Below are 144179 nucleotides of genomic sequence, written 5' to 3'. Positions count from 1 at the left end.
TTAACACCCCTTTCATAAACCCATCCTCCAATTATCCGCCTAGGAGTAATGCGGATAATTCAATAAAAATTGCACTCACAAACTTTGAAATTAATCCACACTAGTTTTTTTTACAAGCACCCAACCTGAAAAAGGCGGATAATTGTCATGGCAACTGCACACGCCCCCTCCGATGGGGTTGCGTTGCAAAAGGGTGACCTTGTGACCGCACCATGGCCATTATCCGCATCACTTTGGAAATGCGTTCATAAAGTCAAAATCTGGTCCCGATGCTGCTATTATGCGGATAATTACAGCATCGAAATAATGCGGATAACTCTGGTCCTCCTCCAATTTTACGACCATATTATGCTGCTATTATCCACATAATTGGGTTTATGAAAGGGGTATCAGACCAAGATTAAAGTCCAGAGCCCCCCCTCCCGACTCCCAACTTTGGCGTTTGGCGTGGCAAATGCCAAAGTATCATGTTATAATTTGAGTACCCCCCCCCCTTGGGCAATGTACCTGTGAGTAAGGCATTCAATTGACAGTGCTCTTTTATCCTACATTCAAGTAAATGGAAATGCTATATTCTTGTAAACTTGGTGTGCACTTCTTGTTTTAAAACGACAATAACAAAAAAATAATGTTAAGATGAAAAAAGTCAAAACTTAAGACACAATTGTTCCTAATATTCTGTCATTTCTAGGTTTGTTGTTTACCGGTTTAATAACAGTTATGGAGCCTATAAATGTATGTGTACAACAAGCATGTGAATAATTGAATGACCTTCCATAATTAGTCTGAATACACAGACTACCACCACTTTATTTACTTTCTTTCCCTCCATAAAAGGAATGGAATGTTATTACGAAGACAAGAAGGTCTCTTTCATTCCACAGACAAAAAATTGATGAAACGAATGACCTTATGAGCTTGTATGATTTCAGGCCAATTGTCATATGAGAATTGTAACATAGAGAGTAGGCCTACAGTGAGTATGTAAGTATCATACACTGTATGCCTAATTGAAATCTGTGAATGGGAAGAGAATACCCTAAAAGATTTTTAATTGGAATGATATCACAAAACAAATTTACAATGATTCAGACATTATCATAATAGAGCATAACATACATGTACATAACCAAGTGACAATCGCTTTAAACTTTGGAAATATAATGGTGCTACAGTGTAGGGTAGGAAACAATTTTTTTTTTGGGGGGGGGGCTATCTATTTTTCCGCATTGGGGCAAGTGCCAAATTTTGGAGGCTATTTATTTCATGTAAAGGGCTACATTTGAGGAGGAACAATCAATTATGCAGCAGAAGCAAATATCATCTTTATTCTGCCATAGTCAAATAGAATTCTGATTTTCTAAAATAATATTGAACATTATTTGTGACAGATCCTGGGGTGATTCTAGAAGGAATGGTCGCCCAAAAGCATGCATGGGGGGGGGATTTTAGGGGCGTTTTGGGCTGTCATTAGGGAGAAATCGCCCATTGACTTCAAGTATTTCCAAAACTGAATGGTGAAACTTGTGGCATGCCTCCATTCCACACCACATAATACAAGTGATGACCTTTTTTTTTACACCTTGTCATAATTTTCAGACTAACTTCGCAGACGAAATCTCACCCACTAATAGTCAGACTCTGGGTCTGCTCTTGCATGTGTGCAAGTAATCAATCAAATAATAGTTCTGATCAGAGCTACCAGTCTCTTTAAATCTAAAATACTGAGGGTATTAACAGTATTATTGGTTGTAAAAATGTAAATTTGAAATTCACCTGGTACTTGGCCTAATAGTAACTTTTATGCGAAGACCGGCAAGTACAGTCAACCCTGTTTTAGATACAGTGTACAACTACCAGTGGGGAATGTACCTACAGTATATTAGGGCCTACATGTATATACATAATAATAATAATTATACTTGCTTATATAGCGCTTAATACTAACTTTGTCAGAAGTCTCTATAAAGCGCTCTACGGTATATGCAGCATAATTACCATGGCTTTTGCAGTGCAGCTGTTACACGCGCTGCGTTTCAAGGAATAGATTCCTGCCAGGTACATGTACATGAATAGTTTGCTATGCGAACCCTTAATAAGGGTCTGAATGTGCAGTCTACTCATGCCCTGTGTACTGAAAGCCCTCTTGAAACGGCAAGTTTTGTATGTGCTACATGTAGTCTTTGCATGGAGACGCACCTGTTGATCAAGTTTCAATCAGGGTCTGTGCCTGCAGACTAGCCTACATAAATGTAGAAGGTCCACCTTTCTATGGAAACTAAAAATCTTTTTTCCCCATGAATAGATATTTTTTCCCATTAAAACATGTATTTAAGCAAACCTGGCCATATAGACCACCTTCCCACTTCGAACAATATTCTTGTCTCCCTTCGATGTTTATTCAACTTATACCTCGGTGTAATGTGAAGATAATTTTCTTCACTTGATAAAGAGTTGCAGTGGCACTCGAAAGCTCGTGAACTTGTAAGCTAGTGAACACTTTTTGCGAGAGTGATCATGAATTTCCTTGTTGACCATAGTAGACCGTGAGACTAATGAATACCCTCTGGCAATTACATAAATGTTGTTCAAAGAATGTAGGCCCTACATGAAAATTTGAGACTTTTATCAAAAGCTTTTCTTTATCTGTTTTCAACACTTCCCAACATCCTACTAGCGGTAAGCCTAAAGCCAACTTCACATGATTCTAACTTATTACAGTCATGATGCAGAGAGAAAAAAATGTCTGATGTGACTCGGCTCTTTCGAAGGATATTCTGAAATTTTCACGTGCAGAGCAATAGGCATCAAGACAAAATTTACATGTACAATAGCTCTCATTTGGGGAATACAACTTCAAATGGGTCTGCACGTCGAGACTAGACTATACCATGTGCTACATCACAGCAGGTGTGCAGAACATTGATTTTTGCCAGTCACTTGCCCTAACAAGCAGCCTGTCACTGAACATCCTCTCAAGCCCAATCATTGCACACTAATTGGCCATGCGCACACCACATACTCACATTCGTGTAGTGTTACTCATCGCTGATTGCCAATTGCCCCTGCACATTCTGCACCACAGACTCACATTCACGCGGGATTACTCATATCAGATTGTGATTTCATAACAAAGAGTAGGAGGCTGCGGTGAGACGGGCTGCGTGGCGCGTCAGGTTCACTCAATTAAAGGGCTGAATAATAACAGACTAGACTACCCTGTCATATTATCATCATTGGTATGACCATGGAGATACAAGGTTGAACATAGTCTGCTGGGCAAACCCTTCACTCGAGTAAAGGGTCTGAATTGCAGCCTACTCATGCCTTGTGTACTGAAGGCCCCAAACAGCAAGTTTTGTATGTGCTAGTCTTTGCGTGGAGACCAGAGATGCCAAGTTCAAAGACCAGCTACGCGTGAGATTTTCTGTGAATCTGAGTGAGATCACAGACATTGTGTACAATATATATGGGGATAGGCACACTTGTTGATCAAAGTTTCAATCAGGGTCTGTGCCTGTAGACTAGGTAGGACATGACACCAAATCTCATCGATGACACAGACACAGTCAGTTTACATCATGTACATGAACATGAACTTGAAAATGTTGACAATAACATACACAGTTAACTGACAGCATGGTACCACCTACACATGTAGCTACAGGTGGCACACACACACTTCATATGTACAGTGTATGTTAAAGGTAAAGGCTAGTTTTGGTAACGATATCAAAATGAGTTCGTACAGAATCCAATGAAATGACCACCAAAGTGTCTGTTTGTATAAATAAAACGCATGTGCCAAATGATTCTGGAAGAAATTGTGTAATTGCTGAGAAATCAGCAAATAAGCACAGGATTCGGGTAGAGCGTCGGGCCCGACGCTCTAAGCAATAATTATACATTAACCCACGTGCGCTTATCTGTGTTGGGGATCTTCGGTGTGAACATTTTTCAGCGTAGATTTCAAGATTTCACAAAGTTCAGTTAATGAATCTGTACCAGATCTAGATCCTCCATGATATACTGACAATTAAGCCTTGTTTTACAGACTTTCTCATGAAATCAGTGTTTACTGCAACTACTGGAATTTCTCTTTAACTGCACACACTGATACATGTAGGCCCGAATTCCCAAAGGTGGTTTTGAAAACCCATGGTCGAGTCCATGGTTAATGCAGATTTTCTGGATAAATTACACTTACATGTATTTTACCGTGTATATTAAATAGTGTCAAATGCTGATGCACGCTATTGTCGCAGTGCGCCAAATTGACGCCTGTTGCCACGGTTATCCATGCTATTTTATTCATGAGTCCACTGTTTTGAATAATGAGTCCACTCTTCAAACAGTGGACTCGTGAATAAAATAGCTTATTTAAACATGGTAACAGGCATCAATTTGGCGCACTGTGACAAAAGCGCGCATGAGCATTGGACATGTTTTATACACGCGCCCGATACACGGTAAAATAAGCGTAATTTTTACAGGAAATCTGCATAAACCATGGACTCATCCATGGGATTTCAAAACCATCTTTGTGAATTCGGGCCAGAGTGATTCTTCCACCTCTGAGACATGTTTTATCAAGGAGCTTCCAACAAGCTCCTTGGTTTTATAAAGATTAAACAACTACATGTATAACTTCACCTTCAAGGCAAACACCCTGGGAAGCTTGCTTTTGATTTATAGCTGTTGATCCCTGTTACCATGGTAGTTGCCATAATGGCAAAGTTATCATAGTTGTTACTCTTCTTCTTAAGACTTAAACAGGCCTGATTCCTGCTGTTGTCTGATCAAACAGTAAAATCTGATAAATGACAAATTCTCAGCAGAATGGGCTGCCCATGCTTCCTCTGCTAGAACCCTTTCAATAAATCAACTGAAATTGCTAAATTGTCACTGGTAACAACATCAGACTGACAAGCAATTGCAGGCATTAAACAAGTGACCTTCGACCATGTGAGAAAGTTCAACAAAGATACAGCAATGCTCACATTTTCTGGTCCATGCCGAGAGATTCTTGGGAGCTCTTGGAAGTTCAACTGGGAGTTCCTGAGTGGTCATGTGAGACCTCCAAGTAGGAAGATCATACTGGTTCACCAAAAAAACCTGACAGTTTCTCCAGACAGTTCTCCTGAGAGATCACATGGGTGTTCACTTAGAGATCCTAATTGTTCACCAGGAAACACCTGCATGTAAGAGTTTCTCCAGAGAGTTTCTCATAGCAGTTCACCTATCAGTTCATTTTTAAACCACGAAACTACTGACAGTTTCTCAAGACAGTTTCTCTGGCAGTTCAAGGCAGTCACATGAGAGCTCACCTGATGTCCCTACTGGTTCACCAGGAAACACCGGTTTCTCAAGAGACTGTTTCTTGTGGCAGTTCACCTGGAGGTCCTACTGGTTCACCAGAAGGTACCTGACAGTTCATCATGACTGTTCTATCGGGTAGTTCACCTGAGATCTCCACTGGGGCTGAGAGTTCACCTGAAAGTACTGCTGGTTCACCAGGAAGCACCTGACAGTTCCTTCAGGCAGTTCTCCTTACAGCTCACCTGGGTTTTCACTCATAGATCATAATGGCTCAACAGGAAGCACCTGACATTTCCTCCTTGCAGATCACCTGAGTGCTAAACTGAGAGCTCACCTGAAGATCTTACAAGGTGACACCAGGGAATGATAGTTTCACAAAACAGTTTCTCATGGCAGTTCACCCATGAGCTCACCTGAATGTCCTGGTCCACCCTGAAGGGATACTGGACAGTTACTTGGGACAATTTTCCCAGGCAGTTTACCAGAGAGCACACCTGGAAGTTCACCTGGAGGTCCTACTGGTTTCCCATGAAACACCTTACAGTTTTTCCTGGCAGTTCAGCTGAGAATTCACCAGAGTTTACCTCAAGTCCCTACTGGTTTAACAGAAAACAATGGACAATTCTCCCTGGTAGAACACCTGACAGTTCCTCTAGGAAGTTCATCTGAAAACTCACAAAGAGGTTCAACTGGGGTCCAACTGGTTCATCAAGAAACACCTGATAGCTTCTCCTGGCAGTTCAAGTGGGAGATCCTGTGAGTTCACCTGGGAGCTCATTTTAGGAAGATTTCTTCTGAAATCATCAGGCAGTCCTCCTGTAATTTCAAGTTGGAGTTCATGGGAGATGACATGTTCATGGAAGCTCCTTGCTTTTCAATATTGATGACATTGTGGGAGTTTTCCTGGGTGTTCTCCTATGAGGCCCTAGCAGTACCTCCCGTCATTTCACGCAGGATTTCCTGCGAGTCTACCTAAGACCTCCTTTCAGTTCAAACTGGAGTTCCACTGAGTTCACCTGGAAGGTTCCGTCCCAGCAGTTAACCCAAGAGTCACCTAGAATCACCTAGATGATGATTGGATAATTTCCAAAGTGTACCCCTCGTTTCAAAGGTTTCATCCATAAGACTTTTAAGTTCTGCAAGATTTTCGAGTAGGACCCTATTTTTAATAAATATAATGATACAAATTCAAGTTCTTCCATGTTTAATCCCTTTAAGACAGTCTCAAAGAATGTTTGATGTCAAAGGGGGAATGGACCAATGTGGCGATGTCTACGTTATATCCTGCTTTTTTTTACAGTGAATAAAAGGATGAGGTCATTAGACAACTTTGGTCTTCGCAAAACATTTTTTGTTACAACTTCGGTCTTTGCAAAACATTTTTGTTTTTAAGTTTACATGGTTTTGTGCATCATTACAGAATCAGCTACATGTACATGTACCAATCAGATAATTAGGCCTATTTTTTCAACATAAGATAATTCTTATATTACTGAAATCATGCAAATTTACTATCTTTAATAACAGTGGGTGATTTCAAGTCCAGTGTTGACCTTGGTGTTGAAATTTGGATTGCTTCCCCTAGCCCCAAAACTTATTCAGAGTTTGTATTAATCCAGATCACATTATTGACATCTCGACAACTAGTGACTTTCCAAGACAATAGATCTTCATTTTATGTTTGGTGCTATAATCGTGTAAAAAAATGACCTAACAACAATACCAAAAGGTCAACACTGAACTTGAAATCTCCCACTGCCTTTGATTAATATTGGGCAAAATATCAATGAAAAATTTCAGTTCCCTTTTGTTTGATTTTTTTCAGCTATCAACCCAGCCGCAATTTGCTCCATTGTATTGGACCCTCAGGGAATTTTAGGTGCTCTTATTTCCTTTTCTGGGGCTCTTTGGGCACTTTATAGGGGAGAATTACCCCGAGCCTCCATGTAAATTTTCCCCAGTACACGTTTCACATATGGATACCATAATCCTGTCAGATACCACCCGAAACATACACCATCATGACTAAGGCTGCGTTTAGGCGACCAATAAAGCTAAAATCACAAACGTGAACCATGATTCAAATTCAATTTCAAAACACAAACATTATCACCAGTAACTACAGAACCAGGTTTCAATCGACCCCTTTTCCGAAATCTGGCAGCGCGCAGTTTGGCTTGAAGACTGACACAGTGATGTGTCGCCCTTTATTCGCCCTTTTTCAAACAGGATTCTGCAGAAACCTCTTTCGGAACAACCCTTTTTCTGATTTCATGCTTTTGCTTTGAAACACGTTTACCTTTACAATGCAAACATACATGTAGTTAAATGCAAAAATGTGTTTCAAAACGTGTTTCAAATTATGATTCTATGGAGCATGTACATGTACCAAAAGAACACAACCTTTTTTCCGTATTTCATGTTCATGCTCTGAAACATGTTAGAGATAACTGAAATTATGCAGAAAAAAACGTTCCAAAACAGGTTTCAATCGTGATTCTAGGGTACAAAAACTGGCAACTGAACATTCTCTCAGGGACTTCCTTGGTTCTTTTCTCTCATAGTTAGATTTTGTTTCGGATGCTGAAAACAAAATATCAAGTTCCACTCGTTATCAGCTGAGTTTAGATTAAAGATGAAGATTAGTTCTGGCTGTGAATTTGAATAATGGGGAAAACTGTCCCAAAGTGATTGTGAATGGTTGTTTTATAATGCAGGTCTACAGTTAACTGGTGTTTGTGTATTCAAAGGCAAATTAATTGCCAGATTATGCACACAGATAAGCACATATGGGACTACATTTAATAACTCTCTAAATTTGTTAGATTGGAATAGATTGAAATAGATTAGGATCAGATACCAATCCAAAGTTGGATTGAATATTAAGTTTTCAATCTAATATCTGATAGACAGATTTGATTGAAACTTTTAATCCAATTTTGGATTGGTCCCTGACCACAATCTTTAAGATTGACTTTCATTCTTTATAGAGTGAATTAAGAGTGAACTACACCCAATATCTTGGTCCAGACATGTCATTTGTGTAATACTCATTTTGAATGATAGCAGAAGGTAACGTTTCTTTCATTTAGTTCTGAAATCTCCTCAAATGAAATTGAAAGCTCACAAAATTTGGGGCGATTTTATAAAATATGTATGTCCAACCCCCTATATGATGGACCTTCATGAAAATGTCTGCGTCTGATTTCTTGTTCTTTTGACAGTCTGTAATGCTCTCAAATGAACATGAATTGGTCCGTTTATGAAGCGTAGTAAAACTTGAGAAAAATGGGGGTTGGAAGTACATGTACAAAAAGGTTGATCATTTCATTTTTAATATGGAATTGCCCTTTGGTGCATGTACATGTAGATCTACATGTGTACAATACTCACTTCTATTATAAAAGCCCTACATATACATGAATTGAACATGTACTTCTAACAAAGCCAAATATATCATAAAGGCATTCAATCTGCAATGCTGGGGTGATTAAAAATATACATGTAGTACATATACAGGTACACATGTGTTCAATGTTTCACTGAGGGTGGAGGGGATAATAATAGCTGGATGCTGGATTTACATGTACATGTATAAAGGGCTTTTTGCCAGAGGATAAGCGCTGCTATTATTGCCCCGGCTTTAGCTTGAGCTACCATCCCCTGTGCTCAGTGCATGCAAGGAATCAATCCTGCTGGGTACCCATTCACCTCACCTGGGTCGAGTGCAGCACAGTGTGGATAAATATCTTGCTGAAGGAAAACACGCCATGGCTAGGATTCGAACCTACGACCCTCTGTTTGAAAGGCGAGAGTCAGAACCACTAGAACCAACCACCAGAACCGACAATACCAAGTGTCCAAAAAGTTGTGTGTTCCAACTTTCATTCAGATCTCTGGAGAACAGCAACTGATTTGAGAGTGAATTCAGGTTAAGATTGAAAAAAAATTATTGGTCAATATAAGAAACTTAGTTCTAAACATATGAATTGAGCAATTGTCAAAATTCAATAGCTCCAAGATCAATCGCTGAGCTCTACAGTACATGAAAGTAATGCTGCCCGTCACAGATGGAGTCTTTCTCTTCACGAGACAATGAAATGCCTAAATAGGTCTGAAATGTAGACTAGTTAGATGAAAGGGATGTATGAGATTCTTTGCATACCACAGGGTGTTCTTTATCACAACCCCAAGATGAGAGACAGGCAGAGATAATTGGCTAAATGATTTGCAGATTTCATATCACCATCTCGTCAATTACTACACACTGTGATTTTTCCGCGGTAAACTGCAATGAGGGCCTGACGAAGCTTGCAGCCTAGCAAGCGAAAGCTTACCAAAAAACAGGTAAATTTTCGTGATTTTGGAATAAAAGAACGTTTTTTCTCATGTTTACATGTACACACCAATCAGATGAACCTTTTGGATGATTTTGGCCCGTTTTTTTACAAGCATGGGTGGTGTATTGCCCCTTTAGTTTTGGTTTTTGGAGACACTGGAGGATCCAGGGGGGGCATAGCCGGCCCATGCCCCCCCCCCCTTTGAGAGGCACAACTAAAATTTGTAATGTAAAAATACTGTTTAAACAGAAGTATGCCCCCCCCCCCTTTGAAAGTGAAGACCTTTTTTTCCTGGTCAACTTTTTCTTCGGGAAAATGTGCCCCCCCCCCCCCCTTTCCAAAAGTTCTGGATCCATCCCTGATAGCAGGGATGTGGTTTTGATAAGACAGGATGAAAAAGATATCAATATGAAAACAAAGATTTTAGAATCCATCTACATGTAGGTTACATGAAAATAAACCAGGGAACATTCTCAAAGTGTTGGTTGTTCGGGAAATGCACGTACACCAGTCCTACATGTATTTAATTTTTATTTAAAAGTATAAAAAAACCTACACTCTGCAAGGAATGGTTCTTGAGACACGAAAGACTTTAAGGACAAGTCCATCTCGAGAAAAACTTGATTTGAATAAAAAGAGAAAAATCCAACAAGCACAGAACTGAAAATTTCATCAAAATCTGGTGTAAAATATTATGACATTTTAGAAAGTTTTGTTTAATTTCACAAAATATGCACATCCTGGTCCACCAATTGCTACATGTAACACACAAATCATATATACATGTGAGATTGGATTCCTAAGTTAAAAGTGAAAGAAGAGATTGGGCGTTGGTACAGCTGGCCTACAACGATTGAAAACAGTTCTTTCAAAGCTCCGGGAAGCATTACAAGAGATCAAGAATCATTGTGTTCTGGGGGACAGTGACGTCAACGTGATGATTAGAGTTGAATCCCAAAAATGTACATGTACATGTATCATAAACCAAGGGAATTCCCCCAATGACATGTACACACAATTCCTCTTAATAGAGAAAATTCAGTTAATACCGTACTTCATTTTTCAACTCTTTAATAGTATATTTATAACCAAGTAGTTTGTGTACTTGTTTAATAATAATTTATGATCATTACACAACTGTATACACTCAGTCATGTAGAATGAACAAAAAAATATTAGAGATATGACACAGTATGATACCTGCCTAAAGATTGCATTAAAAATTGTTCAGGGTACCAGCAATAATCTAGCAAATTGTACATTGGTGGACAAGCCCCTTTGAACTATATTAAGGTCTTGGTACATGTAGTTCAAACCCCATCACAGCACTTTTGATATTTGAAAGGGCCTTTGTAAATTAAACTTATACCGTGTTTACACATTGACTCGGCTCGGGGGTTGAACACGAGAGCCGTGCTCAACACGGCAATTTTATGCTGTGTAAACGCGATCAGAGTGATCCGCGAGCCGTGTCGAACACGGCTTTATCGATCCTACAAAATCGAAGGTTTCAACCCGCGACCCGAGTCAGACTCGGCAATTTTTTCGTGTGTAAACAGAAAGCCATGTCGAACTCTCTTGACCTAGGTCACTGCGCGCGCTTTCACTTTTGGCATTGTTGTTCGCACGGACAAGATTCGATTCCGGCGGTGAATTTCCCGCCTTTAATTTGTGACGTCATAATTCTTCTTCCGTTCGAGATCCGCGAGCCGTGTTGAACTCGCCTTTTCATATGTACGTATGAACGCGATCTCTGATCCCTTCTTCGCAGTCTTCAACCCGGCTCGCGGATTCAACACGCGAGCCGAGTCAATGTGTAAACACGGTGCTAGTCTGTAGACATTTTCCAATCTGGTCAATGGAACAGATTATGACCAGAAGACAGTGCATGTAGTTCAAATTGCATCAATTGCAGAAGGATGAGCTGTCAATGGCAAAAGCCTTTGATCATCTCTTAAAACGTCCCAATTGGGCAATGGCTGCCAGACAATGAATGATACAACGCTTTCTACATTCAAAGTATCTACAGGGGTTGACTATACTGACAACATAGGTGGTTTCAGACCGCCTCGAAGTTCACCAGTTCCAGGTATTCTCTGATCGGGAAATTTACCCCGATCAGAAAATACCAGGTATTTTGGTAATGTGAAAGCAAACTACGCGTAATTTCCCCGAAAGAAAATACCCGCTAAATAGTAGGTACTTGGCGAAATTACGACAACTTTCGTGGGGATTTTTCCAAGGTCGCAGGTATTTTGGCGATGTGAAAGCAAATTACGGGAACTTTTAGCCCAGCGTGTTGTTGGGCGCGGCGGCGTGGGTGGCTGCTGGGCTAGTGATTTTGAATTTCGCGCCTTGCCTGCTTATCAGACCATAATGCGCATGCTCGTAACTTCGGGAACTTATCCCGAAGGATGTGTTTCGGGGCGGTGTGAATGCAGGAATAATTAACGGGTATTTTTAGCAGAAGACAGTTCCCGTAATTTAACGGGGATTCTTGTGATTGAGGCGGTTTGAAACCGCCTACTGTAAAACAGTTTCAAAATCCTTTTGTACTTTATCTCTGGGCACATTTTTCCAAGTTTCAATTTTATCCCCTTCCATAATAAAAACTTTAAGTTTAAACCAGGTACAAAATGAGATGAAAAAAGTGATTTCAAGGGAGGAAAACTTTATCAAAATATGCACTTATCGCGATTCATGAAATGGAGACTACATTACGAATGTGTCCTCTGACCCCGAATGATGCTATTTAAGACACCCAGGAATGCTGAAAGATGTGACATTACTTCCTTCAAAGTTCACTCAAATTCAACAGACCAGATCAAATCCTCTTCTGTAAGCCTATATTTTTAGTTAAATGACATTGTACAATATATTATTAATTCCTTGTCTGGTAGTATGCTTGTATCAAGGTAGAAAATAATTTTTATTTTTTAGGGACATGTATCTTTCTTTTCCGCAGTGGAGCGATTGCAGAAATTTAGGGGCTATTTCTTTCATTTGAAGGGCCAATTTTAGGGGTAAAAAGTAATTGTGCAGCAAAAGGCGACCCTAGAATGAATGGTCGCCCCAAAGCATGCATTTTGGGGTAATGTTAGGGGCAACTTGGGCTGTTATGAGTGCGAAATCGCCCGTCATCCTCGTGTATTTCTTAGGCTGGCCACACCTTGAGGTGTTAAAATTACATCCTACATGTCGTGATTGAAGTTTGAACACATCTAAGAGTAGTGTATAGGCCTAACCAATAGCTCTATGGTATACAACCATGGCAAATATCCAAACGTTCAATATGGTGACATTGAAATCTTTTAGAGTAATTCTGGGCCCCATCTCACTATTAAACTTATAGAGAAATTGATCATAAACTCCTATCGTCTAGACTACTCTAGTCTATTAACTACTCAAACAATTTGAGATTGAATTGAATCCACAGTAGAAACTCTTTGCAGAACAGGGTCTGACAGACAGACTAACCCAATGTCTCGTAGTACCTCAGCCCATTGTAGCATTTTCATGGCATGAGTCAGTGAGGAATGAATGGGGGATTTCTAAGAAACAAAGTTCAAAGTTGCTTGAATTCTTTCAAGTTTCTCTCAAATTTTCTTTCGATTTCTATCTGTATTGTAAAACTACAAGTACAAGTTGATACTGTGCATTTATCTGAATCTTATTCGCATTATCTGATGTAATTTTATCTTCATCCCTCTCTTGATCATTAAGTTATGATGGCAAAAATGTTGGTTTTCAACTTTTCATCTCTTTTTACATTTTTAGGAATTTCTACAAACTTGCCTGCCCCTCCCTCTGAACATTTTTTTTTAAGTTTTCCTGAAGATTTTATATTGAAGTCTGTTTTATTGGATAGCAACCATAGTGCTTCTCAGCCAATGAAAATCAAGGAAAGTTGACTCTCAAATCATTCATAATTGTCTAGGAAGTATAGATAAATGATTGTCTTCACCATCGATGAATCAGGAAAGAGCAGAGTAAACATAAGAAACATACAACTTAATAAAAAATTTGATACTTTTGGCTTCCCATACTTTAAACCTGAGTTTACCACAACTTTACACCTGAGTTTAATACCCTTTTCATTAACCTATCCTCCAATTAGCCGCCTAAGAGTAATGCGGATAATTCAATAAAAATTGCGTTCATAAACTCCGAAAATAAGCCGCATTATTTTTACGAGCGCCCGTCCTGAAAAAGGCGGATAATCGCCATGACAACTGGACACGCCCCCTCCGATGCAGTTGTGTTGGAAAAGGGTGACCTTGTGACCGCACCATGGCAATTATTCGCATTATTTGGAAATGCGTTCATAAACTCAAAATCTTATCCCGATGCTGCTATTATGCGGATAATAGCAGCATCAGAGTAATGCGGATAACTCTTGTCCTCCTCCAATTTTACGACCAAATTATGCTGCTATTAGCCGCCTAATTCATAGTAATTGGGTTTATGAAAGGGGTAGCTAAACCTGCTATCAGAATACAGACCATTGTCTTTTTTTGTATTACCCTCTCAGTCAATCTTTCTCCCTTTCTCTTTAAAGGTCAAGTCCACCTAAGAAAATGTTGATTTGAATCAATAGAGAAAAATCAGACAAGCACAATGCTGAAAATTTCACCAAAATCGGATGTAAAATAAGAAAGTTATGAAATTTTAAAGTTTCGCTTATTTTAACAAAATATTTATATGAACGAGCCAGTAACATCCATATGAGAGAGTCGATGATGTCACTCACTCACAATTTCTTTTGTCTTTTATTGTTTGAATTATACAATATTTCACTTTTTACGAATTTGACAATTAGGACCTCCTTGCCTGAAGCACAAAATGTTAAAATAATGGAATTCCATGTGTTCATGGAGGAATGAAACTTCATTTCACATGACAATGACAAGAAATTAGAAATATTTCAAATTCTATATAAAAAATTAAAAAGAAATAGTGAGTGATGTCATCAGTTCCTCATTTGCATACCGACCGAGATGTGCATATAACTGTTTTGTGAAATGAAGCGAAACTTTAAAATGCCATAACTTTCTTATTTTACATCCGATTTTGATGAAGTTTTCAGTGTTATGCTTGTTGAATTTTTCGCTTTTTATTCAAATCCAAGTTTTTTGGGGGGTGGACTTGTCCTTTAATAGCTACAGTACATGTAAATGTAGATTTTCTAAATTACATGTAATTCAAGTCAACCCAAAAAATGCATTAAAACCACACTTGCATCAGTCCCATATGTTTGTAAACAATACATCCCACTGTATGAATCATGATATTTGAAATCACAATCTTAAAAGACCTAAATTTAATATTAACCAACAGTTTTGAATTTGAAGAAAATAATATGAATTTGTATTCATTTTGATATCTTCTTTAAATGATTATTTTCCTAGTTCTCTTGATAACTTGACTGACAAATTATTTCCTATTTTTCAGCAAAATCATCCCTTTTTCCAGTTTAGAGTTGGAAAGTCTCGGATGATGCAGCACAACTTCAGAACAGAGCACCTGTGCACCAATACCAGTGCAGATGCTAATGAACAATGTTTGTAAAACAGTTGCTCATTTTTTCTGCCAAAATTTGTCTTTCTTTCAGCCAAAATTTGCCTTTCTTTCAGCCCGAGTTTGGAGCTACATGTAGGCCTACATGTACCTACATACATGTACATGTATGTATACACATCTATATACAATAGTCTCGGGAGGTGCGATAGCTCAGTCGGTAGAGCGGGGGTTTCGCATTCTGGTGACCCCGGTTCGATTCCCAATTGGTATGCTAGTGCCCTTTGGTACAAAGTCCTTCGGAGAGGACCTTTAGCAAGACATCGGTCCTCTGGTGCTTGCTCACAAGCATTCATGCTTTTAGCAATCAGGTTAAAAAAATCATTTACCTTACACTACCACATTCTGCAAGCGCAGACTAATATTTGGCACTTCAACCAATAACGGGTCTAGAGTGAAGAGAAGACTAGATGCATAAGGCTCTGTCTTTGCCAAATACACGTAAAAGCCAACAAGTACATCTACATGTAGTCTCATTACTTCAGACTCTAATCATGCACTATGCGAAAAACAGGGGTTTGTGCTTGCAGACTACAGCTTGATAATTTGCCTCATGAGACAATGAAAAAAATACTGCTAAGTATGTAAATTGATTGCTTTTGAAACATTTAGGGCCTATATTTCAGAAACTGGGGGTTACATGACTGCCATTCCAATACATGTAGCATGATCATGTATTGAAGAGCATAGTGCATACCAAAAAGATCCCAAATCAAGAAAAATCTACAATGCACTTTTCAAAAAAGAAATAAGGGTTGAATACTTTTGTCTTGGGATGGTATACATGTAATTCATCACCTGATTTGCTTTTAATGAACTAACTTTTTCTGAGTGTGGAATATGATCGGTGCATGTTCATTTCTTATTTGTCTATTAAATGCCCCTTTCTCCAATTGAAAACTTGTCTATACTATCATTTGGTCTACCATCAGTTCGTCCACTATCCACATGGTCTAATTGCCAATTCATCCAGAACAACTGGTTATGAGACAAAATGGTCATAGACGAATTGATGACTGGACCAAATGGTTATTCGACGAAATGGCATGAGACTAAGGCCGTGTTTATGCTTCCACTTTTCAGGCCAGAATCAGCGTTTCCAAACGTGATTAGTCCAAAACACGGTTGCGTCCATGCTTACTTTCATTTAAACGCTGTTTCAAAACGCCGATCGTAAACTCACAAAAAGGTGCGTTTGTAAACGTCGTTTGACCAGAATCAGGCTTTCTGGGGAAGCATAAACAGAACCACGATCGTAAACGTGTTTAAATGACGTCATTTGGTACATGCTTCCAGTGAGATGAAAATCCGCGGGCAAATACAGTCGTATTGCTCCATGTTACATGTATCTCCACGTAATAACAACAATCAGAAAAAAAACTTTCAAAAAAGGCGCGCCTAATTTGACCTCGCTTTACGATGCGAAGCCAGCTGGAGATCATGATTTGCTCTGAAAAGTGAAGCATAAACAGCACTCCCAGAACCACGTTTACGATCGGCGTTTTGAATCGACGTTTGAAATCGCTGATTCTGTCCTCGCAATGGAAGCATAAACACACCCTAAATTATGAAAGCAGACCATGTGGTGAGTGGATGAGTTGGCAGTAGACGAATTGGAAATTTAATCTTCATAGTAAATCACAAGTTTCCAGTCTTTGTAGAATCATGGGCTGGGAGAATTAAAGATAAATTCCAGTTTTGGTAACGATCTCAAAATGACTTTTTACAGAATCTAATATAATGACCACCCAAGTGTCTGTTTGTATGAATAAAAAATATGTGCCAAAGGATTCTGGGAGAAATTGTGTAACTGTTGAGAAATAAACAAAATAAGCGCGGCTTCGGTCACTTCCGTCGGGTTTTTATTCCAGCAATAATAATACACTGTCCCATGCGTGCCTATCTGTGTTGGTGATCTTCAGTGTGAAAATTTTTCAGCGTAGATTTCAAGATTTCACAAAGTTCAGTTTATGTAACTGTACCAGATCTAGATCCTCGATGATATTCTGACAATTAAGCCTGGTTTTACAGACTTTCGCATGAATGCAGTGTTTACTGCAACTACTGGCATTTCTCTTTAAATTATTACAGAGATATGAGTAACGTTTTATCAGCCATTATCTGGCAAGATAAATAAATTAACACACTTTTATTACCAGTAAGCCTGGTTGTATTTATACTGGTTATCAGAGGATCTCCCTCCAGTTGACATAGCTTTGTAAACAAAACAATTGATACTGAGTGCCCTCGAATGTGCGAGTAACTGCATATGTTTAGGCCGACAAATTATAGGCTTTAGTCCTTTACACACAAAAAACAAATATGTAATTTATATATGATGGATGTCATTTACATACTTGTACATACTATTCTTTGAGCTCCTGCTGTTCAAACAATGTGCTCTTTAAATGTAAATTGTATTTTACATGTTTGAATAATAATATGCCACATTAATAAAGTGCTAAGTGCTGCATTTATATAAGTGCATACTATTACCCCGTGGCTTAATAGCACAGCGAACCTGATCGGCCACTCGAGCATTAAAGGAATTTATGCCTACCGCCAGGCGACAGTACCGGGTACACATTTTACATTGTTGCCTGGGTGGAGAGTGGCAAATGCAGATAAAAAGTGCCTTGGCAAAGGAGGCAAGTTCTGCAGCGAGATTTGAGCCCCGAGGCTTCTGGTTCGAAGACCGGCGACTTATCCACTAAGCCACAACACCTGTACATGTACCTCTAGTAGGCCTACATGTACTTGTAAATGGTATTAAATGGGGGTGGAGTGTCCGGACATTTAAACATTTTTGAAATGGGAATTTCAAGAGCATTTTTATTTTGACATGAATCTTGTGGGCATTTCAGGGGCGAGCTACAATGTACATGTACAGCCCCATGCCCCTGAGTATTTTTTTTTTGGCATTCTTGAAAAAAACACAAGTTTTTTAACCTTGGTACTTGGTATGATGTTCCTCCGAACTACTCCAAGAGTTTTAACCCTCTATATTAATAGGCCTGCATGGAGTAGCAGTATGTAAAATCTTACTGACTAGGGATGTCGTCCTGTATGGATACTGACCCTGCCCCGATTTCTTTTCACAAGTGAAAAAATCAAACAGTATTTTACTGTTTTTTAATCATTGCATTGCATTCTTCAGAATCAAAGTCATTGAATTTAATTGTTTAATATATCTGGCCAGTAAGACTATACAAGCCAAACTCATAACAAAATTTATCCATTAATTAATTCAACAATATTCAATTTTCCAACTCTAGCTCTTAAAGGGGAAGTTCACCCAGAAAAAAACTTTGTTGTAAAAATAGCAGAAAAAATATTGGTGAAGGTTTGAGGAAAATCCGTTAAAGAGTAAGAGAGCTATTAGAGTTCAAAGTTTTGGATTTGTGACGTCATAAACGAGCAGCTGCCCCATGTGTTATGTAATGAATTCAAAATTTTGTATGGTTCCTGATGACTTAATTTTGTTTTCTATTCATGATCAGGTGTGAAATGATTGATCTATTGATATACAAAAGGTACAGTGAAAACCATTTTCAATTTTCTGAGAAAATGACATTTCATTGATTTTTTACCATTCGCTATGTAGGAATGCTGCTCGCATATGACGTCACAAATCAAATAATTGAAATTCTAATAACTTTTTAATTAGTTGATGAATTTTTCTCAAACCTTCGGCAATATTTTTTGTTATTTTTTCTGCTATTTTTACAATAAACTTTTTGTCAGGGTGAACTTCCCCTTTAACTTCACCCGCTCACAATTTTCTCCACCATATCCCAAACTTAACTCCTGAAAAATGTTACCTCCATAATTTAAAGTGATTATGGGGTTCGGCAATAATCAAGTTAAAATCGATTAGTTGGTTGATAATGACCGATTTTGGCAAATCTGTCAACTTTTGAGTCTTGACTTTGACTTTTCCATATTTATTCAATTATTGTTGCTTTTTTTCTCCAAATCAGAAATTACATAGTAGTTTTTGTTGTTGGTCTATTTTATGGTAATCAGCTTATCTCTCAGTCTCACTTATTCAACAAACTTCCTTCATAATACTCAGACTCCGACTCGGTGAATCCATTTTAAGTCAACGACAAGACCGTATGGCTTCCATGCCAATATACCCCCAGTTTCTCGGAGACCAGTCGGCGGACTTTCACCAGACACGCCGCACCCACCGAACAAACACTGACCCAGAAAGCAATTACAGCCACCCTGCCATACACTCCAGCCGACAACGATCTCACACCACTCAACACGCCGAGACGACCCCATCCGCTCCACGGGCGTGCCGGGGTATCCCCCTGAACTTCCACTGGCACTCTCCATCCATCAACAGCTTGTTAAAGTCATTAAAACTCACCTGTTAATTATCAAAGAAGTGATAATCCCAGCGTTAATCCGACGGAGCTAACGGGTCGTGTCACAGTCCAACTTGATGCGAAAGTCCAAGAGAGGTAATGTCATTCAGTAATTAATCCGTTATTTGGTAGCAATCCTCGCAAGGTTTGGCGTAGTTTCTTCCAAAATTCCTCGTTCTTGTGTCCACTGTTCCCAACCGCTTTAATACCGGAAATACCGTACACAGCAAACCATCGCATCTCGTCGACGTCTAGTCTGTACGTTGAAAACATCGCATCGCATCGGGATGAGTTCACAACTTTTTTTATCTAACAGCTGACCACGAATAGTCTGAAGAAAAAGACCCTTTATACATAATAGGATTAAGTTTCTTGTCGAAGATGGAGGGAGGGGGGGGGGCACCTGGGGCTAGGCCTAGAACTCTGGATGATTTGCTAAAATAATATTGAAAAGAAAGAACTTTGCCCCCGCGCCTTGAAATATGCTTACCCCCCTTCGCCCTTGCCATGGGCGGAAATCCCAGGGGGACAGGGGGACGTGTCCCCCCTACCAAAAATAGTAGGGGGGACACAATATCAAATGTCCCCCCTACTGTTTTGGGTCTTTTATGATGGAAAAAATGCATCACTCACATTCGAAATAATACATGTATTTTGGACTAAATGACCTTTTATTTTGGGTGAAACCTTTTTTTGCTTGCCAAATTTTCCAGAGTGAATAAAATAAGATGAGGGAAGTCCGTAAAAATAAAAAGAATCTTTCATGTCACTATATAAAATTTTCGGTCGCGCTTCGCGCTCGCATTGCCTGTTAGATGATTGTTCAATATGAATTTTATAGATATCAAATTTGGAAGTCAATATACATTACATATTTCACCTTGGAAATCGAACTTTCATTATTTTGTGTGATTTATAAACCGATTTTTAAAAAGTGCTCTGTTAAAATGACAGCTTTATATGGTCTGAATATTGACATTTTCTACTCGCGCTGAGCGCTCGCAAATTTCGTTTTATTAAGTACCTATTATTTTCGTGTATTCCATTTAGTTTGAAAAATATCCCTTTTCAAGTCTGATTGTCAAAACGCATCATATAGCGCTACTCGCTCGGATTTTGATTGGCGAGTTATGTATGTCTCAATATTGATTTTTAATACAGTTTACCAAAGATTTGGGCTCTCCATTTGCGCTTGCATTAATGGTTAAAAATAATTTAACTGATGCATTCTATTAATAATTACAAAAGTGCTTGAAATGTCCAGTTTTCAGGCCATAGTATCATCAGATTTCTCGCCCTCATTAGGCATTAATAAATAAGATATCAATTTAATGATTAAATTGTCCTTTTGTTTCATCTCGCGCGTAGCAAGAGGAATAGGAAGATACACAGTAAAAAAATTATACAACGCTGTTTACTATATGAACCTTACAGCAATTATTTAAACAGTTTAAACAACTGTTTAAATCTTAAGCAACAAAGTTTAATTTTCAGTATCTAATTTTCAATAAATTAGACATGGTTGTTTAAACGGTTAAACAAATACTGTAAGGTTCATATAGTAAACAGCGTTGTATAAAATCTTAAACAGCGTTTTATAGTCATCATTTTCAAATGACATGTCCTACAAGGATGTCCCGGTCCTATGTCAAAACTCAAATAATGATGAAAAATATCAGCTCTTTATTAAGTGCGATCCATATCCACCTCACATTTTTTTTTTCAGATTGGAATATCATTTAGTTTAAGCTCGCGCTTCGCGCTCGCTCTGATTTTTCATGATAAAAGATGTGTAGAATGCCTAGATTCTAGGTCTAAATCTGATTCACACGCATGTTTATTCAGATATTCAACTTGTTCTCTATTTAAATCATTATCCAGTTTCAGATCACAATATCATAAATTTTCTGCTCGCGCTTTGTGCTCGCATTATTTATTTAGGAAGATCCCGGATTACTCATTCTTTTCATGATTTACAAAACATGAATTATATAGTGTCCCGTTTTTTAGGTCTACTTCTCGATTTTTTTCTGCTCGTGCTTCGCGCTCGCACCAACTGCTTAGTTATATATACCTATCTGTTCAAATTACAAAAAGTGCTTAGAATTTTCATTCCTTAGGTAAACATGTAAAAAAAATTCAGCTCGCGCTTCGCGCTCGCATTATTTGATTTTTAAAATGTGTAACGTCTTCATGGCTAACTGGAAGCAGTCTTTAACAGGTACCTTTTCCATCAGTTTATTTCTGCTCGCGCTTCACGTTCGTCAGTTCGTAGTAATTATTCATTTACATACACATCTTTTTCAGGATAGCAAACATTGCCCAGAATGTTCAAAATTTTAGAAAAAAATACATAATATTTCTTTTAAAAATTAGCTCGCGCTTCTCGCTTGCATTATATAAATAAGGATTATAATATTATATATTCATGTTTATCCATAAGAATAAAGCTAAGAAGTGACTATTAGGACTACCCCTTCAAAGAAATAAAATATCATCTTCGAGCGGCCGATCGGGGAAAATATGGCTGAAAAAAAATCATGTTTACTATTACAAAAAAATGATTAAAATTTTCCATTCTTTACGGAGAAATGTCAAAAATTTTCAGCTTGTGCTTCGCGCACGCATTATTGGATTGTTGAAAATGTAACGTCTTCATGGCTAACTGCAAGCAGTCTTTTTCCATCACTTCGTGTTCGTAGTAATTATTTAATTGCATACACATCTTTTCAGGATAACAAACATTGCCCAGAATGTTCAAATTTTAGGACAAAAATACATGAAATTCCCCCCCCAAAAAAAAGAAAATGTTGCTCGCGCTTCGCGCTCGCATTATATAAATAAGGATTATGATATTATATATTTATGTTGATTTATAAGAATAAAGCTAAGAAATGACCATGAGGAGTATCCCTTCAATGAAACAAACAAAAATCGTCTTCGAGCGGCCGATCGGGATTATGGCTGAAAAAAAATCACCCCCCTCTATTGGCGAAGGATGGATCCGCTCCTGTGGTCCCCCCTACCTTGAGTCGGGACAGATTTCCGCCCATGGCCCTTGCCTAAGTTTGGCGGATACTATTAAGAGGATTTTTTTTTTTTGGGGGGGGGGACTTCTCACTTTTTCTTGTTAATTTGTTTTGGACACTTTCTCAATTTTCTTGCCAATTGTGAAACTTTTTCCTCCATTTAAGAAACCCTGGATTATACCAGGGGATTATATCCTTGGTTTGCAGAAGAACATTATTTACAAAAAGGGTGTGCTTTTTGGCACATATATATATCAAAAGAATGAAATGATCTAGACATGATAAATGTTTATTTCTACCAGATACTCTTGAAATTAGATAATTGTAGTGTTCAAATCAATGAATGATTAAGGAAATCCTGTTTCATGTAATAGAGACGAAAGCCCAAGAAAACAGGATTTCCTGCGTCATTCGTGGATTTGAGTGCCTCCCATACGATCCAACCCAGGGTAGCCGCAAAGCTTCCAAGGTAAGTTTAAAGGGGAATGAAACATTTGGAACAAGATAGCTTGTGTGAAAACAGAAAAATCAAGGAACAAGAACAAACAAAGTTTTAGAAAAATTGGACAAATAATGAGAAAGTTATGAGCATTTTAATATTGCAACCACTAATGCCATGGAGATCCTCCTATTGGCAATGCGACATGATGTCACATGTGAACAACTTTCCCTTTGGTGGACTATAAAATACCCCTAAAATTTATCTTTTTGCTTTTTTCTCATTGGGATACAAACTCTTTATCTATGATGTATTGTCTAAAAATCTGTATTACATGCCCTCATATAGAAAGAACACATGATCTACTGATAGATGTTATAAAAGAGGCAGTTTAAGTGAACTTAATGGGAGAGTTGATCGCACATCTTTGCTGCATTGCCAATTTGAGGATCTCCATAGCATTAGTGATCGCAATATTCATATGCTCATAACTTTCTCATTATTTGTCCGATTTTTCTCAAACTTTCGTTGATCTGTTTCTTTGATTTTTCTGTTTTCACACAAGTTATCTTGTCCCAAAGGATTCATTCTACTTGCTCTGCTTCATGTGGTTTAGTTCCTATTCGTCTAATGCCAATTCGTCCAATTGCCAATTTGTCTACTACCATTTGGTGTATCATCAGTTCATCCACTCACCACATGGTCTACTTTCATTTAGTCTAATGCCATTCTGTCCAATAACCAGTTGGTCCAATAGCCATGAAGTCCATATAATGTTTGGTCTAATTAAACTAAAGTGTTAATTGTGCAGAATGAATGAAAATAAAATGGGTATTAGACCAACTGATTAATAGATGAAATGGTAAGAGATGAAATGGTGATTAGACAAAGTGATGATTGGACCAAGTTCAACCTTCAAAAAGTTGATTTGAATCATAAGAGAAAAATCCAACAAGCTTAATGCTGACAATTTCATTCCAATCATATGTAAAATATGAAACTTATTACACTTAGAAAATTTCAAACATTTCTCACAAAATATGCACCACTCAGTGACATGCAAATGAGATAATAATAATAATTGGATTAATATAGCACTTTTTCCAGAAGATACCAAGCAAAAATACAAAGATAGTTGATGATGTCCCTCACTATATCTTTTTTTATTGATTGAATTATACAATATTTCAATTTTTTTTACAAATTTCACTATAAGGACCAATTTGACAGAACCACAAAAATGTCAAAATAACGGTAATTCCACATATTCAGGGAGGAATAAAACTCCTTTCACATGAGAATGAGGAGAAAATTAGTATATTTCATATTTCATTTGACAAAATACAGAAGAAATATCCTGAGTGGATGACGTCATCAGTCAACTCATATGCATGCTGACAAGGATGTGCATATAATTTTTTTGAGAAAAATTAAGGAAAATTTTTAAATGTCATAACCGTCTTTATCTTTATGTCCGATTTGGATGAAATTTTCAGTGTTATGCTTGTTTTTTTTCAAATCAACTTATTGTTGAGGTGGACTTGCCATCCTTCAAGCTATTACTTTATCATTTATTATCAGTCACTCTCACTCGGTGTGACTATAGCTGGGACTGTTGCATATTTAAAAGTATTTAAAATCATTTGTTTTATTCTTACTTTTGTTACAGGACAAGTCCACCCCAACAAAAAGTTGATTTTAATAAATAGTGAAAAATCCAACAAGCATAACACTAAAAATTTCAACAAAATCGCATGTAAAATAGGAAAATTGACATTTTGAAATTTTGCTTAATTTCACAAAACAGTTATATGCACATCCTGGTGGGTATGCAAATGAGGAGACAGATGATGTCATCCACTCACTATTTCTTTTGTATTTTATTATATGAAATAGGGAATATTCTATTTTTTCCTCATTGTCAAGTGAAACAACGATTAATTCCTCCCAGAACATATGGAATGAGCATTGTTTCATACGATATGATTCAGTCAAGTTAGTCCTTATTTTCAAATCTATAAAAAATGAAATATTGTACAATTCAAACAATAAAAAAATAGTGAGTGAGGGACATCATCGACTTTCTCATTTGAGTTGTGCATATGACTGTTTTGTGAAAAATAGGCAAAACCTTAAGGTGTCATAAATTTCTTATTTTACATCCGATTTTGATGCAATTTTCAGCGGTTTGCTAGTTTGATTTTTCTCTATTTATTCAAATTATCATTTTGCTGGGGTGGACTTGTCCTTTAAATAATTCAAAAAATATTCCAACCCTTATACAGTACATCACAAACATGCATCATGAGTGTTAACATTGACAATGTTCAGATTTATTTACAAACCATGCAACTTTTGAATTTACAAATTTGGACAATCTCTTTTAAAAAGACATTCTAAATAATTTACAATTATGACAAGCCTACACAGAAATGTACATGGGATTACTCGAGCAGTAAACTGAGGATTTCATATTGGACATGTATGCACATTATTTGACCCCTTTCAGCACCTAATTTGTCTTTTCTGAATTATATTTGGCATTTGTTTACATTATCCTTGGCTTTAATAATACATGATGATAAATTGGCTACAAACATTATTGACATTAAACATTCTAACATTGCAGAGCTGCCAACCCGAACAAGAACATTTCAGTATTTTTAAAGCTGAAAATTAGTATTTTGGCGAGGAAATCAGTATTGTCAAAGAAATACCATAGGACAACACATAAAACTGAAATTTAAGAAATCAGTATTTTACATGAAACTATCAGTATTCTTCTCATTTTTCAGTACTAAATACTGAAAATCCGTACTACTTGGCAGCTCTGAATTGTAATTGTGGTGTCAACATGTTCTATTATGATAAAGACACAAATTTCCAAGATGATATTTGATGGGCTACAAACATAAGTGACACTGAAAATTTTAAATAACTTGACACTGAAAATTGTAACGTAGTATCCTCAATATGTTCTATTACGATACAGAAAAAAAAATCCAATTTACTGTTGTTCAGGGGAACTCCTGTTTCTCTGCATGTACAATTAAAATATTAATATGGTTGCCAATTTGAAGAATGTAGATCCTTAATCATTTCTGGTATGTTCCTGCAAATGCATGAGAACTACCACAAGTATGAAAAATTGATGCAAAGGTTGTAAATTGATATAACGTTTTGATTATTTGGAAAGTCATGTAGTAGCCAAGTACGTACAATCAAAAGATTAAACCATTTGCCAATTTGAAGAATGTAGAGCCTTGTTATATCTGTTTTTTTCTTCTTAGTCACACCAGGGCATTATGATGAGTAGAAAGAAACATTGATGCAAGAAGGTTATCAATTAAATTAAAAATTCCTTTACTTTGAAATTCATGATTTAAAAAAACATCAAATTGGTACCTTTTCATTACAATTTTTGTGCTAAGAACTATCATTCATTATGACCCAAGTGATATCAAAATCCATATTTTAATTTTGTCAAAGTATGAAAATAAGTAGAAAATCAACAAAAGTTGCCAATTTGAGGAGTTATGGCAGATTTAAGTGGGCTTCATGAAAAGTGTGTACCTCTACAATTAAACGGAACAGACACAATTATTAAACATTGCACTCATAGATTGATATATAACACTAAACAACACTTTTGGAAGTACACATTAAAATAATGATACGAAAAAAATAAGAAAAATAGTCACTACTTTCGATGGGTACCAAACAATAATGATTATCCGATTGTTGCCATGGTTAAGTATGCTCTTTTATTAACGAGTCCACTGTTTGTAGAGTCGACTCATTAGTTCAAAATAGTGGACTTGTGGATAGCCATGGCAACAGGCATCAATTTGGCGCACTGTGACAAAAGCGTGCATCAGCATTGGACATTTTTTTTTAATATACGCCGTAAATAAGCATAATTTATACAGGAAATCTGTATAAACATGGGGGATCAACCGATTGTTTTAAAGCCACTTTTGTGAATTTTGTGAAAGGCAGTTTAGCCCCCAAACAAGTCCAACATAGGTAATTTATACAGAAAATCTGTATAAACCGTGGATTCACTTAGTGAATTTGGGCCAAAGGGTGCGAAGAGCAGTTCAGCCCCAAAACAAGTCCAACATACTCCCTCCCAGGCCGCATAATTGTCATCATGGCCAAAGTCGACCCTTTGGAGCACAACATTAGTGGCCAATGGACAAATTTCCCACTTGGTCTAAGTCCACATATTCTAATGCCCATTTGGTCTTATCGAGTAATTAGGAAAAATGAATCGCATGAAAACGGCCTGCAACATTGGTGGTTCAATTTGGCAATAACATACAATATATACAATACAATTATTTGGTAACAAAACAAACATGATAATAAATAAAAGGTATCAAATCACTTATACTAGTAAAAATATGTACATGAATGATGCATGCTATGTCAATTATGATAAACCATCATTATCTGCATGCTCCATGGTATTAGATTACAAATATTTCATCATCATCATAATCACAGTAGTGTTATTATCTGAATGTCTGCATTTATGATAACATTTTTAATACACTGAGAGGATGCTATTCGCCTCGAAGATAATCCGCATATGTTCGTAATTCCGAAGCTTCGTTATTCTGAAGGTTCGCATTTCTGAAGGTTCGTAATTCCGAAGGTTTGTTAGTCCGAAAACAAAATGAGGTTCATAATTCCGAAGGTTCGTTAATCCGAAAACGAAATGAGGTTCGTAATTCCGAATGTTCGTTAGTCCGAAAACTAAATGATTAACGAACCTTATTTCGTTTTCGAACTTACGAACCTTCGGAACAAGGAACCTTATTTCATTTTCGGATTATCTACCTTCAGAATAACGGCACAAATCTTTGACTTAACGAACCCTCTTACGTTTTTCGGATTAACGAACATCGAGGTATAGGCAATTTACGTGTTTCGGAATTACGAAGTATAACCATATAATCAATGGCTGAACATTTCAGGCTTTAAAAAGATCTAGATCTGTGTCAAAACCGAAGAAGAAATTTCTGATACACCTTCCTAATTGACAAGCAACATGGTATATTAAGATTTCAAATTATTTTATCATCATCATTAGAGGATTTGCAACATCCAAATGTCTGCATTTATGATAACATTTTGAATATAATCACCTCTAGAAATTAATGGCTATATATTTCAGCCTTTAACAAAAGTGATGATATAAGTATTAACACCCAAGGAGAATGTATTAAAATTCTGACCTAAAGGAGGTAATGCTTGACGGCTTGACCCTCTATTGAAAGAATCCCGCAGGGAATCTATGGAGTGCTAGATAATAATTATAATAGACTTAGCAGCTTAATATATTATAGTTTAGAATCCAATAAAAAGTGACTTTGTCTTCAAAATCAATGGCCCGTATTCTGAAGTCGGGTTGAACTTAAACTCAGGTTTAAAGTTTTAGTTTAAGACTTATGGGAAGCCAAAAGTATCAAAAATTTTATTAAGTTGTATGTTTCTTATGTTTACTGTGCTCTTTCCTGATTCATCAATGGTGAAGACAATCATCTATTTATACTTCCTAGACAATTATGAATGATTTGAGAGGCAAATGAGCTGAAGTATGATATTTCTACTGTTAGTGATTTATGTAACAATTGGCTTTCCATACTTAAACCACAACTTTTAAACCTGAGTTTAAGTTAAACCTGCCATCAGATTATGGGCCACTGACAAGTTAAAATTGGCAAATCTCAACTGGGAATTCATGATTTCAAATGAACCAATTTCATGCATATTCAATGATTTCAATACTTACATGTATACTACTAATTAGAACTTGTGACATCAAACATACATTATTCAGAAATAAATACCGGTAGTTAATGAGGAAATGCTTGTCCTACATTGGGTACATCTTAAAGGTTCTGAATAAACTGAGTGAAGTAAACACTCACTGAAATATGGAATAATCATTATGAAAACAGTAGGGCATGTTCAGACATTGCATAATAAATCCCTGTAACTTTTTCTGTTTTCATACCAAAGATATGAACGCAGCAAGATCAATTTTATTACCGTTCTTTTAACGGCTTGACAAAAGTTGTTTTGAACTGCTCATGACGGGCTAGCAAATTTAGCCATGAACAGTCCTGACAGAGATTTTACTGGCCTCAAACTTTGGACCAGTGTTAGTGTCGATCTTGCCATCGCCCTATTCAGGAGGTTAATTGCGCAATATCTGAACAACCCTATACACAAGGAATATACAAATCCATGTAGCAAGGTAGAGGCCACGTATAATACTTCTCTTGGTCAGTAAGCTTTTAAAGTTGTCGGTTCAATTCAGTCGCGTTCATGGTGACTCTTTTCTATCTATTGGGTAATTTCTGGGGCAATTCCATATAAAATGATCAACCTTTTTACATGCCTGACCCCTCATTTTTCTCACTCTTTACTTCCTTTTTTGAGAGCATTATAACTGTTCATATGAAGTACAGTGTAGTAATATAGGCAAATCATTTGAGGAAGGTCCAGCTTATAGGGAGACAGACATACATGTTTTATGGAATTGCCCTTTTTTAACATTCAAGTTCTTTATCTGTACCTTATATACAAACATTCTGAACTCTATTAATTTTCACATCTCTGGCTCTCTCTCTCTCTCTGCTTCTCTTTCTCTGTATTTAAAGTCCTAAGGTTACAGGCCTAATATGATCACTCACTCTCTCTCTCTCTCTCTCACAGACTCTTTATCTGTTCCTTTGTCAGTCTGTATGTCCATCAATTAGTCTGTCAGTCTGTCTGTCTAGCCTACACGGACCTTGCCTAACCCTATAGCCTTGTGTTAACATAGGCCATGGTAGAAAGGCCATCGCACACCTTACAACCCGACTGGGGCCAGTTGCAGAAAGAGAAGCAAGCAATTGCATCTCTAAAAATCATGTGCAACTTGCTTTTCAACCAATAAAATGTGTGTATTTGGGACTTGCGATTGATTATTTGGCTTGCGTTTACACGCAACTCTTTCTGCAACGGGCCCCTGGTCTACGACTGGTCCGCGACTGAGGGGACACCAATCGCAAGGTAGTCCTAAGCCTCGACCCCGCACACCTTGCGATCCGATTACAGTACCCTTCTGTCTGCGACTCACCATGCATTTTGCTCTTTGCAATAGCAGCTGATAGCTTAATACTGCGTATCAAGTTGTAAGGATTCAACATGTCAAACCCTTAGGATTTTTTGCAATTTGTCTCTGAACGGTCTGCGACTCTCAAGCTGACAAGAGCTGTGACGTCACATTTCCCTTCACTCAGTCGCAAGCCAGTCGTAGACCAGTGGGGTCATAAGGTGTGCGATGACCTTAAGTCTGCTAAGCTTATGTGAAGGCAAGATGTCAAAAACGTGCTTTCAAGGCATGTTTTGTATATAGTATGCTCTTCCCTATTAAATTCTTTAATGGTGGAGACAATAACCATATTAATCTTCCCCAGTTAAGAATGATTTCAGAGTCAAATAAGCTGATAGAAATTCATGTCACAAATTGCTTTCCATACTTAAACCACAACTTTAAACCAGAGTTTGAATTATACTTGACTTCAGAATACAGGCCTAGGAATCTCCAGACAGTTACAGCAGATAGCAATGCAGACTGGGTGTGTAGAAGCCAGGGGAGCATTTCATGAAAGGACTTGTCTGACGTTTTATCCGACAAGTACTGTTCGATCCGACAGTTACCACGGTAACAATGTTTCTCCGCTAATCAAATTCAAGGAAAGCTGTCATATCTGACAACTTGTCGGAGGAAAATGTTAATGAAACACTCTCCTGGACTCTCTTGAGCATTATCCAGGGCGAAATCGCCCTGGGCCCCGTGATTTTTTCCCCTGGTATCTGGGGGGCATTTCATGAAAGGACTTGTCGGACGTTTTATCCGACAGTTACCATAGGAACAGTGCCTCTCAGCCAATCAAAATCATGTAAAGATGTCAGATCTGACAAGTTGTCGGATGAAAATATTGATGAAATGCTCCCCAGGTTGAAAGCTAGGACAGGATCCAGCCTGTCCGTCCGTCAGTCAGTCCATCTGTCAGCTCTACCCCTACCTTGCCTCAACCTATACCCTAAGAATCTCCAGACAGTTATTATAGCAGATGGCGATCCAGTCTGGCTGCGTCGAAGCCCATTGTATCTGGTTGATCTCTCCCTCTGCAGTGTAAGCTAGGATAGGGTCTTCAATGGCCCGGGGCATCTGTTGTATGTCCCAAATCAACGCTTGATGGTCATCAGCTGAGGGCAAAAACAAAATTTCAACAGAATAATATTAGATACAGTATACAATAGACAAGGATTCTATTCATATTTGCTTCGATTGTGCAATATCTGTGTTTTACTCTGCCAATCATCTCACCTGGAAATAAATAAATAATTCAATACATACATAAGTACACGAATAAATGAATGAATGAACGAATGAATGAATTTAAATGATTGAATGAATAGTTGAATGAATGATTGAATAAATGATTTCATGATTATATAAATGAATAAATAAACAAATTAATTAATTATCAATGAACAAATAAATAAATAAACAGATAAATATATAAATCTAATAACACACAAATAACTTAACCCTAAAAAGACTAGGGGGGGGGGGCTGATTCAGCCCCCCCTCGACATTTTTCGCGATAAATCCACTGCGCAAAATCTTTTGACCGCGTCGCTCGCTGACTTTTTACTTTCAACTTTTTGCGCAAATTTTGAGACCAAAATTGTGACCACCGGGTACGCGGTTCCAAAATTACGCAACATTTCGTAAGTGCATGCAGACCCAAAATTACTCAAAAACGTGAATTTGTGTACAAATCCAATGCAAATAGTGTTCTTAGCCAAAATTCGTAAATGTATCATTAATTTTCCTTTTACTGCTTAAAATCAATTAATTTTATCTTGTTTATGGTCAAAATAAAGTCCCCGACAATTTCCATTGAAAAAACAATAAAAAAAAGTCGAAAAACAAAGAAATACATAAGAAATTTAGAAAACAATAGAATACATAAGAAAATAAATTTGATTTTGAAATTTTTTTAAAATCAATTTGATCAGATCCCTTTCTAGAGTATGTGAAAAAAAATTAGCATTTCAGAGGCATTATTTTATTAATAAGAGCAAACATGATTTTACGCATAAATTAGCATAATTAATGAGACATGAGATTTTTTGCCGAATTTGATGTTATAGTTTTGTAGATAATGCCATGGGTAACGCGTGTGCCAATTTTCGTCGCGATCGCGCGATCAACGGCCGAGATCATAAGGGGGGGCTGAATCAGCCCCCCCAGTCTTTTTAGGCGTCGAAATAGCCCAGTCTATTTAGGGTTAATATTAAAACCCACCATCAAAGTTGCAAGCAGGTTTTTCATCCGCCCCAGACAAACATTTCTTCAAATGTGACCTACCAGCATGTTTAAAACGGGTCTGAATACCTTTCAACTTTGGAAAGAAATCAAATCAAATGAAACAAAGACAATATTTCTTCTAATTGCGACTCACCAGCTGTACATATGTGGCAAGAGGAGTGTGGAGCCCAGGCGATGCCGTTCACACATGCTCGATGGTTGTTGAGTCTGGCGACTGGTGTGCACGGAACCCTGACATCCAAAATAATAACCTAGAAATGAATAGAATTAACTATTTCATAAATATTCCAGTCAAAACTCTTTTATCAAAATGGATACCTCTCTTTTATTTTCTCAATCTAATGATAGTCCAAACTCTCTGACCATGATAGATATTGTGAAACCTCAAATACATTTCCTAAAATGAAAAGAACAGTGACGCAGCATTTGCTCCTGGGACATTTGCTCCGGTCTTAAAGGGGAAGTTCACCCTGAAGAAAACTTTCTTATTAGAGTTCAAAGTTTTGGATTTGTGACGTCATAAACGAGCAGCTGTCCCATGTGTTATGTAATATAAAATGCATAAATTTCAAATTTTGTATGGTTCCTGATGACTTAATTTTGTTTTCTTTTCATGATCGGGTGTGAAACGATTTGTCTATTGATATACAAAAGTTACAGTGAAAACCATTTTCAATTTTCTGAGAAAATGACATTTCATTGATTTTTTACCATTCGCTATGTAGGAATGCTGCTCGCATATGACGTCACAAATCAAATAATTGAAATTCTAATAACTTTTTAATTATTTGATGAATTTTTCTCAATTTTTCGGCAATATTTTTCATTAATTTTTCTGCTATTTTTACAATAAACTTTTTGTCAGGGTGAACTTCCCCTTTAATATCTTAGAGGGCATGGGGTTAGAGTTAGAATTTGATTTTAGAAAAGAATAAAGCAAAGATGAGGATTAGGGTTTATTTAGTTTTGGAAGTTAGGTTTTTTTGGCTTAATGTGTAGATAATCCATCGGAGCAATTGTCACTGGTGAAAATGTCATGAAATCAATGTTGTGTATTTCATATGTGCAACTTTTCAGTGATTTGTTTCATCTTAACCTGTATGAGCACGGGAATATTGTTGGCAAATTGATATATCAAATAAAATGAGAAAAAATTAAAAACTGCCTTTCCCTCTTACATCTTAACCTGTATGAGCACGGGAATATTGTTGGCAAATTGATATATCAAATAAAATGAGAAAAAATTAAAAACTGCCTTTCCCTCTTAATTGCTTATTACAAGATTAGGGGCAATTCTTCCCCCCCCCCCCATAGCACGGTAAACTGCCAATTTGTCTATTGCCAACTCGTCCACTCATCACATGGTCTACCTTCATTTAGTCTAAAGCCATTCCGTCCAACATTTTGTCTAACAACCATTTGGTCCAATAATCACTTCGTCTAACCACCAGTTAGTCTATGACCATTTCGTCTAATAACCAGTTGGTCTAATACCCATTTTCTTTCTAACCATTTCGCCCAATTATACCAAATAATTTACGGACTAAATGGCTATTTGATCAACTGGTTATTAGACCAAATGGTAAGTGGATGAAATGGCAATTAGACCTTGTGGATAGTGGACGAACTGATGATAGACCAGATGATAGTAGACGATTTGGTAATTAGATGAATTGGCATTAGGCCAATTGGAAATAGTCCCATAGCACCATCCCTGAATAACACTAACCTCAAATGAGTCCATGGCCATGGTAGCCAAGTAGTTGGGATCCTGCTTATTCCAGGCTAATCTCAACAGCGGATGATGCTGGGGGTCTTCATAGATGATCGTCGAGTGCTCCAGATGCCTGAGATCAAACATCCTCACGGAACCGTCCGCACCCACGGACGCAAACATGTCGCGACCGCCCCCCGCTCGGCTGAAAGCGATGTCGTAAACCTGGAGTAAGAGTGTGAGAAATAAGAAGTTATTATTTGCTCATAATATTGCTGTCATCGATTGATGGATTTATTTGTTTGCATGTTATATTGCAATATCTATTCACAGGGCCTCTTGGAAAACAGTACGGGACTAGTGAAGGGGCCAACCTGGATAAATAAAGATAAAACAAATACATAGGCTCCCCTTTTTGAATAAGGTTAATTCTTGTAAAATCACAAGTGGAGAAGTGAATTATAAAGTTAACAACACAAAAAGTGTGTTTTTTAAGTTTCATAAACGGAAAATGGATGCACTATAGATGATGAAAAGTTTGTACAGTTTCATTTTTTCATAAAGACTATTGTCATATAGGTTTATTTTCATTTGATCAAATACCAATTCGTCCAATTGTAAACTCATCACTATCATGTGGTCTAACATCAATTCGTCCATTATCCATATGGTCAAATTGCCATTTAGTCCACTCACCATTTCGTCTAATAACCAGTTGGTCCAATAGCCATTTAGTCCATATATACCATGAGGTGCAATTGGACTACATAAAGAGTTAATTGGGCAAAATGAATGAAAATAAAATGGATGTTAGACCACCTGGTTAAGAGAAGAAATGGTGATTGGAGCAAATGCTTATTGGACCAGAGGGTTGTTAGACGAAATGTTGATGGACGGAATGGCATTAGACTATAGGAAGGTAGACCATGTGGTGAGTGGACGAATTGGCAATTTACCGTCATATACATCCTTCTCAGCTTTCCACTCAAGTTCCCTTACCTATTTAAAACTCCATTCCTTTTCATCTTGTCCACATGTACAAAATCCTACTTTCCCTCCCAACCTTGAAACCTCTTGTACTACATCTTTGGCATCCCTTGGCCTGGGTATCTTATCTCTAACCTATGCAACTCCACCAAACTTTCTCAAGTTCTTCATCCCCCCACCCCCCCCCCTGGCTAGCAGTCAGATCAGTTGTGCTTTCTAAAGTCCTATCACTATCATCTCTGCCAACAAACTGGTCCTCTCCATTATGCCTCTTTTCCATTCTCCTCTCCTTCATCACCCATCTCTTGATCCTTCCTATCTCCACCCTCTTACTCTCCCCATTCCTCATCGCCTCTTAATTCTGAGCAATTCCATAAAATAATCAACCTTTTTGTAAGTCCGACCCCCATTTTTCTTAAAGGTCAAGTCCACCTCAGAAAAATGTTGATTTGAATCAATAGAGAAAAATCAGACAAGTACAATGCTGAAAATTTCATCAAAATCGGATGTAAAATAAGAAAGTTATGACATTTCAAAGTTTCGCTTATTTTCAACAAAATAGTTATATGAACGAGCCAGTTACATCCAAATGAGAGAGTCGATGATGTCACTCACTCACTATTTCTTTTGTTTTTTATTGTTTGAATTATACAATATTTCAATTTTTACGACTTTGACGATTAGGACCTCCTTGCCTGAAGCACAAAATGTTAAAATAATGGAATTCCACGTGTTCAGGGAGGAATGAAACTTCATTTCACATGACAATGACAAGAAAATAGAAATATTTCATATTTCATATAATAAAATACAAAAGAAATAGTGAGTGAGTGATGTCATCAACTCTCTCATTTGGATGAAACTGGCTCGTTCATATAAATATTTTGTTGAAAATAAGCGAAACTTTAAAATGCCATAACTTTCTTATTTTACATCCAATTTTTATGAAATTTTCAGTGTTATGCTTGTTGAATTTTTCTCTTTTTATTCAAATCAAGTTTTTGTTGGGGTGGACTTGTCCTTTAAGCTTTACTTCACTTCATAAATGACCAAGTCATGGTCTTTTGAGAATATTACAGCAGACTGTCAAAAAAACAAGAAATCAGAGACAGAAAATTTCATTAAGGTCCCACATATAGGGGGTCGGCCGTACATACTCTATGGAATTGCTCTTCTTGGGGGCTGTTGGGTTTTGGCACAGGTCATGCCACCAAAGCCACCACTCCCCCTCCCCCCGACATATAAACAGTACACATACCTCTTTATCGTGAGCAATGAGTTGTGTTTTGACGTGGCCTGTCACCATGTTAACCCTCCCAACGATCTGTCCTGTCTCCAATCCCCAGATAGTACACGTCGTATCAATGCTGGACGTCCCCAGCAGATTAGGGTCCACCTCGTTCCAATCAAACGACGTCAGAGGAGCGCAGAAATCTGAGTTTTTGTTCTGAAATAAAACGGATCATAAAAATATACTTTACTTAAAGACATTGGTTAAAAATACAAAAGGTCCTGCTCACAAAGATTTTAAAAACCCAGGAATAAAAAAAAAATCAAATTCATGCAGACACGTTGCAACTGCCATCGGAATAGCAGCACCTATGCAGGCGAGACAAAAATTCAAGAAAAATGTTGTTAAAAGTTTGATAAAAATCTTTAAAAGTGATGAATACCGTCACAGATAAGCACTTCCTCCATTTGTCATGTCATTTACTTAAAAAATGTCATTTTCTAAATAGTTATTTTATTTCTGTGGTGGATATATCATCAGAGACCTCATTTCAAAAATTCATACTTCTATTAGAAAAATGTTTTTTCATTATTTTTGTTCATCATGTTCCATTACAAAATTGAATGGAATATTCACATTATAAACAAGAGAGCTGCTCGCATATCAGGGTGCTACATAAGCACTTGCCTGATTGCCCGGGGCAAGTAAAAGTTAGAGTCAGGCAAGTGTTTTGAAGTAAAGACCAAAACTACTTGCCTGAATTCTCACAGTAGAATGACCAAAATTAGCTAATGACCTAATTTTGGTCATGGCAGGCAAGATAAAATCACTTTGGAAAAAGAAATGCAATAACAAGGTAGATCAGTTCATGTCAAAAGAGAGAAAAAGTCAATGGTTTATAAAACCACAAAACTTTCTTTTGAAGAGGTAAAACTATATTTTCAAGGATTTTTTGGGGCAAGTGAAATAGATTTTTGGGCAAGTTTATTTCAGCTATTTAAAAATTTTCTTGCCCGACTGGGCAAGTGATTTTGAAAAGTTATGTAGCACCCTGCATATGGAGTCAGAAATTAAAAACTTAAGATTCCATATATCTCTCTTGTTCTTTCATGGATTTTCAACAAACCTTCTTTCTCAATTTTTTTCAGCTTTCATTGAAACCAACTTATTATCTTGGTGAACTTTCAAATGTTTGTATATTATATGTAAACACTTTGCTGATAATGACACTACGTTACTTACATTATTAAGAAGACATTCTAATCTTGTATCAGTATCTCCGACTCGCCAAACTCGCAGATAATCTCCACTGGTTGCCAAGAGATCCGGAAACACACCCTTCTATAAGAATCGGTGTTCATCATCATGAAAAGAACAAGACCGGATAACTAATTAACAATGGTCTTTACAGGGAGAAACCCTTCTCTAGTAAATATTATCATTAATTCATAAATATCATTAGTATTATGGTCATTATTATAATCATTATCACCATCGTTATCATTTTCGTCGTAATCATCATCACCATCATCATTATCAATATCATCTGTCTCCTCCTCTCATCAGATCATCATCATCCTCTCCCCTCCTCCTCATCATCATCATCATCATCAATATCATCTTTCTCCTCTCATCAGATCATCATCATCCTCTCCCCTCATCATCATCATCATCAATATCATCTTTCTCCTCCTCTCATCAGATCATCATCATTCTCTCCCCTCCTCCTCCTCATCATCATCATCCCCATTATCATATTACTACCAAATCATTAGACAGGATTTAAATTAATACCCGATTTGGAGGAAAAAAGCCAAAGTAGCAATTGAGGTTGGAAACTCTTTCAATATTGTTTCACAAGGAGTGGAGCAAGTGCTTTGCATGTGGGCATGTGAAAATCTGATCATAACAATGGTGAAATAGATGAACATGTAATAATCCTTAAAGGTAAATGCTAGTTTTGGTAACGATATCAAAATGAGTTCTTACAGAATCTTATATAATGACCACCTAAGTGTCTGTTTGTATGAATAAAAAATATGTGCCAAAGGATTCTGGGAAAAAATGTGTAATTGCTGAGAAATCAGCAAAATAAGCGCAGATTCGGTCACTTCCGTCGGGTCTTTATTCCAGCAATAATAATACACTGTCCCACGTGTGCCTATCTGTGTTGGGGATCTTCGGTGTGAAAATTTTTCAGCGTAGATTTCAAGATTTCACAAAGTTCAGTTAATGTAACTGTACCAGATCTAGATCCTCGATGATATACTGACAATTAAGCCTTGTTTTACAGACTTTCTCATGAAATCAGTGTTTACTGCAACTACTGGCATTTCTCTTTAAGGTCGGGATGTTTAGAGACGTTCAGCCAAGAGGGTACTCCAGGCTGGAATTATTTGTATCTAAATAAATAGAGTAAAATTCAGAGTGCAAAGTGCTGAAATTTTATCAAAATAGGAAAACAATTAACGAAGTTATTGAATTTAAAGTTTATCGATACTTTTTTAAACAGTTATGCACATCAAGATGAATATTCATTCGGTGGGCTGATGATGTCATATCCCCACTTTCTTTTTTCTTATGTGTTATTACGTGAAATCATAATTGTTTCATTTTTTCATACATGTGTAAATGATGTGTCTCCATTATGATGAAATACATTGTAAGTTGTGGCAATAAATAGCTACTTAATGCACTTAATCAGTTGTCAATCCAATTGCTTTAGTTCTTGGTAGAAAAATTTGGAATAAACCTACTTTTATATAATATAATACAAAACAGCAAGTGGGGATATGACATCATCAGCCAACCTAATGAATATTCATAAAGACATGCCTACACTGTAGAACTGTTTCACCAGAATAATGCAAATCTTTAAAATGCAATAACTTTGTTATTTGTTGTCTGATTTTGATTTAATTTTCAGCATTTTGCTCTGTAAATTTTACTCTAATTATTGAGATATAAATATCTCCAGCCTGGACCATCCCTTTAAGCACAATGTACCGTAAGGGCACTAGTATTCAACCCGTTTTGAGAGATTCCTCAAATGTAAAATATAGAATTTACCTGAATTTCAGACCCGTCTTATTTCAAAGAGCAAATGCTGGTTATTCTTTTTCCGTTATTTTTTTCTTCAACCAGTCGACTGTGTGCGCGGGCGATCGAATTATACGGCGACGGTTTTTGGCACTAGTATTCAATCCGTCGGCACTAGCATTCAACCTAGCGATGAAAGATGGTCCTGTTTCTCAATCTGCCCTCGTCTCATCTGACTATGGACTAGACCATTTGAGATGAGACCAAACGGAATTAATCGAAGCCAGAGACTTACATAGATCTAGATCTAATTTAGCAATCTAAACCCTTTTGAGATTTGCTATCTATCCTCACTAGGTTGAATACTAGTGCCATTCAGTGCAAAAGGCCATCGCTGCATAATTCGATCCTCCGTGCATACAGTCGACAGATTGAAAAAAGAAAATACCGACAACAGATTACCCTGGAAATAACAAAGGTATGAAATTAAGATACATGTAGATTCCATATTTCTAAGTATTTTGGGAATATGTCAAAATCTTTGAATTATGCCGGGTTGAATACTAGTGCCCTTACGGTATACTACAGGGACCCAGTTTTATAATTATGAGGGGAGCAATAAAAAGCTCTCCTAAAAGTGCGCAGAGCTGCGGTAGGGGATCATTGACTGACACTCTTATTCTACATTCAGGTTAAGTGAGGTTAATATAGATATACATGGAAATAAATACGAATGTGTATGATGTTGCCTGATTTCTAGTTCTTCTGCATTTATCATTTCATGTCATAAAAAAGTCTAATTCGATGAGGCGAGCGATAAATCTCTCTACCTCTACCTGAAGTGGATTAAGGCGAGCAGTAGCAAGTAATCACTCTCACTCGCCTTACATCTGAGTCTCTAGGTGGTTTCAGACCGCCTCGAAGTTCGCCAGTTCCAGGTATTCTCTGATCGGGAAATTTACCCCGATCAGAAAATACCAGGTATTTTGGTAATGTGAAAGCAAACTACGCGTAATTTCCCCGAAAGAAAATACCCGCTAAATAGTAGGTACTTGGCGAAATTACGAGAACTTTCGTGGGGATTTTTCCAAGGTCGCAGGTATTTAGGCGATGTGAAAGCAAATTACGGGAACTTTTATCCCAGCGTGTCGTTGGGCGCGGCGGCGTGGGTGGCTGCTGGGCTCGTGATTTTGAATCTCCCACCTTGCCTGCTTATCAGACCACACTGCGCATGCTCGTAACTTCGGGAACTTATCCCGAAGGATGTGTTTCGGGGCGGTCTGAATGCAGGAATAATTAACGGGTATTTTTAGCCTTAAAAAGTTCTCGTAATTTAACGGGGATTCTTGTGATCGAGGCGGTTTGAAACCGCCTTCTGATACCCCTTTCATAAACCCAATTATGCGGCTAATAGCCGCATAATTTGGTCGTAAATTGGAGGAGGACCAGAGTTATCCGCATTACTTTGATGCTGCTATTATCTGCAGGACAAGATTTTGAGTTTATGAACGCATTTCCAAATAATGCGGATAATTGCCATGGTGCGGTCACAAGGTCACCCTTTTCCAACACAACCGCATCGGAGGGGCGTGTCCAGTTGTCATAACGATTATCCGCCTTTTTCAGGACGGGCGCTCGTAAAAATGATTTTCGGAGTTTGTGAACGCAATTTTTATTGAATTATCCGCATTACTCTTAGGCGGCTAATTGGAGGATAGGTTTATGAAAAGGGTATGAGAGTATAAAGAGAGAACATTACCATGATTACACAGATACTGTAATGTAAGATATGAGATGGAATATTGCTTACATTATCAGGTATCCACATGATTTTAGTTGTTGGGTAAGGATGATCAAACGTACTCTTTGCTTCAAATTCCGAAGTCTCTTCATTCAGAGCTACAATTTGAACCTGTGAGGAAACAAAGACATAATTTTAAGAACAATTATCTTTTTAATCCTATGATTTAGATCTTAACCCTCTAGGTAGTACATAATAATAATAGCGGTATTTATAAAGCGCCTTTTGCCTGAGGATACAAAGCGCTGCTATTATTACCCCGGCTTTAGCTCCAGCTGCCATCACCGACGCTCAGTGCATGCAAGGAATTAATCCTGCCGGGTACCAATTTACCTCACCTGGGTCAAGTGCAGCACATTGCGGATAAATTTCTTGCTGAAGGAAAACATGCCATGGTTAGGATTCGAACCCACGACCGTTTGAAAGGCGAGTCAGAACCACTAGACCACGACGTGCCCGCTATGACCAAAACAACATAGACCAAAAACTTCAGTCTCTGTTAATAGTGTTATAATAAATTGGTTGTTCCACTGAACTCTGTTGGCTCCACTCACCAATTTATACAGAAACCGAAGTACTAACTCGATCTGTACAGGGACTCAATGGCCATACATGTATGTTTAAGTTCGGATAAACCAGGGAATTGGGAGTTGCACGACAGCTGAAGTATGAATGTCACAGTTTCTTTTCTTTTATTTTTCCCGTTTTGGTGCATTTCAAGCCAGGCCAAAACGGAATAGATCTAGGCCTAATAATCTTTATTTTGGTCCAGTTTTTGTATACATTTTTATGAAATATAGACAAAAATCAATGAGCCCCATCGGGAGGATTTGCATTTTTAACCCCCTAATTGTGGCTGCATGGTGACGGTCGATAGCGAGCCGCGCCGTCTGTGACTGACTTGTATGGTAGGGGGTCCTAAAGCTGCGCGGGTCCTAAAGCTACGCACCACTCATCGCGCATGCAGTTTTCAATGGCAAATGCGCACTCTGTGTGTGGAACTGTGACTGCAGAGTGATGAACAAGTCCTATTAATTTTTTTCTACAGAGGCTGCAGTAAATCTCTAAATGCAGAGAAAACCAACAACTGGAGTGTTAGGAAGTTTGGAGTTATATTCGCTTTAATTTTATTTTATCCTATAATAATTTGAATATATTTTAGAAATTGAGGCACAGGAAATACTATTTTTTTGCATGATAAATCGAGTGCGTAGCTTTAGGACCCCTTCTACATCGGGCGGCAAAATCAAGAGGTGTTCGAAAAACACGACGGGATTTTCGTATTAGTGAGTTTTGTGATATTTTCTACTTGGCTAATGATCTTTAGAATGTTTGCCACAAATTAGTGAAATATAATTTGTTGAGATATTAAAATTGGGACAGTTTTTATTGTTTGAAAACAAAGTGCGTAGCTTTAGGTCCCCCCATCATACTTTTGTACTTGTAGGCCTATTTGTATTTTTTGTAAGTTGTACGAGGAAAAATAAAAAAAAAAACACTAAAAGTTCAAAAACTCCTCGAAACAGACGGCTGCCAGCTGTCTACCCATCATGCTACCGATTGCCTGGCTTAATGATAGAATCATTTGCCTGGCTTAATGATAGAATCATTATTTTATCAATGGCATCATGATCACATCACAATTCAAATTCACACACTCTTGTCATTCACGTTCACATCACACTCACCGCTGGCCGCTTGTAATTGTGTGCCTACACATCACTCAGCGTACTTACGGCGCAGTGCAGTGTACAAAGTCTATGAGAAATCATGAAGATTTTTTACTTGCCTTATTATTGTATTCTTCGACGAAACTTCCCACCGCCAATCTGAACCGTTTGTCCGGTCTAACTCCCCAATTCATACTATATAATGTCCATGGGGCTTCATATTTGTAAATCTCCTTCCTTTTCGGCGTAATACCCGACATTCTGGCGGGCTTCATGAGAAAATAATCGGTAGTTTTTCACTTGACTAGAATTCATGTATACACAACACTAGCGCCATTAACCTATCTTTTTTTCTCTCTCAATGTGTATAGCGCCATCTATCTCGAAAAATAAATAAATTGATTGCAAAATTTACAACGATATGGGGAAGAGATGGGAGAAAACATTTTTATGGAACAAATTTCAGTGATTATTACTCACTTTGGTGGCGAGCTACTGAAAACCCTTGCATATGATTTGTTAATATATAATTAGCCGGTGAAAATCACTGGCGATTTTTTTTTATGAAACGCTCCCAAGGTCACAAGGCATAATTAAAGGGGTGGTCCAGGCTGAAAATCTTTATATTTAATATTTATAGCTTAATACACAGAGTAGAACTCACTGAGCAAAACGCTGAAAGTTTCATCAAAATCGAATAACAAATAATAAAGTTATTGAAGTTTAAATTTTAGCAACATTTTGTGAAAACAGCGTCATGAATTTCCATTAGCTGATGGTGTCACATCTCCACTTTCCGTTTTCTTATGTTACTAGTACATAAAATCATTTTTTTTTTCATTATTTCATACTTGTGTGAATAAAATGTCTCCCTTATAATTAAATAAGTTACAGCAATAAATATCTAATGCACTAAATCAGTTTTCAATCCAATTTTTCTAGATCTTGGAGGAAAAATGTGAATAAACCAAATTTCTGTTTCTGTTTCTGTTTGTGGTAACTCCCGTAGGAACTCGGCAGGACAGCATTTTTTGCTGGTAAACGCCAAGCTGGTATATAACCAATTATCTTGGAAACATTTTACGTCTAGATTAATCAGTCATATAGTGGCTGACGTAATATATTTCATATAATAAAATACAAAAGAACAAGTGGAGACGTGACATCATCAGCCCACCTAATGAATATTCATGACGACTGTTTTTACAAAATATTACTAAACTTTGAAATTCAAGCTATTTGTTGTCCGATTTTGACGAAATTTTCGGCGTTTTGCTTAGTGAATTCTACTCTATTTATTAAGCTATTTATTTATTAAGCTAAGGGAAAGAGAGCAAGGCGCGAAATGCAATCCGATAAGGGGACGTCACCCTTTTCCCCTCTCTATTAAAAAAGGAGAAATGAAGTCACTGAAATAAAGGGTTACAAATCCCACATCTCTTTATTTGATAGACCTCAATCTTTTATATTTCCCCCTAATCTTTTCTTACATATTTTTAATGTAAATGTTGTTATCTAATCTATAAGAACATTATCTTTGAAAAGATATTATTATATCGAAACTATTGAACGATCTTATTGACTAAACAATGCACAGCTATAGGATAACAATTTGAAATGCATATAATTTCGATTTTAATGTAGGGTGGAAATAGAGAGGGGGTAGGCCCAGGAAATATTGGGAGCTGGTGAGGAAAGGAGTCAGAAAGATTAGCCAAGAGAGACGGTGGGGGGGGGGAGGGAGATGAAAAAAAGTGGGCGAAAATAACGGCATGGGATGTTAAGTTTTCTAGGAGAGCGCCAAATTAATGTTTGATCATAACTTTTCGTGGTAGTAAGGAAGAAAAATCGAGAAGAAGAAAATGAAGAAATAGGAAATATTGTACAGAAAAGACCGCGTAACCTTATTACATGCACCCTGTGACTATAGGCCTATATGTTACCTTAACCATTCTAAAAACCTACGGAGCATGCCGCCCCTGCATTGCAATAAAACCTTTGAAATAACGGCATACATATTATGGGATGGGAATGGAAAAATCTAAGGTGAAAATTAGACGAGGGTGTGGGGCAGGATATTTTTTTATATTTTTAGAACAAGAAATGACGCAAATTCAAACATATCAATCTTCAATTGAAGATGAACTCAGATCCCTTAATAAAATATTTCACATTCAGTTTGTTGTCATTTTGAACTATTGATAGTGTAAGTGTATGGTAGAAGGAGAAGAAAGTAGAAGCACACCTCTCCCCTAGACTTCTCCTCCTTCACCTGCAATACCCCCCCTCTCCAGACCATGGGAACGATCTTATAACAGGGATGCTGCTTTAAATTTTACAAGCAAAAGAAAAAGTAAAGATTTTCACTACAAAATAAAAAAGGTAATTCCGGTCACGAGAAATTTGGCAAGCCCCCAAAAGGGGAGGGTTTCACAACAAAATGAAAATGATTTTGGTTACATTTCTGCTATTAATTAAGCATACCTACCAGGGTTCCAGGGGGGGGGCTGCCTATGGTGAATATCACACGCAGTGCTCCCTGGTAAATATTCCAAGGCCATGCCCCCCTCCCCCTTCCCATCTCCCTCTCTCTCTCTCACACACTCTCTGCCCCTTTCTTTCTTTCTATCTATCTATCTATCTTTCTTTCTTTCTTTCTTTCTATCCATCCATCCACCCATCCATCCATCCATCCATCTATCTATCTATCTATCTATCTTTCATTCCTTCCTTCCTTCCTTCTTTCTTTCCTTCCTTCTTTCCTTCCTTCCTTCTTTCTTTCTTTCTTTCTTTCTTTCTCTCTCTCTTTCTTTCCCTGGAGCATGGTATAATTTATATTTAAAACAAAGTGATTAGTTCCTTGTCATTAAAACTAGGACCTCTTTAAATCATTCTTAATAGATTTTTATATTATGTACTGCATATGAAGAGTTTTGTTCCAAGAGAAGCAAAATCAATTTTTTGTATTTTTCTGTAAATCAAGGGTTTTTTATTCACCATTTCCCTTAGCCACCGCTGTCATATGATAATGCTATCATCTGAGATTAATTAAATCACGTTTTCAAAAATCTAGCAGTCATGATCAATTTTCAAAGAATTTTCTAAATTTCTTTTTTCATGGATTTAGGCTCGTTTTAAAACAAAACCTTAGTAAAATGTCAATTCTTGTCAATTTAAACATATATGGCTAGTAGAGTATATTTCACATCTTTTCTGATGTTTATTCATTGAAAAGATGGTGTATAACCAATTACCTGTAGGAAACACTTTAAGGCCTGGTCACACCGCCCGAGCGTTGTTGGAGCGGTCGTGGAGCGATAGGGAGAGATGGTCAAATTTCGCTCACAAAATTGGGGGAAAAATCGAAATCGAAAATGGTGGACGGTAGCGAGCGGTGATGATTTTTTCTCTCCGCTCCAACAACGCTCGGGCGGTGTGCCCAGGCCGTCTAAAAGCGCTGGAGCTCTTCAAATCTTAATAGAAATTAGAATGTAAGTGCCTTATTTCTTAAAGTTTGATTGATTAGGAGTGTGGATATAATAACACTTCTGATAAAAACTGAAAAGGGATCACCCATCTGCTAAAAGACGGCATTTTCCATGAATTGTTGTAAATACAAATTAATAATTTAATGATACATGTTTCATTTTCATAAATTGACACAAAATACAAGACCTATTAATTTCAAATCTCAGGCCATGATGACTTTTATGAAACTGATTAAAATTGACCCATCTTACAAGTTAGGCCATATGCAATTTATATACATTGTATTTTTTAAGGTAAATTAAATTAGATAACAAAATGACAGGAGTATATCGAATTGTATCTTTTCCGTTAACTTTATTGATTAAAAAGGGATTTTCTACAAAATGTTGGCAAAACATTTAGTATAAATGGGCATACACCTTATTCGAGGGAAATAATGATTTTAAAATACATGCATCTTTTCTGTACAACCCAATATAACACAATTCATTTTTTAATCGTATGCGAAACAATGCGCAAATCAAATAAGACTTGAGCATATCTAATTTATCTTTTCCCGGTATTAATCTTTTATTGATAAAATACATTTTCTACAAGGTTTTGGCAAAACATTTGGTATAAAAAGGCCTATACACCTTATCTTGAGGGAAATGGCGATTTTGAAAAGAAAAAAATATTTGTATATTTGTATAACCCAATATGACACAGATTTATTCTTCTTTTTTTTTAATCGTAGGCGAAACAATCCGTAGTCACACTCACTAAACCGACGCCAAAGAGATCAAAGAGTGTGCGTTATTTTGAATGGTACACTATTAATCGGTCTGAAATCAGTTTCGCTGGTGTGACTGGACGATAAACTTGTTGGGCGCTATAACTTGGCCAATCAGGATCATTTTTGCATGCGTATTTTGTTCAAAACACTGACTGGGGACCAATCAGAATTGTCCTTTCATTTTTCATTCCACTGAAAAGTTGAGAATGGTGAGCAGGGTGTCATCTGTATTTAGACATTCGTGAAGAGGAAGACGAGTAAAGATCCGAAGAAAGATGCCAGACTCAGGCTTGATTTACCTACATCGGGAATATTAGGAAATAAAAGAAGTTAGTTAGGAAAGAAAATGAAATATGTCAAACGTCATTGAGCAGCAGAGCATCAAAATGATCATAATTGTCATCACCATTACTACTATCATCACCGACATCATTATCATCATCGTCATCATCATCATCCCCACTACCACCATCATCAACATCACCATCATCATCACCACGACCACCATCGCTATCATCACCATCGTCACTATCTTCTTCATCATCACCATCATCGTCATCATCATCATCATCATCACCATCATCATCTCCAGTACCACTATCATTATCATTATTATCATCAACATCACCATCATCATCACCACCATCATCATCATCATCATCATCACCATCATCATCATCACCATCATCACCACCACTACCACCATCACCATTACCACTATCATTATTATCATCAACATCACCATCATTATCATCATCACCACCGTCATCATCATCACCATCATCATCATGCACCACCGTCGCTATCATCATCATCGTCACTATCTTCTTCATCATCACCATTATCATCATCATCATCATCATCATCATTACCATCATCATTACCATCATCATCATCATCATCATCACCATCATCGCTATCATCATCATCGTCACTATCTTCTTCATCATCACCATCATCATCACCACCACCACCATCATCATCATCATCACTGTCACCTTTACCATCGGCATCAGCACCATAACGTCATGGACCTTACCTGACGACGACGTAGTCATTCTCATCGTCGTATCCGAACCGTACATGATGACGTCAGAATAAAGTTCGGTCCAGTAAGTGCTCGCAGGTCCCTGGACAACAGTCATTCTTTAAAAAGTGAAAACGGTCGTGCAAATAAAAAACAAGTGAACGTGAGTAGGCATTAAAAATGGGTGCAAGTTGACAGCACTTATAAAGAATGCAACATTGAGGGCGCCTTTCGGGTGCAACTTTGCACCATTTTGAAATCTCATTGATATTGATATGTTTATTTGTATCGTATACGTGTACAGAATCTTGATTTATATGAATTGCGATTGCAAACTTATTGATTTGAAAGAGGAAGAAAATAAAGCATTATTCAAAAAATAGACGTACTAGTAATTGGCATATTTTAAGGGCTCAGTTAGCTTATAAAGAGTGCAGAGTTAGTTACCAATGCTGGTTGCTTATCAAACGCAACAGTTTATGCATGGAGCTATTAGCTCCATGGTTTAGGCATCCGAAAAATGTGCAAAGTGAACCTGGGGGGTGTTTCACAAAGATTTAAGTATGACTTAGAGTCGCACTTAAATGTCTAGTTGCGCGCAGTATAAAAGGCATGACAGCATTGGTTAGATCATGCCAAGATGACGCGCACTACTGCGTATTGATCAATAAGATTGCGCGTTGCATATCATGTACGCGTCGACATTTAAGTGCGACCTAAGTCATACTTAAATCTTTGTGAAACATCCCCCCGGGTGTATTATAAACGAGCAAACAAAATTGTATGATTTTTGCACCTTTTTCAACTTAGGGAGCAAGAAAACTCACACTGTTGCACAGTTGCATTTAGGATGCGGAGCTTTTTTTCTTATAAATAAATGTGTGAAGGTTAACAATACCAACTTTCAGGTAATATCTGCATGTATTACTTATTTTTGTTCTGTTTTGCTTTTGAAACGAAATATTATGCATGATACATGAGCAAGTGACATATTCAAGAAAAAAACACGATAGAAACGAAGAGGAACTATGATATATTTAAAGATCGCTAGAGATAACTATTTCTGCAACTATATAGACAAGTTAAAATAAAAATAACAGATTTGATAGTCTTGAATAGTATTTCTTAATCTAATTCGGAATTGTCCTATCAAACATCATTAGCTTTTATACAGATTTCAATCAGAGGATTAAAGAAAAAAAAGATTCTGATGTAAATCCAATCTGAAGAATACAAAGTTCAAACAGAAACAACCATTAAAAATATGAAAATTAAAGCTAAAGTAAATAAAACGTTTAGACTTTATTCCACCGGGTCTTTTGCGACAAAGCAGTATATTGGTAGTTAAAATTCTTAACACATTTTGCACTGCAAAAACTCCGGTGTTGATGCTCCATTATGCTCTATATTATATTGTATTATACTATACTATATTATACTGTGTTTTTTTTGGTCTGTTTTACGAAGTAAGAATGCCCTTCTGTAAAATTTTACTTGATTTGTATTGTTTTATATTACTTTGTATTATGTTTTGAATGGAAATGAAATAAAAAAGAATTGAATAAAAATATATATTTCCACACCAGGGAAATGTTAAACAACACCACTTTCGTCTTGGTCTAACACCAGATAGGTATTTATACAACACCGATTATTATTAAAACAGCATCGGTTCGATCCCAAACTGGTGTTGTTTCAATACTTCTCTGGTGTGGACATATATATATTCCGGGCTGGTGTTAAATCAACACCGGAGGTTTTGCAATGTGGAAACTGATTATTGCTATATCATTATACAGGTATTATAATATGCTCATTCATTATCTTTCTATTTACTGCTTTGTTCATATTGCCTCGTCTGGATTTTATCAACAAAAACTTAAAGATAATAGGAAAAGATATTGACTTTGAACTGGACAATTACCTGAAACGGACTTCGCCCGATCCTGCCGGTGGAGACCATGTCCCCTCTACCGAAGTCTTATTATTGTTGATGCTGTGTCCCCAAGCATTCTGTACACAGTTAAAAAAAATAGCGTGTTGTTTAAGCTCGTCACTCTAACAACAGGTTGTTTAAACTTTTTTGTAATTGTTTAAACTGTTTAAAAAACTTATTAAAAAAGTTTACACATTTGTTTAAAACGTTTAAACAGTTGTTTAAAAGGTTTAAACAATAGTTGTTAGAGTGACTTGCTTAAACAACGTGCTTAGAATTTTAAACAGCGTTTTTACAGTGTAAGTGTGAAAAAAAGGTTGGGTGGCCATAAGTTAGTCTGCAGGCACAGACCTTGATTGAAACTATGATCATCAATTCAATTCAATTTTTTTACACTCTCAATAAGATAGAAACATAAAAAACATACATAAGGTACATAGTAAAACATTGTGACAGCATACAAAAAACATATTTATGAGAATGAGGGGCCAACAAAAAAGAGCAGATAGCCTTATTGAGCGTTGACCCACAATCTTTAAGACGAAACGATAAATGTTACAAAAACAGATTACATAAATAAAAACAGATATTAACAAATGCATTTAAAATAAAGCGTAGTTATACAAGCAAATTAAGAATACAAACTCAAAATGTAATTTGTAATAACGTTTGAAAGAATTGAGGGTTCGGCATGTTTTAATAGAAGACGGTAAATCATTCCAAAGAATAGGTTTTTGAAAGACGTGGGTCTCCACGCAAAGACTAGCACATGTAAAATCAGCTGGGAAGAGGGCCTTCAGTACACAAATAATTATAGGCTGCACTTCAGACCCTTAACTCGACTGAAGGGGTTGCACAGCAGATTGTGACCATGAGTAGGCCTAATCAATGGATAATGGGTGATTTTGAAATGTTATAAATCAGTTGGGAATGTTGGAAAATGACCTGTAATAATTTCGTTTTCATGTTTGTGGGACGCACACACTAAGAAATAGGGGTTCAAATTAGCACCCCTAATTATGCTAACTGGGATATAGCAGCACCCCCGGGGGGGGGGGGCTAATGAGTGTAATCATGCTCATTTGTGTACCTTAAAGGACATAGTTAGCGACATTAAGCACCCTATAGATTCGAAATCGTTTAATGTAAATATTGTGCATATTCAAAAGGTGAAAAGTTGAACTTTTTAAGATGGAAACGGGCATTTCTTGGTGCAAATCATCTTTTTTAGGTGAATATTTGCAGCTTTTCCCAAGTTAGGGTGCTCCTTAAATTTTTAGGGTGCAAACTTGAATCTTTATTTCTAAATGTGCACTGCATATTTTGTTTTCGTTCAATCTTTACGTATATTATGTTACCAACCCATATTGTCTTGTAATTACAGTTATCAAGTATTCTATACTTGACCGACAATTACCCCCATGACGAGGACCCGGTAACATAAACTCTTACGATTGATCGTAAAGCTGATTTCACTATTGATTGCATTCATTATTGTGTATAATCAATTGTAAATAACAGTCAAACGATCAATTGCTAAGCTCTATGATACAGGGCCCTAATCTTAATACAAGAAAGATAAGAATATCAACGACATCGTCTAATAGTACTGACAAACAAATTTCAATATTAAGAGTGGTTGGGCAAATAAGGCCAAGGTAATGGGGCCCGTTCCAGAAAGGGTTGCGATCAAACGCAACTCAAAAAAATCTTGCGCAACTTGATTTTCAGCCAATGAAGCACCCGTATTCGGGACTTGCGATTGATATTTTGACATGCGTTTAAACGCAACTCTTTCTGCAACAGGCCCCATTCTTTTTTTCAAGGGGCGGAATATTTTAGGGATTTCACGAGATCAGGGCAATATCACTGAATATCAACCTCCTGAGAGCAATGAAGTATTTGGTAGAGCTTGCCTTGCGCATAAAGGTAATATATGAAACGTTTTTTTTTCCACGGCGGAGTTAAAACCCAAGGGGGCAGGGGGACGCACACAATATCAAATATCCCCGACTATTTTTTTTTTATTTGTTATGATGGAAAGAAATACAACATTAAAAAATCGAAATAAAACATGTATTTTGGACGAGATGACCTTACTTTTTGGGTGATAACCTTTTTTTTTTCTTTCTTTCTTTTTTGCTTGTAAAATTTATTTTGGTAGAAATGACCTGACAACTGGGGTGATATATAACCTTCTTTTTTTTTTTGGGGGGGGAATGGTTGCTTAATAAATTTTCCAGCACCTGGTCCCCCTACCTTTGGGGAGAGATTACCGCCCTTGTTCACACGCTCAAGGTAGATGCAGATCAGATCTTTTTTTGCCCTGAATAATGCTGTGAAAATGCAGAAGACTGAGAAATATGATATCGTTGCTGCTTTCGTGCAAAGGGAATCAGTAATTTTGCTTCAATGAATCTGTTGTTATATTTAGTGATCCCGTCTTATACAGCGTTAAGTGTTTGCTGGTTTGGCAGGAACGTAAGGAAAACAACTCAAGACAGACAGTTGATAGCTCCTTGGACGCAAGCGAACCAGCGCGGTTTTATAAATAGCGCATTAACGTCATTAACGTTCACAAATTAACGCAAACGGTATTAACATGAACAAATGAAGGCAAATGCTATTAACGTTATAGAATTAACGCAAACGTTATTAGCGTTACTTAACGATTTAACGCAAACGTAATTAACGTGAAATAATTAATGCAAACATTATCAACGTTATCGAATTAGCGCAAGCCGCAAGGCATTATTAACGCAAGAAAATGAGGTATACTGTAACCGCATGCAATGCCATTGAATATGCTTACCGCTGTGGAACCGAAGCAGTCTAATGGTTTAGTAACGGTATCTTGAGATGAAAAGACGCCGAGACTAGTAGTCTCGGATTCACTGGAAGACGAGGAGTCCCAAGGGCGTGCCTGAATGAAAAACCCACGGAAAGTGGAGTTGTCGACTCCCTCAATTCGTACTATGAAAAAAATAAACGATAGCAAATCAATAAAGATATCTCCCGATCAATCAATCAATCTATGTATATTATCCATCCATCCACTCATGTATCTATAGTATATCTATCTATCTATCAATGCAGACATATTTTTTTGAAAACTATATCAGTCAATCATGTAATCAACAAATAGTCCTGTGATCATTAATGAATGAATCAAATGAATAAATAATCAATTAATCAGTCAATCATTAAATCAATCGATCATCCAATCAATCAAATATGAATTGATGTTGACAAATAAAAACTTTTTAATACAAAAAAAAAATCGTGATATGTGGGATTGCTCAATGGTGTATGAACTAAATGATTAATTGAATGAATATGTAAATGATCAGATACTTGTACTAAATGAATGAATGAATGTATAAATGAATTGATAAACAAATAAGTAGATAAATAAATAGTAATGAAAATGGATGAATAAATGAATAAACAAATAAAAATAGATCTATCAATAAATTAATCGATAAAGAAATATAAAGAATATATACCTGTATAAGTATTATCAGTTTGCTTGACTGCAGTAATGGTATAAGGAGCATCTCCAGTCGCATCGCTAGACCCATGGCCGCTAGGGACCATGTCCTCACACAGACCGGGTACTGATACCGGAGGTCCGTTGGGTGAAGCGATGACGACCGACATCGCCATCGAAAGGAGTACGGTCGAGATCATCGACGACTTCATCGTGTCAGTGCTTCAATGAAATCTGGACAAAATGGATTCACAAACCACCTCTTTTGGCGATGTTTGAGGAGCCGCGATAATGATCACGTCAAGCGGGTTCAGGCCGGGATTCAATGTGTCCTAAATGGTTATAGAGATGGACTTTCAACCAATGAAGAATTTATCATTGCAGGGCGGCGCCACGGTAGTGTGGGGGGGGCAGGGGCTACCGCCCCATTTGATTATTGAAGTAGTGAAAGTAAAAAGAAATGGGAGAGAAACATTAGAATTATGAAACGATAGATGAAACAAAGAACGAAATAGAGGAAGAAAGAAAGAAAGAAAGAGAGAGAGAAGGAAAGAAAGAAAGAAGGAAGGAAGGAAGGAAGGAAGGAAGGAAGGAAAGAAAGAAAGAAAGAAAGAAAGGAAGAAAGAGAGAGAGATAAAGACGAGAAGGAATTAAGGAAGAAATAAAACAAAAACAGGGCAGGCAGAAAGGAGGTAAGGACGAAAGAAATAGGGAAAGAATTAAAGAAATAGAGAGAGAGAAAGAAAGAAAGAAATAGGGAAAGAAAGAAAGAAAGAAGAAACAAAAGGAAGGATGAAATAAAAAAAAGCAGAAAGAAATTAAAAGAAGAAAGAAAGACAGAAAGAAAAAGGAGTAAAGATGAAGAAATAAATAGATGAAGAATAAAGAAAGACCAAAAGAAGGAATGCTAGGAGGGGCCTACAAAATTGAGACGTTTGGGTCTTAAATCTATACACACTAATCGAGATCAATATGACGACCCTGATAATGTAAACACCCGGTGTCAACTCCTTATTGGACCACTTTTGTAAAAATTCAAGTTTTGCAATGTCATGGTTTGGGTCTTTCAGAAACTGATTCACCGTCCTTTCACACGATAAAAAGAAATTTTATTTTAAAAAAAAATAACAAGTGCACCAATAATGCATATAGCATTTCCATTTATTTGGAAGCAGGATAAAGGAGCATTGTATATTAAATGCCTTGCATACGTGCCGCGGCCGGGGATCGAACTTCGGACTTTCCATAATATAGCCAGGCGCCTTAGACCACTCGGCCACGGCACCTCCACTTAATTTGAATGATGATTCCAGTGAAAAATCAGGCTAATGACGAATATTTGACACGTGTGAAACAAACGCAGGATTTGATTAGAATCACGAACGCTAATCAGAGTGATCACAATGATGAGTCAAGGGCCTTTTCACACGTGAATCTTGAATCATCATTGTAATGATGATTGCTATTGTAATCGTGACTGTGATTAGCATTCGTGATTCTAATCATGTTCCAGTTTCGTTTCACATGTGCTAAATATTCGTCATTAGCCCTATTTTTCACTGGAATCATCATTCAAATTACGATTTTTGTTTACCGTGTGAAAGGGCGGAAGTATCAAGTGTGAAAAGACCCCTGTTCAACAGAAATGTAGTAGCCCTATCTTCTTCTTCTTCGTTTATCCCGATTGTAATCTGGCCTAACCAAATATCATTAATCTCTTAAATTACACCCTGGGCCCACGGTCTTACCATGGACCTGGTCTTGCGAAGAGATTCGATATAGACTAAGATCAAACTCAAAGTGCGATTGATCCAAGATTCTTATCTCTTAACTACACAAATTAGGATCAATCGTAAATTGTGTGTGCTTTGAATCTATCACAACGCTTCGTAAGACCGGTTCCCAGAGGAATGTCCAGTAGTCAACTTTGTTCATTGAAAAGCTATTCATACTCTGATCATCGGGCCAGGGTTACGACCTGCAGGCACAGACCCTGATTGGAACTTTGATCAACAAGTGTGCCTCCTCGCAAAGACTAGCACCTACAAAACTTGCTGTTCTAATACAGCGAGAGAGCCTTCAGTACACAAGGCATGAGTAGGCTGCACATTCAGACCCTTAACTCGAGTGAAGGGTTTGCCCAGCAGACTAGCAGACTAGGGCCAGGGCGGCTTGGCCGCCTAGCCAAATAAGATATAGCCCCCCCCCCACCAAAAATAAATAAATAACATTCCTTCATTTCAGGGTTTTAAAGTCTATTTGAAAACTTGTAAGGAAACAGAATATCGCATTGCCAAAAAGAAAGGTACTCTTGCACTTCACTTTAGGAAGTGGAAATATGTGTTTTGATGTACACTGTACTTGTAAGAAACTGCTTGTATATTAGATGTACTCGTTTACTAGCTGATCCCCTTTATTCCATGTAATACTGCTTTGTTCTAATTCATTATGATTATGTTATTTTTTTTATTATTTTTTTATTTCGATTGTATTTTGATATTTGTGTAATCATTTTATCGATCAATCAAAACTTAATGAAAAAAAAATGGGAAGAAGAAAGAAAGGAAGGTTCCATGAAGTAGGAGAAAAGGAAAGAAATAACAATGTATGTTAATGTATATATTTCGTAATATTATGATATTAAGTGATATATTTAATGCATGAATACTATATTGTAAAACGCATTCAAGATTAATGCAATGCGCTATATCAATGCAACTTGTATGGTATTGTATTGTATATGCCTATCATCTGTTGAATATCATGTAAAAATAATAAAATATCATAACTAGATTTGTATTTTGAGAAGGGTCAAAATTTTTGTCTTCTCGCGGCTCTTTATATATTTTTTTTCTATACATAGGCCTACGCCGTGTTGTGGCCCCTCAAAATATTTGACTCAGTACGCCACTGCAAGTTGCACCACTATCATGACTATAGGCCTACATACGATATGGGTGGACGTTGGTCTCACAGTCTATGTTGAATCAAAGCAAGGTCTGTGGATATTTTGATGATGACGGTGCTCGAATTGGGAAATTCTCGATGCCGTTCCAGGCCTAGAAAAGTATAGGCTTTAGAGAATGTCAATAAAAGGAATGAAGAACAAACACGATATTCCAGCTTTTATCACGATTGGTCTTGTGTCTATTTCTGAAAATAACGTAAGACAGTATAGGCCTAATCAATGACTTGACATATTTTTTTTTTAAAGTACAGGTGGGCGTCCTTATTTTACATGAACTCTACTCTTTAAAGGAAACAACAACCCAAGAAGAGAAGCAATCTTATTGGAAAGAGTAAAATGAAAGGAAAAATAAAAAAAAAGTTTCATCAAAATCGGTTTTGAAATAAGTAAGTCATGGATGTTTAAAAAGTCTTGTTGTACTTTCTATGGGGATCCTCAAATTAGCAAACGTGCTTCTGAAAATGGCTGATTTTGTGGACAACTCTCCATTTGTTTTGTACACAAATTTTCAGATTTTCACCCGTATTTTACATATTTCACATTATCCCCTCCTGACCTTGACATAAGTGGTGTGAATTATATTTTCCCATAACATTTGTAGTGATCAGCAGTGCACAAGGCAAGATGTAATTTTTTACTCTTTCCAATAAGAATGCTTCTCTTCTGGGGTTTTGGTTTCCTTTGACAACATGACACTTATCAATTATCCGTAGGCGGCGGAAGCGGGGGGGGGGGGGGGGGCGGGGGACGGATCCCCCCAAAGTTCTTTATTATATACATATATATATTGCTTATTTATTATTATTTATTTTTTAACCTATTTTTTGCTTGTTTCATTCGGTATACGCTTTAATATTCACTTGCTATTTGTCTAATGATGTTGTATCCCCTATTCATTTACTGCATATGCTTATATTTTCTGCATAGCTTCCCATTGCATGTTAATTTCATAATTGATATTCTATCGCATATCTTTATATATATTGCAGATATTCGCCTTTGTTCTGTATTCGCTTGTATTATTCGTATTTGTACATGCTTGCTTTCCCATTTTGTTGTTCATTTTTCACCTTTTCTCTTTTTGACAAACTCGGATCCTTTTTCTATTTTTTAGTAGATGTTAATTGCTTATTATTTTATTCCATGTAAGCGTAATTCAGTTCATTTATTTTCAAGCTGGAGCACCGCATGATACACCTCTAAAGATGAGAGATACTATTTCTGTTTTCGTTTGTTACTTTTTTCTAAATGAGAGTATTTCATGTTTGTTCAGTGTTGTGTTTGTATCTGTCTTCTTGCCTGACTATCTCCATTTTTCCTTTCTTCAGATGCTTGCTGAGATGCTGCTTAAGTGCTGGATTATTCCATCTTCCTCACAATTTATTCATGTTTTATGCTTCTCCTGTTTTGATAAATTTTTAAATGGCTGATACAAATAACTCATCTTTCAATTTTTATGATAATGATTCATCTGATAGAGAATCCAGTGACATTGATACCTCTTCTGCCTCATATGATAATAATTTTGCAGATAACCTTAATCTATCATCTGAGGAGTTAAATTATGCCAATGATTCTAATCAATGTTCACTTCCAATTCCCTCCTCGAAATATATTACTCAATTACAATTAAAAGAAGTAACAAAAACATTTTCTAAAAACTCATTTTCCTTACTGCATATGAATATCAGAAGCATAAGTAAACATTTTGAAGACCTTCAGATTCTTTTAGACAACCAAAATAAACATTCTTTTTCAGTTATTGGCTTGACCGAAACTTGGCTTTCCACTGACACAAATTTACCTTATGCAATAGATGGATATGATTTCATTGTTAATAACAGATCAAAAAAGTTGGGTGGGGGCGTAGCACTTTATCTTTCCATTAATTTTGAATTCACTGTCCTAAACGAACTTAATTTTATGAATGAGTTTATTGAGTCACTATTTATTGAAATTTCTATTCCTCATAGCAAAAATATAATAGTTGGAATTATTTATAGACCCCCAAATTCAAATAATAATGATTTCTTTCAATTTATAACATCTATTCTGAGTAATGCGAATTTTGTCAACAAAGATGTATTTGTAATGGGCGATTTTAATATCGATCTATTAAAACATGCTAACAACAATTTCTCACATGAGTTTCTTGAAACACTTTACTCAGCCTCGTTCTTGCCATTAATTTCTAAACCTACGCGTGTTAGTAATCACTCAGCCACTCTCCTTGACAATATTTTATGTAACTCATTACCACCCCCAGAATCCTTAATAGTCCTTTCTGATATTACTGATCATTATCCAATTATGTCATTTTTCAATCTTAAATGTTCCTTAAATAAAGTATATCCCCTACCAGCTAGACGTAGGGCCACCCCAGAAAAATTAGCTAGTCTTGGTGTCAGTTTAGATAGAGTTGACTGGTCTAGTGTTTATAACACTGACGATGTTGATTTATCTTTAGGCAATTTTTTAAGTATATTTAAAAAACATCTAGATGATCATATTCCTAAAAAGAATGATAATCGAGTTAATTATAAAACATCACCCAGACTTCCCTGGATTTCTAACTCCCTCTTGCGCTCAATTAATAAAAAAAACCGACTGTACTATAAATTCAAATTGAAGAAGAATGAACATTCAAAAACTAAGTATACTTCTTATAAAAATACATTAATAAAAGTCTTGCGTGCAGAAAAAAAGAAATATTACTCGATTCAATTAGAACAATATAAACATGATATGAAAAACACATGGAAAGTTATTAAGCAAGCTTTGAATATTTCAAAAAAGAAATCAAATATTACTAAAATAAGATTTAATAATCGGAATATAGAAGATCCCACAGAAATCGCCAATGTTTTGAATTCTTACTTTTCTACGATAGGGGAAAATTTGGCACAAAAAATTCCAGAATCCAATAAGCATTTTTCTAAATTCCTGGGACAACCTAATGCCAATTCCATTTTCCTCTATCCGACTACTATTTATGAAGTGACCGATATTGTTTCCTCCTTAAATAATAAACACAGTGCTGGTCATGATGACATAAGTAATTTTATATTAAAAGGAACCATATCGTCTATTGTTGAGCCCTTGACACATATATTAAACAAATCTATATTAAGTGGTATTTTTCCTAAACAAATGAAAATTGCGAAAGTTATTCCCTTATTTAAAAAGGGAGACGAGCTTGATGCTGGTAATTACCGTCCTATATCCTTACTCTCTTCTCTTTCTAAGATTTTAGAGAGATTAATTTTTATTAGAACAACTAAATTTCTTAAAATCAATAATATATTCACTAACTTCCAATTTGGTTTTAGACAAAAACATAGCACTATCCACGCTCTTTTAAATTTTGTGCATAAAGTAGCCCATTCTTTAGATGATCATTCGCATCTAATTGGTATATTCCTGGACTTCTCCAAGGCATTTGACACTATTAACCACGACATTTTACTTTACAAGCTTTCTCATTATGGAATACGTGGAATTGCCTTGGAGTGGTTCAGGAATTATCTTAAAAATAGAAAACAATATGTTTATTTAAATAATCACATCTCTGATCAACATGACATTAATTGTGGTGTCCCACAAGGTAGTATATTAGGGCCTCTTTTATTCATTATTTACATTAACGATTTTCATAGATCATCTGACATTCTTTCTTTCATTCTTTTTGCAGATGATTCCAATGTATTTTTTGCTCACAAAAACCCTCAAACTCTAGTTCAGATCATGAATTTAGAACTGCTAAATTTAACTCAATGGATACGCGCCAATAAACTATCTCTTAATTTAAACAAAACCAAATATATGATATTTAGTAATTCTATTGAATCTTTACCTTCTGACATTATCTTTGATGATACACCTTTACAATGTGTTTCCCAAATTAAATTTTTAGGAATTATAGTTGATAATAAACTTTCTTGGAAACCCCACGTTCTTCATGTGAGCAAAATATTATCTCGTAATATTGGTATAATTAATAAGTTAAAACACTATTTTCCTCAGGTCACATTACTCATGTTATATTCCTCCTTAATTTTACCGTACCTTAATTATGGAATATTAGCATGGGGAAATACCCATAATTCTTTATTGGACAAAATATTAATTTTACAAAAGAAAACACTCCGAATTATATGTAATGCACCAGTTCGTTCTCATACAGATCAATTGTTCCTGGAACATAAAATCATGAAAATAAAAAAATTATATTTATTTCAATTAGGTCAATTCATGTATAGATACAAAAATAATTCGTTGCCACGCATATTTGACTCTATGTTTCACCAAAACCAATCCCTCCATAACTATCCCACCAGGCAGTCAAATGAATATCACTTGCCCCTCCTTAGAACGCATCTAGCACAAAATACTTATTTATATACAGGTCCAAGATTTTGGAACTCCCTTGGCGATGAGATTAAAGATGCCCGTTCTTTACTGTCCTTTAAAAACAAATTAAAATTTATGCTCCTTATTTCCTAATGAATTATATTCACTGTTTAAACTAAAATTTTGTATCATTTTTGCTAATCTAAGTTTATACAGAACATAAATCCTTATTATTATTTTTTATTTTTTTCCAGTTAGACATAAAATTTGAAAGTTATAGCTTGTCTATACATTATATTGTACCTTTTATATTGTATGTGTGTGTGTGTGTGTGTGCGTGTGTAATGGTGTATTTGTATATGTGTGTATGGAGGGGTGTGTGTGTGTATGTTTATGTGTAATGTGTATATGTATGCGTGTATGTATTTGTGTGTATGTGTGTGTATATATGTATATATATATATATATGTGTGTGTGTGTGTGTGTGCGTGTATTGATGTGTATGTATGTGTAGACATAATATAATTATATGCAGCAAATTAGCTTTGCATCCCTCTCCCTATCTCTATTTTCTTTCTATATTCTAGGCAGTTGTTATCGTACTATTGTCCACCTCATGTTCATGTGTTGTGTTGTTTCGTGTTATTTACTATTATTACTTGCCTTTTCGTTATCTTCATGTATTACTTTACGTATATTTCTATTTTCCTTGTATCTATTTTTTGAGGGGTCCACATTATACAAGCTTTGCTTTTCAGTGGACTCCTCCATTCTTCTTATGATATATAATTGCATTGATTCAATTATATCTAATGATATTGATTATATTGATTTAATTTGACATGTATGTTAATTTATATTTAGATTACTTTCAAATATGTATTTTTTTTTCTTCCAATATTGAATTTTGTTCATGCTATTGTTTATTTAAATTGAATCAATCTATCTTGTACTTATTTGTATCATTTTGAAGAATGAAAATAAATTTGAATTGAATTGGATTGAATTGAATTTGAATTGAATTGAATTGAGGTGGGGACGGTCCCCCCCCCTAAATTTTTAGTTGATAACATTTTTATTTATTTATTTTTTTTGCTTGTCAAATTTTTTACATGTGTCTATCACAAAATTCCAGGTAGACCTCCTAATTTGTTTTGGCTTCCGCCGCCAATGTCAATTATTAAATGTTTTTGTGAAACATTGTGTCCAATCATGCACTGAAAAAATCCAGTGTTGATTTCACACCAGCCAGGAATCTATATGTCAACACCAGAGAAGTGTTAAACAACTTAGACACCAGTTTCGTTTTGGTCTAACACCAAATAGGTGTTTATACAACACCAATTAGTATTAAAACATCATCGGTTTGATTCCAAACTGGTGTTGTTTCAATACTTCTCTGGTGTGGACATATAGATTCCGGGCTGGTGTTAAATCAACACCAGAGTTTTTGCAGTGTGCTAATTGTTTGGAAGTCAAAGAATGTGGAAAAATATATAATGTTTTTATTTACGAGAATAAAAGCAGAATAAAGGCACCGGTTCGTGGTACGGAGCCATGCATGCACCCTTTTCCAAATCCGCCATGCTTGACACCTCAGAAAGATGTTGACTTGAATCAATAGAGAAAACTCAGACAAGCATATTGCTGAAAATTTCATCAAAATCGGATGTAAAATGATAAAGTTAAGACATTTCAATGTTTCGCTTATTTTTCACAAAATAAGATTAATCTAATGTACAATTTTGTCACATGCAAATGAGAGAATCGATGATATCCCTCTCTCACTATTTTTTTTATTTTTACTGTTTGAATTGTACAATATTTCATTTTTTACAGATTTGATAATAAGAACCGACTTGACTGAACCATAAACAATGGTAATTTAACATGTGTAGGGTGAAATAAAACTTTGTTTCACAAAACAATGAGGAGAACATTAGAATATTTCATATTTCTAAAATACAAAAGAAATCGTGAGTGGGCAGGGGCAACGGAAGCGGGGGTGGGGCTGGGGCTTCAGCCCCCACTTTTTTCAAAAACCGTGAAAAAACGTAAAAGTGACCATATGATTGTGATTTGTACATGGTCAGCCCCCCCCCCCTTGAAACCCGTTCCGCGGCCCCTGTTGAGTGATGTCACGGTCATCAGTTCCCTCATTTGCATACCGACCAGGATGTGCATAATAACTATTTTGTGAAATTAAGCGAAAGTTTAAAATGTCATCACGTTCTTATTTTACATCCGATTTTGATGAAAATTTCAGTGTCTTGCTTGTTTTTTCCCCTTTTTAATAAAATTAAGTTTTTGTTGGGGTGGACTTGTACTTTAAGTTTTAATATAACGATTAGCGATTCATTAACAATGGTCAATACCACCCGTCCCCAATCTGTTTTCCTGATCTCTACACATCTTTTCTCTCTCTTTCGTCCTCTCATCACTCCCCCTCTCTGTTTATTCATTTCTTGTATGTAACTTGTATTCCCCTCGCTCTCTCTCGATCTCTCCATCCATTTCTACCTTTTCCTCTCTTCTTTCTCAGCCTCCATCAATCTTCTAATCATTATCATGAATATGAAGATAAAGGTTAGCTACCACATGAACAGAAGAGATAGAATTTATAGAAAAATAACGAAAGCTTCAAACTATGAACATAATTTATTTCGATTTGAAATAAAAACACATCAAATGAAAAAGCCCGGATTCAAAATCACAGGTCGAAGATCGAAAATTTATTAGCAGATATCGTTGCCAAAACCCATGACAAAACAATTTGCAATCAGTAAGTTTTGGTTAGCTTTGATGGGTATTGAACAATTATTGTTTAAGCAAGTACAAATGTATTTTATGTAATCAATGCATGTTTCACACAATATAAGTCTGATTTCAAATTCCTCATTCAAGTTATGGTCTTTGATACAACCATCAATTTCCGAGGAGTCAAATTTGACTCGGAATTTCGCCAGCAAGGAGTTAAACCTCTTTCGAGTCAAAGTAAGTAGTTTCTCAGTTACTTTGACTCGGCATTGAGTGATTTTTCAGCTGATGCCACATTCTTTTGGGTCAAATTCATAAGGAATCTTAGTCACTTTAACTGGAAAGAGTCGACTCCCAGCTAGCGTCATTCCGAGTTGAATTTGACTTCGTAAAATTAAGAGTGTATAAATTATAGTCAATTGGCTTATGAAAATGCAATGAAGAATAATAAATCCGAATTTCTGAAATTGCTCTATTGTATATATAAATATATACAAGAAGTTTACAATAAATATATATTATTTAGAATTTTGTTTGATATCATCAAATCAATTCTTTGGAGAAAATCTCCAATGCCACATGCCTGACCATGTATCTCATCAAATTAACATTCCTTTAAAAATTATTTAATGCCAAAATATTTGTTAAAAAATATCAGCCACTAGACATTAATTTATTGTGCTGTTCTCTTTGTTGTGAAAACGATGAAACATACACTGTAAAAACTGCGGTGTTAAAACTGACACCAATTGGTATTAATAGAGGACCACACCCTGAGGTGTTAAAATTACACCCTAGAGATTAAACATAACTGCAAAGAGTGTAAATGTAACAACTAAATGTGTTGTAATAACACTTATAGGTGTAAAACTAACACCACCAATTTAACACCGGTGTAAAATAACTGGTGTGGTCCTCTATGTACACCGGTTAACACCACAGTTATTGCTGTGTGGTCTATAAAACCACAAGAGTAATATATACATGATATTTTCCAACAAAATAAGAAATTTGTTACAAAAATATATAAGAAAATGTACATTCTCTCAAATCAAACCAACGTGCTACACCAATACAATATTTAAATTGTCTATACAATTACGTTTTTTTTGCTTTATATTGAATATTTACTCATTAAATCGACTTGTTGTATATGAATTAATCAAAATGATAGTCTTTAGAGTTAAAATATTTACACAGCTTTTTTGGAGCAAATCTCAAACTGCGCAGAGTTGTGCACGTGACGACGATTCTTGTTACTTATTCATTTTCTTATGTTATCAAGAAATTAATTCTCGATTGAATTCTAAATGGTATGAACCTGTGAATAAAATATACAGACATATTGTACAGGTAAAACATTGCAAACATCATAATGTAACTGAAATAAGCCTAAAAGAAAAATGACAGTATAAAAAGAGTGCTAAAATACCAAAGATTTTCATACTTCAAACATAAACCTATATATTTCAGAAGTATTGAGAAGTTCAATAAAAAATAATAATTTCGTTCATCCGATGAATAATGAAATTGAGTTTCATTTTTATTATTTAAATTTCCTTCTATTTACTATTATTCGATTCGGTATTATATGTATTAGGTTGCAGCCTGGTTGCAGTACGAATTTCATGATTGCGGTTTGTATATTAGCTACAATTTTTTATTTTTAAAAACAATTAAATAAAGGAAACGATTACGCCCCAGGCTGATAACCCCCTTATTAACTTCTATTCTACACACAGATTATACCCATAAAGAATACATGCAGCAGCCACAGTGCTCAGCTGAACCAACTCAAAATACAGTAAAAAAAAAATGGCACGTTGTTTAAGCCTGTCACTCTAACAACAAGTTAAAACAGTTTAAACAGTTGGTTAAAAAGCTTAAATAACTTGTTTAAAAACTTTAAACAGCTGTTTAAAAAGATTAAACATTTGTTTAAAAGGTTTAAACAGTTTTTTAAAAGTTCAAACAGTTGTTTAAAAAGTTTAAACGGTTGTTTGAAAGGTTAAACGGTAGTTATTAGAGTGATGGGTTTAAACAATGTGCTTATGATTTTAATCAACATTTTTACAGTGAACAAACCAATGATATTCCATTCAAAATGAAATTATGTTGTGATTGTGTCTTTAGCCATGTTCATAAAACAAAAAAAATCAAACTATTCACAAAAAGTCTAAAAAACATCTAATTTTCAAAATAAAGAAATAGACATACCAAAATAGGGTTAATGGTGATAAATAATGAAACACACTAAAACTATATATGTCAATAATCTTATTAAATTGATATTTGCAATGGCAATATCTTTCAAAAAATGATATCAAAATTATTGATGCACATTTCAATAATAAACCGCACTCAATAGATTAAAACACCGCAGCGCAGTTATGTTATACAGACAAGTGGAATTGTTATTAATCAAAACTCTCTAAATTCCGTAGAGTGAGAGTCAATCTGATAGATTGTGGTCAGAAACCAATCCAAACTTGGATTTAAAGTTTCAATCGAATAAGAATGAATTATAAATCTGTGATTAGAATGAAATCTTCCATCCAGATTTGGATGTAAAAGAAAAAAAAGAAAAAACAAACTTTGAATTGGTCCCTGATCGCAATGTAAGGAATTTAGAGAGAAGTGTTTACATAATCATCTTTTAATCTTCATTTCATATCTTTAACCCAGGTTTATCTATAAGAAAGCATAATTTTTTATAAATATACACCATAATAGTTGCTGTTGTTGTTTTTATTGTTATAACAGTCTCTCGCTAGTTGCATCATCTATGCTCACAACTACAGCGTTAATTGCCCGGGGTAAATTGAATGAGTTTCACGGGCAGTTGCATGCCAAATCGCGGTGCATTGACGGTACCACGTTGGTTGTTGTATTTTATTGCATGCTCGGCCGAGAGAGGGCGTAGTTTCAAATTGAAGTTCAGGCGCCCGGTGGATCAGTTAGCAGAAAAGTTTGAAGATTTTTTTTCGTGTGTGTGCGTTTACGCCTGCATGGAAATGAATAAGATGTATAAGAAGTGAGGAAGGAAGTAGAAGAGAAGAAAAGAGGAAATGTGGCGAAGATTGATAAGAATTGAACGAGAAAGAGAGAGAAAAAAGGACATGAAATATAATTATTATTCATAAATTTCAAACATATATTGTACATAAAATCACACGCATATGACTCACAGACACATAATAACAAACAACTTCCCTACTCAAAAAAACATGTGCAAAAAAGGAAAACAATGGGAATAAATCAAGTAAAGGTTAAAAAAACCCTGTACATATAAGTTTGGTGTATAACAACTGTAGGAGATTATGCATTTACCTACAAAACCAAAACACTACAAACTACACATGTAAATTACATAAAAACCACAACCAAACCCGACAAAAAGTGAATTTTCCTGAACAGGAGGTGGTCACAAATATTATGAGAATGAGTTAAAAGATGTTACAGATGAAATTAAGGATTATTGGTTTCATAAAAAAAATATACTCATGCCCCCCCCCCCTTTCATTCGTCATATAATCTGAAGCTCTATATTGTGTATGGTCTGGTGTTAAATGGTCTGCCATTCCGTGGCGATAATAAACAGACTAAAAGACAATAGTGGATTTTAAAAAGTCTGTTTATTACATCACCACAGAATGGCAGATCATTTAAAGGAAAAGTCCACCCAATGAATTAATAGAGAAAAATCAAATAAGCATAATGCTGAAGATTTCATAAAAAAAATCGGATGTAAAATAAGAAAGTTATGACATATTAAATTTTGCTTAATTTTTTACAAAACAGTTATGCATAACTCGGTGATAGAGAGTCAATGATGTCCCTCACTCACTATTTCCTTTTTTATTGTAGTACAATGAAAGTTTCAATTTTTACAAATTTGACAAGAACTTGAGGACCAACTTGACTGAACTATATGTTCAGGGCGAAATAAAACTTTGTTTCACAGGACAATGAAGAGAAAATTATAATATTTCATATTTCATATAATAAAATACAAAAGAAATAGTGAGTGATGTCATCAGTTCCCTCATTTGCATAGCGACAAGGATCTGCATATAACTGTTTTGCAAAAATGAGCGAAAATTAAAAATGTCATAACTTTCTTATTTTACATCCGATTTTGATGAAAATTTCAGTTGTGCTTATTGGATTTTTCTATATTTATTCAAATCAACATTTTTCTGGGATGGACTTGACCTGTAACGAAAACCTCATGCCTAGACTACCTATTCTCATTTAGCATTGCAGAGACTTTTTTTAACAAGCAACAAGCTTGCTGGTTGGTGCATTTGTAGGCTCGACTTTTCAATGAAGAGGAACCTATTTCAAAAGGAATAAATGCGAACCAGGTTAAGCATGTGAGAGGGAGAGAGAAAGAGAGAGTCTGAGAGTGATGATAGAGAAGAAGAAGGGGGGGCAAGAGAGGGGGAGGGGAAGGGGTTGATACACAGCAAAAACTGTGGTGTTAACCGGTGTACATAGAGGACCACACCAGTTGTTTTACACCGGTGTTAAATTGGTGGTGTTAGTTTCACACCTATAGGTGTTATTGCAACACCTTTGGTTGTTATATTTACACTCGTTGGTGTTATGTTCAATCTTTAGGGTGTAGTTTTAACACCTCAGGGTATGGCCCTCTATCAACACCAACTGGTGTCAGTTTTAACACCACAGTTTTTACAGTGTACAAGGGAGGAGGAGGGGAAGGGGTTGATATATGAGAGGAAAAGAAGAAAGAGGGAGGGAGAGAGGGAGAAAGAAGAGAGAGAAAGAAGGATGCAAAAAGAAGGGGGTGGGAGACACAAGCAATGGAGGGGGGGGGGAGATACAGATCAAGAGTATGATACATAGAGAGAAATGGATGATAAAAGAGAAAGGAGGGGGATACGAACAGGGGGCAGGGCGAGGGAAGAAAGCAATAATTTTTTTTTTACTTCTAAGTACACTTAAAATACCTGCACCCACCCACTAGCACTCACTCGCAATTTTTTTGTTAACTTTATCATATCTCTCCCCGCTAAATATCTAACCTCTCATACTTTCTATTTCGTGACATTTATCGAAAATATCGGTACCCATGTAGCCGTCCCTCATGGCTACTATTATTTCAAGCAGTTACCAGCTTATTATAGCTGGCCCCTGCATTTCTACCAAACTTAATATGCTTTATTTATGTAGTTTCCAGTCTTAAATATTATTTATCTTTTCGACTGTCACGCAAAAATGTACTCATTTATGTCATTGTTATTGTATCAAGTTTTTTCCTTTGTTATTGATCATAAAATGCAGAAACTCCTGCAAAAAAATAAATAAAGAGAAAGGGGGGGGGGGGTGGGATAGCGCATAGGTATGAAAGAGGAGGGTGCAGGTGACTAGGGGGATCAATAGAGAACGGGACAGATGGAGGTGGGGTTAAACTGTAAAAACTGTGGTGTTAAAACTGACACCAATTTGTGTTAATAGAGGACCACACCCTGAGGTGTTAAAATAACACCCTAGAGATTGAACAAAACACCAAAGAGTGTAAATGTAACAACCATAGGTGTTGTAATAACATCTATATGTGTAAAACTAACACCACCGATTTAACACCGGTGTAAAATAACTGGTGTGGTCCTCTATGTACACCGGTTAACACCACAGTTTTTGCTGTGTAAAGTAGCACTCAAATCTCGAGGAAACTTCTCCAACTTTCCTGGTATACTTATAAGCAAGCTTTAATCTTTTAATGAAATAGAAAAGAAAGTACCGTATAGGCCCTAACATATAGTTTGAGAAAATTATTGCATTTTTTTAACGTTTACAAGGTCAGTGTGCCATCATCATTAATCAGTTAATAATCACTAACTTACCCAGCTCTAAGTAACATGTGGATGTTGTTGTTTCTTTAGTGTTTGTTAAACCCCTGGTTGTCCATTGCGTATTGTTCACCGGCTGGGGGTGCCTATGTGAGTGAAAATTAATCATCAAAATTTATTTCTTGTGTTTTGTAAACTCGTAATAATTGCTGTTTTATGAATCCCAACAAATAAAATTGACAAATCATACTGATACAATTTGTATTAAAAACATAATTTTGCTTAATTGATATTTAACAGAAATTTGACGTCCTTTTCATGTTACTTGAATGATAGTAATTTTTGTTACTTTTAATAATAGGAGTATTATTGTTATTATTATTATTATTATTATTATCATTATCAGTTTATTTCTATCATTATCATTATTATTATTATTGCTATTCTTGTTATCATCATTGTTATTATTTTTATTATTATTGTAGTTGTTGTTATTATCATTATTATCATAATTTGGGATCATATTAGTTTCGTTATCATACTGTTAATTGGCGAGAAGTGAATATAAACAGAACTATGCTTGGGTTATGCAACTGACTGAATTGGTTTATAAGGAAAGTAAAAAAAATCTTGCCCTGAAACGGGGAGGGGAGGAGTGGAAGGGGTGGGGTGGTTTTGTTTGAGTCTTTTCACTATGTATTATGGATTTAAGCTTGTATGTTCGGGTATGTTCACGACTTGAAAAAGAGCAAATCAAGCTATTCATGACTCTGTTACTTTAAGAGGCAGTTTGTATCAACGCGTCTTTTCCAGTAGGTCTGCTTCATTCACATAACTATAAAGTTGTACCGTGGAGCTAACTAACTAGTTGTTGCATATGGGGCGGGGGGGGGGGGGTGGCAATGAAAGATGATACAAATCAGACAGGCCCTAATTTGATTTGCGAAGCGACAAAGCTGAGTGCTAATATGGGTTCGAAATTGTTAGACACAATGATATTTCTACAATGTTATTGAATATGCAAAGTAGTTTAGAATCTACATTATCGTCAATGAGATGAAATTATGTGTCACAAATGTTAGCAATGGAACACAATACAAGGGGGTAATAAAATGTAGATATGTTTTTCAAAACACCATTATATACATGCTGGGGTTACATTTATTAAGTTTGATTACGTCTGGTCAAATCACCCAAATTGAGATTAATATCGAGAAATCAATTTTCAAAAAACATAACACAAAAAAGATATACTAGTAGCTGATTATGTGAGTGCAAAAGTGCAATGCATGTCAAGTAACAGTGTATACAGCACGGACGAGCATTGTATTGATCAACTTTGTTCTTTAACGATGTCATTTTTACAATGCTATTGTTTAAAATTCGGTTTTGAAAGAGCGGACATGAAATACGAGATTTTCAAAACAAGCAGTTGTTATGGAATTGTATTCAGCATCGAAAGAAAGATGCCCCCTTTGCAATTATTCTTGTTTTTTCTATTTCGGAAAAGTGTTTTTGATAGTGAGAAATGAGAGTGGTTCCATCAAAATGTTTATTGGTTTACCAACTGGATATATCTCAATAAATAAAGTAAAATGCTGAAAATTTGATCAAAATCGGATAACAAGTAACAAGGTTATTGAATTTGAAAGATTTGCATTATTCCAGTGAAACAGCTCTAGGCATGTCTTCATGAATATTCATTAGGTGGGCTGATGATGTCATATCCCCACTTGTTCTTTTGTATTTTATTATAATAATAAAGGATGACGATGTGCATATTACTGTTTTCACAAAATTTTTAAACTTTATAATTCAATAACTTTGTTATTTGTTATCCGATTTTGATAAAATTTTCAGCACTTTGCTTTGTGAATTTTACTTTATTTATTAAGATATATCCAGCCTGGACCATCCATTTAATTACTGAAATTATGACAAGTTGTCAAATCTAATTTTGGAGTTCAATTGGCTCAGAAGAACGGACGTGTGAATGCTACTATGGAATATTTCGGATGAAACAGATTTTGTCATGCAGAATTGATTGAAACATTAATCACGTCCTTTCATAAAAAAAATATCTCGTATCATAATTACGTGAAGTAAGCCGGTTTTTACAGTCATGTTGCTAATAACCAACACTGAGAAACGTTACTGTTTAAAACATGCAAACACAAGTAGGTAAAAAATGCAAATTTATACCCCAAAACACACACACACACCCCTGGACCACGTGGGCGTTCACACAATCAGTGTTAGCCCATTAATGCAGGTTAAAACGCCACAATGCAGTTCATACTGGAGATATTAAAGGTCAAGTCCACCCCAGGGAAATGCTGATTTGAATAAATAGAGAAAAATCAAACTAGCCTAGTGCTGAAAATTTCATCAAAATCGGATGTAAAATAAGAAAGTTATGACATTTTAAAGTTTTGCTTATTTTTCACAAAACAGTGATCTGCACAACTAGTTGAGTCAGTCGATGGTGTCCCTCACTCACTATTTCTTATTATACAATATTTCATTTTTTGATAGATTTGACAATAAGGACCAACTTGACTGAACCATCTAGTATTAAACAATGCTAATACCACTTGTTCAGGGAGGAATTAATCATTGTATCACTTGACAATTAGGAGAAAATTAGAATATTTTATATTTCATATAATTAAATACAAAAGAAATAGTGAGTGGATGACGTCATAGTCTCCTCATTTGCATACCAGCCAGGATGTGCATAACACTGTTTTGTGAAATTAAGCTAAACTTTAAAATGTTATAAATCTCTTATTTTACATCCGATTTTGATGAAATTTTCAGGATGTGCATAACACTGTTTTGTGAAATTAAGCTAAACTTTAAAATGTAATAAATCTCTTATTTTACATCCGATTTTGATGAAATTTTCAGTGTTGTGCTTGTTGGATTTTTCTCTTTTTATTCAAATCAACTTTTTGTTGGGGTGGACTTGTCGTTTTAAACAAGTTAGTGTTACACCTATTCTTCTTACCTGTCCGTCTGAGATGGGGAAACAAGCTACTATGCAGCCGACAATAGTCGTCAGCATGCCAAGTGTGCCAAGCAAGAGAATAGCGATCAGATTTACGAGCTGTAGGAAAAGAGATATAGAAACAAAGAGATTGGTTAGGAAGGATGAATTAATGTAAATCAATTTAAATCCAAGAGACTTCCCCAAGCTGAACTTCAGGAGCAATACTTATATTACCTTTCAAAATATTGTTTTCGACATAACATAATTCTACAAGTTACCACCACTTTGAGAAATAACAAAAAGGGGTTGAAGTTTTGGCAGACTAAGGGTCTGATATTCTTTATACGAACTATGATGCTTAAAAAAACCTATCACAATTTGATAACTACAGTCGATATTGCTTTCACCTCTTTTTATCCCAAATAATTAATTGGAAAGATGGTAGAGAGCATGTGCGGAAATCCGGGGGGGGGAGGGGGACAGGGGGGATGTGTCCCCCTACTCAAAATAGTAGGGGGACACAATATTAAATGTCCCCCTACTATCATGACTATTTGCGGTCTTTTATGACTGTAAGAAATACATCATTCTAAATCGAAATAAAACATGTATTTTAGGACGCGATGGGATGATAACTTTTTTTTGGGCTAGTCAAATTTATTTTGGTCAAAATTACCTGACATTTGGGGTGATAAACTTTTTTTTGGGGGGCCGCTTGTCAATTTTTCCAGCCCCTTGTCCCACTTCCCGCCCCTTTTAGAGAGGATGGAGAGAAAGAAAGAGAGAGAGAGAGAGAGAGGGGGGGGGGAGGGATATACCTCTGTGCTGCCCTCAAGTGTTGAGATATCTACATTCCTCAGAAAGTCAATGTGAGCCCAAAGAGTGACTCCTACTACAGCACCGGAGATGAGGAATGCCAACAGATTGGTGAAGATCGCTGAAAATGTATCCTGGAAGAAAAAAAAGAGGGTTAAACAGTTTAAGGTAAACTAAATTTTATAATATCCGTGACTTTTTATGGCACTTTTTCTAGTATTCCACTCCCCAGGGAGTGGAAATTGTGCACGTTTCGTCCTTGATTGAAATGAATCCAATGACCGGGGTAATAATATGCTGTAACGCGCTTTGGGCCACTCTGGGAAAAGCGCTTTATAAAAATTTGCTATTATTAGTATTGGCGGATCTGTCATAATCCGAACTTCCTCCCTTTCCCCCCCCTCCTCTTCTATTTCTTCTTCTTTTTTTTCTTTTTCTTCTTCTTCTACTTATTTTACTTCTACTTCTCATTCTTCTCCTTTTCTTCTTCCTCCTCCTCCTCATTTTTGCCTTTTCTTCTTTTCCCGCTTTTTCTCTTTCTTTCTCATTCTCTTTCCCTAAATCCATTTTAATTCATTCATCACAATTATCAACATCATCATCATCATCATCATCATCATCATCATCATCATCATAGACATCAACATCATCATCATCAACAACATCACCATCAGCATCATCATCATTATCATCATCATCATCATCATAATGATCGTTGCCATCCTCATCATCATTCCCATCTTTATCATCTATCATCAGCATCACCATCATCATCATCGTCATCATTATCATCATCACCATCATCATCATCATCATCACCACCAGCATCATCATCATCATCATCATCATCATCACCAGAATCATCATCATAATGATCGTTGTCATCCTCATCATCATTCTCATCCTCATCATCTATCTATCTATCATCATCATCATCATCATCATCATCATCATCATCATCACCATCATCATCATCATCATCATCATCACCATCATCATTCACCACCATCACAACCATTACCGTCATCTTCCTCCTCCCATTGTTCTTACTTACCCACATGGAATCTGTTGCGAATCTGTTGTTAGGATGACCAAGTGTGACGTTCCTCAGGGCAAGACAGACAAGCTGTTCATTATGATAAAGAAAACAAAGGAAATCACAAAGAGGCGCGAACTTAAAGGGATAAAAGGTAACTTAAATTATAAAATTAAATGAAGAAGATACAAAACTCGTGTCTCTAACATTTTTTTATCCTTGTTTCATGTTGATTTGAATAAAAAAAGTGTCCCGATATTGCTCGGATGACAAATACACTGTAGAGCTGTTAAGAATTTTTAAGCGTGTCGTTTAAGCTAGGGTTACACCAAAACCGAATTCTCCCGAATAAATTCAGACCGATTCTGCCGGAAAACTGCCTGATTCAGATGGTTTCGAATGTTCCCGAATCCCTCCCGAATTTTCTCGCATTCGCGGAGAACAGAATACTCTCGAAACCACCAGAATATGTGTATTCGGATGACTTCACAGCTGATTCGCTTTCGGTGTATCCCTAATTTAAAGCATTCACGCTAATAACTATTTGTTTACACTTACGCTTTTAAAAGTGTATGGTATCCGGATGGTATCAGGAGTAGGCCTACTCAACTTACCAAGATTCCTCCCCAAAGTGTTGCCGCCCTCTGCGTTGCAAGACCGTACACTGTTGATCCAACGTAGCTCAGCCCATTGACGTAATAAACCCCGATTAGGGACAGTAAAAACCCGATCCCAACGAGAAATATCCCCATCTGGAAGTAAGTCCGCCTTTTCGTTTCAGCATACATGATGTCGTTATGTTCTGTTATTTACCTACATCATAAGAAAAATCGGAACATTGTAATCAAACACACTGAGAACAGCTGCAAAAAGAGAGGCGTTCCAGTAAAAGAGTAAAAAAAAATCATACGGACAGTGACGTAAAGATGGGGGGGGGGGGGAGTTTGGGGGACGCTTGCCCCCCAACAAAAAAACAAATTCACGGCCAAAAAAATAACGATAAAAAGGAAAGAAAGAGAAAGAGAGAAGGGTGAAACATTATTTTCTGAATTCAAAAATATATTACCAAATTAGATTTTTGTAACAAAATCCCCCCCAAAAAAAATGGCTCGCTTGCTTCGCTTGCATTTTTTAAATCAATATTTTCCCTGATATGCCATATCTGACCCCCTCAAAACTTTTGACTCATTTCGCTATAGCATAGGGACATACTAATTTGCGGTAAATGACCTCTTCTATTGCAATGGGAGTATGCGAACGCGCGTTTATAAAGACCGCAATCATGAAAACAGACAAGACCAAAATTAAGATAAAACTAAAACGATATTTTCTAAGTCATGTTATTAATTTATCTTTGTCTCTATTTTTTGAAAAGCATTCTTTTTTGACACTGGAAAGTAAGCAGCTCCTGTTTTTGACGTTATGCAGGAAATCACAGTCTTGAATAGCAGACCCGGATAAAAATAAAAATAATCTAACACGAAATCTCGACCAGATAATAAATTGATCAGATTTCAAACAGATAGCATTCACTCAATTTTTTTTTTCTTTCGCCAATTTGTTTTACATTCATAAGCAAAGGGACAATATGAAAGTGTGGTTTGGTTTTGTTGTTCACATAACATTCAAATCCTGGGCTGGAATTAGGAGACTAGCGAACTAATAGAGTGGTATAATACCGGAAGTAAATGGGAAATTGAACCGGAAATAGACAAGGCGAGTTCACGCCAGTTCAAGAGATTATTATCATCATGGGCGCAATTGTATTATGTCTGGAAATATTTAAACATATGATTGTCTGAACTATTATCTCTCTAAACATTCATGTTAAATGCCGCAGTTGTTTTGATCAGTGCGGATCAGTGATTGATATTAAAAGATGTAACAGATTAGATTTAAGGGCTAGATCACACGAAAGTCAAGTTGGTTTTGATGAATAATTAAAGCAGAAAATAGTGTTAAAGTATGAACAATGGAGTAACATTTCCTTACTGGAAACAGTGCACCACAGAGTTTGACCCAGTATGTTCACAGTATGGAGCAAAATCATCTATTTTATCCACATGGTCAGCTAGTCTGCTGTGCAAACCCTTCACTCGAGATAAGGGTCTGAATGTGCAGCCTACTCATGCCTGAAGGCGAAACAGCAAGTTTCATATGTGCTAGTTTTTGCGCGGAGACACACTTGTATCAGGGTCTGTGCCTGCAGACTAATAGTCAACCATGTGAACATGATGTGAACAGTCCGCACACTGGACATCGAGTGTCCACAGTATGAACATGTCTTCATACAAGTGTGTTCACATAGCGTACTAGATGTGGTTCATTCTGTTGAAATGTTAAATGTTACAGTGTGAAAAACCTCATATTGTGCACACAGTGTGTTCACATTGTGGACATTGGGAATATGAGATTCACCTAGTGCCTAAATTGGAGCATTTTAACAGTGTAAAATTGGTTCACATTGTGCTCCACGCCGTGAACACACTACAAACACTGTGAACACAATCTGAACCGCTGTGGATACACTGAAACATCATTGTGAATTAAACACTTAACACAATGTGAACATTGGAAAAACAATGTGAACGCACTAAAATCGCAGTGTGAACGCACATGAATAGGATCTGAACAAATTGCAAATGCAATGTGGTTACACTGTGAACACACTATGAATTCGATGTGAAACATTGTGAACCCACTGTGAACACAATGTTAACACATTGCAAAAACAATGTGAACACACTAAAATCGCACTGTGAACACATGTGAATAGGATCTGAACACACCACGAATCCACTGTGGTTACACTGTGAACACGCTATGAATACGATGTGTAACACTATGAACCCATCACTGTGAACACACAGAGAACACACTGAACACTTATTGGAAATACAGTGTGTACACAGAGAAAATGATTTAACACACTGTGAACACACTCTGCGAACACTGTGTACTCTCCAGCAGATAAAGGTTACACACAAAAAATATCTTCAGGTAACGATCGATAACCCCTCATCATCATTGATAATCAAGCAACATCAAGGCTTCAGAATGCAACCCTAAAACAAAATATTTGTCTGAGACAAACAAGCAAGCAAGCAAGCCCATAACCAAGTAGAATACAATAACCCTAATAAGTCAGAAATAATTATGACGAGAGACCGTGAAATTAAATTCATGGAATTTGAAATCAATACATTCATGATGGCGCGGTCACACAAACGAAATAACTCCAAACCGACCGATCGGACGTCATTGAAAAAAACGTAATTGCTTTCATCGGTTGCAAATTGATGTCATTCTGTGTGACTGCGCGTTAGTTTGCAATGTACAAACCACAAAGCAATAAAGTTGCTTTGATGTGGAAGGCTGCGGTTATGGAATCTATCGGAATTGATACCTATTGTCCTAGAAAATATATTATAAAAGGATTAATATTTCAAGAAATACATGTGTTTTTTTTACCAATATCGTGACTATCTTTTCGAAGTATTTCACCCTCTTTTTTTGCCCCCGTCATATTAACGAAACCGACCCCAGGCCGATCAAAGCTATTACGTTATTACTAATGACAAACAATCGATCGGATTGAAGTCAGTTCGCTGGTGTAACTGTACATTGTAGGCCCATACCTCATTTAAAACACTGCAAAAACTCCGGTGTTGATTTAACACCAGCCCGGAATCTATATATGTCCACACCAGAGAAGTATTGAAACAACACCAGTTTGGAATCAAACCGATGCTGTTTTAACACTAATTGGTGTTGTATGAACACCTTTTTTGGTGTTAGACCAAAACGAAACTGGAGTTGTTTAAAACTTTTGGCAGGGTGAAATTCCCCTGTAATGAATACATTCATACGAATGTGAATAAAATTTAATTAAGGTTTTCAGGAAAAAAATCTGACGATATCTCTTTAAATTTGATGGTTCATTTCTTCTATATTCTCTCCTTCCTTCACACATGTATCCATATATTTTTTTCATTCCCTTTTCCTCATCGATTCCCCAATTAATTAATGTTCGCTTCATTCTCTTGACAAAACTTTTCTTATATCCTTCCCCCTAACTATATAGTATGTAGGATCCATAGAGGAATGAATAATTTACTCCAATTTTTGTTTATACCCTATGAGGGGACCTTAAGCCGTCGGTCCTCAGGTTGCTTGCTTACAAGCATTCATGCTTTCTTCGCAATCAAGTAAAAAATCACCAATCACCAAGGAATTCATGGAGTCCAGAATTGAATTTCGTATATTTTCAAATGAATAATTTGCATTCATTCAATAAGACTTTATCTTGGTTTCTTTATTATAACCATGTATTGACCATGTTGTCAATAAAATTATTTTAACTTTTCAAAATGTCCATCAGAAAATTTGTAAGTCGGTCGGCGGGAATTCATGGAGTCCCGAATTGAATTTCGTATATTTTCAAATGAATAATTTGCATTCATTCTTTAAGACTTATCTTAGTTTCTTGTTTTCAACCATGCATTGACAATTATTGCGCTTTAACTTTTAAAAATGTCCATCGGAAAATGTGTAAGTCGGTCGGCGGGAATCCTCAAGCCAGGATTGCATACGTGTCCACGTCGTGTTTGAACACAGCTTGACCTCTAGGAAAAAAAATGTGTGGGAAAATAGACGACTTTTGGCTCAAAAGTCAGAAAGAAAAGGGCGTAGGTCATGCAGTGACTAAAGAAGACAGTCAATATGGGGATCGGCTTTGGGAGGACAATAGGTTAGCTTGTATTGTCATGTTCATTCATAACGGATAATTGAAAAGAATCGAAGATGATACGCATGATCGGACCATTACATAACCGGTATAGAAACACGTGGGACTTTTACAAAGGAGAGCCAAACAGAAATATCACATGAAAGGGCGTTAATTATTTAGGATAACGGTTCTGCGGGTTTCGCTTTAAGTCCATGAATACATTATACATGCTGGATGTATGTATTTATAACCGTTATACGAGTCATTGCACATATATGCATGGGCTTTAAAAATAGTGCTTTTTTTCGCCCAAGTTTCACACGTTAAAAAAAATCGTAATTTGGATGATTCCAGTGAAAAATATAAGGCTAATGACGATTTTTTAGCACGTGTGAAACCAAACTAGAATCACGAATGCTAATCATAATCACGAATTCAAATACTCTGGATGTGAATTCCAGTTAAGTTTCACTCAAATTACTGTACGAATATTTTCCGTGTGAAAGGTCTGATGATTCTAAAGACGAATTGCAATCATCGTATTCATTACAATAGTGATTCGAGATTCACGTGTGAAAAAAAGGTTATTTGGACAGGGCGGGAAAACGCGCATGATAGTGTGTGCATAAGGGGGGGGGGGGGGTATATAACTCAGTATATGGTTCATAATGAAATGTACAAAAAACAAATGGGTTCAATTTAGTGTGATATTTCATACAATAATTAGATGAAAGTAAAGTGGATGAAAATGTTTTCGCTGATGTAGTCCTAACATATAAAGTCATGTAAAGAAGGCATATCAACCTTTTCCGGGATAGAATCTACTAACAACTATTAAACCAAAAATAGAATTTATAATCTCGAGAGGAGTAGGGAGAATACACCACATTGTATAAGCCTGTCAATAGCTCTAACAAGTTGTTGTAATTGTTTAAATTTTTTAAACAACTTGTTAAAGGTATCATTGTTTAACTTTGTGAGCAGCCGATTTAAAAAAAAATCTCAAACCAAGATGAAACATGTGTACAAGTGCATGTATTAGAAGTAACAAACCCTGAAAACAACCATTATTGAGAATGAAAAGCTAAAACTACAAGGCAAACCCCAATTTTGTAAATAGGCGTCTTATAGACATAAGTGTATGGGATGAAATTAAGATGATGGTGTTTCCGGTCACTTTATATTTCAATTTTTGAAGCACTAAATGATTATTTTTGAACGCAATTTTTTCTGTGCTTCATTTTTGTAACATACCACAGACAAAGGTGACAAGTGTGACCTTCTAGCTCAGACTTTTAAAAGTCAAACCAATGTTAACCAATCACTTAAAAAAAATTAAACAGCTTTTAAAAAGTTTAAACAGTTGTTTAAAAAGTTTAAACTGTTGTTCAAAAAGTTTAAACATTCGTTTAAGATTTCAAACAGTAGCTGTTAGAGTGACGGGCTTTAACAACGTGCTTAAAATATTAAACATTGTTTTTTAACAGTGCAGCCAGCCCCTACTACCCGTAACCAAAATACGAAGAAAGAAGTAACCGAATCGTTTTAACCAAGACACCCTTTCCTCAACGATGGATCAAAATATTAATTACACCGAACCGAAGAACCGAATCTTGACACAACTGTCTTTACATACTTCCCGTCAATTCAAAATGTCATAACTTTGTTATTCCTTATCCGACTTTGATGAACTTTTCAGTGATTTATTTGCCTGAGGTTATACTTTTTTGCTCTTAAAATCACGTTGTTTTCACCCTGGGATACACCTGTAAGTTTAAGGTTTACAAAAGGTGTATGTTACAGTTGGTACATTCTACATCCGCAGTCGGCTGTTATTAACGAAATTCAAATTTTGAAGAAAAAAATGAAACCCCTCAATAACAAACAAACAAACAAATATTGTATATGCATACAACGTAAGACCCCTTCCGTAAATGGTAGAATCCAAGTATGTTATGTGTCAATTTTCAGAGATTTATTTCGTTATTACCAGAAAACGTGTAGATTTTGTTTGTAAATAAATCAAATGAAATAAAACATATTCACCCAAAACAACGAGCAACGATAAAAATTAACTTGTAGGAAGATAGGAAACTAATAGATAAAAAAGACAGACATTCGGTGTTCTTTCTCAAAATAGAGGTAGAATACATCCTCTTGAGCGGAATAGAAAAACAGATCACGAAACAATAATTGTTAACTTTGCCAGATCTATCTTAATACTTTTTTCTTCAAATTTATTTATTGAGACATGTTGTTTCGCTTAACTACCACGCCCACTGCGCGCTGTATATCAAAATTTTAAGATTAAAAATACATTCAATCATGCGATAACGATTTCTTTCATTTTTTTCCATAATTGTCGGAACTGTGAGAATGGGTGATCACCGTACCGTAATGTAGGCGATGTTGGGCGAATAATAAGACAGCGATGATGTTTTGTTATTACAAAATTACTGACATATTTCTTTGATTATATTTCACAACATGCGCACGAGGAATTTTGGATAGAATGATAATAAAATTCGGTTTTTGTTGTGGTTCACGGGACTGGCATAGAATTTGAACTAAAAGTGCATTTCTCATCATAGATAAGCTCTTTTAATAATTTCTGATGGGAATTGGCAAAAACCGGAACTGTATAGGCCTATACAGCCATGGTGACAGGTAACATCATCTAATATTGGTTTTTAGTATATGAAGAGCTCACTTGCAAAAGGGGTTAGGTCCATTTTTCATAAATTTTATTGTTTTCTGTCTCTAAACCTTTACTTTTTAATCACTCTGATGATACTAAAAAGACAATTTTAAATTCAAATGAAAACGTGAATGAAAGTGGCAAAGGAAAATCGCCTTTTTTTAATCAAAAGAGATTGGATTCATTTAAGTTTACTTGCAAAAGGGGTTAGGTCCACAATAATAATTATAAAATAAAGAAAAAATGAAGGCAGGTAGATTTCTTTTATACCCAATTTTATGTTCACATGATATGGTAGTACATCATGACCATTTAGTTTCTCATAAGAATATTGCAATAAGTGAGAATAAAAAACATGGTTTTTCTCGGAATGGTCCAAAGTGGACCTAACACATTTTGCAACTAAACTCTTCATAATATCATTAGCCTGGAAATTATATACCAAAACCTCTATTCAAACACGACCGTACGCAGAATATTTTTGCTTGGGGGGCGATCGATGCGCTAACTTTTTCGAAAAAACTTGAAAACAAGAGAACGAAGCGACCGAGCTTGAAATTGTGGTGCTTTTTAATTTTGTAAATTAAAATAGAAGGATTTCATGCATACGTTTGATGAATTTTGTGAAAATTATCAGTGAAAATTGTAAGTTTTCAAAATTTCGGGGGGGGGGGGGGGGGGCAGCTGCCCCCTGCTGCGTGCTACCATGTATCAAAAAGTAATTTAGATTTTAGTATTCCACGAAATGGAATACTATAATTGATGTAAATAGACCGACATATTTAAATTCTCCGGGATGGATATTCCGGATGACGTCACGTGACACTGTACATATCACTGCATTAAAACCCTCGCCACTGCATTCAATTGGAAGAAATATAAACATTTTATCGAACAGAAACAAGAATCGCAACCTTTCATTACAGATTCCACTGTGAAAACAAAATTAATTAAAAGAAGAACAATTAGTCATATTTGTTGACGGTAAAACAAGCCCCGATGAGTCACGCACGTTTAATGCTCAGCCACACATACGAAACCGACTCCGATCCGATGTCATTGGAAATAACATAAGGGCACGATTATTATTCCTTTTTGCGTGTGATTTTATAACATGTTTTCATTGTCTTCTCGCAAATCAAATACACAATAACAATATAATTCTCATAAGCAAATCATACAAACACTAAAGCACGGATCGCAGCGTTTACACACTAGTACAACGGTCACTGAGAATGAAAAAAAAAATATGAAGAACATTGCAACTTGTCTCTAATACCATGGAGCTAATACAGATTGAAATTCATAAAAAATCTAAATGATAAAAGAGAAAAACAAGGATAAAAATCCTTGTTTTTCTCTCTTTTCTCTTAAAAGCAAATTTGGTGTTAACCGGTGTACATAGAGGACCACACCAGTTAAATTACACCGATGTTACACATGCGCACGAGGAATTTTGGATAGAATGATAATAAAATTCGGTTTTTGTTGTGGTTCACGGGACTGGCATAGAATTTGAACTAAAAGTGCATTTCTCATCATAGATAAGCTCTTTTAATAATTTCTGATGGGAATTTGCAAAAACCGAAACTGATAGGCCTATACAGCCATGGTGACAGGTAACATCATTTACTATTGGTTTTCAGTATATGAAGAGCTCACTTGCAAAAGGGGTTAGGTCCATTTTTCATAAATTTTATTGTTTTCTGTCTCTAAACCTTTACTTTTTAATCACTCTGATGATACTAAAAAAGACAATTTTAAATTCAAATGAAAACGTGAATGAAAGTGGCAAAGGAAAATCGCCTTTTTTTAATCAAAAGAGATTGGATTCATTTAAGTTTACTTGCAAAAGGGGTTAGGTCCACAATAATAATTATAAAATAAAGAAAAAATGAAGGCAGGTAGATTTCTTTTATACCCAATTTTATGTTCACATGATATGGTAGTACATCATGACAATTTAGTTTCTCATAAGAATATTGCAATAAGTGAGAATAAAAACATGTTTTTTCTCGGAATGGTCCAAAGTGGACCTAACACCTTTTGCAACTAAACTCTTCATAATATCATTAGCCTGGAAATTATATACCAAAACCTCTATTCAAACACGACCGTACGCAGAATATTTTTGCTTGGGGGCGAACGATGCGCTAACTTTTTCGAAAAAACTTGAAAACAAGAGAACGAAGCGACCGAGCTTGAAATTGTGGTGCTTTTTAATTTTGTAAATTGAAATAGAAGGATTTCATGCATACGTTTGATGAATTTTGTGAAAATTATCAGTGAAAATTGTAAGTTTTCAAAATTTCGGGGGGGGGGGCAGCTGCCCCCTGCCCCTGCTGCGTGCTACCATGTATCAAAAAGTAATTTAGATTTTAGTATTCCACGAAATGGAATACTATAATTGATGTAAATAGACCGACATATTTAAATTCTCCGGGGATGGATATTCCGGATGACGTCACGTGACACTGTACATATCACTGCATTAAAACCCTCGCCACTGCATTTAATTGGAAGAAAATAATATAAACATTTTATCGAACAGAAATAAGAATCGCAACCTTTCATTACAGATTCCACTGTGAAAACAAAATTAATTAAAAGAAGAACAATTAGTCATATTTGTTGACGGTAAAACAAGCCCCGATGAGTCACGCACGTTTAATGCTCAGCCACACATACGAAACCGACTCCGATCCGATGTCATTGGAAATAACATAAGGGCACGATTATTATTCCTTTTTGCGTGTGATTTTATAACATGTTTTCATTGTCTTCTCGCAAATCAAATACACAATAACAATATAATTCTCATAAGCAAATCATACAAACACTAAAGCACGGATCGCAGCGTTTACACACTAGTACAACGGTCACTGAGAATGAAAAAAAAAATATGAAGAACATTGCAACTTGTCTCTAATACCATGGAGCTAATACAGATTGAAATTCATAAAAAATCTAAATGATAAAAGAGAAAAACAAGGATAAAAATCCTTGTTTTTCTCTCTTTTCTCTTAAAAGCAAATTTGGTGTTAACCGGTGTACATAGAGGACCACACCAGTTAAATTACACCGATGTTAAATTCAGTCTTAATTCAATATATAGGTGTTATTACAACACATTTGGTTGTTACATTTCCACTCTTTGGTGTTATGTTCAATCTCTAGAGTGTAACTTTAACACCTAAGTGTGTGGTCTTCTATTTACAACAACTGGTGTTAGTTTTGACACCATAATTTTTACAGTGCATAATTGGTTAAAAATCGTTTAACTTTATTCTGCTAGGGTAAAATACACAAGCCTGGTAAAACAAATAACGAATCATTTATTTTAAACATTATTCATAATCTAAACGAAAGTCATAATAATATAAATTATACAAATTATCGATCCCGAATCAATTTTGCCAGTGTAACGTGATAGGTCATTAAGACAAGGTTTAGGAGTGACTGAGGGATGTGGTAACGTGAACAAAACACGGAAAAGGGAAGCGGAATGAAGGTTTTAATTTTGTCAAACTGTTGTCAGTCAAGCAATATCACAAAACGAGCACTCGTGCATTCAAATTCCAAAGTGAAGCGAAACAAAAGAAAATGCCAGTGAAAAGGCAAAAAGGTGCGCCAGCGCCTGAAAAATAAAGTTGAGCGAAAACATGTTCGGATTGTTTTAAAGATAATATGATGCAAAACTTTTTAAAAGGAATATTAGTTTGAGTCCTAAACAAGTACACTCTCAAAAACGAAGAGCTAATTTACCTCTTATTTCTTTAGAGTGTAAATAATACTACATAATAATAATAATAATTATTAATCGGGGGGGGGGGAGTTGAGCCCCGAACCCCTAAATTATACAACAGCGAACGGAAGATTACATAATGTTACCACTATCCTATCTTATTTACACAGAACTACCAATAACCTTGACCGCACAAAAAGTTTTTACTTTCAACTGGTGGGTGCTTCATAAAGCTGTCCATACGTTAAGAACGACTTTAAGAACGACTGGTGATTCTTTCTATATAGTTAATGCGCAAAATAATCACCAATGAACATTTAAGGGTGAATATCGTTAAAGGGGAAGTTCTCCCTGAAGAAAACTTTGTTGTAAAAATAGCAGAAAAAATAGTAAAAAATATTGGTGAAGGTTTGAGGAAAATCTGTTAAAGAGTAAGAAAGTTATTAGAGTTCAAAATTTTGGATTTGTGACGTCATAAACGAGCAGCTGCCCCATGTGTTATGTAATATAAAATGTATGAATTTCAAATTTTGTATGGTTCCTGATGAATTAATTTTGTTTTCTTGTCATGATCGAGTGTGAAATGATTTGTCTATTGTTATACAAAAGTTACAGTGAAAACCATTTTAAATTTTCTGAGAAAATGACATTTCATTGATTTTTTACCATTCGCTATGTAGGAATGCTGCTCGCATATGACGTCACAAATCAAATAATTGAAATTCTAATAACTTTTTTATTATTTGATGAATTTTTCTCAAACCTTCGGCAATATTTTTTAAATTTTTTCTGCTATTTTTACAATAAACTTTTTGTCAGGGTGAACTTCCCCTTTAACCACAAGAAAGGATTTAAAGTTACTTTTATCTTTCGAACAGCTTACATGTATGTTACACGATGTCACGGGGAATAATATAATCCATATTTATAATTTATGCTATCTTGTTCTGCAATCCATACGTTAGGATTTTTTTGTTGAGCTTTTCCATGTCTCATTTCGTTTCAAACTTCGTAAAAGTTTCGTGTGAAAAAAATAATATCCTTCGAATCCATGACAAAGCTTTTATTAAACCATGAATACGATTCTGATTATTGTGTTTCGCATCGTTCACTATTTTTATTCTTTCACCTATTAGGCCGTCCTATTGGAATTTTCCCTCCTACCCCTCACTATGACGTCACAATGGGCATATTAAAAAGTTGAAAATCTGACGTCATAATGGAATCTGATAGAGTCGTGATACTCATAATTTATTTTGAGGTTTTTTTTGACAAGAAACTATTCATTGTAAAATAGAAATTCTCTCAAGTATCACTCTCGAACATACACTGCAAAAACTCTGGTGTTGATTTAACACCAGCCCAGAATCTATATATGTCCACACCAGAGAAGTATTGAAACAACACCAGTTTGGAATTAAACCGATGCTGTTTTAATACTAATTGGTGTTGTACAAACACCTATCTGGTGTTAGACCAAAACGAAACTGATGTTGTTTAACACTTCTCTGGTGCGGACATACATACACTCTAAAAAATCGAATGTTAAATCAAGATTTGAAAGGTTGGAGGAGTGACAACCTTTTCCAACTGTTACATCCAACCTTGTATAAAGCTGAATTCAATTAACATTTTAAGTGTTGGGTAGAACCATTTAAATTGGTAAATGCAACATTTAGAAAATGTTGTCACTCCTCCAACCTTTCAAATGTTAAGTTAACATTATTTTCTTGTTTTTAGAGTGTAGATTCCGGGCTGGTGTTAAATCAACACCAGAGTTTCTGCAGTGTATTCAAATCTGAGCAGATTGTAAAATGTGGGGATTATGCCTTTGAAGGTATAGAAGATAATGATGAAATGTAATGTTGAAGAAAAAGAAATGAATGGGAAAGCCCCTCTATGATAGGAACAATCGCTTTCAGGAAGATGGTAAATATTTTCTGGTTCCATGGCCCGGGTTAGCTCAGTTTCACCCTACTTAATTGTTCTTTCCCTAAGTTCATTTTGATTGAAAACAATCACATTATTGCCCTAGTCACACAAACGAAACCGATTACTAACCGACCTATGAAAAGCCATTGGAAATAACGCAATAACGTCGATCGGTTTGCAGTCGGTTTCTTGTGTGACCGTGGTATCGTTCCAGTCACACTACACAAACCGACTCAACCCGATCAAAGTTATTACGTTACTGCCAATGGCACGTCAACGACCGGTTTAGAACCGGTTTCATTGGTGTAACTGTGCGAAGTGCATGGAAACAATATCCGGAACCACTTGATTTAAAAAAGCAAAACGCAAAAAAAAAATGTTCGCTGTTTTGTTTTCTCTTCAAGCTTATCAAATGGAACTTATACATAATAAAACCCTTGCTTTACACGATAATTAGATTCGATAGTAGTTCATAACTTTTCGAATGACAACTTTAATGAGAATATTTATAATGAAATACATTGTAGATTTATATGAAAATGAAACAACGAAATCAAACCATGATTTCCATAATCCGAATGTTCACGGTCCCAATATATATAGCGACCGACTCCTCGATCAGCCCGCTTTGTGCCTGCATAGCTTACAGTTTCATTTTCTAAACTCATTCACGGATTTTAATTTCAGCTAGAAATAGAAATATTGACATTGAAACTGAGTTAACCCGAGAACAAGCGTGATGGTGTTAAGGGTTCTTTTGTCGAAATGATTTTACTTCTATGGTTCCTAGTTTCATTATCTGAATCTATTCACAATTAATTTTCTTTTAAATTACATCTATAATTTGAAGTGTGGCAAGAAAATGCGACAATGAAATCAAACATACAATTTTTGTTATAGGTACTATATGTTGGGGGCCTACGCCTTTAGGATTCTAGGTCTGTAGTTTCTAGTTTCATTTTCTAATTTAGAATATTGAAATAAATGATGGAGACGCGAAAAAAAATCAAACATTATTTCGAAACAGAGGGGGGCTTACGCCCATATAGGGAATGTTTATGTACAGTTTGCAGTTCTGCTCTTCATGTTCTAAATTTATTCACGGATCTATTGTTTGAATATTATGTTTGTTGTTTTTATCGAAAATGAAAAACGAGTAATAAATGGGACAAAAGTGAATCGAATTAGACAAACCCAATGATATACTACTAAATTATATTTTAATCAACCATATGCCCTTTTGTTGATTTATCCCCTTCTTCTTTGTAATGGGAAGAACGGGGTCCCGTAAGACAAAGCTTCAATCGCAATCATCGTAGAAACTATTTGTTATTTTTCTTTTAATTTATTGATTGCATTGGCTACATTTACAAATCGTGAAAATCAAGCGTACGGTTGATCGCTAACCTTTGTGTTACGGGATCCTGGGGAGCGTTTCATCAACATTTTTTTTCCGACAAGATGTCAGATCTGACAACTTTCCCTGATTCTGATTGGCTGAGAGGTGCTGTTACTATGGTAATTGTCGGATGAAACAGGACTTGTCAGATAATATCCTTTCATGAAACGCTCCCCAGGACAGGAGTTGACGACTTGATTTCTGCAATGCACACACAGAATTGTGTAAGTAGTATAGAAATCTATACAACCACTGGTTATCCCGTGCCTCAGCTAATAATTGGTTAAAACTTAACCAACTGTAAGTTGTCTAAAGTTTATACAGCAATTGCTTAAATGTTTTAAGCAATTATAAGATAAAGGTGTTATACAATTGTGTTGCTTGAACTTTGAACTTTAGGAGTTGGTTAAAGGAGTTGCATAAATATTAGGCCATTATTGGTTAATTTGATTATTTTAACCCACACTAATTGCTTAGATTAAAGAGGTTGTTACTATTCTTCCAACCTGGGGACTTGATGTCCTGATTGGGCAGTTTAAAGTAGTTTACCGTATATTTGAGCGTAGTGTTCACCGTAGTATGGAGGAGAGGGAAGGATGGGGGGGGGGGGAGGGGTGCAAGTCCATCTTAACCCCCCCCACACCTCGCTGTAAGACCATGGCCAAAATAAGAGCGTTTATTGGGGAGGGGTAAACTTACTCTGCTGCATGGACCAATGTATAACCTCTCACAATTTTTGGATTGCCTTTAATGCCCCGTTGGATATGTTCTGAAGTTGTTATTCCTCTTCTTATAGGGTGAACAATAGAATACCTGGCCGGGGTTCAAGAGCAACACAATGTAGGTGAAACACCTTCTTATGTGCGAACTTGTTAGGAAATTTGCTCAACAACATGAAGAAAAGCGGTACATGCATGCATGCAATGAGGTCTGGTACGGTCACATCAACGAAAATCCATCAGTGATATACCAGTCGAAATAATGTATTAGCTCCGATTGATGTGGGTGTTGTGATCGGGGCAATAAAATGGAGCAAAAGTTTGGAAGTGACACCTGTGTCTTGTGCAAATATTATGTCTTAACATGCCAACTTGTTAGGAAATTCCGGGGAAATTCGCTCAACATGAACTAGAGTGTTATAAACTAAACGCTGTACAAAATCTCTTTCAACTTCTTTTATCACAGAGATCAATTCGTTATTTTAATGCCGTCTAGATGGCAGAGGGGGCATGGCCCCTACCTTACTGGCTAGAACACAGTGCGCCACAGTGTGTTCACAGTGTGGAACACAATATGAAATCACCGGCACACTGATCAATTTGTATCACATATTCACATAGTCAACCATGTGAACACGTAGGCTGTGAACGGTCAAACTGTCGAGGTGTCAACACTGTGCAAAATACCTTCACACTTTTGAATTTGAGAATTGTAAATGTGAATAACATGTTCACACAGTCCACTAAATAAATACATGGTGATTACACTGTGTTCTTTTCAGCTGCAGGGAACGTTTCACAACTAATAAAAATGAGAAAATGGAAGAAAAGGGAACGGAAAGAGGGTAAAATATGACACTATCTCTGATTGCGTCAAAATCCATCACAGAATTTGATTTTAAAGCATTTTTATCGATCGCTTGATTCGCTTCGCTCGCTCGCAGCTCTTAAGACTTCTTGCCCCATAAGGCATATCTGGTTCCTCTAAATGTTGATTACACTACTGTTAAGGGCTGCTATATGCCTATCTGGGTAACCAAATTCATTTTTTTTTATTACAATGTAAATGTCATTCCATTTATCAATTCTGTCTTCTTTTGTCAGTCTATGGGAGAACTGTCTCAAAGACTGGAAACGAGACACTTCTTGTTCATTTTGATCATAATAAGTCTAGTAAAAAGGTAGACATAGCACATTAGTCACATTTCATTACCTTCGAGGCAACAATAAAATGGTTTCGCTGGGAGCTAACCCATGCATGGAAATACAATTGAAGTTAGGTAGTGAAACCAGGTCGGGTCCTAGACTGGAAAGAACAAAGTGCGTGTTCCACAGTGTAAGCCACAGTGTGTTCACAGTATGAAACACAACTTATATTAAATCACCTTCACACTGTCAAATTCCAGCATTTCAGCAGTGTGGATCACATATTCGCATTGTTGACCATGTGAACACGCTATGATGTGTCACACTGCCAAGGTGTCCACAGTGTAAAAATATCTCCACACTGTTGAATTTGAGCATTTTAACATTTGTTAATCACATTTTCACATTGCCGACCATACTTGTGAACACGCTTGGAGAGTCACACTGTCGAGGTGTCCACAGTGTGACAATATCTCCACACTGTTGAATTTGAGCATTTCAACAGTGTGGATCACAAATTCACATAGTCGAACATGTGAACACGCTGTGAACAGTCACACTGTCAAGGTGTCCACAGTGTAAAATATCTCCACACTGTTGAATTTGAGCATTTTAACAGTATGAATCACATATTCACATTGCCGACCATGTGAACACGCTATGATGTGTCACATTGCCAAGGTGTCCACAGTGTAAAAATATCTCCACACTGTTGAATTTGAGCATTGTTAAAGTGTGGATCACAAATTCACATAGTCGAACATGTGAACACGCTGTGAACAGCCACAATGTCGAGGTGTCCACAGTGTAAAATATCTCCACACTGTTGAATTTGAGCATTTTAACTGTGTGGATCACATATTCACATTGCCGACCATGTGAACACGCTATGATGTGTCACATTGCCGAAGTGTCCAAAGTGTGAAAATATCTCCACACACACAGCAAAAACTATGGTGTTAACCGGTGTAGATAGAGGACCACACCAGTTCTTTACACTAGTGTTAAATTGGTGGTGTTATTTTTACACCTATAGGTGTTATTACAACACCTTTGGTTGTTACATTTACACTCTTTGGTGTTATGTTCAATCTCTAGGGCGTAATTTTAACACCTCAGGGTGTGGTCCTCTATAAACACCAATTGGTGTCAGTTTTAACACCACAGTTTTTACAGTGCATATTCACGTTGTTGACCATACCTGTGAACACGCTACGAAGAGTCACACTGTCGAGATGTCCACAGTGTGAAAATATCTTCACACTGTCAAATATCAGCATTTCAACAGTGTGACTCTCATATTCACATTGTCGACCATGTGAACCCGATGTGAACAGTCACACTGTTGAGGTGTGACACCGCTGAATTTGAGCATTTGAACAGTGTGAATAATATTTTCACATAGGCAGCCATTTGAACACACTGTGAACACACTGTGAGATACAGTGTTTTTCTTTCAGGCTTGGGTGGGGGGTGCCAGTTCAAGACGTAAACTAATCGAGAATACAACACTTTGATCACGTAGTAATATGATGCGATCATAGACTCTCTTCTATTCTTCACACCACAATATTTGCCAAGAAATCAAATGCTATTATCATGCTATAATGCTTTAAAGGAAGGGAGGTGTGTGTGTGTGTGTGGGTGTGTGATATTCGATTAAGCGTGTGTGGGTGAGCCCTTTAAAGATTAACCACACGTTGAATGTAGGCAAATAATAATAATGACAAAGAAGTGATTCCTGACTCGTGTATTTACACACAAAATATTTCCACTGTTTCAAGTTGCCTACGCATTTTATTCAAGTGCATACCATACGGTCCATCGATGACTTAAAATCAGATGTAGACGTATGACATTTTTTTTTACATTCTAACAATCTGATTGAAACATATTTATACCTGATAAATTTGGAAAAATTGGTAGTACATGTATAACTTCACACATTTGTATACTTTCTCCCATACGTGTACTTATCAAAGCAATAGCCTTGATCCAGCTGAGGCATGGCGGCTTGTCATTGTTCAAAACCCACCTTCACCCGACAAAGGAAATTATAATTGGTAATTTGGTATGGTGTCAAAAATCTGTCTATATGACGGTCAGTCGGATTTGGGTTGCCCTAGCCACTAACCCGTCTCTGTGGTCTAGTGGTTAAGGCACCTGCGTTCAAAGCTGGGGGCCCGGGTTCGATTCCCTGCAGAGACATTTTTCGGCATCACCAATTTTTCCAAAGGGTAGATAGCTCTGGGGAACCTTGATTTAAGCTACGCCTACCATTGTTCTCTTCATCCATTTCTTTCACACACACTATATATATATATATATATATACATATATCGACATAATACATTTTGAAATGTGGGAGACCTCCATCTTAAGTTTTAGAGCTTGAAATTGATAAAGGCCTCAATAGGAAAGGGGAAGGAAACCAGACAAACAGTGTAATAAAAGAGACTTATATTTTGTTGCACATAATAATAGGAATATTACCAAAAAAAAAGTAGATAGGGAAAGAAAAATTCAAATGAGAAAGTTACAATCATGTTGATAAAAGTGAAAGTGCAAGTGCGGGGGGGGGGGGGGTGTAATATCGGTTGTTACGAAACGAAACACACAGAGATTTTAAGCATTATATTTTACACTGTAAAAACTGCGGTGGTAAAAACTGACACAAATTGGTGTTAATAGAGGACCACACCCTGAGGTGTTAAAATTACACCCTAGAGATTAAACATAACACCAAAGAGTGTAAATGTAACAACATAAGGTGTTGTAATAACACCTATAGGTGTAAAATTAACACCACCAATTTAAAACCGGTGTAAAATAACTGGTGTGGTCCTCTATGTACACCGGTTAACACCACAGTTTTTGCTGTGTGTATTTCTCTTCAAAACAGCGTTGAAAGAATAAAGTGTAGAGCATAACTTAAACTTAATGTCAGGTGATACATTATTCCATGAATGTTTTGATCGGAAAAATTCAGCCTTCGTCGTTTCTTGCCCATACATACCAATGAATCAAGTACAGTATGCTATCCAGCTAACAATGTGCCAATTATTGTGTGTAAACATTTCAATTCCAATTTCAATTCTGAATTCATTATGACAAATTGCATCCATAAAGCAAGCTCGGAGACGCATATTTCCAAGGTAAATAATACATGAATATTATAAAAGTAAAAGGCGTTTGATTTAGGTTATGATAATACTAAATTAAATGAATAAATAAACACAAGTCATTCTCGGTTAAAATACGAATATCAAAATAAAGAAAATATCGGGTGGAAAATGTATAGATAAAATTCCTGAAGTATTTCTCAAAGTGAATAAAATCACGAACATGAATTTATCATACCAAGAAAAAACAAATAAACGAAGAAACTGTTTTCAAATTTATGTTCAACCGCTTATATTCTCCCTCTCTCTAAGAATAGTTAATTTTCACTCGTTTTGACCCCCCCCCCCTTAGAAGTGCATGAATAACTCAATTTGGTTGAATTTAGAGTGAATAACGGATATTTCACACAAATTTCACTTGCCAAAAAGGGTGAAATTCACTCAACAATAATTGAGAGTCACTTGAATTAATCTTAATCTAGTGAATTTCAATCCGATGCGTGATATGTTCGCTCGATTTATTTGAAGTGTAGTTTTCAATTCAGATTGAACAGATCGAGCCATACCAAGGATATTTTGAGAAGAAGAAGAAGAAGAAAGAAGGAGAAGAAGAAGTAGTAGTAGAAGAAGAAGAGAAGAGAATAAGAAGAAGGAGATAAAGAAGAAGAAGAAGGAGAGGAAGAAGAAGCTAAAGAGAGAAAATAACAGAACTAGCTGTTTTCAAATTAAACATTGTCTAACCGCCGACATATAGAGTTCGTTTTCGACTCAGAAAGGCTTAGGCCCCTTCTCGTATTTACTTTTCCAATATACTCGGGTCAAGATATATCAGCATGATCGTGTAAGTATACTCCAGACATTTTAACTAGTATTTCCAGTGATAATTTGATAAGAGGTGTCTCAATTTGGCGCGGACTAAAGTTCCTCACTCGGGGTATTATAGGGGGCAAGAAAATGTGTTTTATATCAAATTTCTGAGAAAGGGGGAGGGGGGGGGGGTGGCAGGCGCCGCTTGAACTTTCCTACTTGTGATAATAATAAACCTCATCCCCCCCAAAAAAAGATAGAGAATTGAACTCAACAATAAGATAAAACGATGGAAAGACGGAAGTTATTTAAGAAATTGTTGGAAATGTGGTATTATATCGATGGGGGAAGAAGCAAGAGAGTACTCAGCAAAATACTACTATTCAGAAATTATAATTGTTTTGCCCAAAATAAATGGCGCCGCTAAAACAGTTGTAACCACATGATACATTTTTAACGAACACTGGAAACACGTTGGTTTAGGCCTACTAAAGGCCAATAGCGCGATAGATTACTCCCATGTAAAAATAACAGAAATATAAAAATAGGTATACTCTATTCTAGTTAATAATACTATTATGACAAAGTTCATTATGACACTTTTTTGAAAGTAACATGAGTCGTTAACCGGCATTAGGTATATGCCCTGCTAAATAAATAATGCAAAAGGCCTATATGATTCTGCATGCGTTCATTTTTCGAAGTATATAGGCCTATATACTACCGGTATATACTTCGCGCTCTTTCACGCCATTCATTCTCCAGCCATCTCATTGTAAAGTGTGCTATTCACATATACCAACGAACAACCTGCATTACACGACAGAGAATAGAATAATAGGCCTAACACCAAACTTCATTCAACTCTTAAAAAGAACCTCGTCAATATATGCAAAAGCAGTCAAATATTTTAATATCAACCTTACCTTGAATATATTTTGTATACAATCTATATCCTTAGGAGTATGTTTAAGTCTTGGAGTACTTTCAGAAAGTGTCTTCGTTCAGAGGTGGACCTTTCGAACTTACAAGGTCAATATTTGTCTGTATGCGAAAGTTGATCCGTTCCGAAAACTTGGAATAGATTCCCCAAACTATTCGATCGCGAGCGCCAATTATACGTTGTATTGGTGGTAGAACGGCGACCAGTTGAACTTACTTTGCCGTTCTGCACGCACCCCTTAACTAATACTAGTCTCATATTACTAGACCTTTGTGTGGGTATCATGAGTATGAAACTCCCAGATCGTATGAAATTTAAAGTTGAAGTCTACCAAAACATAGAGACGGTTTCCTTCAAATAGAGATAAATCAAACAAGCAAAACGCTAAAAATTTCATCAAAATCAGATGTAAAATAATAAAGTTATGACATTTTCAAGTTTCGCTTATTTTCACAGAACAGATTATATGCACATCCCGGTCGATATGCAAACTTGACAGGCAGACTTTCTTTTACTGATGACGCTACCCACTCACTATTTCTTTTGTATTTTATTATTTAAAATATAAAAATTCTAATGTTATCATCATTGTAATGGGAAACAACATTGTATTCCTCCGTGAAAATGTGGAATCACCATCATTTTAACAATTTACAAGTTGGTACTTATTGTAAAATCTGTAAAAATCGAAATATTGCATAATTCAAACAAAATAGTGAGTGAAGGACCCTCCCCGAGGACATTATCAACTCTCTCATTTCAGGAAAGAGCACAGTAAACATAAGAAACGTTCAACTTCATACAAAATTTTGATACTTTTGGTTTCCCATACTTAAACCACAACTTTAAACCTGAGTTTAGGTTCAACTTCATACAAAATTTTGATACTTTTGGTTTCCCATACTTAAACCACAGCTTAAACCTGAGTTTAGGTTCAACTTCATACAAAATTTTGATACTTTTGGTTTCCCATACTTAAAACACAACTTAAACCTGAGTTTAGGTTCAACTTCGTACAAAATTTTGATACTTTTGGTTTCCCATACTTAAACCACAACTTAAACCTGAGTTTAGGTTCAACTTCATACAAAATTTTGATACTTTTGGTTTCCCATACTTAAACCACAACTTAAACCTGAGTTTAGGTTCAACTTCAAGCAAAATTTTGATACTTTTGGTTTCCCATACTTAAACCACAACTTTAAACCTGAGTTTAGGTTCAACTTCATACAAAATTTTGATACTTTTGGTTTCCCGTACTTAAACCACAACTTTAAACCTGGGTTTAAGTTAATCCTAACTTCAGAATACGGGACTAAGAGGCTTTTTTATGGTAAGTCTTGTCAGTGTAAAGCTTTACCTAGGTAGGGACATAACTTACATTATCATAACAGGAAGATATTTCAAGCCTTTGGCTAAAAACCTTTTTTTTGTCCAGTTTGCGACCGTCATTGCATAAAATTTAGGAAGCTTATAACACAATGTTATTTTATGCAGTCCATCTTTCTTCCCGTTCTCTATTTTTCAATCCTCGGCAGCCCGGTCGTGTTATTAAGTTTTTCTTTCTTTTTTTTGTTTCTTGTCCCTAGTTTTCTTCGTTTTTCAATTAGCTTTGTGCTGCTTCTATTCTAAGTTCATCTCCCGCTTTTGCTTGCCATCTTGTCAGCTTTTGATTTATTTCCCTTCTTAATAATCATTCTAAATTTATGTATTAGTATTTCAGGAAGCTTTGATCTTTCTCACATCATGTTCTTCTTTCATTCCTTGCCCCGCTTTCCTTCTCTTTTCCATGTCTTATATTTTTTCTTAGTTTTCTTTTCAACTTTTCCCTTTCCCCCTTTCCCTTTCTTTCTTCCTCCTTTTTTTAAATTCATTAAAAAAATAATTTTCCCCGGTGAAATCCGCCGGGGGGGGGGGGCAGACAGCCTCCAGCCTGTTGCGCCACTGTTCAGTCAGTGGACTAGAGTTTCACCTTAAAACTTGAAAGCAGACAAAACCTTAATAAGCTTCCAAGTGAAAGTTTGAGAAAAGGTTGTAATTATAAAGGTAATGTAATTATGTTACACAACCTTTCTATACCGTTGTGACTTCCACTATTCTCTTCTCTTGATTTGAATATTGTATCGAAAATTGTTGACCATAATTTTTCAAGAATGTGATCTAAGATTCTAAGTATTGTTAATGTTTCTTAACTACTAACTGTAAGGGGTCCACTATATTTCTCTCTCTTAGTATTTATAGTTATTCCTATATTTATATATTTGATTTGTAACTTTGTGTCTCACTGTAATTGCCAATGTAAATGTTTGTTTGTAAAATTGAGAATGGTCCAATATGTGTGGATTTTGATGAATAAATCTTGAAGCTTGATACTCTTTAGCAGCAAAGGGTGAGGTGGCTGATAAATAATGATAATAAAAAAAAAGTTTCATGTCATTTTTGGTGTTCTTGAAGGTCATTTTGGGATGTTAAAAATGGGAGCACTGTGTCCCTACCCCACCCCCACAGCACTTGAGGGGTCCACTCGGGATCAAATGATATTCTGGACTACCCCACCCCTCATAAATAAAGCACTAAATCAATAATAGAAAAAATACATATATACTGGAATACAAGAGTCTGTACTCGACGACTACTAACTATACATGAAAGCCGATAGATAGACTCGGTTACGTGGTGCGCACAAAAGAACAGAGAGCATCTTCTATTGTCAGGGGCGTGGCTTTATTCATAAGTTCACTGGGACTGGTCTTTTATTCCACACCCAAAACTCTCATGGGGTAACGGGGAGACAAGATCCCCTGTATCGGTATGGAGATAAACCAGTGGACGATGTCTGCCTTGAGCTTTGTAAGATTACAAGTGGGGGATGAATGAAACTGTGGTGGGTGTTTTGTAGTAAAGCGTAGTTTGTTGGAAATTGTAAAGGAATACACAAAAGCGACATCGGTTACGGCTGAACAATTCGACGATATTTCAGAAAAGAAAACTTGTATTGTTCAAGACGGGGGCGAGGCTTGTAATGTAAAGCAAAGTTCGTTGACTCAAGCACGGTAATCACTTCGCAATGTTGTGTGTGATCGGGAAAGAATTTATCCGGTCATGGATAAATCGGCAATAAAAAGGACAGCAAATTAGCACAACACCTTAAATATTGTGCCCAGTGTTTATATTTTTTACGCTAACCGATACACACGTAAATACTGACTTCCGAGATCAGAATTTAAAGTTTAAGAAACTTCGAGTATCTCACTAAAATGATAATGCGAGTGCGTGAAGTGAGCTGAAAATGTTATCACAAACTGGACAGTCCTAAATTGTTAACTTAACATAGACTTTTTGTGCTGTAATTTTGGGCTAATTTGATGTATTAAAAAAAATCGTATAAAACAAAATGACTAAAGCAAAGAACAAACAGCAACAAAATAAAATTAAAAGATTCAACAGAAAAACAACAAATAATATTGACATATATAATTCACTCTTTATTCTTCATATACATATCTTTATTATATACAGACCTTATTGATATATAATTGCATTTGGTTTATACATGTAGGTACATTATTCACATTAAACATGTACATCTTAAAGGACAAGTCCACCCCAACAAAAACTTGATTTGAATAAAAAGAGAAAAATTCAACAAGCATAACACTGAAAATTTCATCAAAATCGGATGTAAAATAAGAAAGTTATGGCATTTTAAAGTTTCGCTTATTTTCAACAAAATAGTTATATGAACGAGCCAGTTACATCCAAATGAAAGAGTTGATGACATCACTCACTCACTATTTCTTTTGTATTTTATTATATGAAATATTTTATTTTCTCGTCATTGTCATGTGAAATGAAGTTTCATTCCTCCCTGAACACGTGGAATTTCATTATTTTAACATTTTGTGCTTCAGGCAATGAGGTCCTAATCATCAAATTCGTAAAAAATGGAAATATTGTATAATTCAAACAATAAAAAACAAAAGAAATAGTGAGTGACGTCATCGACTCTCTCATTTGGATGTAACTGGCTCGTTCATATAACTATTTTGTTGAAAATAAGCGAAACTTTGAAATGTCATAACTTTCTTATTTTACATCCGATTTTGATGAAATTTTCAGCATTGTGCTTGTCTGATTTTTCTCTATTGATTTAAATCAACATTTTTCTGAGGTGGACTTGACCTTTAATGGACGGTAATGAAATAACCTGCTATCCTATGGTATCCTATCAAGGAAAATTGATAAAAATCATGGTATGAGAATGGAAAAAATAGGATAAAAAAGAATCTCCAACTTCATCTCTTTATTCTTCTGCTAACCCCTCCTCTATTTTTTTTTCATATAAGATATTTTGAGAAAAAAATGATAAAAAATATGGTATGAGAATGGAAACAAAATTTTCCCCCCTTTTACTTCAACTTTTCTCTCTACTCTTCTTTTTTTTAGAATACAAAAAAGGCGAATTGGGACCATATATGGTTACCAAATTTTGCTATTGTCGTCCTCCCCCCTTCTTTTAATCTGAATATGAAATTAAGGGTGTGAGTGGCGGGGGTAAAAAGCATCACTTTTCAACAAACGCATGATACAGGCATTTCATTCAAGATTACCCCAATAAGAAGAATGATTTTGGCAAATTGTTTTGAATTTTTGGCATATATATTTGAATGTATTGAAAGAACATTTGACTTTGGATCTGAGTGATACCCTTTTCATAAACCTATCCTCCAATTAGCTGCCTAAGAGTAATGCGGATAATTCAATAAAAATTGTGTTCACAAACTCCGAAAATAAGCCGCATTATTTTTACGAGCGCTCGTCCTGAAAAAGGCGGATAATCGTCATGACAACTGGACATGCCCCCTCCGATTGCGGTTGTGTTGGAAAAGGGTGACCTTGTGACCGCACCATGGCAATTATCCGCATTATTTGGAAATGCGTTCATAAACTCAAAATCTTGTCCCGATGCTGCTATTATGCGGATAATAGCAGCATCAAAATAATGCGGATTACTCTTGTCCTCCTCAAATTTACGACCAAATTATGCTGCTATTAGCTGCATAATTGGGTTTATGAAAGGGGTATGAAATAATGGATTTTTGATTGAGAACAAAACAAAGATACAGAAACATACTGCATTATCAAGAAACTCACCTTCCCCCACAAAGCAAAACAACAGGTTATAATTTACTTTGGTTGCAGTCAGCTTTTTGAGACCCCATTGTCACGCATGGCATCCCCTCGTCAATGGAAGTGGCCCCCCCCCCTCCGGTACATGTAGAGACACGAGGCAGTGATATATGCTATACAACCAATTTGATTCTTCAAGCATTTCCAGGAATAACAATAATGATAATAGGCATTTATATAGCGCCATCTATCTACAAATAGTATATTTCGAGGCGCGTTGTTATTATAATTATTACCCCGGGTTTAGCTCGAGCTGCCTTTCAGCGCTAATGCATTCAAGGAATTAATCCTGCCGGGTACCCATTCACCTCACCTGGGTCGAGTGCAGCACAATGTGGATAAATTTCTTGCTGAAGGAAATTACGCCATGGCTGGGATTCGAACCCACAACCCTCTGTTTCAAAGTCAGAAGACTTATCCACTGGGCCACAACGCTCCACACAAATTCCTGTCATGTACCCATTCACCTCACCTGGGTTCGGCATAGCACAGTGTGCATCAATTTTACTGTTCTCTGCATATTTGTTAGGAAGAAGACAGAATATAGTAAAAGCACGGTGGTGGATTTTGACAGAGGCACAAGGGACGCACCCCTCTATATGTTAGGAATCACTCATTATACATTATACTACTATTGCTAAATTGAAGAAAATTGTCATCGGCACCCCCTGTACTTGAACCTGGATCCGCTACTGAAAGCATACATGTATATAATAGAATACTAAGATAAAAATGTTGAAAAAAATGGATGAAATATTAATCATATTCATTTGCACCATTTCAACACATATCAAGGTGTAATAGTAATAATCAACCAATCTCCAATATAACCCTGACAACAACAGGCATCTTAAGGCCACCGCACACACCTTACGACCTGACTGGTCGGCGACTGGCTTGCGACTCAGTGAGGGGAGATGAATCGCAAGGCAGTCATAAGCCTCGAGACCGCACACCTTGCGATCCGATCTGTGACTCACGCATGCGCTTTTTGGCATAGCATCTGAGAAATTGCGCTTACTACTGCGTATGCGCGTTGTTTATCATAATACGCGATATGCAACTCTGCTGTCTGATTGGCTGGAGCTGGATTGAGCTTGTGATCCAGTCATAAGGATTCGACATGTCAAATCCTTCTGATTTTCCTTGCGACTTCTCTGTGACTGGTCTGCGACGCTCAAGCTGACAAGTGCTGTAACGTCACATCTCCCCTCACCCAGTCGCAAGCCAGTCGGCGGCCGGTCGGGTCGTAAGGTGTGCGGTGGCCTTAAAGCCAGTACATACATACAACTACATACAAACATACATTTTTTTCATTATTTTTTTTACAATGATTCTAATTTTATAATAGAATTGAAAGACATAGTTATTGAAGGAAGTATTATAAAAACTTTGGAATGAAACGAAGCAAGGTGAAATAAAGGAAGATTACTGATAACATACATGGAATTTTTGGAATGAATTCATGAAAGTTAAATACTAGCTATAATTCTTACCACATCACTGTATGCCTTCAAAAAGACGGTTTGCGACCCGATTTTTCTTTTTGCTGTATCATTGTCTGATAAAAGCTCACTAAGAAGGGACATACAGGGGCCGCGGCACCGGGGGATGGGGGCTGGGCTTCAGCCCCCCCCACTTTTTTCAAAAACGTAAAAATGACCATAAGGATTGTGCATGGTCAGCCTCCCCACTTTGAAAACCGTTCCGCAGCCTCTGCCATGTTTCCATTCTCTAAAATCACCATGCATTTCCCGAGACTGGTACTGAACCCATATTTCTATTTTCTGTAAAATTAATGTCTAACAGAAGCTCACTAAAAAGGGACCATGTTACCATTCTCTCAAATTACTGAATGTATTTCATGAGACTGGTTGTTATGCTATCTTTCTCATGAAGAAGGGACCATGTTACCATTCTCTCACATCATTGAATGCATGTCATAAGACTGGCAGCGATCCCATCTATCTATTTTTTGCATCATTAATGTCTGATAGAATCTCACTAAGAAGGGACCATGTTACCATTCTCTCAAATCATTGAATGCATGTCTCAAGACTGGCAGCGATCCCATCTTTCTACTTTGAGTATCAGTAACCTCCAATAGAAGTTCGCTAAGATGATAGCAGGTTACCATTCTTTCAAACCACTCAATGAATATCATGAGACTGGTAATGTTCCCATCTTTCTACTTTGTGTATCATTAACCTCCGATAGAAGTTCGCTAAGAAGGTAGCATGTTTCCATTCTCTCACTGCCAATGGCTTCCTCAAACTGAAGTCTGCAGGAAAGAAAAAAAAACACAAATAGAGAAAATAGATAAGACGTAGCATAGATTTCACAAATACTTTTATATCAGAGCCCCCCCCCCAAAACAAATTTAACTTCTCCAGCTAAAGATGTTTACATTCTGTCAATGTGTATTTGGTAGACTTCCCGACCCCATCTTGCGAAGAGAGTAATATTATAATACAGTCCGACCTCTCTTATCCGGACATGTTGGGACCAGCACCAATCCGGATAAGGGATTTATCCGGATCTGGGAGACCCAATACTAAATACACGCAGCTGCGCTGCCGGCTGCCTCCCCAGTAGCGGTAGCTACACTATTGTAGTGGGCGTATGGTACGGAAATATTCACTGCAGAGTCAGTGCAAATTATAGGCAGTGTTTTTATGGCAATGAAATCGATCGATGGCCAAAACTCATGGATAATTTACCTGCTAAAATGACAGAGGTATACATCGATCATACCTCGAAAGAAAGAGAATGACTCGATGAAATCAAGTTTTAAAATTAGATCATCGCGGCGGGTATCGCAGCTTCGCAATGTCAGCCATTGTTACACTGACTGCAGGCTCAAACATGATAGATGTCGCTGTCCGTATTGAGGCCTAAATTTAGCTAGCAAGACATGTGTTGTTTTTCCCGCGAAGCAAGAAGAAAAACATGATGAAATGTTCGTGCTGCACCCTGATTTACTGGAAATTTTCATTCCTAAAGTTCTTTGGGTGAGATATTTTCATGAAAAATATGTTTGGTGTAGGGTGACTATGTTGGGAAATATATTTAATCAAAGTGAGTTTACGTATAGGATTGAGTTTAGATTGAAATCTCATTTCCTCACGTATCGGGACTAGATTGAATTAAGAAAAAAAAAAAAATCTCGGCAAGTGTGCGTCCGGATAAGGGGAGGCCGGATAAGAGAGGTCGGACTGTAGTCATATTATATATTAGAGTCAGGTAGCTTGTGAAATTCTATACAACTTTGCTGTGAAACACTTTCCCTCAAAATACTGCAGTGAAAAGTCATTGCGAGTTGAATTGAGCAAGTCTATTTCATTCACTGCTCCTGATCCCTCCCTGGATAATGGCTCGGCACACAAAGGCCCGAATTCACAAAGGTGGTTTTGAAAACCCACGGTTAAATCCATGGTCTATGTAGATTTCTTGTATAAATTACGCTCTAGCGCGTATCGGGCGCGTGTATAAAAAACGTCCAATACTGATGTACGCTTTTGTCAGTGCGCCAAATTGACGCCTGTTGCAGCGGTTTTCCATGCTTTTTTTATTCAGGAGTCCACTCTCCAAACAGTGGACTCATGAATGCAATATAATACATGTATCTAACCATGGTAACAGGCATCATTTGGCACACTGACAAAAGCGCTCATCAACATTGGAATGTTTTATACATGCACCCGATACGCGCTAAATTAAGCGTAATTTATACACGAAATCTGCATGTTCCATGGACTCAACCGTGGGTTTTCAAAACCACCTTTGTGAGTTCGGGCCGTAGAGTTCAAGCAACTCACCTTAGTTGATCGGGATCCAGGTCTTTCCCTCGATTCTCCCGAATTTTACATTCAATCTCAGAGAATATATCATTTCCCAGGACACCTCTGCATTCACTGTCGAAAGAAGAAATACAAAATGATACTGTAAAGATATCTCTTAGTAGACCTAAGCTTTCACTATTAATAGAGCTGGTCAGGTTCTAGCAAACAAATTTTTTTTATCCTGTTTTGCTTTAATGAGAGACTTCTCGCTATCATATAAATGCAAGTTTTGTTAAAAATCTAGATCAGTTCGATCAGAATCCAATAACATCACTACCCAAGTATTTGTATGTATGAATAAAACATATGTGCCAAATGACTCTAGAAAAACATGCGTAATTTCCGAGAAATTAGCAAAATAAGCACAGAATTCCATCAAATGTCGGGTCTCTTTCCAAGCAATATAAGTACACTGTCCCTCATATGCTTTCCTGCGTTAGTAACCTTCAGAGTTATCGCTTTTCAGCTGAGATTTCATGATTTCACTAAATTAAGAATACATTACTGTACCAGATTTAGATCTATGTTAACGTAATGACAATTAACCTTGATATTAAAGACGTTCTCAAGAAATAATTGTTTGCTGCAATTAAATTCTTTTAGGAAGGCTCCTCTACAGTACTCACTCTGCTAATAGTTGTTGACAGCTGGTGATATCATCTGAGAGGTTGGCTGAATCTTCAAAGCTATCGTCCTCATCACTATTCTGAACATCAACGTTTGCCGCAGTCCTCGCATTGCTTAGAATATCCTCAAGAACCTACATGTAGTCAAAGAAATGTAATAATACAGGAATTTATAAAGCTATCGTCCTCATCACTATTCTAAACATCAACGTTGGCCGCAGTCCTTGCGTTGCTCAGAATATCCTCGAGAACCTAGTTAAAGAAACGGTGATCCAACCACAATAAGACTCTTGTTATAGGATCCCCGTGATAATAATAATAATTGGATTTATATAGCGCTTTTTCCAGAGGATACAAAGCGCTGTTAATTGCATAAGACAAGTTAAGGTTTATGGATGGTTATATAAGTGTGTTTTGAGATGTTTTTTGAAGAGATAAGAGAAGAGAGGTTTCGAAGAGATGGAGGGAGTTTGTTCCAAAGACGGGGGGGCAAGAGATTGAAAGGAGTTGAAACCGGCCTGTTTTCTGGACTTTGGAATTACATGGGAAGGAGCAGCCGTAGAACGAAGAGAGTGAGTAGATCTTTGTTGCTGAAATAATGAAGAAATGTAAGAAGGTAGTGTGGTTGACAGAGACTTGTAGGTTTGAACAAGTATTCGATAATGTATTCTATCAGAAACAGGTAGCCAATGTAGTTCATTTTAGAAGAGGAGTGCTTTAGGGGAAAGGGATCATGGTATAATAACTTTCCCCTTAAACAGGGCTAAACACTAGCACTGACCTAATGGTCATAGATCAGACAAAATTTTTGTCTGGACAGTGAATTTTGAATTTGGCCAAAGTTGCTTGACCAATATGAACAGAAAAATATTCTTGTTAGGCCCATTAAAAATTGATAATGGTGTAGATCTCAAAGAAATTCAATAATTTTCTTCATATCAGAAAGTTGGACCACTTCAAAAAAGTTCAAAGGAAAAAAAGGGTTACTGTTTTTCTCATTGTAAAGCAACAAAACAATTTTTTTGTGCTTGATCATTATACGCTCTAAACTGGCAATGCTGTTAGAACAATAAATCGCAGTTTAAAACTTCAAAATATGACTCATGAATGTTGTATCTATATTTTATTTCGGTCAAATTTTGAACATGATTAGAAAATTAATCACTATTGTCAATTTGAGGTTGCCAATTTTGAGGAGCAAAGTTAAGGTTAATTTTGACCTTGTGAAAGCTATGTGATCTATGGATTAAACAATAAAAACGGACGTCTGTGGCAACATACCTCATCGTCATCTTCAAAATCACTTGCATACTCTTCCTCTTCTTCTGTTCGTTCAGTTCTTCTGTCTATCGTGTTCTCTTCTCCTTCTTCCTCCACCTCGAGCTCCTCTGGAATATCTGATACATGAACAAAAAAAAAATACATGAGGAATGAATGCTGACTAAAATAGAACTAAACAAAATTGGCAACCTCAAATTGGCAATATCATTAATTATCTAATCATGTTCATATTTTGAAAAAATAAAATATAGATATGACATTTGTTGTCTGATGTGAAATGAAACGGTTCTTAGGTCAAGAAGCTATGGCCAAAAGACGTGCAAAGTTAATTATAATGCTAATTTATGCATAAAATCTGCATTTTTGTTTCTGGCAGTGAATTGCAATTTTAGTTTACCTGTACAATACAGGGATAAGATAAGACAGTAGTCCTAGGGTTAATTCAATGACTCACACTCGAAAATAAGAGCCGTTAAATTGCAGCAGATCTTTATAATCTATCAAATTGGCAACAGAGAATAAAATATACCGCAGTCACCATTTCCATGCTACAATTGGCAATTTCTTATTGAACTTTACAATCATAGTTCATGGTATATCCATATATTTTTGTTTTCAAATTATGTAAACATGAAAATAGATGTTGTTACCAGTAGGATCAGAGAAAATTTACACCTACTAAAATCCCTGTATTGGTTTAATCCTATATATGTATGGGGGTTGAATACTACAGTAGGTCGATATATATTTACCTTCATCAGAGTTTAGAGGAGACTCGCACTCTTCCGGTATTTCTAAGTCCATCTCAGAATCCTGTCTCAATGATTTCACCAGAGGGTGTGCTTCATTATTCCTCGTTAGATCCGGTCTATCCCGTTCATCATCGCTACTGTCAAAGTCGTCGGGGTAGTCGCCCGATTCGCTAGGTTCAAGGGGCGGACGGACAATGGGAGGTAGACCTGGAAAAACATTAAAAAAATAACAAGTATTTTTAATTCCCTTAAAAGTGAAAGTTAATCCTAGAGTAAAGTTAGTTTAAATGAAACAAGAAAACAAATCAAACATATGGGTGAATCTTTCATGAATTTCCCTCAATTTTCATTAATATTCTCCAGTTATTTTCCTGCTATTTTTACAAAACTAAATCTAGTTAGGGTGAGCTTGCCCTTGAAATTATGAAGGTCCATACCTGGTGATTCTTTGATGGCTTCCCCTGTACATGACCGTGGCGTAGAGGGCAGCATAGCCAGAGATGATTTACTCCTGGGTGGAGAGCGGGCAGGTTTAGATGTTTGCAAAGACGCCCTCGTCCTGTGACTTGCGGACATTGGACGGTTCCTATGGGACACAATGTCAAAGGTCAATGGATAAATGGCAATGGCTTGTGGGAATAGACAGTAGGGGTCATAAATGATGTCACATGCATGTACATTCAATTGATCTTTAAAAATTCATAATTTTATGATTCTTTGATGTTTTTTGTCAAAATTTTACCAATACTTTTCTTAATTCTTTCTGCTTTGATGAAAACACATTTACATGTATGATCAAGGTTAACTTTCCATTTAACATGCACCTGAATGAAACGTTTATAATCTTAATCTTTTGCACTATTTTAAGACTTGAAGCATTGGTTAACCTTAATTAGCACAAGAAGTGGTGACCAGTCATGCAATAATTCAAGCTTAATTTATGAACAGCCTTATAGAACACTGCCTAATATAAATATCATCTTCATTTACATTAACATGGGGGTGTCATGGTTTTAGTGTTTATGACTTTTATCTTTCAATCTGAGGGACATGGGTTCCATTCCCTGCCATGGCAGAGATGCCAAGTTCAAAGACCAGCTATGCATGAGATTTTCTGTGAATCTGAGTGAGATCAGACATTGTGTACAATGTATATGGGGATAGGCTGTGATACATGTAGTTGCGTGAAACAGAGATTTGAGGGGATGAACAATAGTAAAAAATGCTTGAGTCTCACGCATAATTTGTGAGACTTGGTAGCTCTGCCATGGCGAGTTTACTTTCAGCAAGATATTTACCCACATTGTGCTGCACTCAACCCAGGTGAGGTGAAGGGGCACCAGGTGGGTGTCTCATAAAGCTGTTCGTAAGTTAAGAGCGACTTTAAGAATGACTGATCCTTTCTTGTGGTAAATGGTATATATTGGCACGTTAGAAAGGATCACCAGTCGTTCTTAAAGTCCTCTTAACCTACGAACAGCTTTATAAAAATCCCCCCTGATAGGAAGAAATTCCTTGAACGCTTCAGTGCCTATACGGCAATACAGCTAAAGCCGAGGTAATAATAGCAGCGCTTTGTATCCTCGGACAAAAAGCGCTTAATAAATCCAGCTATTATTACCATTTACCGTCCTTTCCAGGCAAAACTTACCTGGTTGTGTTGGCGACACTGGTGACCTTTAACCTCGCAATGGGGGAGGAGCTTGTCGGTGGTCTATTGGCGTTTGTCGTTGCAAGCTGCTGCTGCAGAAGCTCTTTTTCAGCAATAAAGTTACTGAGGTGGTTCTGCATGTAATCTTGTGAGAGGATCGTTGTAGCACTGGAAAGAAAAAATATAATACAATCAATTGTAATAATATAATAACGCAGTTCTTGTATAGCGCATATCACAGTATGTCATAACGTCCCTATGCGCTTCCAAAGGACTTGGATATTATTACCCTGGCTTTAGGTGGCATTTCAAGGAATAAAATCCTGCCAGGTACCCATTCACCTCACCTGGGTTGAGTGCAGCACAATGTGAATGACTTTCTTGCTGAAGGAAATTACGCCATGGCTGGGATTCGAACCCACGACCCTCTGTTTCAAAGTCAGAAGACTAATCCAATGGGCCTCAATGCTCCACACTAGGCTCATGTGGTCTAGTGGTTGGAGCGCTGAACTCATGATGAGGTAGGAGTTCAAATCCCTGCTTGGCAATTGTCTCCACTTTAACCATCAGGCCTGAAAGTAATTTCTGTTATCTATATGGTCAGTCACTATGAATGAATAACTATGATGTAAAATGAAATCTATACGGGCGGGCTCTTTGAATTTTGAAATAAGGGGGGGGGGGCGGTACCTTGTAAAGGCGATATAATTTTTTTTTCCTAATGAATAAAAGGGTAAAAAATCACCATTTTCTTCTTCTTACGTTTTCTTCCTCTTTTTTCTTCTGCACAACTCGAAAAATCATCGGAACCACCCACCCCTCCCCCATCCATCCTACCAGGAACCCATTTAACACCTGGGTGGAGAGTAATAAAGTGAGGATTGATGCTTTGCCAAAGGATGCTATGCCATGTTGGGATTTAAACCAGACAGCTAATGGTTTTAAAAACTGATTGTAAAATTGATTGTAACATTAATTAAAAGATTGATTGTAATTTGTAGTACTTACCTTGGGCGTTTATCCGGATCCTTTTCAAGTATGAACGCTAATAATCCTTGAAGGTCGGTAGAGTACATGGACGGAATAATCTGAAAATTAATCATAGTTCAAGCTAATACTGGGTTCAAGGGAATTGTGTTAAAATTTAAAGTTCTTGTTTTCTGAGATAAAAAAAACTAAAATTTTTTCCCAAAGTGATTATTTTGTATTTCAGACCAAAAAAGATTATGAGCATCAAACGCAGGTTCAAATGCACCCACCTCACACAACGGATAAAATGCAATGTTTAACTGCAAATCCTCTCTAAATATCATACCATGATCACATGCAATACAATGAAATAGAAAATAGATGGGGCCCAAGAACTGAGCCTTGGGGTACCCCAAAGTGACAATATTCAAGCTAATTACTTACCGGGTTATCACCTTTGACGATCTTGTAATACAGACTAAGAAGATTGTGAGCATCAAATGCCGGCTCAAAGGCACACACCTCGTACAATAGACAACCAAGAGCCTGGAAATTAAAACGGGTCATGAGGGGTTTTATTTCTCCTTATTGGTTATCATTTCTGGGCTCTCCCATGTGCTATTGACATTACATTAGAAATACGGTATGCTCTATTGAAAAGGAATGAAACTTCCATGATGTGCAACAATAGGTGTATTGAGTGTGAATTCCAATAGAATTAAAATGTCAGGGTTTGCGTTAAGCCAATACAATAAAGGTGTATCCTACAACCAAATGTGGTTCTAAGGCAGTGTTTTTTCCCATAAAAATTTGCTTTGCCCTCTTCACAGCTTACTGCAAAGGGGTCGTGGTCTACTGGTTAAGATTCACGTCTTTCAATCTGAGTGACGTGGGTTCCATTCCAAACCATGGCATGTTTTCCTTAAGCAAGAAATCTAAGCAATATTGTGCTGCACTCAACCCAGCTAAGGTAAATGGGCACCCGCAGGAAGTAATTCCTCAAAAAGCTGTGCGCACCGGAATCGGTAGACTAGCTTAGCCGGGGTAATATAAGAGTGCATTCAGCATCTAGCAAGGTGGATATGTGCACTATACAAATCCCATATTATACAAATCCCATATTATCAAAAGTTATTTATTTTGCGTCTTATGAAGGGCATAAGTGTAAAAAGCATAACAACTGCCTTTTCACAATAAAACTTTGTCTACCGGATGTCAGTTTGATGTAAAATCATAGCAATTACTCAAGATTAAACATATCCCTGTATAGGTCAAAGCTTTAGTCCTCAAGTTTAACTTTTTGTAGAACAGAAAATTGGGGACTAAAGCCACTTGAGGCCATTACCAAGACCAGATTAGATCAATCGGGTTCCAGGACTCACCCAGACATCAGACTTGTTGTTATAGGGTTGGTCCTGGCATAGTTCTGGACTAAGGTAGCAAGGGGTCCCAACACAGGTCTTGGCCTTGTCTACGGTGTGTTCTAAAGTCCTGGATATACCAAAGTCACCTTCATAAAGAAAACAAACATATGAGACACAAGAATATATTCATTGAAGTGAATAATCTAAAATTAGATTGTCAGTTGCTTCATCTACTCTTCCAGTTGTCTCATCACACATCAAATAAATACTGTAGAAGCGTATGTTCTTTTGTTGCTAGTTGCAACATGCGAAAATAATAGGACTTGTGTCCCAGCAATGCCATGTTAGATATAACAGCGCCCCTCTTTCATTGTGATGGATGGCCTTGGGCAGGCAATAGAGGTGTCGTATATCCCTACAGAGTCAATATGCAATGCATCTTCGCTCCTTGATTGCCTGTAGTGATCTGCCTGAAGCGTGTGTTTATATACCCTTGTGGTATTGTTGGAGAAAAAATAAAGATCATATTTCTTGTCTTTATCAACCAACAAATTAATTATGCCATGTTGATTTGATATCCAATCTATGGGAAAGTTTGAACCCAGAATACTAGGGGTACTCCAGTGGTCTAGTGGTTATGACACTGGTCTAGTAATCCAGAGGTTCCAATCCAGCTCGGTCTGCCTGTGAATTTTTTCACAGCAGCAGAACTCTACTTCACACAGCAGTAGCATGTGTTTAGACCCTTGTGGTAATATTGGAGACAAAATAAATATCATATTTCTTGTCTTTATCACCCAACAAATTAATTATTCCATATTAATAATAACCATATTGGATGGCTTTATTTTATGGAATACCAGAAATATTCCACTCATTAGGGACAATATTCAACAAATCACAGATGAATGGAATATTGGCCTTTACTCTGGTATTCCATTCTGAGCCATCCAATATAATATTATTATTACTAAAAAAAATAAATAACTCAATAATAGTCAAACAAATAAAAGATGAAGTACCGTAAAGGCACTAGTATTCAACCCGGCATATATCAAAGATTTTGACATATTCCCAAAAATATTTAGAAGTAGGGAATTTATCTTAATTTCATACCTTTGTTATTTCCAGGGTAACCTGTTGTCAGTATTTTCTTTATCAATCTGTCAACTGTGTGCGCGGAGGATCGAATTATGCGGCGATGGCCATTTGCATTGAATGGCACTAGTATTCAACCTAGTGAGGATAGATTGCAAATCTCAAAAGGGTTTAGATTGCTAAATTAGATCTAGCTCTATGTAAGTCTCTGGCTTTGATTAATTCCCTGTTTTTGTCTCATCTCAAATGGTCTAGTCCATTGTCGTATGGGACAAGGGCAGATTGAGAGACAGGGCCATCTTTCATCGCTAGGTTGAATACTAGTGCCGACAGATTGAATACTAGTGCCAAAAACCATTGCCGTATGATTTGATCGCCCGCGCACACAGTTGACAGGTTGAAGAAAAAAATAATGGGAAAAGAATAACCAGCATTTGCTCTTTGCTGGAAATAAGATGGGTCTGAAATTCAGGTAAATTCTATATTTCTATATATTTGAGGAAACTCTCCAAACGGGTTGAATACTAGTGCCCTTACGGTAATTGAGTGAAAACTCACCTAGCTTGACTACATCATTCTTTGTAAGGAAGACATTCTGTGTTTTTAGATCTCTGGTGAATAACAAAGTACAGAAAATCGTTTGGAAACAAGAATACAAACAATTGAATAAAAATATCCCTCTAAAAAGATTCACCTGAATAAGAACTGGCAACCAATTCAACCAAAACACAAAATAAAAATGATGCACTGTAGACATTTTACATGAATATGATGATGATCCAGAGCATTTATGTTGCGCCATATTTCTGTTCAGAACATTCACTGGTGCCGTCTCATTAAAGCTAATTATTACACATCTGCTGAAATAAGTGAGTTTTGAGAGACGATTTGAAGAGTTCAATGTTCTCACTTTCACAGAGTGATGAAGGGAGGGAGTATTGTGTCATCTATCATCTTGAAATAATCCATTCCTAGGTGCATTATTATTATTATCATGGCTGCAGCACTAGCTCAAGGAATTAATTTACCTTGCCTGGATAAAGAGCAGCACAACATGGGTAAATTCCTTGCTGAAAGAAAACACGCAATGCTGCCGTACTTTGGCAAAAGGAAGCAAGTTACAAACAAATCAACTGTTGTAAATGAGCAATGTGTATTTGTCATTTAAACAGGCATCAAATCAATTTGACGGCATATTTTCTTCAATATCTTTCCATAGAACGTTCATTCCTTCCCCAAATTTTGCCTGAACGTGCAACAAACAAATGGTGTTTCAGTACCAACAACAACTCCAATTTGACTGATGTGTCACCTGCTTCCTTTTTGCCAAAGTTGGGCAGTATGGCCTAGATTTTTGCTTCCATATTTACCTGTGCAATATTTTCTTGGAGTGTATGTACTGTACAGCCATGACTAGTTGGATAAACCATTGCATGATACGTCCCTCGTCAAACGGTTTGCCTCGGTGCTTGGCCGTCTGTATCCGCTCATCTAGGTTACCACCATCACAGTAGTCCTGGGTTAGTTGGGGGCGGCAAAAAGACAAAGATGACTTTAAGGAATTGGCTTTTCCGGATATTGGTGATGATAAAGGTGGTATTGGTGATGGTGACAATGGTGATGATACCGGGGGGGGGGGGGGGGGCAGTCAAATGTATTGCTGTACACATGTGTGACCAAATTATTTCCAAATACCCCCTTAACAAGTTTTCTGCAGGCTTCATTTAAATATTTTGGCCCCTAAACAAGTTGTTGCCAGAATGTGAGCCCAGGCAAAAAGCTTGGGGGAAAAAACATACCCTAATTTACACGTTTAGCTTTGGAAAAATAAACATCGACCAGTCTTTCAAAACCACCCTTTTCTTTAAAAATCCCTTAACGAGGCCCGCGTCCAAAACTGAAAAACCACCACTATAAACATATTTTTTGGTCAATATTTGACTTCCCTCCCCCCCGGCTGAAACATGATGATGACAATATGATGATGGTGGTGATGATGATGATGATAATGTCGATGATGATGATGATAATAATATCCAAGGTGATTGTGATGATGGTGATAATGATATTGAAAATAATGATAATAATATCCAAGATGATGGTGATGATGATAGTGGTAATCAAGATGGTGATGATGAAAACAATGAAAATGATGATGCTGGTGCTGGAGATGATGATGAAGTTGATGGTGATGATGATAGTGATGATGATGGTGATGATGGGGGTGATGATGATGGTGATGATGATGATAAAGATGATGATGATGATGGGGGTGATGATGGTGATGATGATGATGATGGTGATGAAGATGATGATGGTTGTGATGATGATGAAGATGATGTTAATGATGATGGTAATGATGATGATTGTGGTGGTGGTTGGTGGTAATGATGATGATGACAGTGGTTAAGATGATAATAAACAAACCAAGCAGGTAGACAGACTAACTGAAAGATAGACAAGAGACTGGTAGCTAGACTCTCAGTTTAAAGACAGAGTTATCCTCAAATAGATAGGCAAACAGTAAAATATATACATGAAGACAGATAGACAGACAGTCAGACATCTATCTTACCTGAGCTATACAGAGATATACAGACTCTGGAACCTCCTCGAAGAACGAATCATGATAGGTGACGATATGGGGATGCCTCAGCTGGGCCAAGATTCTAAAATGTGAATAAAATCATCACATTGTTGTGATTAATAATACATTTCAGCATTGTTTAAAGGCAGTTATTAACTATATGACCAGGATTGAAAATAAGTGATGAGTGATTATTTGCTAATCAAACCATCGCGATCATTCAGGTCAGTCAGGAATGGCCAAAGCATTGTAAAACAAGTAGTCAATTATTTTTTTGATGTATGACTTGTAAAAAATACCACCACTTCATGACACATTCTACATGGGGGTAGTGACTATTCTTGTTTTGCTTCTCTCTAAGTAGGGGTGGGGTTGGGAAGGGAGTATTCTTACTTAGCTTCTGTCTCTGAGACCAGAATGCTCAGTAGTGAGCATATTATTTACTAACAAGCTATACTTACCTATACCATCTCATCAAATTGCTATTCGTTACCCTGACTCGAATAGCCACCGGTAAAAAACTCCCCGAAAGAGGCTAACTGCAATCAGATAGCCTGGGAAACCCGTCACGGGACGAGACCCATAAAACCCCCTCGCCACATATAAGCCTCCTCTTTCGTTGCCAAGGAGGGGCGAGGTCTGCTGGGGAGGACGGGAGGGGAGCTATAGGTAAGTATAGCTTGTTAGTAAATAATATGCTCACTACTGAGCATTCTGATTTACTACACTGCGCTATACTTACCTATACCATCTCATCAAATTGCTAGAATAGCACGGAAAAAACTGGAGGAGGGGCAGAAACGAGACCCTTTCCAGACAAGTAGGCAAAACAATGATAAAGAAACTGATTTACTATAAAATGGAGTAGTCTCCCAACTGGAGAAGCTACTCTTGTAATAAAGGGATAAGAATCATCAACCACGTTAATGAAATATATCAACTGGAAATAGCCTAGGAAAAATTAGGACAAGACAAGAACCGCCAAGGCAAAACCTGTCTCTTGGCTATTACATCAAATAAGTAATAAGATACAAGATATTGAATAGGTCCAATAGGATGCCTGGAGGATCTCCTCCAAGGGGTACCCTGAACAGTGCCCAAGATGCTGTTATTGAATAGGTCCAATAGGATGCCTGGAGGATCTCCTCCAAGGGGTACCCTGAACAGTGCCCAAGATGCTGCTATGCCCCGTGAATCGTGGGCTCTAAAGGATCCTGATAAAATGGCATTTTCTCCATCTGACCTGATCCCCTGCACTAACCTTTGAGAAATAGTAATTGGATTAACAGGGCTGTGAGGTTCTATTGAACTAATGAACAGTTGGTGGGAAGTGCGAATGTACTTTAAACAATGTACCACTTTAAGGCACGTACGGGACAACATAACCTATCTTCGGAAACTGACGAGAGACTGTAAAATCACATTGTTCACCCCAGGACTTGAACCTGGGACTCCAAGGACGCTAGTCAAGTGCGTTATCCATTCAGCCATGATATCCCCCTAATGGTTGGAAGAACATCACAGGATTTAGGGGTTTCTATTTCTTAGCTAGGAAATCAGGTCTAGGGATCAAGCGGACTCTGTCCTTCTCCCAACGAATATGACCCGGTCTCACCATGGTGTATGAAGCAAACTACGTCTTAGACTTGAAGCTATAGTCAACAAGAAGGCTGTCTTAATGGAAAGATCAAGAAGGGAGCAATTATGGGTTTAAAGGGGAATTTGGCTAGGGCACCGAAGGACTCTTGGCAGGTTCCAATTGGGGAAGAGTCTTCGGCTGGGAGGAATCTGTTAAGAAGAAGGATCTTGTTAGTCTGGTAAGGACAGCTGAATTGAGGTAGTTTCCCTATTATAGAAGCCTGAATGAATGGCTGCTATGGTTGACCAGTAACCCCTTATAAAAGAGACTGATAAACCTTCATCAAATAATAAAGGAAATAAATCTGCTATCTGACTTAAAGAGGCAGAAATTGGATCAATTTGTAAACTGCCACACCATCTGAAGTATCTCTGGAGTCTAGAATCATGAGTGTTCTAATTATGATGTATATTCATGCATTCATTGTTTTCTTAAAATTTCAATGAGCTTCTCTTGTTTACAAATGACATTATGCAAATTTCCTGTAGAAAAAATTTTACGACACTGATGGATTTCAATATAGTTACGATGAATTGGACGATTGATTGGATCAATCGTAACTCTTTGTAAGACAGGGCCCTGGTTTGAGAACAAACCTGTCATATCATAAGATATAACCTTTCTGGTGGAATCCCTAACAAATCTAGAATTGTCTTTTCTATCCTTTCCAAATAGTTATTTTGGATGGAAACCTCTTTACACAGCACTTGCTCAACCCTTTTGATAGTTGTTGGATTGCTGCAAGGTCCATAGGGACTATTTGATATCATACGAGGGCTTCATGATCAAACCAATGACATTTGCATATTAATGAATATCGTACAGATGATGTGGAGCGTTGTTTTTTTTTTTTTTATACCCACATTGCGCAGCACTCAATCCAAGAGAGAGATGAATGGGTACCTGGCAGGACTTTATTCCTCGAAACCCCAGGGTAATAATATCCAGGTCTTTGGACATAATGTGATATGTGCTAAACAAGAACTGATTTATTATCATTAACCAATTCCTGATGAAAGTTGCAGGCAAAATATATGAGATACCATATTGGCCTTCAATTTGATGTAGGCAAAAAATTGACCACCCCTTGTACACTTTCAGAACCAGTTAGTTGGATCAGTTGGTAGAATGTACTTCTCACAAACAGGTGTGGGGGGGGTATTTGCTACCACCCTGTTCGGCGTTCAACATTTAGAGTATAGAGCCTCATCGGTCTGGAGCTGCACAGTGGCTGCCGGGCTCACAATAAATTGGGTAAAAAGAATTATGGAATATTTCTATTACGAACATTAAAATATTATCTTAATCACAATCCCTGATTGAGAACTCTGGGATTGTATGGGAATCTTTATCATTGGAACACACAGTAGATTTATGTCATAAATATTTCCAAGGAGAAGCTGATATCATTGTGGCAAGTGTGGTAGAAACTGATGGACAATAGCAGCAATTCTTAAGGGTTCACCACCCTCAGGCCTTGGTTTGAGATCTCAAGACTGTCTGAGCATCCAAAGACCACTCCATAAACCACATCTACAAGTTACTTCTGTCATTGCTTTATAAGCCAAAAATAGTGTAGATATATACCTCAGATGCCACAAAATTATCAAGAATATTACTAGGTCTACATTCTATACAAGTGAACGCAACTTTGTAAGTAACCCAAGTTTGGCAAGTTTTACCATTATGCCTGTATGATTTGCCTGGTATGATTTTGACAACCTCATCCATCACCACTATTTCCTCCTTTCTATGTTCTGATATGAAAGGGTAGTTTTTTTTTTTTTTTTTGGCACATGAACACCTCAATATTACATATTGCTGTGGACTTGGAACAGATTTCAAATAATGAAAAGTAAAGGCAAAGAAATAGTCTTCTCCCTACTACTTGTGGGGAAGGGTTAGAGTTAGATTGTCATAAGTCCCGGTTATGAGTGGGGGCCCTGAATTTGGTGCATTGAAAGAACGCCTGGCGGCCCCGTCCCCCACCATGAGGATTCCTATGACTTTCCCAGCGGCCCCTTTCATTCCTGGCGTCGCTACCAGAGCGAGGGAAGAGGGGGATGACCCTTTAAGTTCATTATAGGTCTAGGGTATGGAGCTAGAGCTAGCGTATGGAGGTCTCTGGTCTGGGCCTGGCCCTGGACTAGGGCCTGGCGGACTAGGTCTACTCGAGGAGAGCTAATAAAATGTCTTGTCAGCTGTGGTGTTGGCTGAAAAAGACTTGTGCAATACTTCTTGAAAGTGTCCATAAACAAGTCCTTACCTTCGCAAGGAAGCTTATTGAGAATGAGAAGTCCAGCTCAGTAGCTGCCCCTTTCTCAATCATCTTGAGAGCATCTAGTCTTTAGCCCTCCTTGCCCTTGTGCATAGCAGTGTTGATTGCTGCTTGCTCATACTGGAGATCAGCGATTTTGTGACTCTAGCAATAAGTTCTTGTCATTGGTAGAGACTCAGTCCAAGCCGCTCAGCTTCACTACGAGCGGATATCAGATACCCCTAGTACATCGCGAAAACCATACCGCTCCGGGCGGCCACGTCCAGCGCTGCAACTGTAAGCTGATAGTCGGCTGAGTGGTAACCAGTGCCGCGGCGAGGGTTACGGCCCGATCTAGTCTTCCTCGCTCCCGCATCCCCGACACGGAAAGCAACGTCCGGGGCCGAAGGGATGCACAAAAAATCCTCAAAGTCTTGAGCGGCAAACCGATAAAGTTCGAGACTTCTTTACTGATGGGTATAAGCCGAGAGTGTTGCTTATCTGGGAGCGGACGTCCCGAAAGCAGGATCTATATACGGAACGTCCATCTTGATCGCAGACGGACGAGTTCAGGCGGAAGATTGACTTCTCTCTCGCTCATTATTCGCTACGTATACGCTACTGGTATACTGTTTTCGGCCCGAAGATGAGGGCAGTATTTAAAAGGCATGTTCCCACTAGTCGGAGTATCGCGTTTGAGTAAGCCAGAACTCTCTCGTACCCCTAATGGTGAATCTCTTCGATCGAATCCCATTTGCTGGGCAGCTTTCAGGGAATGCAAGGAGCTGCTACACTGTTAGAAAATTTATCCTTAAAATAAAAGAAGTTCCTGCAGCAGAGTCTGTTCTGTTGAATTGCAGAAAAGTTCCTGTTTAATGAATTTACAGAATGATTCTGTTATTGCTTTCTGCATAATCTTCTGTTTATTTTCTGTAAAATCACGTTTTTTTTTTTTTTTTTTTACAGTGTATAAGAATTTGATGGGGGGAAATCGCCCCCAATCTCTTCTAATGAATTGGGTCGGTGGTAATCGAATTCCGAATCAGATTCTCCCACGATGGAAAACTCCTATTATCTACGGCTAGTACGAGGCGAGTTATCATTAGCCCCAACTCCGCGATCTGTATGAGGCGATCTAGGCCTCTCTCTCTACGTCTAGAGCATTGAATTATGGTCTAGAATGAGTCGAGTTTTCATTAGCTCATTGTCTCGGGCGGCTAGGGGTCGGGATGGGTCGATTGCAGCACCCGATGGGGGAGGATCGCCTGCAAGGCTTCCAAGATCCAACTACTACAATAGTTAATAATTTCTCTTAATTATTATTATTTTAGACCGCATGTACGTAGAATAGATCTTAATTCCACAGCACTGTATGAACTCCTGCACAATTCTACAAGTACGATGATACACCAACCTGGTGGACTGTACTATAGATAACTGATGATGACCCGTCTCGGCGGGGTCTGGCAATGAATGGACTGACCGGTCACAATCCCGGGCCAGTCGAAGCTTCTTATAAAATATAGGGGTTGTAGTGGGTCGTTAACTCGAGCCTGATTGTCATTAGAACACGAGTGGTCATCGCGAGGCTTCTTCTTGCCCGCCCTATACTCTTTGATGAGGAGTTCCCCCGATCGGAAGGAGTGTAAACAGCCTCTTCCGATTTATCCGTACCCTTGTCTATCTCCCGCCTAAGGGGCTGGGTGTCTGATTGTGTAGTGTCATTAGCCGGCGTTGTCTTGGCCGGGTTATAAGTGTTAGACTTCTTATTCTTCGGCTTTATCTTGGCCGCCTTATCATCGTGCTGTTATTATTTCTCGGCTTTGTCTTGACCGAGATAATGGCCCTCGGCTTTATCTTGACCGAGTTGATCTCCCCTTTTTATTGAGATCTTTAGGGTTGGAAAATAATAATGTTTATTTCAGTTATTTCTTCAGACATCGTGATTCATAAAAAAAAATTGCGCGGTGGCTAAACGTTTCGAGTGTACTCAACGACGTCGCGGTAACGAAAGAGGAGGCTTATATGTGGCGAGGGGGTTTTATGGGTCTCGTCCCGTGACGGGTTTCCCAGGCTATCTGATTGCAGTTAGCCTCTTTCGGGGAGTTTTTTACCGGTGGCTATTCGAGTCAGGGTAACGAATAGCAATTTGATGAGATGGTATAGGTAAGTATAGCGCAGTGTAGTAAATGTCTCCGGGTTGGGGAGGGGTAAAGAGCATTCTTGAATTTGTTCTGTCTCCATTGGCTGGGGTAGGGGGGGGGGGGGTAGTGACTATTTATACTTTGCTTTTCTCTTGGTAAGGTGCGGTAGGTGAGGGGTAATGTGCATTTTTACTTTGCTACTCTCTCAGTGGGTGGGTAGGGGAGGGGTAGAAAGTATTCCTACTTTGCTTCTCTTTCAGTGGGCTGGGGTGGGGGAGGGGTTTTGCTTCTGTCCCAGTGGGATGGGGTGGGATAGGTAGGGAATAGTCAGTATTCCTACTTCCCTTCTCTTTCAGTAGGTTGGGGGTGGGCGGTGGGGGAGGGGTTTTGCTTCTGTCTCATCAGTGGGATGGGGGAGGGGTAAGTAAGGGAACCAGTAAGCATTCTTACTTTGCTTCTCTCTCGACTGCATCTCTGGTCCTTGTCTTTCTTTTCTCATCCAACTGAATCTTCTTCAAAGCAAGTAATCTAGTGAAAACAAAAAAATAAAAGAAATAATATTAATCTCAAGTTTTCATGGTTAATTGCCACTTGGTCTAAACCAACTATGTCTACTACCAAGGCTCTGGGAATAATTTTTTGCTGGAGTTGTGCTGAAGAAAATTTTGACCAGCAAAAAAATAAGGTTTCAACAATAACATAATTTTCATTTTCTGGGGGTGTTGCCTATGGAAAATAATACATGCAGCACCTCCTGGGAAAATCTTGGGGGTGCTTCAGCACCAGCACTCCCCACTTCCAAGGGCCATATCTACTACCTTTTCTGGTCTTATTCCACAATCCTATTTCAAGTGCAAAAAAAATATCTACTAGATAAAATAAATACATGTATGTACAATTAATTGTACTTGTTGGGGCACTGTTTGCATTCAACTTACAATTCAAATTTGTCATATTTTTGTATTAAAATGTCTCTATGCAAAAACTAACATGAGAAAAGGGAGAGAAAAAAAGCAGTATGGGCCTTGTTACTACAGTATACTGCCCAACTTTGGCAACAGGAAGCAAGTGACACATCAGTCAAATTTGAGTTATTGTTGTCTCTGAAACACCTTTTGTATGTTGCACATTCAGGCAAATTTTTTGGAAGAAATAATCGTTTTATGGAAAGATATTGAAGCAAATAAGCTGCAAAATTGCATTGATGCCTATGTAAATGACCAATACACATTGCTGATTTACAACAAATGATACATGTAGTTTTGTAACTTGCTACCTTTTGCCAAAGTATGGCAGTATGCATAAATGGGCCATTCCATAAAATATGTAAGTTTGACCTTCTATATGTGGGATCTTCACGAAGTTATCTGTATCTGACTTCCTGTTCTTTTGACAGTCTTTAATGCTATAAACTGACCATGGCTTGGTCAGTTTATGAAGTAAAGTAAGACTTTAGAAAAATAAAGGTAGTGACTTACGAAGAGGTTGATTATTTTATGGAATTGCCCAAATTATGTAAAACTTGCTTTCGATTATTGACCCTGCAAACAAATCAATTTAAGGTGTGCATGGAACAATCAAGATTTATCCTTTGGATTCAACGGAAAGCTAGAAGCTACTGTTGCAAGCTACTGAAATCAAACCGTTTGATTGGTCGATAGCAAATTCATAACAAAATTGTTTGGTTCTCAGTCATACTCACTTTTTGGTGATTTGGTGCCTGACCAGATAGACTGCACCACCACCCCCTTGGCCCAATGTTGTGATCTTATCATAACACTCCATTCATATTACCATCCCAAAACAGCTGGTGGCACAAGACTATGGATAGAAATGAAATTTAAAAAAAAAGCATGTTAATGGATACAATCAATTATTTTCAGGTACGACAGAGTAAAAAAAGGTATCTGTTTAGGCATTTTATGATTCAGCAATATATATCATATGCATACATATATATACATGTATATATTTTGATGATAAAAGTGAAGACTTTACTACCATGAATATATATTGCCGAACATCAAAATGAATATATATTGATGAACATCAAAATGCCTAAACAGATACCTATTCATGAGCATAAAGGTTTAATCGTTTATTTGTGAACTGATTAAGCTTAATTTCTTTTCATGTGCTTGCATACTGTAACTTAAGATTGGAAGAAATCATTTAACTGGTAAACACTTTTACTAACATGAATATCAGTGTGTGGGACTAGAGTGAAATTTCATGGTATCTTTGGAAGAGTTTTTAAAGGTGAAGAAATAAAATATCATCATTGATTTTAACATATTTTGTCAATATCATACCAATAATTAACATACACGAAAATCAAGTTAAAAAATTATTTGTCCGGGGGTCAAACTCAAGGTCAAAGTTAAGGTCAAAGGTCATGACCTTATAAATTGCTCCAATATATTATTCGATGCATGTTTTGGATTCCTCTCTAAATTTCCTATCAAATGGTACCAGTTTCATGAAAATTGGTCAACACGTAACGACGCAGTGGCCATTGAAAGTTGAAGGTCACGCCCATTTTTGTCAAAACAAGGAGAAAAGGGCGGGCCGTACGTAGCACGAGAACCGACGGACCGATTGGACTATTTTTTTTGTTTTGTGCTTGGGCCATGGTGAATTTTATGTATACCAAATTACAACGAATTCTGAGACGGTCGGGTGCAACCACTGGGTGAATCCAGATGGAATGACCCCATAGGAGATGATTTGACCTCCCAATTTTTTTCCAAAATAGTGAATTTGAATGATTTATCCCTACCTATTTTCCCTGAGTTCGCTCCTGCAATGCCTACCGAGACGGGTGTTCTCTGACTATGACGTCACAGGGGGTATTCGGTCCCGGTGTAGTTAACAAGGCAGTGCCGTTTTGTGTACTATGCACGTACGCCTTCATGTACTTTTGTGTCAAAACTTCATTTATCGCTATTGATTTTGTGAAAGATATTGACAGGAAGTAACAATTAATCAAAGTCAATTAGTCAATAATATGTCCCTACATTGTTAAACTTTTCTTCTTTGTAGCAATTTGAGACGATTTTAATGCCTTGTTTTCGTTCAGGACTGTGTCCGTGCAGAAGGTAATAATGGAATAAACTGTAGTTGAAGTTGTAGTATCTGTGAGCAGGAGAACTTGCAAAGAGGAACTGATTAAAAGAATATTTATGGCCGTAATATTATTCCAAATAATTAAACTCCCTCAGAATGATACCATAGACCCTAAAGGAATAATTTCAAGGCGAATAATATGAAATTTGATCGAGACCTTCTCACCAGTCGATAACGTAGCAGACATGTTATTATGACATATTTATCCGAGTGTGACGCGGCTCTTGCAAAAAACACGGTTGGTTGCGGAATTGCTCTGTGCCGACCAGCCGCCAGCTCCGGCGCAGCTAGCTGTCGAGCTATCGTACCACATGCCTTTCTTGCTGTCTTGGACTCACTTGTGAATTGCGTTTGTATATGTGACGGTGACCACTAGCATAATTAAATATAAACAACTCGGAAGGCCGAGAAGAATAGTACGTTTGATTCAAGATTGTTCTGTGGAATGAGCTATGTGTGGAAATGATCCAGAGGATATAGAAATGGAGTCAAAGACAAAAGGAAAGAAGAAAAAGCCGTCAGGGGATCGCTGCATGGTCATGAATTGTGGGTCGACATACCAGACCACTACAGTACACTCAATGCCTGGGTGTTGTGTGTATTATATATGTGTAGGCTTGCAGCGTGCGCAGAGCTGAGCTAGCCGTCGGATCTACTTTCCAGCTGCTCACTTGATGGAACATCATGATAAAATAAATGAGAAATAGTGAAAATATCATTCAATAACTCACTGTTTGCAATCTTACATTATGATTTAAGAGTTCATGATAGTTATTCATACTATTTTTCATACAGGGAAAGTAAAGATTTGTACATATGATTCCTATTTGTTTGAGTTGCATTGAAAAAATTTGTAAAATCATCTTTCTCTCTCTGCGTAGCATTTCTGTAAATTACATCCAGGCACCTCTTATACTAAATTCCCCTCAGTGATTTTTCTGTACACTCGTCTCTCAGGCTCTGACAGGTGGCCGATTTAAATCATAGACTTTCAAAGCAAAATATCGAGAAGGCAGAGGATTTTTGTGACATGCTATCTGTTTGAACAGCTGATACACATGTGTGGAACCCATCATTATGAAAAATCACCCCCTTCTTAATTAAACTTTAAAGATCGTGAAATTGCATGAATTTTATATTTTCCCCATAAAATCCCACTTTTGTCACTTGGAATATCAGATCGAGTGCAGTTTCGACATTCGAGTAGGTGGAGCGTAAAGTAGTGGTACTGAATGGCGTGGAGCCTGCACAAACTTCGCTCGAGTGCTTTGCCCAAAGACAAACATAGGCAGGACAACAAGAATTTCAAAATGTGTTTGTTGTCCCCAAGAATGATATCAAAAAATTTCTTAATATCTAATTTGTCATGTGAAACCACTTAAAACTTACGTAAAATTCATTTAAACTGCAAAAAAGAGCAATTTCATAGCACCAACATGGGTCGAAAAAGTCATAGACATCGCGGGTCCCTGTTAATACACTGTCCTTACTATCGATAGTTTAAACGATCACGATGTGCTCGCTAAATGCGCGCGCCCGTCGGCGTCTGCTAGCCGTCCTCTGCTGTGACTCTCAAATAGCCCCGCATGTGCGATTTTTAGTCAGATCGTCCCATATGCTGTTTTTCATGTTAGTACATAGATGCGTGCGCGTTTTTTGCGGACGCAGATCATGTACCCATCTCCGTCGTCTGCTACGGCTCTCTATATCAGTCCCAACTTGTGAAATGTGTTTTCTGGTGTATTTTCATTTGGTCTACATGCAGTTTGCCCACTTGTTATTTGGTCTAATGCCAAATGGGCTAAACCCATTTGGTCAACTAAATTGCCATTTGGTCTACACTTGGTCTAATTCTCTTTTAGTGAAATGTCCAGTTGGTCTAATTTCAGCATAACCTACATAATTATATATTTTTTTACTTTGTCAAATACTGGTACATAAAATTGGCTTTATATCATGCAGTTCCACATTGTAAATATGTATATTCATTTGGTTCACATGCAATTTGCCCACTTCTCATTTAGTCTAATGCCGAATGGGCTAAACCCATTTGGTCTACACTTGGTCTAATTCTCATTTTGTGAAATGTCCAGTTGGTTTAATTTCAGCACAACCTAGGCTACTTAATTATATTTTTTAACTTATATACATATATTTTAGTCTTTATACATATACCAAATGGGCTTGACCCATTTGGTTTAAAAAAAATTCTAATTGCCATTTGGTCTACACTTTGTCTAATTTACATTTGGTCTACACTACACTTGATCTAATTTTGAGTCCAGTCCAGGGTCTAATTCCAACATGACCTACATCATTATGATTTTATACTTTGTGAAATATATATTTTTTTCGGTGTTAATTAATTTCCTTTTATTTTCCAATGCCAGATCAATCTTTGTTTTTGCTTGCTAAATTTTTTAAAAATTATATGTTCTGTTCTATCTACAATTTTTACTAATGATCCTTTTTTTACTTATTTTTTTTCAGACACATTCGCACCCGAACCGACTCTACAAGGGAAGAGAAGGAATTATTGAACCCCTTGAGAATATACAGGTCAAGGGCTGTAATAGTATACAGGGGCACTTCCTGGGAGTTTAATTTCATTTTAATTATGTGTTTTCAGGATTTTTTTTAGGATATCTAACATTGCAGTGAAAATTATTGCCCCTGCTGATAGTTTTTCAGCTGTGCATACCCCTCCTTAATTTCAGTGAATAAGGTGTGGCACTGCCCTCTATGATTCATTTTGAATTTTAATGGGCTCCAAAATGCAGTAATTTATAAATGATAGCATAATCTTATTTTGATAAAGCATTTTACTTAACGGGGGGGGGGGGGGGGGGGGGGGGGGTGAATTTGACTACTAAACCAGCCCCCCCATGTCAAGGATTAAATTTTTGGAAAAAAAAGCATATATAAAATAGATATAGTTATTGCATATCAGAATATTATTTTTTCTTGATGTTTTCTCAATAACTCTAAGCTGTTATTGATGAATTCTTTCTTGAAACAAAAATAAGCAATTTATCCAAACATGTCAGTTTCATTTTGTAGACATATGCATTGAATTTACCAATTCAGAATATAAGGTATGCAATCTTTCATAAATGTTGATTTTTATCACTGGTGGATCTGGGGGAGGGCACATCTAGCTCACCCCCCCCCTTTGAGAGCTACAGTCAAGATGTAATGAAAATACGCAATTTTCATCAAAGAATCCCCCCCCGTAAGGCCCTTTTTTGCTTGACAAATTTTCATCCTGAAAATGTGCCCCCCCCCCAGGATAAATCCTGGATCCACCACCCCTGGTTTTGATTAAGTTTACATGTATTTTCATTTTGAAAAAAAAAAAATTCCTAGAGATTTATAAACAGCATGATTTACACTGAGCATTTCATACACTTTGTGCAGAAGAAATATTATCTTGAGAAATTTGGTTATTAAATTATGGAAGATATCTTTTGGAAATGAAATTACTTTATTGCAGTTATGTCTTACATTGTATTGTCATTTTACTTGATAGAAATTCATTATTTTTTATAACCATGACAGTGTTATAAATTCATATTTGCTAAATTGTAATAATCATTTTGATGTTCCTTCATCTTCATGAAAGTATGAATTCTAGTCATCTGCTTCAGTCTGCCCAATGAAATGGTTACAAAGGGCCTAAGCATCCCTTGTCATTTTTCAATAATTAGTTAAGTCAGTAGTCAAGTAAGGGGTCAGACAGTTTGGCTGTATTATATTTGTTTAATTGTCTTACTAGTTTCAATTTACTAAACTTTTTCTGCTTGTGATTGAACCACCAAATTGCCAGATAGTACCATTTTGTTGGGCAGACATTAATATTGACTAGAGGACTTACTTTCCAAACCAACCTAAAGATAATATGATACTTCATGTATTACAGGGGTATATTGCCTCCATTCCATTGTTGGGATGTATGCTATGGGCTGGGTAATATCATCTAACTTGTCCTCGAATAATCATTCTCTATAACAAGCTCACAGACAAACGGAGATTCCACTTCAGCAACTCTCAGTTGAACATCAACATTCCTGGCATTGGTAGGGGAAGCCAAAAATTTTAGGGGGGAACCGCCAAAATCTTTTGACCCCCCCCCCGAAAAAAAAAAAGATAGTGACCAAATAATATCTTGGGGGGGGGACACAGGAAACAAAATTGAAAATTGACAAGCCAAAAAAAATTAAAAAATAAGGTTATCAACAAAAAATTGAGGGGGATGGAATCGTCCCCTCCCCACCTCAAATTTAGGGGGATACTCCCCCCCCCCACTTCCACCGCCTATGATTCCTGGTGCTTGGAGATCTGCGAAAGGCATGTTATAACATCCACTTAAGTTCCATTTCCTTTCATGTTTTTTCCTCTTCTTAGTGAGCATCTCCAAGTGTTCATATTTTTTTCAGTGTCCTTTTTTAGATTTATCAAACTCAGTTTTATTACCTGATAAAATTCTATCCCAAGAATTGAACACTTTGATCAAATTTGGAAGTTCAACTTAATGTAACTGACAATATATAACTGAAAATAGAAAATAAAAGGCAAAATAATAATTATGAGAAAAATAATAAAGAAAAACAGTTACTCAAATCAAATTCACTCAAAACCATACACTAATGTACTCTCCTCAAAAATCAGTTCTCACTTTTAGGTATTGATCATTCATTCAGTCAATAAAATAATAAAAACAGAGACAGGAGGTCCTCCTCAAAATAAACGCAAACAGAGTCTCACATACACACTACACATTAAGAGTAAAATCAGTTTGTATCTTTCGTGGGATTTGTTTTTATGTAAATCTGGATTCTTCTTGTTAGTAGGGCCTTAGGTCACTCTGACTTGAACTTAAAACTTCCAATCTCAAGAAGGCAAGATATCTCAGTAGATAGTCATTGTCAAGACGTTTAGGAGTTCAGTCTGGAGGTGAGGTTATTCATGATGGCATCTGATATTCTGGCAGAAAGAATGAGAAATAAAAAAGTGCATAAATACAATTATTTATTTTTTCAATGCAAATTAAATAAACGAGTCATTCAAGATAGTGTGTATTTTTTAGAGGGGGGGGGGGGGGGGTGATGGCATATTTTAGTCCAAATTATTTTTATCTTCATTTTTTTTCCACTTTGTATTACCATTTATTCAAAAATTGCAATAAACATATTAATATATAAATGAGTTTTAATCTAGTTGGCAAAAGAAAAACCAGTGGCGGCACAGTGCAAAGAAAATGCCAGTAAAAGGCAGTAAAGCACTGTGTCTGAGTGACTGACACCACGGCACTGACAGTGAGGTGAATGTTCATTTTCCAGTGCATGCACATTATTGCCCCATCATATTCACTCGTTTTCAGAAAATATTTAGTTATTCCTCATATGACCATGATTATCTCCTTCATGTCATTACTCTGGTGTTTATTCATGATTTTAAATTCAGGAAATCATTTAGCAAACAAAGAAAACAAAGCATTTCTTGACTGTGATTCCGTGTGATTCAAGTTCTATTTCATTTCTGTGTATCACACGTACGCACGTACGTGACGTAATCTTGATCTCTAATCTGCTAATTGTTATGTTAATTAATCATCCCGTGCGCGCGATTAAAATGGCTCGAAATTCGACCAAATTCAAGGGCAGCTCAGCTTGTAAACCTCACTGAGAAGGGCTTCCACAGCCTTTGCGATTCCCCGCGCTGCAATTTAACTGCAAGACACAGAAAGGAAATCAATTCAAGTTTCACAATCAACGGAAAATCCAGAACACTTCGAGACCCATTTTGCAAGAAATACAACTAAATAAGGTAAGAATTGAGAGCAACTCACGACACTTTTGACTTACCGACACTTTCATGGTTATTTTTGGAAGATTTCATGGAATTTGGGGCACGAAAATGACTTCGCTAGCTCGCGAAAGTCCTATGCATTACGATGACATATTTTTCATCGCACGGGAGGACAATCACAAAGAGAAAATATCATATTCATCCGCGCTGACAGGGGCTTAATTTGACGATATCGCATCGCTATGCGATTTCACTCATTGACAAGCGGACGAAACTTACGTACAAATTTTGAGCACTTCCGCGACAGCGCCATCTAGTGACTACGGCCGTGCCTAACAAACATCGCTCGAGACAGTGCTTTGCCTTTGGCATGTTTGGACAAAGTCAAGACAAACAACATGACAAAGTCTAGCAATATATTAATATCTCTCTCTCTTGATTCCTATGCTGTCTCTAACTCTCACTCTCAGATCAAGCCCACTCAATCCTTCAATTTAATGACAAAGTGAATGATTCATAACAAGCAAGCAATTAATCATCACCCGCCGCGCCAGGCACTAGGCAGTGGAGTCGCGCCCCGAGGCCACAGCGAGGCAAACCGGCACAGTCTCGGAGTCGTAGTCGTACTGACGTCCGCTGTCTTCTTCTGCGGTTGAAAAGGACTTTAAAATCAACTTTAATAGACCGCAAATGTATTTTTATATAAGGAAGATAAGCCTGGCATTAGATTATACATATTTCTGTATAAATCAGACAACAATAGAAAGGGAAAATTTAGTTAGATCTTCCGAATCTACTCACATTAGCAAAAGAAGGCTTGACAACTCGACTCAGTCAAAAATTGTTTATATGGGCGTGTCAAAGGTCAAATTACAAAGTATTTTTTTCTTCTGATATAATTTTATATTTTAAAAACCTATTTTAGAAAATTTTCTTATAAAAATTTATTTTATTTATTTGTAAAAATATTTTATTCCAAAATACATGATTATAATTAATATTTTTCGACAAAAAGTTCGAAATAAAAACTCATTATTTGTCAGGACAGAGATGTTATTGACGGATTTTCCTCTCTTAGCTGGGTTTTCCGCTCATGAAAAGCTTAATTTGATCTTCTGCATGGAATATAATTCATGAATAATTGGATCGGTGCATATCTAGTTTGATTCTTTTTTGTTTGAATTCATTTAGATCTCCTAAATTTCCACAAAACCAGAGAAAATGGCTGTTACACAGGTAGGCCGGTCGACATTTTCATTGATTAACATTCATTTTTGTGCATGCATGTTGATTGTCTACCGTACCGTACGTGCGCCGTGTCTGTTGACTTTGTGTGCACTGCATTTTTTTTTTGGGGGGGGGGGGGGAAATGTCCTTTTATTTCAGTTATTTATTGTATACTTACAAGGCCAGTCCGTAATACAATTACTCACTGAACCATTAAATAAATAAACAAGGATAGAAGGAAGAAAGTGATATTTTAAGGACAAGTCCACCCCAACAAAAACTTGATTTGAAAAGAGAAAAATTCAACAAGCATAGCCATAGGCCTAACACTGAAAATTTCATCAAAAATCGGATGTAAAATAAGAAAGTTATGGCATTTTCAAGTTTCGCTTATTTTCAACAAAATAGTTATATGAACGAGCCAGTTACATCCAAATGAGAGAGAGTTGATGACATCACTCACTATTTCTTTTGTATTTTATTGATTATATGAAATATGAAATATTTTTATTTTCTCGTCATTGTCATGTGAAATGAAGTTTCATTCCTCCCTGAACACGTTGAATTCCATTATTTTAACATTGTGCTTCAGGCAAGGGGTCCTAATCGTCAAATTCGTAAAAATTGAAATATTGTATAATTCAAACAATAAAAAACAAAAAAAAAATTGAGTGAGTGACATCATCGACTCTCACATTTGGATGTAACTGGCTCGTTCATATAACTATTTTGTTGAAAATAAGCGAAACTCTGAAATGTCATAACTTTCTTATATTACATCCGATTTTGATGAAATTTCAGCAATGTGCTTGTCTGATTTTTCTCTATTGATTCAAATCAACATTTTTCTGAGGTAGACTTGACCTTTAAAATAATGAAAACATATTTAGTCAAGTATCAGTTTCTAGATCTATATTATAACCCTATCATTCATTTCGGTAGGCCTAGATCTAGTTAAATTAAAAGAAAAATCCTTACAATTAAAATTAGATTTGATATTACCAAACTTCTCACTTTTTTTCATCTCTTTATTCGTGTTTAATAAAAATGTTCTATATCGCAAGTTAGCAACCCTGTTAACACTTTTTTTCTCTCTCTCTTTCATGACAGGCAAGTGGAAATTCCCAACCAAGCAAATCATGGGGTAAGCAAAGCAATAACTCGACAATTGCTCAGGCGAAAATTGCTCTGGCGACAGTTGCTCCAGGCTTTATTTCGTCTAAGATGTAGTTTTACTTTTCAGGTTAGGGCTGCAATAGGGTTTTGTGTTAGGTGTAAGGTTTGGTTTAGGATAGGGTATGGTGTTACAATGGTGGAATTTACCTCAGAGCAATTGTCGCTGAGCAAATGTCATTGAACGAGCGAAAAACAGGTTCCCTGGCCCATAGTCCGAAGTCAATCTTAACGTTCTCTATGGTCTAATTTTGTGCTAAAATTATGCAGGATGCTACATAAGCACTTGCCCGATTGCCCGGGGTAAGTAAAAGTTATAGTCGGGCAAGTGTTTTGAAGTAAAGACCAAAACTACTTGCCCGAATTGGGCAAGCAAAATTCACACTGTAGAAAGCAAAAGTCTTGCAGATGAGTGACCAAAATTAGGGTCAATATGATTATTTGGTCATGGCAGGCAAAATCACTTTGGAAAAAGAAATGCAAGGTACATGTAGATCATTTCATGTCAAAAGAGAGGAAAATGTCAATACTTTTTAAATCTGCAAAACTTTCTTTTGAAGAGTTAAAACTTTTTCCAAGGATTTTTAAGGGCAGGTGAAATAGATTTTTGGGCAAGTATATTCCAACTATTTAAAAATTTACTTGCTCGACAGGGCAAGCGCTTCTAAAAAGTTATGTAGCACCCTGTTATGGTAAGCCAAAAAATGTCAACAAATTTAAACCACAGTTCTATGGAATGCTGGGCTTCATGACACAGTACTTCTTCCATATTTGTGGTAAAAATGTATCAATTAATTCATTAAAAACTTAATTATGATTATGTATTTTACAATTGTTCTCATTTCACTTAATTACTTTGATAAATTTTGCTGCAGCATGTGGATGGTTTTCGGTAGGTAAATAAATTGATAAAAGTGTGATTAAGACAACCCAGGTTTAACTAAACCATGGCTATGATAATACCACCCATTGTGTTTATATCCTATATTTCTTGAGTTTTCTGTACTCCTTTTCCATGCTTTAATGTTGACTAAAGCTTTAGTAGTTCACATTCTAACTCAGTCATGAATTATTGAAGTGAGAAATGAGTTGGTAATTTGATCCTGTGCTGTTAGAGATCATTGTCACAATTGGCATTCCATAGTTAAACCACTTTAGACCAGAGTTTGCATTAAACTTGAATTCAGAATATGGGCCTCTGAAATTATTATGTATATTTCACAAATAATTCAGCCTTCAAGGTCAAGTCCACCCCAGGAAAATGCTGACTTGAATAAAAAGAGAAAAAGTCAAACTAGCATAGTGCCAAAAATTTCATCAAAATTGGATGTAAAATAAGAGAGTTATGACATTTTAAAGTTTCGCTTATTTTTCACAAAACAGTGATATGCACAACTATAACCGCAACTATGGAAAGCCAGCAAAGGCAATGTATAAAATACATGTTTGTTCAAAATTTGTTGTAGATATGAATGTATATCCATGAATTCATTGATTTCTTGACAGCTTGGGGTGTTCTCCTTTGTTTACAAAGGACATTTCACAAATTTCCTGTAGAAAATATTATGGCACTGATGGATTTCCATAGAGTTACGATTGATCTTAACTTTTTGTAAGACGGGGCCAAGTTGTCTTATTAGGTACATTGAATATGAGCGTATCTCTCCCTGCTACGCCCTCTAGAATTGAGCCTTTACGAGCTTCACCGATCCCCGCAAGAAGCGATCACCGATGACACCGAGATCGCAGTGTCTCCCCGGAGTCTACACAGTGAGCTGATGTGCCCCATATGTCTTGACATGCTAAAGAATACATATACCACCAAGGAATGCTTACATCGTTTCTGCCAGGATTGCATCATCACAGCGCTTCGAAGCGGGTATTGTAGTTCACTTTGATTCAAATTATCAAGCGATGAATATTAGATTGCTATTTGTATATTCATTGTGGCAGTTTTCCCTGGGAAATGGGCTCTCCATGATTTCGCCTCTAAAATGGTCAGAAGAGTCCTGAAAAATCCCCATTCACCACAATATCATAGCATATATATGCAGATCTTGACAGTAATTTGTGAAAATCCCCCCCCCTTCATAAAAAAAATAATTAAAAGTAAAATGCCTGCAGTTTTCACTTATTTGCTCTCAATCCATTTTAGTTCATGTTATATCTATATGTTTTTTTTTATAAATACATGTATGTAAGAATATGAAAAGAACTAATAAAGGATGCCAATTTGAGGATTAGAGATGATTATTTTAAAGTTTCCTGAAGTCCTGTAGTCTTTGTTTTAATTCGAACAGTCTTATGATATGTTGCTGTTTATAAGATGACATTGTTGTTTGACCAAATTGATTGTGATGACAATATGAGAATTATTTTCATTGCTTGTTTCCAAATAGGAACAAGGAGTGCCCGACCTGTCGTAAGAAGCTCGTCTCCAAGAGGTCTCTGCGGCCAGACCCCAATTTCGACGCCCTCATCTCAAAGATCTATCCCAGCAGAGATGAATACGAAGCTCATCAGGTAACCATGGCAACAGGATGATTTAAATATTTCACTTGTTACTTCGTAGAGAATGTAGGAGGTAGGGATTGTGCATTTGAGTGACTTTTAATGAATATTACAAGCCAGGGACCTGTTGTATGAGAGTTTATGGTAACTTCTCTGAAATGAAACAGGACTCTGATGGCTGAGTGGATAAGTCTCTGGACTTTGAACTGCAAGGTCTGGGGTTCAAATCCGGGAACAAATATAGATATAAAAGCCTGGGTTACTACTACATTAATAGAGGAGTTACAATAACTGAAGTTTCTACTCTGGATAAATATTTTCTAAATAATAATAGAAATGATACTATTCATTTTTTTGTACGTTCTAATCACATACCATTGAACGTCTCTATGCGTTTCCAAAGATTGTAAATTAAAGTGGTCCTTTCATTGCTTTGTTTGTATTATGTATTCTAGGAGAGGGTTTTGGCCAAACTCAACAAGAGACATAATGCTACTGCTCTGAGCTCTGGTATTCTCAAAATTTAGCATATTATTAGTGTCATAATGACTTTGATTTTTAAAGTGATCCTTTCATTGCTTTGTTTGTATTATCTATTTTAGGAGAGGGTTTTGGCCAAACTCAACAAGAGACATAATGCTACTGCTCTGAGCTCTAGTATTGAGGAAGGGCTCAAGGTACAAGCTTTGAACAGAGCGCAAAGAGTTCCACCAAAAGTAAGTATTTCAGCATCGTCCCAATACAGTCAAAGACCGCACATTTTTTCCTTGATGTGTATTACAGAAACTTATCCATGAAGAACACTTGGGACCTCTTTTTTTTCTCTTCTCTAAAAAAATCTGATTTGAATTAATGCATTATTGAATTGAAATGTATTGAAATTGACTGAATTTAAATTGTGTTGCATCAAATTGAATTGGATCATAACAAATCAAATCAAACTGAATTTGAATTGATTGGAATTAAGTTGATTTAAATCAAATGGAATTTATTGAATTGAACTCATTTGAACTGAACTAAGCCGAGCAGATCTGAACTCGACTTAACTGAATTGAATTTAATCAAATTTAATTGAAATGAATTGAATTCATGAAATTTTTAATTGAATTTCAATAATGTGAATTGAAATTAACTTAACTGAGGTGAATTGAAATTAATTGAATTGAACTTAACTAGACTTCATTGAATCAAACTGAATTGAGTTAATCCAATTGAAATAACACAACTTTAAACAATGAACTAAACTGAATTGAAATAAATTGAATTGAACTGAATCGAATTGAATAAATTGAATTGAATTTGCAGAGGAAACCAGAATTCAACCTTGCTGGTGGCGAGCTACCCCCAGATGACTCCGCCCTTGACCCCGCCCAGTGCGGAGGTGGTGGTGATGGGGACCTGAACGGCGACCCTCAAGCACCGGCAGGCCCGGAGGGATTATCCCTTGCCCCTCCTCCCTCTGCACCCCTGACACCCCCGTCGGAATCCCCTCAGGAGGAGAGGAGATTAATGAGATCGCATTCGGAGGATTTATCATCTAGTCAAGGGTGCAATTCATTCCAGGATCGGGATTCTCTCCAGGTACGACTGAATACCATAAAATAATCAACCTTTCTGTTAATCCACTCCCATCTGTGGGGCCATCGTGGTCTGTGGTTACGACTCTTGTCTTTCAATCAGAGGGACGTGGGTTTGAATCCTAGCCATGGTGTGTTTTCCTTAAGCAAGAAAATTTACCCACATTGTGCTGCACTCGACCCAGGTGAGGTGAATGGGTACCTGGTAGGATTTATTCCTTGAATGATTTAGCGCCTATACGGTGGCTCTGCTACAGCCGGGTAATAATATGATACCAAGTATCAAGCGCAGTAGAGTATATGCAATTATAGTAGCTGCGCTATACAAATGGAACATATTATTTTTTGTCTCCACTCATACTTTTCTCCTTGAATTTGTGCATCTCATAATACATCGGCGCAAGTTATGCTCTTATTGTGTCGTCACTCGTTTGTGTTAATCTGGAGACAACGGTCGACAGAAGTTCTGGTCTGTATTTTATTCCAATGTTAATTGATTATCTCCAGTAAAATATCACTGATAACTTGATATGTCGCTGAGTCTAAAAGTTCATTATATACAGTGGTGCTCAAAAAATACTGAAGCCCCCCCCACCAGAAAATTAACATATGAAAGTGTCCAAGTTCTGCTATATTTAATCATGAAGTCGGGAGATGAAATATTAAATTTAATCAAGTTTGTTTCTCTGGGCTAATTGAAGATTGTAGTCATAGGCCTGTATTCTGAAGTCGGCTTCAATTGAAACTCTGGTTTTAAGTTGTGGTTTAACTATGGAAAGCCAGTTGTTACATAAATCTCTAACAGTAGAGGTTCAATGTATCAGCTCATTTGACTCCCAAAGCATTATTTAAGATAAATTCCAGTTTTGGTAATGATCTCAAAATGACTTTTTACATATAATGACCACCCAAGTGTCTGTTTGTATGAATAAAAAATATGTGCCAAAGGATTCTGGAAGAAATTGTGTAATTGATGAGAAATATGCAAAATAATCGCGGATTCGGTCACTTCTGTTGGGTCTTTATTCCAGCAATAATTATACACTGTCCCACGTGTGCCTATCTGTGTTGGTGATCTTCAGTGTGAACGTTTTTCAGCGTAGATTTCAAGATTTCACAAAGTTCAGTTTATGTAACTGTACCAGATCTAGATCCTCGATGATATTCTGAAAATTAAGCCTGGTTTTACAGACTTTCTCATGAAATCAGTGTTTACTGCAACTACTGGCATTTCTCTTTAACTGCCTGGGAAGGATAAGTATGACAGTTGTCTTCACCATTAAAGAATTTGTAAAGAGCACAGAAAACATGGTCTAAGTTAATCCCGACTTCAGAATACAGGCCTTATTGTCTACATTCAATACTTTGCATGGAGGAGTGCATTTTGGGGTGGGGTTCACGAAATTTTAACACAACTGTATGATCATTATAAGCTGTAACCCAAACTCAATCCAATTGTAATTTGATTTAGCACCAGTGGCGGACCGTGACCCGTAGGAGACAATTGATTGGAGAGGCACTGTATTGTTTCTGAACAATGCTTTGTCTCCTCCGGTCACGGTCCGCCACTTTATAGCACATTTTCCTTTTTGTTACTGAGTGATGTCGAAATATATTGTATCACTCAGCACTAGTATGTTCAATGTTTTCACATGTAACCCTGTTTTATTTTTATTTTTCAGGCGATGAAACGGGCAAGAACATCGGATGATTCCAGTAGCTGTGGAGACGTGGAGGGAGAGGGCGAGGGTAGTATTGACTTACCAGACCCATCTAATGTAAGTCAATATAGACAGTTTGTTATCTCACCTGTGCCCCATCTTACAAAGAGTTACGATTGATCCAATCAATCATAATTCTATGGAAATCCATCAGTGTCATAACTTTTTCTACAGGAAATTTGAAAATGTCCTCTGTAAACAAAGGAGAACACACCAAATTGTCAAGAAATCAATGAATTTATGGGTATACATTCATATCTAAAATTTGTTTTGAACAAATTGCATTCTATATGTTGATTTTGCTGGCTTTCCATAGTTGTGATTGATCAGATCAATTTCAATTCTTCAGGGCCCCGTATTACAAAGAGTTACGATTGATCTGGTCAACTTCAACTATATGGAAATCCATCCATGTCATAATTTTTTCGATAAAGCTGCACAATGTCCTTTTTAACCAAAGAAAAACACACTGAATTTTCAAGAAACTGATGAAAGTATGAATATTCATTATATCTAGAATATATCTTGAACAGATGTGCATTTTAGATATTGACATTGCTGGCCGTCCATAGATGTGGTTGATTGGCTCAATCGTAATTCTTTGTAAGCCGGGGTCCTGGATATGGCATTGATAACATGCCATATAGGGTGGTTGCTCTTATTTGACATAATAAATTCAAACCTTAAACGTTCATATCTACAGCATTCTTTGTGGATTTTTGTCAAATCTTCACCAATATTTTTCTGTGTGTTTTCTACTTCTACTAAAATCCTTTATTATCAGGGTGAACTTCACCTTTTATTGACAGGTTTGACATATGAAGAGCTCAGTTGCAAAAGGGTTGGGTCCATATTTCATCAAATTTGATTTTTTGTCTCAATGTATAGATTTTTAGTAGCTCTTGATGATACCAAAGAAAAGTTGAAATTCCTTTTAAAAAGTGAACTAAAATGGCAATTATTTTTTTTTTTTTCAAAAGGGGTGAGGTCCATTTCCGTTTAGTTGCAAAAGGGGTTTGGTCCACACAGAAATTTTCTTGGAAAGAATATCGTAAAAACTATGAAGACAGGTAGATTTCTTTAATACCCAATTTTATGTTTACATGATAGGGTAGTACATCATGACAATTTAGTTTCTCATAAGAATGTTGCAATAAGTGAGAATAAAAACATGGTGTTTCTCGGAATGGTCCAAAGTGCCGAGTAAACGACATATACAGATCTGCTCACAAGTCAGTGAACCCCAATATAAAATGCACTCCTTCATGCTGAGTGTTGAATGTAGACAACACTTTACTGTTCGGCTAGCCCGCAGAAACAGACTCCAATGAATGTAATATTTTATCTCCTGACTTAAATTAAATATCTATAACATGGCAAAACTTAGGAGGAGCCGTGGTGTAGTGGTTCTGACTCTCGCCTTGTAAACAGAGGGTCGTGCGTTCGAATCCCACCGCGGTCTGGCGTCCTTTGGCAAGGCGTCAATCCACACTTTGCCACTCTCGACCCAGGTGCTAAATGGGTACCCGGTTGGATGTGAAAGTCATCGTAGCTTGTCCAGTATTGTGTGCGCCTCACAGGCAACTGACTGGAATACTCCCCAGGGAGTGGAGGATGTGCACACATTGTGTGCGGGAATGACTGATTGAATCCGATGACCGGGGTAATAATATATCTGTAAAGCGCTTAGACACGTCGTTCCGATGGATTAAGCGCTATATAAAAGCGGATTATTATTATTATTAAACTTAGACACTTTCAAATATGTTAATTTTCTGGTTGAGTTCACTATCTTTTGAGCTAGTTTACATGTATATCTCATCCTTTCTTCTTTTTTTTTCTGTTGTACAAACTAGGAGATAGAGTTGGTTTTTAAGCCTCATCCAGATGAAGTCAACCATATGTTTCCTTACATGGTGAGATACCTCAAGACATCGGCCCTTGCTTCAATAGATCACCTAGCCAAGTACCTGTCTATGAGGATCGCTCTCGAACTAAGAGGTTAGTGTGATTACTAACTTAGCAATGCCCACAGATTCCATCCAAACATTTATCTATAAAGATTGCTCTCAAACTAAAATGTTAGTGTGATCGTTGAATTGACAATACTTATTTACAGAGCTGCCAAGTAGTACTGATTTTCCGTATTTAGTACTGAAAATAGAGAAGAATACTGATGGTTTCATGAAAAATACTGATTTCTAGAGTTTCAGTTTATGTGTTGTCCTATGGTATTCCTGTGAAAATACTAATTTCCTCACCAAAATACTGATTTTCAGCCTTGAAAATACTGAAATGTTCTTGTTCAGGTTGGCAGCTCTGTATTTATTGATCACCTTGGCAAATATCTCCAGTCATGGCAATGTTTTTTCTCTTTAAGAATGGAGATTTTAGTACTTGCAGAAACTAAGAAGTATTAAACATGATCATTGAATTGGCAATACATATTGCTTTTGCCGTGACATGCACATTTGGTGATTGCCAAAACTCGAAATAGTCTTTATTTTTGTGTCTTGGAGAGTTAACCCTAAAAAGAGTGAAGGGGCTGATTCAGCCCCCCTTGACATTTTTCGCGATAAATCCACGGCGCAAAATTTTTTGACAGCGTCGCTCAGTGACTTTACTTTCAAGTCTCGCGCAACTTTTGAAACCAAAATTTTACGCGCTTCCGAAATTGAGCAACACTTCGTAAGTGCATGCAGACCCCAAATTACTCAAAAACATGAATTTGTGTACAAATCCAATGCAAATAGTGTTCTTAGCCAAAATTCATAAATGTATCATTATTTTTCCTTTTACTGCTCAAAATCAATTAATTTTATCTTTTTTATGGTCAAAATAAAGTCCCCGACAATTTACATTGAAAAAACAATAAAAAGAATACATAAGAAAATAAATGTGATGTTGAAATTTTTTAAAAATAAATTTGATCAGATGCCCATCTAGAGTATGTGAAAGAAAACTTAGCATTTTAGGGGCATTATTTTATTAATTAGAGCAAACTTATGATTTTACGCATAAATTAGCATAATTAATGAGACGTGAGATTTTTTGCAGAATTTGATGTTATAGTTTAGTAGATAGTGCCATTGGTAACGCGTGTGCCAATTTTCTTCGCGATCAACGGCCGAGATCATAAGGGGGGCTGAATCAGCCCCCCCCCCAGTCTTCTTAGGCGTCAAAATAGCCCAGTCTATTTAGGGTTAAACATATATCTTTGGTTAGGTTTAATTTAGGTAACACATAAAGAAACTACTGTATTGTCCCTTCTGTCAAGATATTCTAATTTCATTTAATTGTTTGTTCTGCATTCTAACATAGATGCTGGTTCAATGGATAGTCAGAGTTCGTCCAATCAAAACGAAGGAAATTGCGGAGAGTTTACCATCTTCATCAGTCCATCACCGTGTCAATTCCAGGTCAGTTCGGAACTTTTCTTTCGGTCTTTCTCAAGATATTACTCCAAAGCTTTCTCTGAATATTAGCAGGATATTTGCACAGACAGTAGGATTTATATGAATTCTTACTATGTGTGTTATGTGTGCTGTATTATACATGTGTAAAACACTCTGTTTTGATTGTGTGTATGTGTGCTTTTTAGTACAACGCAGTTTGTCGTTTCCATCTGCAGACCATGTAACTGAATTTGTAAGTCATGTTCTTCAGCAGCAAAATAGCAAAGGAATTTGCATCAGAACTGACTAAGTCAAAGGTAACAGCAAGAACACGTGGGCAAGGAGCTGATAATTCATATAACACACAGACATGTAAACTGTAATGTTAGTGGTTATTTTTAACACTGGTGTGCTAGATTCCATGCTGAAAGTTTACTAGTGACCTACGTATGGCAAAAATTTGCCTTTTTAATTGAAAATATGATTTTGCAGAGAAAACGGGACTTTTGGTCCAGTTAGGTTGGCAACTCTGTTAGCAAAATGCGCATGATATTTACAAAGTCTTCTTTGGCTCATATATGATGCAAAGTCCAAACAGATATTTAGCTTGTGATTCTTGGAACATTATCTTTGTGTCTCATTGTATGTTGACTTGTCGTAGTCTATCAACAGTACACACAGAATTCGCACCATTTTTATAAAAAATGACAAAAATTTTGTGCAAAACCATTTTTCTAAAAAACATTTGCATCCTTTGCAAAAGTGATACCGGTACTGGTTGTCTTATTTTTTAAAGGTACTGTTTATAAGCCCCCCCCCCTAAAAACAACTCCATGTCCTTAAATTCTTTTCTTTTTTTTTGAAGAAAAATAAAAAATACCAAATGTTTATAAATGGTCCTGGTCATCCCTGTCATATTGATTTTTCGCTAATAGATTTTCAGATGGATTTTGACAGACAGTGAAGCCCGATTCTCACAGTATGTTTCACGCATTCATACCACAATATGTGACCAACCACGCCCAAACCAACAATAAGTCGCCAAAAGTAACTTGAAAAAATATGCGTCCTAAGCTTTCAAGGATGTATAACTTGTCAAACTTGATCAACAATAATCATCACAAGTATTTGATTGAAAGCAGAAAAAATTCAACCAGAGCTTCAAAATGTATGGAGAAAAACAAGGTTTGAAATCGTGGTTCAACCAAGTATCAGACCTGCACACTTTGCAATCTCAATGAAACTTCCAATCAGCCTGCATAAAAAATAGTATCAGAGAAACTCTTGTATCTTGTCTTTTATTTAACATTGCATCTTCAAATTTGGCAGTATAACGATGTAAAGATGAGAAATTCCCCTATCAGATAAGTTAGTTTTCTTGTTTTCACATTTTGAAGATGAACAGACTGTTTTGGCTCTTTACAGAAACCTTTCTAATTGCTGGGGAGCGTTTCATCAATATTTTCATCCGACAAGTTGTCAGATCTGACATCTTCCCTTGATTCTGATTGGCTGAGAGGCACTGTTCCTATGGTAACTGTCGGATAAACTGGTACTTGTCGGATAAAATGTCCGACAAGTCCTTTCATGAAACGCTCCCCTGGTTTTGGGGTGGATGGTCACATTATAGAGGTTTGAATCACTGCCAATGATAAGTTGAGAAATTGTAACAATTTAACATTTTATGTTTTTATTTCTTGCCAGCCATTGAATGGTAACCTAACCCTCGAACAGGTCAACGAGAGACACTGGAAAGTTAATAGGCCATTGGAGATGTACTTTCTTGGTAAGAAGTGAGATGGGATACCAGTCTTTGCTTATATGACAGCTCTTGAATGGTAACCTAACCCTCGAACAGGTCAACGAGAGACACTGGAAAGTTAATAGGCCATTGGAGATGTACTTTCTTGGTAAGAAGTGAGATGGGATACCAGTCTTTGCTTATATGACAGCCTTGAATGGTGACCTAACCCTTGAGCAAGTAAACGAGAGACACTGGAAAGTTAATAGGACATTGGAGATGTACTTTCTTCTTTCCTCCAATAAATGAGATGGGTTACCAATCATTGTTTATATGTCAGCTTGTGAATGGTAACCAAACCCTTGAACAAGATGGTGATGGACACTTGTTAGTGCATAAACCAATGGAGATGTACTTTCTCTCTAAGAAGTGAGATGGGTTACCAATCATTGTTTATATGTCAGCTTGTGAATGGTAACCAAACCCTTGAACAAGATGGTGATGGACGCTTGTTAGTGCATAAACCAATGGAGATGTACTTTCTCTCTAAGAATGAGATGGACTACCAATCTTTGTTTATATGTCAGCTTGTGAATGGTAACCAAACCTTTGAACAAGATGGTGATGGACCCTTAGAGATGCACTTTTTCTCTAAGAAATGAAATGGGTTACCAGTCTTTGTTTATATGAAAGCTCTTGAATGGTGACCAAACCCTTTGGCAAGATGGTGATGAACACTTGTTAGCACATAAAACATGGGAGATGCAGACCTTTAAAAAGTGAGATGGGTTACCACTCCCTGTTTTTGACAGGAATATAATGGTTCCCAAACCCTTTAGCAAAGCATTGACAGATACTTAAAAATGATTATGCCATTGGAGAC

The 144179-nt window shown here is 36.7% G+C and overlaps 5 protein-coding genes across 8 annotated transcripts; 1 reads left to right on the top strand and 4 right to left on the bottom strand.

Moving 5' to 3' along the window:
• Positions 1-30683: 30683 nt before the first annotated feature.
• LOC121417268 (DDB1- and CUL4-associated factor 7) lies at positions 30684-43288 on the bottom strand. Of its 2 annotated transcripts, XM_041610908.1 has the most exons (7): positions 43045-43288; positions 41265-41366; positions 37658-37756; positions 36443-36631; positions 34213-34422; positions 32617-32734; positions 30684-31351 (listed from the first exon to the last, which is right to left on the bottom strand). In XM_041610908.1, exons 1-7 carry the CDS (start codon positions 43198-43200, stop codon positions 31179-31181), a joined length of 1047 nt encoding a protein of 348 aa, XP_041466842.1. In that variant the 5' UTR covers positions 43201-43288; the 3' UTR covers positions 30684-31178. The 2 variants fall into 2 exon arrangements, with proteins under 2 accessions (XP_041466842.1, XP_041466841.1); XM_041610907.1 differs by lacking the exon at positions 30684-31351 and having other exon boundaries at positions 32555-32734; positions 37658-37753.
• A 3464-nt stretch (positions 43289-46752) lies between these two features.
• On the bottom strand, positions 46753-53960 carry LOC121416579 (putative defense protein 1). The gene is made up of 5 exons (XM_041610071.1): positions 53659-53960; positions 52965-53125; positions 50141-50229; positions 48229-48335; positions 46753-47488 (listed from the first exon to the last, which is right to left on the bottom strand). The coding sequence occupies exons 1-5, from the start codon at positions 53852-53854 to the stop codon at positions 47421-47423; spliced, it is 621 nt and encodes a 206-aa protein (XP_041466005.1). The 5' UTR covers positions 53855-53960; the 3' UTR covers positions 46753-47420.
• Positions 53961-61426: 7466 nt separating this feature from the next.
• Positions 61427-95798, bottom strand: LOC121417266. Of its 3 annotated transcripts, none has more exons than XM_041610906.1 (7): positions 95601-95798; positions 74992-75190; positions 74396-74467; positions 73344-73475; positions 72544-72642; positions 66711-66721; positions 61427-61447 (listed from the first exon to the last, which is right to left on the bottom strand). In XM_041610906.1, the coding sequence occupies exons 2-6, from the start codon at positions 75163-75165 to the stop codon at positions 66716-66718; spliced, it is 483 nt and encodes a 160-aa protein (XP_041466840.1). In that variant the 5' UTR covers positions 75166-75190; positions 95601-95798; the 3' UTR covers positions 61427-61447; positions 66711-66715. The 3 variants fall into 3 exon arrangements, with proteins under 3 accessions (XP_041466840.1, XP_041466838.1, XP_041466839.1); XM_041610904.1 differs by lacking the exon at positions 61427-61447 and adding an exon at positions 69588-69679 and having other exon boundaries at positions 63671-66721; XM_041610905.1 differs by lacking the exon at positions 61427-61447 and having other exon boundaries at positions 63671-66721.
• A 6683-nt stretch (positions 95799-102481) lies between these two features.
• On the bottom strand, positions 102482-130815 carry LOC121417265 (serine/threonine-protein kinase Nek6-like). Its single transcript, XM_041610903.1, has 16 exons — positions 130753-130815; positions 122720-122838; positions 121468-121545; positions 114966-115059; positions 113761-113906; positions 112949-113001; positions 111311-111438; positions 110373-110474; positions 109968-110047; positions 108960-109127; positions 107746-107894; positions 107309-107515; positions 106557-106672; positions 105276-105409; positions 104626-104721; positions 102482-103088 (listed from the first exon to the last, which is right to left on the bottom strand). The coding sequence occupies exons 2-16, from the start codon at positions 122800-122802 to the stop codon at positions 102968-102970; spliced, it is 1755 nt and encodes a 584-aa protein (XP_041466837.1). The 5' UTR covers positions 122803-122838; positions 130753-130815; the 3' UTR covers positions 102482-102967.
• A 190-nt stretch (positions 130816-131005) lies between these two features.
• Positions 131006-143472, top strand: LOC121417264 (E3 ubiquitin-protein ligase RING2-like). Its single transcript, XM_041610902.1, has 10 exons — positions 131006-131187; positions 132289-132322; positions 134035-134230; positions 134751-134874; positions 135465-135578; positions 136168-136443; positions 138122-138217; positions 140017-140161; positions 141482-141579; positions 143260-143472. The coding sequence occupies exons 1-10, from the start codon at positions 131173-131175 to the stop codon at positions 143350-143352; spliced, it is 1191 nt and encodes a 396-aa protein (XP_041466836.1). The 5' UTR covers positions 131006-131172; the 3' UTR covers positions 143353-143472.
• The last annotated feature ends 707 nt before the right edge of the window (positions 143473-144179 follow it).

Source organism: Lytechinus variegatus, chromosome 6, assembly GCF_018143015.1.
Source record: "Lytechinus variegatus isolate NC3 chromosome 6, Lvar_3.0, whole genome shotgun sequence".
Taxonomy (NCBI): Eukaryota; Metazoa; Echinodermata; class Echinoidea; order Temnopleuroida; family Toxopneustidae; genus Lytechinus; species Lytechinus variegatus.
The sequence above is the reverse complement of the archived record's forward strand: the minus strand, read 5'-3'. Positions and strand labels throughout refer to the sequence as shown.

Excerpts from the sequence above, each read along its gene's own strand:
- LOC121417268 (XM_041610908.1), bottom strand. The coding sequence starts at position 43,200 with ATGAAGCCCGCCAGAATGTCGGGTATTACGCCGAAAAGGAAGGAGATT. Across the intron at positions 32,735-34,212 it reads TGGCCATGGACTCATTTGAG|GTTATTATTTTGGATGTCAG; the intron begins GTTAGTGTTATT and ends ATTCATTTCTAG. Across the intron at positions 31,352-32,616 it reads TTGCCACATATGTACAGCTG|CTGATGACCATCAAGCGTTG; the intron begins GTGAGTCGCAAT and ends TTTTGCCCTCAG.
- LOC121416579 (XM_041610071.1), bottom strand. The coding sequence starts at position 53,854 with ATGAAGTCGTCGATGATCTCGACCGTACTCCTTTCGATGGCGATGTCG. Across the intron at positions 48,336-50,140 it reads TCGGGCGAAGTCCGTTTCAG|AATGACTGTTGTCCAGGGAC; the intron begins GTAATTGTCCAG and ends CACTTTTTAAAG. Across the intron at positions 47,489-48,228 it reads AATGACTACGTCGTCGTCAG|GTAAATCAAGCCTGAGTCTG; the intron begins GTAAGGTCCATG and ends TTCCCGATGTAG.
- LOC121417266 (XM_041610904.1), bottom strand. The coding sequence starts at position 75,165 with ATGTATGCTGAAACGAAAAGGCGGACTTACTTCCAGATGGGGATATTT. Across the intron at positions 72,643-73,343 it reads CACTTGAGGGCAGCACAGAG|CTCGTAAATCTGATCGCTAT; the intron begins GTATATCCCTCC and ends CTTTTCCTACAG. Across the intron at positions 69,680-72,543 it reads TCCCCATCTCAGACGGACAG|GCACCCCCAGCCGGTGAACA; the intron begins GTAAGAAGAATA and ends TCACTCACATAG.
- LOC121417265 (XM_041610903.1), bottom strand. The coding sequence starts at position 122,802 with ATGGAGTGTTATGATAAGATCACAACATTGGGCCAAGGGGGTGGTGGT. Across the intron at positions 110,048-110,372 it reads TCGTCAAAGGTGATAACCCG|ATTATTCCGTCCATGTACTC; the intron begins GTAAGTAATTAG and ends ATTAATTTTCAG. Across the intron at positions 107,516-107,745 it reads AGCCATCAAAGAATCACCAG|GTCTACCTCCCATTGTCCGT; the intron begins GTATGGACCTTC and ends ATGTTTTTCCAG.
- LOC121417264 (XM_041610902.1), top strand. Across the intron at positions 132,323-134,034 it reads CCAACCAAGCAAATCATGGG|AATTGAGCCTTTACGAGCTT; the intron begins GTAAGCAAAGCA and ends TACGCCCTCTAG. Across the intron at positions 141,580-143,259 it reads CATCACCGTGTCAATTCCAG|CCATTGAATGGTAACCTAAC; the intron begins GTCAGTTCGGAA and ends ATTTCTTGCCAG.